This window comes from Ursus arctos, unplaced genomic scaffold (assembly GCF_023065955.2).
Source record: "Ursus arctos isolate Adak ecotype North America unplaced genomic scaffold, UrsArc2.0 scaffold_8, whole genome shotgun sequence".
Lineage (NCBI taxonomy): Eukaryota > Metazoa > Chordata > Mammalia > Carnivora > Ursidae > Ursus > Ursus arctos.
The window spans coordinates 5,143,241-5,287,419 of NW_026623100.1; the positions used below are offsets into that span (position 1 = coordinate 5,143,241).

Genomic DNA, 144,179 nt, shown 5'->3' on the forward strand with positions numbered 1-144,179 from the left:
GCCAGGAAATGGGCTCTGGGGTATTATCTGGGAGGAGGTCACACAGGGCCTTGACAAGGGCAGCAAAATTAGGAATCCATTGGCCTCAGTAACCAGTTGCCCCGTAGAAATTTATGTAACTGTTTTTTGGTTTTGGGGAGAGGAATGGGTGAAAGTGATTCAAGGCATTTTGGGGTGAGCCTTTGAACACCCTGAGGACATCTCATGCCCTGAGTAGCTAACAGTTGTTTGCACCCCCTGAAATTTAGATGGGTGGGCCTTATGGCCTCGTTCCGCTGTGCCTTTCGGGAGATGAGGGGTCTCTGAGAGCGGCCGGCCTAGAGTGGCTCTCGCGTAAAAGCTCGTCACCGTGCCGAAGGAGAGTGGGGCCTTGCGTGCAGCCTACAGAACCCAGTCGGCTGTAAGGACTTGGGAGAGTAGCGAGGGAGACCCATCATTTCTCTGATGTGTGCGAGTCCCCGTTAACAGCTCCCTAAGGCAAACTCGAGTCAGGGTGCGGGGGGCTGAAGAGGGAGCCGAGCAGAGGTCAGCTGCTGCAAACCAGACGGCATCCCCGGGGATCGAGGTAAGAACAGCGGCTGGATTAGGGACACAGGGTAACGAGGAGGCGCAGGAGTTTATGGCTCTTAGATCTTGCACAAACGGACAGATTTGGTTCCTGTCCGAGTCAAATGTACCTTCTTTCTTTCCTGGCAAAATTGGAGTGTTACAGGGTGAGGCCATAAAGGCCAGTGCTATCTGCTGCCGACGAATCCCTTACAGGCTCGAGGCCCCGCTCTGCGTGTCCGGAGACGGGGCGCTGGGCTGCTGATGGGAAGGGCTCATTCCTTTCCAAGAAACACAGCCACTCAGCACTCGGTCACAGCCCAACCTCACTGGCATGTGTGGCCCAGAGACGACCTGGGGCATCCTTTAAAGACCCCTCCTCTTCAGAGGAATTGAAATCAAGATGAGTTATGAGTAAGGGGAGTGGGAAATCTGCGGTTTGGACGGAGGGCTGGGAGATAGACACCTTTCTCGTTATATTTTATGGTGGCATTAAACTCACACAACAAATCTGAACCGGGAAGGTTTGCTGATGAGGAACTGACCCCGGAAAGCTGTGCTGGGTGCCGGGAGGGCCCGAGGGTATTGGGGTGGTTGAGACCGGGGCCATGCAAGAGGGTGCCCGGAGTCTCCCGTGGCTTGAGTAGAATCAGGGGACAGGCAGAGGTGACCCCTCCGAGTGGATGGTAGAGTCACACCAGCCTCGATTTACACATCCAGTTCTGGGGTCTCTGTTTCCAGTTGAACGGGGGGCTTGGGTATGACCGAGGATATGGTGAACTGTCCCACAGGAGGAGACAAACTGACCTGGGGACGTGGGGCCCTGGAGGATGGTTTCTTTGACTTGTCTCTCTGAAGTGCAGGACAGTAGTCTTCCAATATTGTTTTTTATAATATCCGCAAATGTCTGGAGGCAAATAGGAAGGGTCCAGCGGCCTTGGAGGAGGGTTGAGAGTTACAAGTTGCTGAGAAAGAGTAGTTGATTTAAATTTTTTTTTCCTACAAGCTATTTTCAAAGAATCTAGTAGCCATTTCGTTTATAGGCTGGCCGACCCATCCAACGACATTATTTTGAAGGTGCCTCTTTTGATCAGGGAGAAAGTTTCCTACTAGGGTGGAATGAAAAGATTTTTACATTCTGGAATTTCTGGGCTCAGTGCAGTCACACGTTTGAAGAGTTTGCATAAAGGCAAACTGCATAAAGGCCTTCAGCAAAGGCCTCTGGATGTTCTCCTCCTTCCCTCTGAGTTCACAGTTCAACCCTAGACCAATTCACTTTAGGGAGAAAGGCCTCTAATATTGTTCCCATCAAGCCTTGAATATCAGCTTCCAGCTGAGCCATCTCCTGGTCATTTGGAGAAGAGCCTTGGAGAATTTCTGCCCATCTGTTTCCTCTGCGAGGGGGTTTTTCCAGGAGGCTGTCTGGCCTGCCTAATACCCACGGTATGATCACAGGAGAGAACACTCTCCCGCAGCCAGTCCAGGTCTCTGGGAGTGAGGTGGTGAATGGCCATTAATCTTTCTAATTCCTCTCTAAATGTGGTAGGATCTTCTGAAAGTGGAGGTTTACCAGGGCTTTATAATGTCAAAGGTCTGCTGCTGTCCAGGGGACGTGGATCCTTGCAGTGGGGGGGTCCGAGTTGCATGTGTGAAGGACAACACATAGGCAGGTCTCAGGCGCACAGGGTCTGCGCAGAGAGCCCTGCAAAGTGGGAGGAGCTTTAGGGGACCGGAAGCCAGCTGCACTGCCTGCCCTACGCGCTTCCGCGACACTCACTTCCTGACCTTCAGCCTTTCCACAGGCAGCCCGTGTACCCAGGGCCAGGAAGTCAGGCCCGAGTGCCTGCTGTAAATCTCATAGGGAAAGGAAAGTTGAAACAGGTAGCTGGGCACTGAAGGGATTTTTCTGGAGAAGATGGAAGGGTTTGGGGAGCTCTGAGAATTTGCTGAGGAGTGGGAGCTGGCTTCTGAGAAGGGGGATTTTGACCCAGGGCCTGGGGACCCAAAAGATCTTCTGGAAGGGAGGGGACAGGGAGCTGGGGGTAAAGGGGTACACAAGAAGGTGGAGACGGGGCATTTATGCTGGATGTGGATTTTAATCTTTGTTCCCAGTCTAATTTCTGTTCCTTCCTCTTGTTAAGGAAGCTCCTAAGGTTAGCCGTTATGCTCCTTGGTGTCCCGTTCTCAACCCAATCTTCACAGAGATACCAACAAGATAGTTCTGTAGGAGGAGAGCTCATTATTATTATTATTTTTTTAAGTAGAGAAATTTTTCCCATTCAAAAGAGCCATCATCTGATCATTGATGAGTGCTGTCTTCGCTAGTATATTTATTCCAAATGCGACTCAATCCAATAAGCCTTTTTAGTGGAAAGACCTGGAAATAAACTCCCAGGCTTAGAATAAATGAATCTTAACCATGGGTGTGAGAGGCATCTCCAAAGTGGTTGTAGAAGATGGAACCCCTACAATCCAAGGTCTCCTGGAGCTACTCTATGAAAACCCAGACCTTGGTAGTCACAGGCGAACAGTGTGGTGAAAATGGTGTCTCTGGTCCGTCACGGGAACATGAGACTCCTGTAAACACAGACCCGCAAATCTGGGACACCAGGCAGGTGCTCCTGGAATGGGCCTTATGAGGCTTTTCTAACATTAGTAAGACAACGAAGGCTGAAAGAAGAAAGGCCCCTTATGGGCTGGGTCCTCTGTGACAAACTCCCCTGAGAGCGGGCGTGGAAAGACAAAGAAAGCATTGCCTGTGACTCTGTGTCTTGGATCCCCAGTCTCTTGGACTGGCTGCCACTTGTACCTGCCCCTTCTAGATGGTGGGGACCAGAAGGAATACTCTCTCACGGGTCACAAAGCTAAGCTCTCAGGCCACAGAACAAGCCAGGAAAACCTCATCCAGTTTTTACAGAGAGGCCCCACGGCAAAGTGGTTCTAAGCAGACACCGGTCTGGTGAGAACCGGGATCTCCTCAGTGCGAGGCCGCTGCAAGAGCAGGCTAATGGGGCCTGTGCCATGTGCCACCCTATGCGTTCCCGGTGACAAACAACACAAAAGCCAGACAAAAGAAAACAGTGACTGCCTGAGGGAGGAAAGGACCAATAGAGAACAAAAGTACTCCTAACACATTGTCACCAGAGGAAAGAGTGCACACAGGTGTTTTCTCCTGCCAGGAAAAGGGCTCTCTCCGTTTCGTGTCTATGGGACCCTGCGGGCAGAGCAGGCCGATGTGGGAGAATTTCACCTTGTGCCAGCACTTGTCACCGGTCCCAGGGCTCAGCCGAGGCAGCCCCGGGGCAGGCAGCATCTGGCCGGGCGAGGGCCCCACACTGGGCGCCCACACCATAGGGAGGAGAAATGCCCTTTCTTCCCTTCTAGGTCCTGCGGCTGGCCTCATAATGACATGGACACGAGACAGAGGAACAGGAGAAAAACTTGAATTTTGTCCACATGGGGGCTCACACAAATAGGAGACTCCCCCAAGTGACCGAAGCATTTGAAACAGAGAAAGGATTATTTGCAAGAAGTGACAAGGGATTTGGCCTTGGGACGGCACATAAGCGAAGAAGCAACAAGGTTTGTTTATCCAGCCTCGGTGGCCCCCAGTGCAGACCCTGTTTGGCAGTCAGGATGTCTTCCACATTCTAGCAGTAAGGGTAGCCTTCACGGGGGGAGTATTTCCTGCTTTCAGGGGACAAAGGAGGGTCCAAGTCCTTCTTGCACTGGCCGTTTTGTAGTAACTTGAACTGAAAATAAGCAGCATGCTCAAGCGGCATACTTGGGGGGGAGCCTGCCCTGAACCCCGTCACACCTAATCCCCCAGGACGTGTCCACTCGAGTTTGCTGAGTGGTCCACAGAACCCTGAAAAGCAGGGACAGTGGCTCCGTTTTTCAGACCAGCAAGCTGAGGCTGGGTGAAGGCAGAGTCACGGTTTCCAGAGCGCCTGTTATGCTCCAGGCCTCGCCGGGCTCCGCGCGTGGGGGCCCGAGGCTGTCCCCTCCGGTATCTGCCCTGGCCGCGCCCTCAGCTCGGCCTCCTCTCACGGCCCATGCTTCTCAGCAGGGCTGAAGACTTAACTGCCTCGAATTGCTGTCTCTAGTCAGACTGGGGACAGAACTCTGGCTTGACTAGTTTTCATACCCCTCTTCCTGCCGGACCCAAAGGAGTGACAAGTGCACGTGCGTGGAGGGACAGAAGAGATCAGGCCGCACAAGGTAGGCAGGCACTCAGTCCTGGAACTCTCTGGCAGGTGTTTGTTCCTGCCCCTTCTGCAAGCTGAACCCTCTCCCCGCCTCTGCGGAGCTTGCAGTCCGGCGCACAGGAAAGCCCAAGGAGCACTCAATGCTGAGCGCTGTGACCGCTGCGCGAGGCAGGTGTCGTGGGAGCAGCGAGGAGCCCGTGCGGGCGGTGGGGCCAGGCCTCAGCACTCAGACGGCTGGCGGGAGGGTGTGGTGGGGAAGAAGCAAGCCCAGAAAGGTGGGTAGAGGCCATGCTCTGCGGTGGGTAAGGGGCCCCCGACGACCGTGCGGCAGGGAGAGCGTGCGGTCTGTCTCTACACACCTGCAATGGCAATTTCTCTTTTGGGACGACCTGGGACAACGCTGGGATGGGTGGTTCTTTTGTGTGTGACTGCTGCCTTCTGCAGATGGGACCTGATGGCTTCTAGCTGTCCCTCCCCCCCCTTTTTTTTAAGATTTTATTATTTTTTACAGAAAGAGAGAGCACAAGTGGGGGAGCAGAAGAGGGAGAGGGAGGGGCGCCTGGGTGGCTCTGTCGTTAAGCGTCTGCCTTCGGCTCAGGGCGTGATACCAGCGTTCTGGGATCCAGTCCCACATCAGGCTCTTCCTCTGGGAGCCTGCTTCTTCCTCTCCCACTCCCCTGCTGTGTTCCCTCTCTCGCTGGCTGTCTGTCACATAAATAAATAAAATCTTAAAAAAAAAAAAAAAAGAAGAAGAAGAAGAAGAAGAGGGAGAGGGAGAAGCCCCATGTCGGGGCTCGATCACCCTGGGATCATGACCTGAGCTGAAGGCAGACTGAGCCACCCAGGTGCCCCAAGCTGTCCCTTCTCCTGCTCCAACCACGGGCTGCCATGGGAGCTGCCAGAGTTCCGACACAACCCCAGCTCCCTGGAGCCAGCTGGAGGTGAGCTTGAGCGTGGTTTCCTGGCATTGCTGGGAAGCACCTTGAGGACTGGGTGAGACGTGAAGTTTGAGAGCTGGTGGGAGGGTTTCTCGCCACCCGGGAGTAGCAGTTGTGCAAGAAGGGAAGGAGGCAGAGGGTGCAGATGAGAGTTCCGGAGCTCTGCATCTGGGAGGCCCGGGGTGCTGCTCCCCCTTCCTGTAGTGTGGCTGTGCACCTCTTCATGCAAATAAACCAGGTGCCCTGAGAGCTTCCCAAAAAACCCCCTTTGCAGGAGAAAGGCGGTCCCGGTTTGGGGCTTTTGCAACCTGCGACCGGGAGAGTCCTAATATGACCTGATCTGAACCAATACCACCACCGACTGGCATCTCATACTTGGCTCCCTTAACCTTGTCCATTATGCACCCCTGAGAAACCTGCCTTCCCTCAGCCACTTCTCCCCTCGCTTCAGAGAAGTGCTGCTCTAAAACTACGAAGGAGATGTTCCACTTCCTAGCGGGGACTCCATGAGGGAGGAGACGCGGCGACGGGGAGGGCTTACCGGGTTACCTCTGACTGTGCACAGCTCCGATGAATCCTTCAGGCCTGACCTAGAGGGAGAGCTCTCACACCGCGAGGCCAGCTCCCCTGGAGAGGTTTCCATCTTCTTTAGAAGCACAACCAGGTGCCGGGAAAATGAAGAAGAATCCATTTGGATTCCGCATGAACAGTGTTCACAGGGGATCCCAAAGTGGTCCTACCTCTTGTTAAAGCTTAGGCAGCAGTGATGTAATGAAAAGCAGTATGAATTTACCACTCCAATAAAGGGGTGTTCTCGCTTCTCTTAAAAACATTTCCTGGGGTGCCTGGGTGGCTCAGTTGGTTAAGCAACTGCCTTCAGCTCAGGTCATGATCCTGGAGTCCCAGGATCGAGTCCTGCATCAGGCTCCCAGCTCAGCAGGGAGTCCACTTCTCCCTCTGACCCTCTTCCCTCTCATGCTCTTTCTCACTCTCTCTCTCTCAAATAAATAAATAAAATCTTCAAAAAAAAATTTCCTGGAAGGAACTGGTCTGGTTGTTGCTTATAACCATAGTAAATAATTAGCGAATACAAATCCAATGACAAAAAGTGCTAACAGAAAAGTGACAGCAATCCTAGAACAGAGTGGTCACAGTGTAACGGTGTCTTTCGAGGTTGAGGCCTTGTTTAAAATGTAGGTTTCATTATGATTCAGGCATGGTGAGGCCAACAGGTCAGGTGACTGCCCCTGGAAAGATCTTTTGTTATGGTTCCTGGGGAGGGGGAGGGCGGTGCATGGCACACCACACCGGGCCATGCAGGGAAGGACCAGGGTTGGCTAGGAGACAGAGCAAGTGGAAAACCTGGTTTTTATTGTGGGCTCTGAGGGATGGAGTGCATGAGACGGTGTAAGCAGGCTTAGGGGTGGCTAGTTTCGGAGGGCTCTGGGACACAGGGGCTGTCCCTCATTGTAAGGTGTGTGGCCTTGAGGTGATTAGGGCAGGTGGACACAGGAGGGGTGTGAATACGGGGCTGGCTGGTTTGTATACAGAAGGCGCCCTGGCTGGCAGGTCCGGCTCGTCAGCAGGGCCCCAGGATGACAAAGCATCAGAAACACATGCTTAATACAGGTCTCTGTTCCATAAATCGTTTAGGTGATTTATATGATGAACCTGTGTCTTCTAATCCTAATGAAATACTCTGTCTGTGGTTCCTTTTTTTAATGTATGACACTAATTTTATTGATGATTTAGTTTAAAAAGCTAACGATTTGTGGCTGAAGGGAAAGTAATACAATGATAGGACTTGAATTTTTAAAAAATCTTTCTCAACACTTTGTTCCTCAGTAATAACTTGCAATCTGTTTTCTGTGAAATGGCAGCAAACATTCTTTGATAAGACTTTGCACACGGTATTGACGTTCAGTGGTTTTTACAGATTAGCGTTCAAAGACTACTTGCACCACAGGCTTAGAAGAGTATCTTCTGTGGTTTTTCACAAGGTTGTTCACCAAAGGGCCAATAATTTCTGTGAGGTGAGGTGATGATGATTTTTTTTTATGGTCCTTGCCTGTTATTCTGGGGACCATGAAGGCACTTGACTTTAGTGTTTGTAAAACGCATCCTCCTGATCCCTCCTCGTAAACACCCGTCGTACCTTGCTGGTTGCTACCCACCATGGCTCTGAGCCCTTCCTGGGGCTGATTGAACCCGACGTCGGAAGGTTCCTGAATCCAGTCTGGCCTAGATATTCTCACAGACACGGAGACACTGGGTCTGCAACATCAAGTTGCGCCATTCGTGCCACCATGTTTTAGACTTTTCTGGTCCTTGCTGCAGGAGAAGGAAACACCTACCCAATGACCCGCTCCTTCACTTCCCCGACGGCTTGCTCACACCACCGCCTCTCCTCTTGCCCTCTTCCAAGCTCCCGGATCTCCATGCACTTTTGTTTCACCGAATGACAGAAGGTGAAAGAGGGATTTTTAGATGAGAAGCGTAACCAACATTTACAGACCACTTCCTGTGGGCTCCATGGCTCCTCGTGGTCCTCGGAGGCCTGCCGCTGTTCTCCCCATTTCCCGAATGAGCAGTCGAGGTGTAAGGAGGTCAGCCTGCCCGAGGTCACACACGGACTCGAGACTGTTCTGAAGCCTCCACGTTCCACCTCAGCGTGTCCTTGTACTTACTTTTATCAGGTAACGGTTCGTAATGAAAATCCTACGTATCACCTTTGGCAAGTATATCGAGTGGACACTCAGGGACCCGTCTCCCCAGCCCTCTGCCCCACCTGGCACAGCGCCCCTCACCAGCGTCCACACATTTGCTCTGCCTCACCCACGCTTTCAGTGCTGCGTGCAAAGGCCAGGCTTATTTTCCTTCTTTCCTTATTTTCCTTAAAACAAAACAAAAACAAGACCAAAATCAAAACCCTCCTTATGTCCGTGGTTCTTAACATGACAGGGACAGAGCCCTCTGGGCATCTTGTGAGAGCGATGGACCGATGCCAGGACGGATTACATATCCATTAAACCTTGGGAAGGATGCTGAGGTTTCGCGCACGCCCTGAAGGGTGGGGAGCCAGAGAGAACCACTTATGGGTTACACGGAGATAATCCAGTGATACTGAGAGCTGTAGGCTGGGCATCGAGGGCAAACTGGGGGAGTCCTCACCTTCCTCGGGCTTCATCCCTAGACTCGCATCGCTGTTCAAGCCTCACCTGGAACCTTCTCCCACAGGCACCTGGCCCACTCATTGTCCTCCTAGTGATCCCATCTTGATGGTGTGGCAGTGACAGCCCTCTCTGGAGGTGATGAAGGCTCTAGGTGGGCTGTCAGGCCCAGTATAAATGCTAATTAATCAATGCTTACCCATCCCCTAGGCTCGGCCTGAAACTCCGCCGCCTCCATCAGATCTCCTGACCGCACCGAACAGCAGGCTCTCCTTCCGTGGGCCGTGACAGCGCGGGCGGTACGCGTGGCTTGTGTGCTGTGAGTCCTGCCTCGCTATCCCGCAGGCTTCAGAGCACACGCGCTGGAGCCAAGATTCCAGATCCACTCACTGCGCAACTTTGGGGAAGGTACGGGATAACGTCCCTGGGCGCTGATTTTTTTCAGCAGCTACCTGATAGGGTTGCTGTGAGGATCGAGTACTTTCTTGTCTGTATTTAGAACAGTAGTCGGCACCGAGAAAGAACTTAACTAGTCACTGAAGGCAGTCATCTTGTCAACGCCTATTTAAAAAAAAGTCCTATCAGCCCTTCTCAATGCTGTATACACAGGGGGCATTCAGAACACTCTCCCCAAGTTTCCGACCACACCGGTGGCCGACAGGGTCAAGACTGCTGAGTGCCGCCGGCTCCTGCCCTAACCACCTGTTTGCAAAGGAGCCTACCTCCAGCCGAGCAAGGAAAGAGGCCAGACCTGCTCTAATGCTCTTCGCGTCCCCTCGTCCCCACACCCCGAGGCCCAGCTCCCCAGCGGACGGCTGGTGCTGCCTCGCTCTGTCTTCTCTGATCCTCACAGAAGGGCAGGGGCAGCTGCCAGGGCCGACTGCGACCCCCATCCGACGTGGGGAAACAGCGGGGGGTAGCGCGACCCGCTGCACACACAGCCCGCACCGTCCGCTGGCGCGGGGGAGGCCTCGGGTCACCCCAACTCCCTCCCTCCTCCACCATCCCTGCTGCTGCTTCAGGCTGCGAGCTTCGCTGTTGTTTCTCCAGCCCGAGCTTAGCCTCCTTCCCGCCGCGCGTCCCTGTTGCTGTTTCAATGCGCCACCGGGTACCGGCCTCCCAAACCGCCACCGTCTTGCTGAGTTACAGCTCCTTGTTTGCAACTATCCGGAGACACCCGAAACCCCAAGCCTGCCCCTCTGGCGTCACCGTCCCGTCGCCAGCTGCCCTTCGCGTGTTTGCCATTCTCCGCACTCCCAGCTGCCTGCTCGCTCTCCCACTTGGTATCTGCCCCTGACTCCTGCAGCCAGCCAGTCACCCACCTCTGCTCCGGCAGGCTCTGGAACATTCTGCACACTCGCCCCCGTTCTGGTCACCCTCCCTTCGGTCACGCAGCCTCCTGATGGGTCCTCTACTTCGAGTCCCTCCTGCTCCTGCAACAGCTGCGATCTTCCTGAGGTCGAGATTCTCCCTTGGAGCCTGGGTTCCTGAGAGCCGCCTCCCAGGACGGTGGGACCCAACACTCAGACTTGCTATAGGCTGACCCTTGTACAGTGTGGGGGTTTGGGGTGCCGATCCCTGTGCAGTAGAAAACCCCTGTAGAACTTCTGACTCTCCCCAAATGTAACTACTAATAGCCTATTGTTGACCGGAAGCCTTACCCATAACGAATAGTTGTGAAACACACAACTAACGTATATTGTATGTTCCTATAATAAAGCTAGAGGAAATGTTAAGAAAATCCTAACATGCATTCACAATACTCTACTTTCTGGAAAAAGAAAACCCAGTTATAAGTAGACCCATGCAGCTCAAAGGTCAACTGTACTATGTGCTACGATCCTACCTAAGAGCTAAAATCTTTCAGAGTCCTGTTGCTAACAGTTTGAAATCATCATCCAATCTCAACCCTCATGGCTATTTTCTTGAGAGGTCAGGCTCAGGCATTTTCTGTGCGCAGCTAGCACGGACGCAGTGCTGTGACGTCGTGGGCTGCCACAAACCCGCACAGCACCCTTCCCACCGGCGGCACCCCCACCTGCCGCTTCTGTTCCCCCCCATCCGTGAACTCACCTTCCGCCTGTTCTTCTCCTGCTGCCAGAGTCTGCACTCCCACCTCCTGCCCCCACTCCTGTCCCAGCCAAGTCTCCCGTCCTTCCACACCCCGGCCTGTGGCTCTATTCCTGGCTTTCCCGCACAGCACCCCGTTTTCCCACGAGACTTCCTCCGAGTCGTCTTCTCCACAAGAAGCCCCAGGCGGCCCGCGCTCGGTCGGGCCTGTCCCACCTGAGCCGGCAGGAGCGGGGCAGGTGCTCGCCAGATGCTGGCGGACCCGCACGCCCACCTACAAGGCCTTGGCAGACCCACGCCGCGGCGGGACCGCTTGTCCCTTCTCTCTCGTCAAGGTGATAGAAAGCACGCTCCGACACAGGTGGAACAAAACCTGCCACGACTTCACAAGAGAATGACTGCCGTGTAGAAAAATCCAGAGCACGTCTTCTACGATTTCGTCCGAGACGAATAATCCGTTGGGCATGATGCGAGGGTACATATGGCCCCGTTTTCATCAGGTTACCGTATGGTGTAAGGATCTGAAGTGTATGTACACATTTCAGAACTTAGCCTAGATTTTTAAAAAAACCAATTTACTAAGAATCAGTACTAGATAACTCTCTACAGAAAGGACAACTGAACACTGAGGGTCTAATTTCTTAAGTACTGTATTTATTAAAACTGTATCAAAATGGATTTAAAGCACTCTTGCACCAATTACTTTTTTCCCCTCAAAAACCTACTGCAAAATTATAGTAACGTTAAAATCTAAGTTTCTTAAAGATCTTCGGGAAACCCTATAACGAGCTCCTCAATTTAACACTCAGCTTTGACTGAGGAGTCCAGCTGTTGGCCAGAAACCTGTACGTGGTCTTTCAGACCCAGTGCAGGCAATTACAGAGGGTGGCCCAGGGAAGCGGCCCTCCCCACCCCTGCCCCGCAGACAGCTACTGTGTGGCAGTCTCTGGGGCACCTGCAGTCAAGGACTCGGCGCCTGGGCCCCGCCGTGGCTCTTCCGCCTCCGTGAACTCCTGGCCTACCCACCTTCCCTCCGAGTCTCCGTATCTCTTGCACAGGCACCCTTGCTGAGCCCTCGGTGGGCTGGGGAGCACTGCCCCTGGTTTAGGCTCTTGCTTGTCCTAGAGCGGTGAGCGATTAGAGACTTCACGATGAATTCACTTGGCTCCTCCCAGCTTTACTGAGGTAGAATTGACAAAGCTGTAACATATTTAAAATGTACAATGTGATGATTTGATAGACAGTAGTCCCCCTTTATCTGTGCTTTCAGATACCCGTGGTCAACCAGTCTGGAAGCAAATGATCTTCCTGCTGCATCATCAGAGGGTCGGGAGCGGCCTACCGCCGCGTCCAAACGCCCACGTCTTCCCCCTCACTCCGTCTCTTCACGTGGGCATTTTATCACCTCGCACCACCTTGAGAAGGGTGAGTGCAGGGTACTCTGAGATGCCACATTCACGTAACTTGTATTTCAGGATACGCTGTAACTATTCTGTTTGATTATTAATTATTGTTAATCTCTTACTATGCCTACCTTATAAATTAAACTTTATCAAAGATATTTATGTATAGAAAAAACCTCCATTATGTATTGGGTTTGGTACTATCTGTGGTTTCAGGCACTCACCGGGGGTCTTGGAACGTACGCCTGTGGATGGGGGGCGGGGGACTGTTGTACATACACACGGGCTGTGAAAGGGTTCCTACCCTCAAATTAACTAGCCCACCCATCACCTCAGTTACCACCCCCCACTTTTTTTTTTTTTTTTTTTTGGTGGGGAATGCTTCAGATCTACTAAGCAAATTTCCACTATACAATACAGAATCATCGACCATAATCACATTAGATTCACTCAGAACTAACTTATCTTCTAGCTGAAAGCCTGTACCCAACGTGGAGGGCATGACGCTCAGGGAAATAAGCTGGATGAAGACAAAATATCACACAGTATCACTTCTCTGTAGCATCTTAAAGCCGAACGCCTAGAAACAGCAGAGTGGTGCTGCCAGGGGCTAGGGGGAGACTGGCCTGTTGTCTGAATCCGCTCCTTGGACATCTGGCAGCTCGGCCCTCTCGGGCTCCTGACAAAGACGCTCACAACTACTTCATTCTCCTGAACGTGCGTTCTTGCCTCTCATTTTGAAAAGCATGTTGTAACAATGGCCGTAGGGGAAAACAAGAGAATCTGGAGAAATGAGTTCTCTCATTAAATTAACAATGTAGCTCCAGAAGGTCTTCTCATTTTGGAGGCAGGGCCTTCTCGTCTGCAAAAGGAGGTTACCTGACTAGATGTTATTGAATGTTCCTTTCAGATCCAATATGCCAAGATTCTATGAATCATGCTTCTAAAACTACCTTCTGAAAAAGTTTAAAAAATAAAGCAGCAGAATGAAGCGAAACATTTTTTAAAAATTATGTTTACAAGGTAACCTTTACAAAGTAGCTTTTAAAAATAAATCATCTCACAACTCAAATGCCTGATAGTGTTGCCCTCACACTGGCGGGCAAATATTTATTGTATGTCTGCCACATGCCAGGCACATATACACGGCGTTTCCTCTCCTCGCCCGTGAAAGAACACTTAGCGCTTCTTCCAGGTAAACTTTCTGCGGGCTCCCTCTTGGCCTGGCTTCTTCCGTTCTCTGACGCGTGGATCAGCAGTCAGCAGTCCAGCTGCAGTGTAGAAAGAGAAGCCTTCATGAACCATGGAAAAGGCACATTGCCTAGCAGGCAAGCAACCAGACCTGTAATAATTTACCAGCCTGGTGTAAGTCTCATGACAGCAGTTTGCTCTCACTCTTTTAGGATAGTTCCCCCATTTCAGAGACAAACACCAGGTACATTGTTTGAGTCTGTTCTCCTCCTACAAGGACTATGGTTCCTTGTAGGTTTTTAAGCCTGTTCAACTTAAGTCTGCCCTTGTGTGGGTGGTCACTGTTCACCACAACTGCACTGACGCTGTCCGCTTATTATTACAGGTGTGAAAGTTCTAACAGAGACACGAGGCAGAAAAGAAACACTATACGGTGGAGTAAGAGGAAGGATATGGACACTGTAGATTTAAGAACATGAATATACAAATATACACAATACAGTATGACTTATCAAACCTGAGAAAAGAAACTTCTGGAAGCTTTCACTCTCCTAATCATCAAGAACGATTATGATTTCTAAGCAACTGATAAGTTACTCTCAGCATACGGCCCAAATAATGCACCCCCGTGGTGGCTGGAACCACAGATTTCAAGAATACCAGCCATGAGAAAGCGCTTACAATGCTTTTATAAATATGTAAACAAACCATAGTTTTTCCTTGTCTTTTTTACTCTTCCAACACTAGCACTTCCTTTCCCTGTAGACAAGGTGTGGGTATTTTATTAGGAGTATCTGAAAGGGTGTAAAGCAAAGGCAAACTCCAATCACTCGTTATAAACCCGTAAGTTTTTGCATTTACTTATCTTTTAAAAGGGCATGGTATAAATATTTTAGACAAAATGCATATAAGACTTGTCTAAATTCGAGTTTGAATTATAAGTAATATTGCTTTATTACCCTTCAATATGCCCACTAAGTCAAACTGGCAGAATTATGAAGGACATTAATCCTACAAAATGGTGAATTTTTTATAAGCAAATGGATTTGTAAGAGACTTCAAGAATCGGCTAGCCTAAGCCATAAGTGGTGCTTCTGTGCAGCGCGGTATTGGGACCGAGGGGCTCACGCGGGAGGGCAGGGGGTGCAGAGGCCATCTTACTTGCCCGGAGAGGAAGTGTGGGGCCCAGAGGCGCTAACAGCTGGTTAGGAGTGCCCCCAGCGCTTTCTTCCCGTCAACAGTTCGAAGACGGTCTTCAGCTAGAACCGCCCTAATTTATCCTTAAGTGCTTAAAGCAGTGCCCTAACGAACAAACTGGCCTACTCTTCCTCACCCTGCAGACTCTTGGGTTCCTGACGAGGTGACGGTCACCCAGTGAATCAGACAACATACAATTCAAAGTCATCACAGTGGAAAAACGGAAATCACCAATAATGTTGGAAAGATACAGTATGGGCTTCATTATCACATCGAATAGTTACAAGTCTCTATGATAAAAGAAATCACTCCCTGATTCAACCGTTAAGCGCCTGGTAAGCTGGCTACGCGGTTAGGCCTTAAAGGCCAAAGGAAATGTTCTCTGATGCCGGGAGGGCCTCCTTTTCTTTTTCTAATTCAAATTCCCTTCACAGAAATCAAAACTGAGAAGCGCGTATGGTTCTGGAGCAGAGAGAAACCAGCAAACTGAAACGCCACGTATTTAAGTGAGTATTTTCTGATTTCAGGAAACCGGTGCGGGAACCGGTGAATGCTCACGGATAAGGCAGAGACAACCACCCGCCGCCGCTCCCACGGCAGCTCGTACCTTGTCTCATCCACTCGACCTCTTCCTCGGTGATAAAGCTGCACAAGGCTCTTGCCAGCGCCAGGCGTATGGCTCCGGCCTGGGACGACCGCCCACCGCCCGAGACTGTGCAGGTCGCGTCATGTTTTCCAAGCCGGTCGAGGAAGTGGAAGGGGAACATCAGCTGTTCTCTAGAACACATCCAAGGAAAGGCAGCTCACTATCAAGACACATGTGTTACAAACTGGTCACGTGGTCAGCATTTATAGAAAGTGTATCGCGCACGCCCACGTGCATACTTCAGTCAACCCATTACAGGATCAACTCCTGGTGTTTCTGATGTTGAGACTGCTCTGCGGACAGCCACATTTCTTCTTCTTGGAGCAATACACACCCTCTCAGAGTTGAGCCCTTTTCTCTCATGAGAACACTGCAAAGCTTGAAAATAGCCTTGTAGAAAAGTCTCAGAGCTGGGAAATTCCTCTGATCAGCTGACTCTTCCTGGATTCAGTAATCAATTATCAATGCGTTAGATTCACTGAACAAAGCATACCATCACATATTTGTGTAACGTACGGTGCTCATCCTGACGTGGTTTTCACAGTTACTAGAACACATTCAACTCCTACCCCCGAAACACCTATTCCTACGACTGGTTCTTAAATTGGCAGGTGTCAGGCAACACGGTGCACAACGCCAGCCAGGCCCGCTTACCTCGGCAGTCTGTGACTGTGTGGGCCCTGCAGGCACCCCAGGACTGGAGAAGGGAACACAGACAGAACACGGTCCGGACCTTCTCTTGTTCAACCCAGCAAGTGTCTGCTGAACACCATTTATGTACCAGGTCTAATCACCACTGCCTCTGTCAGGTATGCTGATCTTGCCATTTGCCCTAATATCTCTACTGAATATTTATAAAAGCCGATTCATTTTGCACTGACTTGCTTTATCTGACAGTGTTAGCTTTCTAGACCCCAAATAAAACTTATACGATAATGATGCTGAAAGACACATACGGACAGGACATTCAAGTGTTACTCCTCAGGCTACAAGGGCAAAATAATCTCATGCAGACAGATGGACAGAACCTTCTCTCTGAACAAGACCTTCCAAGAACACAGTTAATTAGAATCTGCAATAGTGCTGTTTCAACAGGAATGTTGCTTCAACAGGGATGACACAACAGCAAACACGGGCCTGAAACAACATAAATCCATACTGCTTTTTTGAATAAAGCAACCAAATAAAAGATAGCAGTGTTATAAAAATAGTACTGTTCTATGTAATAGCCATATTATCATAATAACTGAAGAAAATTTAGAGACTGATAATGTAATTCCGCCATTCCATTTTTTCATCAGGGAAAGACAGGCCAAGACAGAATGTCCGGGATAGTGTCTCTGCGTTGCCTGACACAGGTAAGTGGTTAGTGTTGTAAGTGACATTACTGAGCAGCTCTGACCCCCACTTGTTTGGGAGCTTAAACACTTACCTGTGTTCATTCCTCAAAGTCTAAGATTCCCTAACAAATGCTTATATAAAGAAATGGAGACAAACTCAGATCCTCTAATCTACTCCGGATACACTACAGTGCCTGAGCCACGCACGGGTCAAGGTAAGACAGACCACCAAGAAGGGTCTGGACAGTTGGGAAGTGGGTGCACACCGAGGAAGAAAACTTTCTATGGAGGTGTGACCCAAAGGGTAACAACTGAAGATGATTATACATAGCTATCGACTTTAATCCGGACTGCAAACAAATACGTGCAAAAACAGGCTTCATCTGCTCTCGGGTGTCTCAGACGGAATCCTGAGTTAAAACCATCACACTTACTTAATCAAAGCTATTTTGAAAAAAATATAAAACAATCTCCTATCTTCTCTGAACACAACTCCTTATGGCACCAATTCAAAAGCATGTAACTTAGCCAATGTACAAATACATGCTCTTTTTGATTTTTCTTTAATCGCTTAGAATGCTAACCTTATCTCCCCTATTACATGGCTAGTGCTGTGTGAGGAACGTATTTCTTTTGTATAGATGATCAAGTAAGAGTTGCTTTAGTGGTTGGCTGACAGAGCAGAGGCCTTTCCAAATCAGAAGGGTTATTAATCTTTGTATTCCACAGTACTAGAGACTTAGTAATAAATGCCCACTGTATAAGTGAATGAATGAATAAACAAAAATTTTCTGATAACACTGGGAAGGCAACAAAGTCAACGTTTGTTCCCAATGATCTATTTGTGCAAACAGCCTGAAGAAAGGGCTCTGGAAAGAGAGCTTGCCATCCAGCTGACTTGTAGGCGAGCATCTGAGAGATCATGTCCAACTCTCTCCTACGAACTAGCAAAGTGACCTTTAAGTATCTGGGCTAAGGTCACACAGCTAGAAAACAGAACTAGAAGTGAGATCACCTGATTCTCAGTTCAGCTGTCTTCCTACTGGACAGTGGTCACCTTGCTGCTGAATCTGTAAGCTCCTGAGCTGCTCCTGCACGTGCAAAGGCCAGCCCAGGGCTAGCACGGTTACCCCCAATTCCTACAACCGCTTCAAGATGACAAGACGGTCTGGGTGCCCATTTCCACCAAGACTCTCTACTTAGGCTTTCCAATCAGAGAAGAAGTTTCTTGATGATAGAAATCATATCTTAAATAGCTCTGATATCTCCAAAATGCCCAGAACGAGATGGTGCACACAGAGAGTCCTTAGTAAATGCCTGCTGAATTCAAATTGGAGAATAAGTTCTAAGGATACCATTGAATTAGGAGATCAAGCCATACCTGAGATTTATGATTAAATCATCAGAAGTTAAATCTGAAAGCAAACTATTAGGTTATTATTGGTCAAATGCCATTTCTCCAAGCAGTTCCCAGTGCTCACATTCTGGGTCTCTGTCTGGCTTTTCTAAAGGGAAAGAAGAGCTTCCTCTACCCACTTCCCTGTGAGAAGGATGGCAGAATTAGTCTACACCATTTGAATGTAGTTAAGAGTGGGTTACTCCTGGGGTGCCTGGGTGGCTCAGTCGTTAAACGTCTGCCTTTGGCTCAGGGTGTGATCCCAGCGTCCTGGGATCGAGCCCCGCATCAGACTCCCCACTCGGTGGGAAGCCTGCTTCTCCCTCTCCCACTCCCCCTGCTTGTGTTCCCTCTCTCGCTGGCTGTCTCTCTGTCAAATAAATAAATAAAATATTTAAAAAAAAAAAAAAAAAAGAGTGGGTTACTCCTCGACACAGACGCACATACCGATAAAATAAATATACATTGCCCGAAGTCATTATTCGGTCCAGAAACTTGCATGACATTAACAGGGTCCTCTTTTCCTTACACAAGCATTGGGGTCAGTGGAGCTTTTGCCCCTTTTCACCTTAAATAGTGCACTATACATTCAGGAAACAGGAGGATTAAGAAGAAGGGCCTAATCATGCAGAACTTGTGTTACTTGTGGAGAATGACAGTAACTACTAGAAAAATGATAACCATCTCCGAAAGAGGCCTTTAGACAGTGACGCAGAGATCGAAGATGAGCCTACTCAGAGGACTTGAACTCTAATACTTATTTATGATTAATGTCTATTTCTCCACGGGATACAAAGTTCAAAAAATAAAACTGCCATATTTGGCACTGAGAACTAAAGCAGAACCCGATGAGCTCTTATTTAAACACATCAATGTCAGGTTTCTTTGCTTGCTCAATATGTAATCAGTTTCCTCTGAGCGATAAAGCAGGTTTTTTCCTAATATTTATGCTGGTAAGGGCTAAGGTTGTTTTTGTTGTTTTGCGCACATCGGCCTCCCACCTCCCCTTCCCCGCAAGAGGGAAACAAAAGGTGGGACTCTACTTCCTTTCATTCTGGCATAGTGTGCATTTCAGAAAGATTCATCTAAAATACTCAACTTCCAGTAGGATCTGATGAAGAGAGGAAGAAGATTCAATTAATGAGGAATTCTAGAGATGCTTTTTTAAAATCTGGAAAATGACCTAAAAAAAACAGCGACAGCTTCCCTCTAGCTAGTTTGATTTAAATTAATTACATTGGTAAAGAGAAACCACCATTCAGACATATATAATCAGAAAACCACAAGCCTTTTAGTAAAACGTATAAAGACAAAATGCAAACGCAAAACCAGAAACGAACCTGTCTTGTGTCACTGGGAAGTAAAGCAGATAATCGATTCCATTTATGTTTATTTTCCCACTTCCGTGCTCATAAACAACCGCTTCGGCTTTTGCACTCTTTCTTTTACCTTAGTAAATATAAAACTTCTATTAGTAAAAATCTTCAAGGTGAATGTTCTGAGATAGGTAAAACGACATTAGATTTTTTTCCCCCAGAAAGACAATATACTATTACACTGTATGTGGATAGTTCTAGGAGTATGACAAGTCAAACAAAAATAAAACAGGCAAACTACACCATAATCGATGCAATAGACCTTATTATGGGGTAATTTTGTTCCTCAACTCCATTTTAGGAACACCACAATGATTGAAAATTAGTTTCAACAAGCAACGAAGTAATTCGTATTTATTTATGTTACTTTAGAAAAACAACCAATTTACAGTGTTCTTTTATAATCAATAAAAACATATCTAGTCATATAACTTTTAAAAATATATGAATAGTATGATAAAATATAATTGGTAGAAATGAAAAGAATCCTCAGGAAAGGTCCCATTTCTTTGAAAGCATTAGCGGAAATGCCCAAGGAAGAAGGCTCAGTTGTGAAGAGCTGCAGGTCTATCAGGCCTTAGAAGCTGCACCATAACGAATGTCTGTGTGGCTCCAAGGAAGATGTGAGGTCGAGGACCTCAAGTGTTCACTCTTCACAGTTTCGATATCTGACAAGCAGATTCCCCGAGCATTTTCATTTTACATGGGAAACCTTTATTACAAACATTTTTTGTTTCTGCCAGTTGAAAATGTGAAAACAAAAAGATTTCACGTAAGTCTGTAAAAATAAAAAGTGTTAACAAGATGGGGTAGGTACGCATCTACATTTTTTCTTGGGACATGAGAAGGTTCAGATTTTTGAAACTTCAACAGAGTCTTAAAAATTAGAAAACCCAATGTAGCAGTAGCAAAAAACAAATGAATCCACTGAATACCAGGGAGCGACAGCAAATAAAAATAACTGTCGTTTCTCAGTTTTCACGGAATTTCTTTTCTCTCCACGGGACGTCATTACCTTCGCTGGTGCTGAAGGCCGTTCCTTGCTCGTCGTACTGCAGAGCTTCAATCAGCTGTTTTTTTGATTGAACAGTTATACTCCTACGGAATCTCTGCACAAATTCTTCTTTGGCACCACAGTGCAGTGTCAATAACCTTTCTAGCAGCCGAATGAACTGTGCATACTGCGGACAATAAAGGAAAAATTCATTAGAAGATGCAAGTGTAATTGCATTTGCTAAATTTTTTTCTATTTTTGTATACCTGATCTTTCCAATGTTGCTTTTCTTGATGAATTTTGACAGGATGACACTTCGGCACCTTCACGCTGCTTTTAAAACAGCATGCAGACACAACACTTCCCCTGTGTATCCCTCAGTGCCCAATCTTTTCTTTTGAGAAACAAAAGAGACTTACCCAGCAAAGAAAATTCAGTTTCTCTGTATTATAATTACATGAAATTGAGATTTAAATTCATTTTCAAAAAATATTTAGATGATCTTCAAGTGTAATTTCTACTCTTTTAATAACTGGATCAAGAGGAGGTTTCACAATAATTTCCAGTTATGTATAGTAAAATAGGAAGAGTTTGATTTCGAGAAAATGTACCTCTTAAATTATATTTCATAATACATTTGGCAAATATATCTTTAGCTGTTCAAGCTGTGTTACTTTAACGTTTATGATTTCCTTTAAAACTGAACAATCAAGCTATTTAAAAATTCAAGAGATACTTGACTTAAAGGGCAACCTCTTGAAATAAATTATCCCCGCTACTCTGTGTGTTTTTTTTAATAGTTCTCGAACATGTGATTAGAAAGTAAACAACTTGGTATTAACCCCTTAAAATTAGATGCCAGAGTAATCATTCGGAAGTGTTTATGCAGAAGGCGACAACTAATACTCAAGATCCCTAGTTATGCGGGATGTGAGACCCGATTTTTGATAACCTTGTGCTTTTGTCACCCCTAAAAATCATACTCTTCTTTGTTGCCTCTGACTTTATCGTGAACATCTGCCATTAATAATTTGAAATGCGGAAAAAATCTCAACAGTAAGTTTAAAAAGACTGCTTCAATTGCTGCTTCCTGGGCTGTCACAATAAAAGGGGAATTTTCTATGTGAGGGGGACAGACTTCGCCACGTGTGGTACCTGGACTGACACAGCTCTGCTCCTCCCCTCCATCTCCAGGCCTGTGCCCTCTGCTCTCGGCGGTTCTCTCAGTTCCACTGACTATGAACATACAGAGGGGTAGCTACAAGTCTGGCATGGCCTTTGTGACGTGCTGGGGTAAGGTTTATGAAGTCCCTGCCTCCCCCTGCCTCCCTCGTATCTTGATACCAGTCAGCAGCTTCAGGACTTCTTCTGCTCTCCAGTACCCCCAGGTACAGCGGACTGTCATCTACACACCTACTGTCTATGTATACGAGGTATACATACCATTATGTGTATGCATAGAAAATGCATATATTTGTTTTGTCTTTCCAGTTGTACAACTCTAAAAAAGTCCTTAGGATGTTTTCAAAATGGAAAAACAAAAAAACCCAAAAAACAAACTTGTATTATTAAAAAATCAAAGCAGCCAAAAAACATAGGAAACAATGAAATGATATGTTCAATGAGGAAGCAAAGAGAGATTTTTCAGTTAGATCCAAATGCAGCAATAGCGACTTGGCAGTTAGGATATTAGAAATTAACTCCAGATCTACCACTCACCAAATGCCTGACACCTTGTTAAGCAAATTGCAACGTTTCCAAATCATTAATTTCTCCAATATGTTAAATGAGAAAAAGAGCAATTTAAGTACAAGACTTAACATCAACACGGGTGGCAAGGTACTAACAATGTTAGCCAGTGCCATGGAAGAAAAAACCCTTCTTGGAACAATTTGTGAAATTTACACTCAAATCTTCTAGAAATAATCTAAATTTAGAACATCAACATATTTAAAACATCAAATTTCCTCAGATAATATTGGCGTATATTAGAGCATTCAGCAAAAGAGCACTCCAATGAAAACCCAAAGCAGGGGGCACAAACTTTATAAGGGATGAGACTCACCTGGGGAGCTGGTTAAAAATATGAATTCTGAGCGAGGTCTGAATCTTAGGAAACTGCATTTTCTGACCAGTTTTCTGGCTGCATTTTAAGTAATTCTGACACAGGTGGTTTCGCAGATTCCAAGATGAAAAATACCGCCCTTCTAGGTACTGCATATAAGCCAGGGAGCAGCAAATTGCATGAAGGCAACCATGTGCTCCTTCCTTTTTCTATTTAACCTGTGGTAACTCCTTACACTTGTCATTATTAGCTTGTAAAATTAGCTATCCGTTTTACTGACGGAGATGAAAAATGGCATCTGCCACACTTGCCTAGAACCGCTGGCAGAGGACAGCAAGAGCGCTTGAGGAGAGGAGGGCCTGGACAGCAGGCAGGTCACCTTCCTGACCGCAATAAGGCCCTTTGGCAGAAATCAACTATAAATATGTTTTAGAAAGGAAAACTGTCTTAGGAACACCTGCCTCTGAGAAACAGGACTGTGACGATCCTAAATACAGCAATTGTCTGCATTCTTACGGCACAGGTCCCCGTAAATTTAAAAGATTAATTACTCACATCTTGATCTGACAGTTTTTCCACTAACATTTCTTCTAGTTCCTCCTTAATCAGCCATCTGCTGCCAATCAGGTCTCTGTTAAAATATCACATATATTCTCTTTTAACCAGGCAATTAGAGTTCTAGCACAAAAGATCCCACATGTAGTAGCGATTCTTGATTGGGAAACAAATTTTTATATTCTAGAGCATTAAAATTTCACTCAAGTAAACTATTTTTGAGAAGTGTTATTTCACCCCCTCATTCTACTTTGGAAAAGACACCCAGTCTAGCAAATGTTTTGTTGGAGGACAGAAACACGCTCTTATGGAACTCATCCGATACACCAAGCCACCGGGTTTCTTACAAATTAACATCGCACTTCATTATTTACTTCAAAGAAGAGCGATGGACACAAAGTTGGCCTGCCAGTGGACAAAGGAGTAATCAAGTCCAAATAAAGAGCTGGTGGTCATATGTGCAACTTCGACGAGGGATTCTCGAAGACCTGCGTCTTCTGCATAAGAAGTGAAGCACCAGGCCAAAACAACTGGGCCGACAGATCTAACCCATCACTGTCTGCCCAATGGAAGTCCAAATCTTAACATTCACATGCCTTGTTTTTGGTATTTCAGTAAATATACAGCTATATAAACAAAAATTCTGAGGACCCCATCTTTAAATATAAGTGCCATTTAATACATAAGTCCGGAATGAAGATAAAAATAACAGCTGCAATATCTACTTCCACCCAAACAAAAAACTCACCTGTTATTCTGACCCCTAACTTTAATGATCAGTGCTGAACTAGGGAACACACTTCTAGGCTTTAAGTATGCCTCAACACCACCAATGACAAGTGGAATGTTTTTCATTCAAATTTTGCATGTATTTTAATCAGAGAGAAGAACTTACTTGGTTTTAGTTTTTTCTGAAAATAGACCTTTGGCTTGCAACTGATTCTGATGTTTTTCTGCTTCTAGTAGCTTTCCATATGCTTCCTGTGGCAAATAAAATACACACGCTAAAATAAGGGCTATGGTACCTTATGACTTCTACTTCGTATTTTCCCTGTGAGCATCCCTCGTTTCAGAAGGGACCTCCTCACAGAATCTAGCTGCACAGCAAATAATACTGAAAATGCTTTTTAATTATACTATTTCCCACTCAAACTGAAGAATGGTAATGTAATTTCAATGACAATTTAGTATCATACATAATAGTATACGTTAACTGATTTTAGATAACTCTGTAAGACGTTTACTCTATAAAGAACTCTACAAAAAAAACTCCATGAGGGTGATAAACACAAAAGAAAGCTACAAACTATTTTCCTTTAAGTTCCATAAACAAGACCAAAAATTTTCCCGTAAAATAAATCATAATTTATATAGCAACATGCACTTTAAACTTAGGGAATTAACCAGCAAAGTTATGGTATTTATAGCTAAACTACTTATCTAATATTCAATATTTACATAATATTTAAGTCCTCACCATGTTAGTCTATATCTTAAAAAGTTTTCTATTATATTTGTTTTATTATTTGATTTCTTTCCATTAATTTACTTTCTAACAAAGTCTATAAAATGTATGCCACTTGTTAAATTGTAATGTAAGCAGGGGGGAAAACTGCCATTTTGTTAGAACTTGTAAAAAGCAATAATCTGGCAATGAACACTATCAATAAAATACATTTTCCAGGAAATGAGTTTACAAAAGTAGAATCATGCAAATTGCCTCCCGGTTTTTTCACTGAACAAATTTTCATGGAGGACTCCCAGCCGTGTGTATTCACTTCTAATTTAACATCATCTACCATACTGATACCTAATGGGTAACATTTTCAAAGGATGAGCCAGAGAGGATATAAATGACACTTTTTTCTTGCTGATCATGACACCTTCCAGCATCATCAGCTACCATCAGATAATGACGACACAACTTGTTACTGCAGACATGTCCATCCATATCTCAAATAGTCTTAATTTCAATTTTGGAAGGGCAACTTCTTACGGGCTCTGATTAAACTGTCATATATATCACAAGGTTGCTGACAGAGTTTGTTCTAAGAAAAGGGGACGTGTCCTTTTGCACCGGTCTCTGTCTGTACCAGCGTGCATATGTTAACAGCATACATGAGGATCTCAACAAAGTGAAACCATCACCAGCTCGGTAACTGTAAAGGTAAGTTCCCAGGGAAGCAGCAGCAGCGTACAAGTGTAGAACTGGTTTGAATTGTAATTTCTCAGGCCCCAACCCAGACTTTCAGATGGGGAACCTCTGGGGTGGGGCCCACTGATCTGTTTTAACCATGATCCCGAGTGACATACACTGATGTTTGGATGACTAGAAGTACCAAGAGTCTAGTTCAACATAATATAGCAAAGGGACAAATTCAGTTAATTGTATTCTAGCGTCCATATTAAGTATAACAATCTCTACAGCTATATCCAAAGTACGAATCCATTGCGTGTACAGCAGAACTACAATTGTCTACCCCAAAGAAAGCAAAACTGAACGTGAACCATCCACAGGTACTATGTATACCTGCTATTCAACTTCAAAGTCTACAATTTATCTCCCAAGAATCGGTAAACCTCATTTGACTTTCACCTCATTTTAAAAGGCTAAGATACTAGGTTGTGACCCCAACTGGATACCATATCAGAATAATTTCTGTGCACCTGTGTTTCTAGAAAGCAGTTCTCAAACACTCTGAACATGTAAAATAAAGAAACAAGATCCCACGAGACGAATCCTACCCCACTTGTACGCAGTAAGACACAGTGCACACAGCGTCTCTCTGTGCACCTGGCCCCAGCTGTCAGCAGGCCGAGCCCGGCCATACTGCTACACGTCGGGGCTCTGGTGACGGAACGGCATCAGTCTCTCTGGTCTGCTCCAGAGTCTGGACGTTCTGAGGGTACGGAAGTCAGAGATGTTGTATCTTTCAAATCCAGCTCAAAAAAATACGAATCCAAGAGAACACCAACAACAGTGATAAGGTGCTTTCCCATTTGTAAGGCTGTTAATTTCTGGAATAACTACGGCAACTAGAAAATAATAATAGTAATAGTAATAATAACTTATTATTATTATTATTGACCTGACTCGTAGTCAAATTTCGAGTCAATGTGTGGACTGGTAAAGTCATTATCATTTTCCAGTGACTTTGGGCCGACTTTTAAGTCTACACTCTTCTTAACATTTTTTTCACTATGCTATTACCTTCCACAGTTATATTTAGCTCCATAATCATTTGGAAATAGTATAAGTGAAATAATCAGAAAAAAATGTGTACTATGAGAAAACCACCCATGAAGAGTACATGTCAAATTTCAAACATGGTAAATTCTGTACATTTATGGCATATACTTTGATGGTTGTAATCCACTGAATTACATAATTCTCATTAAGCCACCCCATACATTTCTTTCAATAGGAAAACATGTGTCAAGTATTTAGCGCAGTGCCTGACCTGTAGTAATGGTCAAGAAATGACAGCAGGGGAGAGGTATGGCATGCAAGAGTCTAACAACTGAAACAATTCTACTGGTGTACCATTTCTATTTATTCTTTCTCTTCTATATAATAAAACCACTCTAGAGATTCTATCTTGGTTAGTTAGAGACAACAGCTCTCTGGAAACGAGATTCTATAGCTTCAGCTCCCTGAAGAGATGTGTACTAACCTGCATCAAAAAATCCCTGAGGGTATAAAATATGCCAGGAACTGTCAACATCACGGATTATCACTGGTAGCTTCTGGTATATTGTTAAGCTTCCACTTAATTTTTAAAGGACACTGGAGAATTAGTGTGACCCCACCTACACTAAGTTTATATACTGTATTTAATAGTATAATTTTCAAATATGACAGGAATAACCCAGATGTGAAATGCTGAATCATTAATCACAGCTATGATTAATATTTCATAAAATCAAAGCAAGCCTATCCACCCCTCGTGTCATCAGATTTCCATAATGTATGAGTCAAATTTAGAAGGTGCCTAATTTGAAAATACCAGATGCTCAGGTTGCAGAAAAGGGATGCTTAAACTAAACCCTTCCCAGAGCATGAGCAATATGATTTTTTAGTATCCTTCTAAAATCTGTTTTGGCTATATTAATCATGTAGAAATTCCAATTTTAGGGAGGGTAAACAAATTTCTTGTGGGGGTGGTATAGGAAAAGTCAACTGTATTTTGATACCCAAAACATACAATAATAAACTAATAGTAACTATTATCTTAGATACTAGTTAAATAACAGAAAATTAATGGGCTTAAAATACATGTTTGTTAAAAAAAAAAAAAATCACAGAAAATCAGATTTCCTAAGTAGCAATCTTCCCAAGTTTTTGGCTACTGGCATATACAATGAAATAAAATGAAATAAACATAGTATAGAATTCATTTATCGTGGTTACTGCTATTTACCTAATGTTTCAAGTGACACACTGCTATCACACACCCTTGCTATCACTTTGTGAATGCGATATGCTATGTATACAGCCTTCAAAGAGCATGCAGGGATACGTCAGCACCGCTCCAGCTTTTTAAAAATCAGCACTCTGCACAGTTTTAAAGGAGTTATTTCATAATACCTCATTGTGAGAAGGGTCACTATTTTAATTTCATTTTTAAAGATAAGGGCACTAAACCAAGTTTTAAACTTCACTGCAAGGTTACAAAGACGGCGCAAACTACGTTAAGAATTCTGTGGCACTAAGTCCCCAGGACTTTTGCTTATTGGAGTCTGGGATCTTCACACAGTGAAGTCACTTCTGGGGCTGCTGTTCTCATGCTTTATGAACATAGAATGCTACTTAAATCATTTAAAATAAATCAGAGAATTTCTAAATAAGCCAGCCTTCTTTCAAAAGGCAAATGAATCCTGTTTACGCAGAAGTTATCAGGATTAGAATTACTTGGTTTTCTTCCAAATGTTAACCTTTTCTTTTTCCACTTCAGAACAGTTTACTATATAAAGATCTACTTACTCCTTAATTTCAAACTTTTTGGGGTACAGATTTCATCTGTGGCCATTGTAATTTATGGAAATACTTCAATTTATGGAAATACTCTGAAAATATTCCCTTGTGTACTGTAAAACAGGTCCTAAATATAAATGAGGTTTACAGATTTAAGAGGCTCAATTCCCGGTGCCGTAAAAACTGCATCTAAAAAGAGATGCACAACCGTATCATAGGAAGTGGGGTGAGGGAGTTTGTGTAAAATGTCAGCAAATGTCCAAGGTATTTGATAACTGATTTTTCCCAAGCACTGGTCTCATGGAACGTTAAAGGGGTTCTGGGCAGTAAGGGTTCCATGACCCAGTGTTTGAGCAGCAGCCGGTTACTGCAACAGGCTTCTTGACTGCCGGACTTTATCATGCTATCATGTAGCTCCTGGTGGAGTTTCCCAGGACACAATGGGCGGCACTGCCAAACTCACTTCGTGGCAGAATGTCTTTCATGAAGAATATTTTATAACCTGTGTTTCTTAGCAAACACTTTGGGAAAGGCTGCAGTAGACATGCCTAGACTTAAATCATATTTTACAAAGGGTTCCCACTTTAGAGTCAAATAATCACCTCCCGTAATGAATTTTAAATAATTTTCAATTCGCTTTTAGTGAGTGAATTTAAAATCTTCCAAGAACGTGTATGTATTAACGAGTAAACCTGAATTAACATTTTTCCTACAATTAAAGGCTCTGCCCATAACTCAACAATGGCTATCCAGGGTTGTAAATGCCTCGCTCACGGGCACAGCCTCCTTCACCACCAGTGTGGCCAGCCTGGACAGGCTCTTGCTGCTGTGGGCAAGGGGCCTCCCCCCCGCCCCCCCCCCGCCCCGTTCCCCCCCCCCCCCCCCGCCAGGCTGGCAGGCCCTAAGAGCAGACAGACCACCCTTCCAGCCTGTGCCTTAACTGTGCACACGCGGTTTTCTCCTTCATCTAGACCAAGTCTATTCACAGCTCAGCTGAGACATAGCACAGCATTTTCTCTTCTGCACACACACATATATCCTCTTTAAAAATTCTTCCCTTTCCTTTACACTTTGGCTCAGTTGTTTCAGGAACCTTCTCTTATTCTCCCTCTGTTTGTTCTTTCTGCTCCTGAAACCCTAAACTGAAACTCTAAATCATGTCTGAAAAGTATACAAGTTCTACTCGTCACATGGCTATTAAGGAAATGGAAAGCCATCCATTTTGGGTGAGAAAAGACAGATGAGCCCGTGCCATCAAGCGTGGAGCTCCCTTTCCAGGACTCAACGATCCTCTGAGAAACTCCTTAAGTCTCTTATTTCTTCTTACGTAAACTACTTTTTCCTGTGTAAGACACTACTTGTTTGTACTGTCCTATACTTTTCACATTACACATGCACGCCATATTCACTACGGTATAAAATAAGGGGGTTTTTATTGACTTTCCCAGGAACCTAAAGACATATATTGTGTCTGTAAGAAAAAGGGAGTTCCAAGGAAGGCGGTAACCACCTTTGGAAAGCAACACATCTACAAAGTCTGAGACGGCCACGGTCAGCACGTTCCCTCCACTTTCCGCTTTCCTATCATGCTTCACTTCTGGGCAAGAACAATAAATTACTTCTTTCTTCTCGTCCTCATCTTCCCTCAAAAACCTCCCTGCTTCTCCACAAAGACCCGCTGGACTGATGACAGGCCAACTGGAAACAGTGTTCACTAAAGCACTGTATGTTCTCCTTAACTGTACGCCACATCCGGGACTCTCTTGTATTAGTTGCTGTGAGGTAATATATAAGCCTATTATACAAATAGCGACCAAATACTAAAAAGTGGAACTGGCATTATTACAGAAGATGAAAAGGTTAACTGATGTCAGAAAGGTCTCCTGGGCAAGACTGCACACATGCTCTAGATCTGTGGGGTTTTTTGTTCAGCTGGGTGGTTGGTTGTCAAAAAGCTTGACGCATGACTGCCATGCCTCACAAAATTACAGTTGGCTAATGACAAAAACCTAGTTTGGCTTAGGGTCTTTTTACCCTGTCACATGGTAAGAAACTGTATCAAAAGAAATGGCAACAACAAAGATACATTTCAGAGTGTTTAAGGCCTGCCACAGTCTTTGGGGGCCTACTCCTTGCTGCAGTGGGATCACTCTCCACAGAACGGAACAGCATCTGACCCTCTCCCCCCCAGAAAAAGGCAGAACAAAGGAGTAAGCAGACACGTGAAGCAGTTTCAAGTTTTCTCCTTTTTCTTTACACCCAATGCCTGACTTCCCTACAAAACCACTTCGGTAAACTGACCAGTGGGTATTTAGTCACATACTATTTCAAAGTAAGGGAGTGTCTCTAGGAGGATGTCATCTGCATGACCCAGGAAGTGAGGCTGAAGGACTACAGTTGTTAATTAACACTGGCCATACAGGACGCTGACTGGCATATATTTAGGAAAGCATTTGTCCTTTCTCCACACATAAATTTACTCTAAGATTCCATAAAAAGAAGTTTTGGAAATATAAGGTTTTATTAATTACCTGCATTAAAACACTCAAGTTAAACCAAAAGATCTGTAACTCATACGTGTAAACCATTCCGACGAGCAATACAACAAACGCTAAGCCCCACACTGCTTGGGGAGTCAGAACACCCGACAAAATAAACTGACCTAAATTACTGAGTTTAACTAAAACAGAAAAGCCCAAAGAACTCTGGTCTCTGTTAACAGAAACTGTATTTCTGTTAAAAGAAAAAAGAAAAAAGAACAAAAAAGAACAAAACCCTTTATTAATCAGATGTAATCTGACATTTTCGGTCAGGGCACGGTAGTATTTCATCCACGGAGAAACCGACCGGGTTCTTGAGCAAGTACCTTCCTAAAACAGAAACCAACCCAAATCGAAGTTCGGCCCCTTCCACAATGTGTAATTTCTTCATTATGATGGAATGCAACCAAATCTCTTGCCCTTGGGTTGCTCAGTTTCAGCCCAAACAAATGCAAATGGCTTGTCAGCTGACAGCTGTTTGATAAGGCTCCCCTACAAGACCTGCATGCTTTACTCTCCTCCGTGAAACTCGGGATGAAAGGCAGAAGGCAGGAAGAGAATTAATGTAGCATACAGTCTAAAGGCAATGCTACAACCGTGATTAAGTAGAAAAGTTAAAAGGCACAGATTTTCCACAGCTTCGCTGCGTGCAACCCATCCGTGTAACAAGTTGACAGGCCTAGCGCGTCAGCTCCATCACCCCCTCCGACAGCTAAAACGCAGCATTGCATCCCTTTTCAGAGAAAATTTGCGTCTGCACCATGAAGCGTTGTACATTATTTCTTAGCACTGCAGGGGGCTCAAGTCCATATGGAACCTTCACAAATATTACCACAGATCAAACCAGCGGCGTTGGGAGGCAGATTTGACATACCTATTTAAATGAACAGCAGGGGTCCTCGGGCAGCCTCGGGCTGCGGGAGAAGCTCGGCGGAGAGCCAGCCGCAGCTCCATTAGTCAGCAAAGACACACTCTACATTTATCATTCATTTCATTTCTGCCAGGGCAAGAAGCTCATTTGCCCAAGGTCAACAAAAAGCGAAAAGAAGGTTTTCTTTTTTTTCCCCAAGAAATAAATGTACCTGACAAGTGGGGATTTTGTCCTTTGGGTTTGTGGAGCGCAAATAAACACCAGAGTTCTAAAAAAGCCGAGCGAATGTGTGCCTGGGATTCAAGCAACCTGAAAGCGGACGGAGGACGGGGAAGCCCAGTGAATGTTCTTGCAACTTTTAAAAATCATAAGATGAAGAAAATAAAACTTGACATCGTGTTCTTAAAGTAAAATGGGTTCTGTTGTTGAAAACTGGGTATTAGCATCTAGCCGTTTCATTCACAGTACCCTAGGGAACCCCCACATTTGCACGCTATCAAACACTTACAGCTCTGAAACAACACAAAGCTGTGCCCAGTACACTCAGACGCAGTTGCAAGTCAAAGTGTAATAAAACCATTTCTCAGGTCTTTTGGAGGCACAAATTCTAAACCCATAACGCTGCATTCGCCTCTGAAAAGCGAAAGCTGTATATGAATAAACAAGTACTGATAACAATTTGACTCTCTCTTTGGTAAATGCCTTACCGCCCTGAGGGCAGCTTATACGAGCCCCTTCCTGCTCCGGGCCTTACCTTCCACGCACCAACATGCATTATTTCTGAGCGGAGCGCCTGCCTCCTAATACGATCTCAATTTGTAAGTATCAGCATTTTAAGGCCAAATCATCCTGATATAAATTCTATGATGTTCATTTAGCAAAAATGAATTAATAAAATATAAAGTCTTTCAACACACTGCCTTACCTCTAGAGGTCTTAGTTTCGTTCACTATGAAACATAATGGGTAAATTCTGAAGCCAAGCAAAATCTCTGGCACACGCACTTAGCTTACAGTTCATATTATTAATCATCGATATAATATACTTACATGCATTAATGAATAATACGACTGTTTGCCAGTATAAAAGAGAAAATGAAATGGACGGCCATCTTCTCCCCACTGGATTGCTAATAAAAAGCCAGATGAAAACAAACAAAAATAAAAATTTATACAGAGAAAGAGACCAAATAGCTATGTTTAACTGAAGTTAGAAGACATGTCTACGATTCTGATTAACTGCATTAATATTTGGAATTTTAATATTTAGTTCATGTTTAATGCGCTGTAAACTATTTAGGATATTTAATATTCCACACTCATTAACATAAAACAATGTTTGTATCTGATAAAAAAACTCCTATACATTCCATCATGAGGATTTCTAGAACTTGTTTTAAGTAAACGCACAAAATAGCAAAAATCATCTTGTTAGAACAAAAAAATTTAGGTTTGGCTATAAATACAACACGCTCCCAAATTCTTAAAAAGGGAAACTGATAAAGTCAATGATATCGTACCTTCAGGAAATTAAGAAAAGGCATAATATAACAAAGAAAAAAATTAAATGGATTTTTCCATGCCACATTATTTGTTCCAACTCTGTGGTGACATACCTCCGAGAGTTTAAATGTCTAAAACAGAAGGGGCCCCCACAAGGTGTTATGTGTAATTCCTTTTGAAATACAGATGGTCATTCACATCTAATAAACACCAAACAAACTGAGGAATGGAGTCACTGTAGTAAATAAACCAAACCTGACTCCACATCCTTTGCCCTTATTTCCAGAGTTGTTTCTCGGTTAACCATTTGTGGGAACTTCAATACGTTAAAGGTACACTCCTCCGTCAATTACAGAAGTTGAAAACTCTTTTCTCCCAATCTATTACTCACTTTAATTTTTTTTTTTCTTAGAGAAAACATCTTTCTTTCTTTTCTTTCTTTCTTTCGGAATGAGGTGCTTTCTTTTTTTTTCGTGGGGGGATGTGTGTGAGACAAACACAGACAGCCTTAATGTGTTGAAATCCTGTGTCAACCACCTTTTCATCTGGCGTACAGTGTCTTTCATAATCAAGAAGTTTAAAATACATGTATACTGTAGAATCTGTCAGTTTCTTCTATGGCATGATTTCTCGGCTGTTTCTATCACCCCTACGAAGGAGCCTTGCTAGACATCTTTTTCCCTAGTTGCCTCCTTCCCCATGAAACCTCAATACCACAAATATACTGCAGATCTGCTGATGTACACGGTGGTCCTGTGGAAGGCCATGAACACTCTAACAGCCCAGACTTTCCTCACCTCCTACGGATCCATTTATGCCCCCTCGGGGACAACATCGCTCCTATGGAGAGAGCATGCTTTAAGATTTTGGGCTTTCTAAAAACTATTTTCCTATATTTTCTTCTGCAATTTTTATGTTTTTTTTCATGTTCAGAAATTTCATCTATCTGAAATCTATGTTTATCAGGCAGAAATCCAAGTTATTACCTTGTCCAGCAAAGAGAGTCATTATCCCATTAGTTTTTTGATACTACAATCTTCTGTTGAGTACATCTTTTTTTTTTTAATTTGAGAGAGAGAGAGAGAACATGAGTGAGCATGAACGGGGGGGGGGTGGCAAAAGGAGAAGGAGAGAGAATTTCAAGCAGACTCTATGCAGAGCATGGAGCCCAAAGTGGGGCTTGATCTCATGGCCCTCAGGTCACAAACTGAGCCAAAACCAAGAGTCGGACGCTTAACTGACTGCGCCGCCCAGGGGCTCCACTATGCTCTGGTGTTGAAATTCCACCTGTACAATAAACAGGATATTTCTGTCTTCTGAGGATAACTGACATTACACATAGGCCACTTTAAGTCAGTATATTTAAAACAAAGACCAAAATTTCATACAAAATTATAAAGAAAAGTCTTGCTAGGGATTTTAGCTTGAAAAGAAAACCAGATTCTTACACGCCAATGGCTGTGGATGAATTAAATAGTTCTCTAATATAATTTTTACAGACTTCATGAAATCCTGCATCTTCTCCAATATTTATCATTTCACTATGCAATCTATTTGCACTGTATCATTAAAGCAGTCAGTTACAAAGTGCCTAAGAAAGACAAATATCATGGTTGCAGATAAGACTCTACTGTAAAACCTGGGAGGGGGTTTTGAGTTGGGTCTCATTGCATGTTGAGTATCTGATTATGTAGAAGTGTACGTGTGTGTGTATACTTGATTTCATAATATTTCATTCAATCTAAGATGTCACAGATTTTAAGATGCCCCACCATGTATCTTATACAAAGAAAGAAGGAAAAAACGCTGATCATCATGGTTTTACATTAATTGTAAAATGAATCCTGTTAAAACTGAAAAACCGTCTTAGAATTCACAAGATACGGAGCTAACGAACACGCTGATGCTCAGTACTCTACTCTGGCCCACCGGTCTGTCTCCAAGGACTGCAACACTACCACCATTTGAGTAAAATAAGCTTGCTGCTGCATTGTGAGAGCTGGGAGGGTGTGTCCTACAGTATTCTTACTTCTTTTTAAAAATTTCTCTCTCCTTCTTGCACATTTACTCTTTCAAATAAAGTTTATAAATATTTCCGAAAACTCCTGCCAGGACTTTGGTTAAAATTATATTATGTTTGTTCATAATTTTTAAAAAATATAATTACGTTTGCTCAACTTTGCAATATCTTTCCTTACAGGAACATGAAATCTTTTTTCTAGCTATTCAGATTTTTACTTACAAGCTTTAAGTTTCATAATTTCCTACATAAAACTCTTGCATATTTTTTCTTTTTTTAAAAGATTTTATTAATTTGTCTCAGAGAGAGAGAGAGAGAGCGCTCACAAGCAGGGGGAGTGGGAGGCAGAGGGAGAGGGAAAAGCAGGTTCCCCGCTAAGGAAGGAGCCCGATGTGGGGCTCCATCCCATGACATGCACCGAAGGCAGATGTTTAACCGACTGAGCCACCCAGGCACCCTTCTTGCATATTTTTCTAAGTTTTATCTGTATTTTAATTTTTGTTGTTCTTGACACTATCCCCTCATTTAACTATGTTTTCTATAAAATTAACTTTAATTATGCAATATGCCCTTCTTTCACTATTTTTTTCAACAGACTTTTTTCTTTTAAAGCACCTCACAGCAGAGTTGAGAGGCAGAGGTTTCCCATATACTATCTTTGCCCCCACATATGCATGGCCACCTCCATTATAAACACCCCCTAACAGTGTGGTACCTTTGTTACAAGTGGTGAACGTACTCTGTCCGGCGCATCATTATCACCCTAAGTCCACAGTTAACATTAGGGTTCACTCTTGTACACTCAGCGGGTTTGGATCCACCACTATAATATTATACAGAGTAGTTTCAGTGCCCTAGGGACCCTCTGTGCTCCACCTACTCCCCTTAACCCCTGGCAACCACTGACCTTTCCATTGTTTCCATAGTTTAGCCTTTTCCAGAATGTCATATACTTAGAATCGTATCGTAGGGTATGATTGGCTTCTTTCACTCGGTCATTTGCATTGAAGTCTTCTCCATGTCTTCTCATGGCTTGACTGCACCTTTCTTGTTAGTGCTGAATAATATTCCATTGTCTAGACGTACCACAGTTTAATTACCAATTCATATACTAAAGGACATCTTGGTTACTTCCAAGTTTCAGCAATTATGAATCGAGCTGCTATAAACATCTGTCTACAGGTTTCTGTGTGGACTTAAGTGTTTAACCCCTCTGGATAAATACCAAGGAGCACAAACGCTGGATTGTATTGGAAGAGTATGTGTAGTTTTGTAGGAAACCGCCAAACTCTCTTTCAAAGTGGCTGTACTATTTTTGCATTTCCATCAGTGATGAATGGAGAGCTCCTGTTGCTCGTCGTCCTTGGCACAATTTGGCGGCGTTGGTGTTCTGGATTTTGGCCATTCGAATAGGTATGTAGTAGCACCTTACTGTTGCTTTAATTGGCATTTCCCTGATGTGAAGCATCTTTTCATACGTTTGCCTGTGGTATCTACTAAGAACTTTGGCCAATTTTTAAACCGGATCATTGGTTTTCTTACTGTTGAGTTTAACAGTTCCTTGTGTATTTTGGATAACAGTCCATTATCAAATATGTCTTTTCCAAATATTTTCTACGATCTGTGGCTTGTCTTTTCATTCTCTTGATAGTGTCTTTCTCACAGCAGAAAAATTTTAATTTTAATGAAATCCAACTTCTCCTTTGGTGTTGTTTATAAAAAACCATGGCCAAACCCAAAGTCTTCTGGGTTATTAATTACTGATTCAATTTCTTTAACTGATATAGGCCTATTCAAATTGTCTACTTCTGGTGTAAGTTTTGGCAGATTGTATCTAACCCCACAAGGAATTGGTCCGTTTCATGTAGGTTATCACATCTGAAGGCATAGAGTTGTTCACAGTATTCCCTGATTATCCTTTTAATGTCCCTGGGATCTGTAGCAGTATTCCCTCTTTCATTTCTGGTACTAGTAATCTGTGTCCTCGCTCCTTTCTTTCATTTAGCCTGACTACTGGTTCATCGATTTTATTGATAAAATAAAACTGACATAAAATCTATTATCAAAGAAGCAGCTTTTGTTGATTTTCTCCACTGGTTTCCTGTTTCCAACTTCACTGACTTCTGCTATAATTTTTATCATTTTTTCTTCTACTTACTTTGGATTTAATTTGCTCTTCTTTGTCTAGTCTCCTAAGATGGAAGCTTAGATAAGTGATTTTAGATCTTCCTTTCTACTATACACGTTCACAGTGCTATAAATTTCCCTCTAAACACTTTTTTTATTCACTCTTTTTATAAAGATTAAATATTAGAATTCCCTTGCCAGGCTGAAGTTTATTGTTCTAGACTCTTTCAGTACATTTACTTATGTCTACCTCCTGAAATACAGAGGACTGTCTGCATGTTTTCTAAAATTAAGCTGTATGTATACTACATACTTCCTATAGACTACTTGTCTTCCCCTGCCCCCGAAATTCATGTTGTGAACCTAATCCGCAATGTGCTGGTATTCTGGTGTGGGGGTCTTTGGGAGGTGATCAGGTCATATGGGCAAAGCCCTCATAAATAGGATGAGTGCCCTCACAGAAGGAACCCCAGAGATCCTGGGTCCCTTCGTCAGGTGAGGAAACAGGGAAAGACAGCGCTCCATGAACCAGGAAGCAGGCTCTCACCTGGTGTCTTGATTTTGGACTTCTCAGCCTCCAGAACCAGGAGAAATAAATTTCTTTGGTTTGTACGCCACCCAGCGTATGGTAACCTGACTGGACTAAGACAACACTACACCATTTTCACTTCCTTATCTCACCCAACAGTGTGTCTCATTTGTATTAATCCAACTGGAACTACCTTCTTTTCCCTTTTTCTTTGGAGAGTGAGAGAGAGGGGGAGAGAGAGAGGTGGTGTGCGTGAGTGAGTGGGCGGGGGAGGAGCTGGGGCAGAGGGAGAGGGAGAGAGAGAATCTGCAGCAGGCTCCAGTGTCAGCGCAGAGCCCGACACAAGGCTCGATTTCACAACCCCGAGATCATGACCTGAGCTGAAATCAACAGCTGGCCGCTTAACCAAGACTGAGCCACTCAGGCACCCCTGGAACTACCTCTCTTTTGATTATCAGCATATTACTCCACAGTAGGATTCTCTGAAATTTAGTTAGCTACCCTAATTAATAAACATTTCGATTGTTTCTAATTTTTTGCTGACACATAATATTTACAATTTCTAATCTGATAAATGATAATGATCTTCTATCATTGTTTTATAAAACATTGTTTCTGATCTGATAATTTCCTATGTTTACTGGTTACTTGTACTTTCATTTATGAATTGTGTATTTTCCCCTTTGCCTATTTTGTCGGACGCTTAACATACTGAGCCATCCACATGCCCCTGCTGCTTGCTTTTTAAATTTATACTGTCTTTTTTCCAACAAGAAGTTTTGAATTTTAAAATAGGTAATTTATTGATCTTTGTCCTTTTCATTTTTTTGTGACTTAAGGACATAATGTTATCCGTTATTTGATAGTTGTATGTTTATCCTTCAACTAGCCACTTTATTTAGTTCTATTCTAGAATGTAAATTTCTTAATTACAAAATCATAATGAACTTTTAAGTCTTGACCCAATTCTGTCATGCTCTGGATACACTCTTTTTTTTTTTTTTTTAATTCCATTGAGTGGATTAAGAAATAGGACACTTCTGGGGCACCTGGGTGGCACAGCTGGTTGGTTGCCCAACTCTTGGTTTCAACTCAGGTCATGGTCTCGGGGTCGTGGAACCAAGCCCTGTGCTGGGCTCCACGCTAAGTGTGGAATCCGCTTGAGATGCTCTCGCCCTCTCCCTGCCCCTCCCACTTGGGCCACTCTCTCTAAAATAAGTAGGTAAATCCTTAAATTAAAAAAAAAAAGGGGGGGGACACCTCTGTCTACCAAAATGCAGACACCTATTTCCATCCATTTTTTAAAGACTCCTATAAAAATAAAACAGAAAATGAGAATAATCCAAATGTTCAGCTGAAGAAAATTCATCCTTACCAAAACCAATGACAAAACAGAAGGAAACTGAAATTCAACACTCCACACTGAATTAAATATTTTCAAACAAGCACTTGGGTTTACTGGAGCACACTCTGAATCAAATCTTCAAAAATATGAGCTCATAATGGATAAAAAACTAAAAGAAATGAAACAACTTGATTAAACTCAGGGAAGAAATAGGAAAAAAACCTAAAATCATCAGAAATGTACACTGATTCATAAATTACCCAAAGAAGAAGTAGATTAATAACATAATAAAGGACACTGGAGAAAAAGTAGAAAAATGATTAAGAAAATGAAAATGAGACAAAGAAAAAAGGAAGATGAATCAGAGAGACAGACCACAATTGATGTGGAAAACAACCAAAGAAGGAATAACATTTATATAATTGGAGTCCTGAGACACAAAAACAAAAAATGGAACAGAACTAATATTTATAACTATTAAAAAAACCTTTCTGGATGTAAAGGACTTGAATCTACAATACTGAAAGAGCTCATTGGCAGCACGGTAAGCTAACTCTTAACAATCAACTCAATATCACACTTTCACAAAGCTACTAAACAAAGATAAAGAATCCTTAGGACCACCAAGGGAAAAAGATTAAATGACTTATAAGGAAAGAATAATGACTGATCTGAGACTTCTCAAAGAAACAGACAAAGCAGGACAACAATAAAGCAGCACTTTCAAGAAACTCAAGAAAATAAAGTGTGAACCAAAGATTTTTCCCTCCAGCCTAGCTGTCCTTCAAGTATCAAAGCCATAGGAAAATAATTTTAAACACATAAGTGCTCAAGAAATTTTGTTATCTATGAGACCTCTTTGAAGAATCTACTAGAAAATGAACTCCACTCAACCAAGAGATGACAAGGGAAACTTAAGCAAAAGGAGTTTAGTAATTTAATTATAGATGTAAAATTAGAACAAAGATGAGTAAGAAGTGTATACAAAGAAATGTCGAAAAAATAGAATACACAGATACCTATTTTTCTATGTGTATATGTAGATATATATTTGTGAAGCTGGAATTCAATGTTTTTAAAACAGTTCCTGTCCACCAAAATACATACAGGTAGAGAAAAATCACAAGGTATTTGTTACCAATGCGGCGACCATCATGTTACTTAGATCATCATTACACTCCATTCCATACTGATACGTGTGGATTTGGCCACCATGTTGTCAACTGGCAGGATACTCATATCATCTCTGCACAATTAGCATTTTGCCCTTCACCTATACTGTGGCATGTTTTTATAAGAGAATTACTTAAGGGACTCCTGGGTGGCTCAGTCGGTTAAGTGTCTGACTCTTAATTTCCGCTCAGGTCATGATTTCAGGGTCGTGAGACTGAGCCCCAAGTCAAGCTCTGCACTCAGCATGAAGTCTGCTTGAGATTCTTTCCCCTCCACCCTCTCCCTCCCCCTCTGTTCCTCTCCCCAACTCCCCACTCCTGTTCTCTCTCCTGTGAGCTCTAAAATAAAAATCTTTAGGGGCGCCTGGGTGGCACAGCAGTTAAGCGTCTGCCTTCAGCTCAGGGCGTGATCCCGGCGTTCCGGGATCGAGCCCCACATCAGGCTCCTCCACTATGAGCCTGCTTCTTCCTCTCCCACTCCCCCTGCTTGTGTTCCCTCTCTCGCTGGCTGTCTCTATCTTTGTCGAATAAATAAAATCTGTAAAAAATAAATAAAATAAAATAAAATAAAAATCTTTAAAAAAAAGAGTATCATTAAAAAAAATTAGAACAATTCAAATTTTGAATATTTTCAATATTCAGATATCCAAATAATGATATTCTACTGTAATTCTAACACAGCTTTTAGTTTGTGGTTTGTATTTTCTAGGTGGGCAATCCTGACATCTGTGAATAATAACTTATTCCTAACCTCTGTATCTTTTTTAATCGCACTTTCAAAACAATACTGAATACCAGAGGCAAGTGTAGGCATACTTATCTGATTCCTGAACTTTAGGTATAATCCAGTGGTATGTTTTTTAATTTAATGTGTTTCTGTTTCTCGTGACTGTTTTTCTCAAACTAAGAAAGTTTCTTTGTAGCTCTAGTTTGAGAGTTTCATCAAAAAATAAATATGAAAATATGAAAATATTTTTCCCCGACTCAAATAACACATTAATAAATTCCTAATGTTAAACCACCCTTATATCCCTGGGGGTAGAAAGGTCCTTTGGTATATTCTCTTAATATAATGCTTTCTCTAGTTTGTTATCATTTTAGTTAGTGAGAACACACTATAGGCTTTTATGTAATTTGTGTCCAGATTTAATAATTGTGTGAGCCTTCAAAATGAACCTGAAGGCTTTGTTATTTTTTCTGCTCTGCAACAGTTCACATAATATAAAAGTTCATGCTTTTTCAAGTATGACAGAACTCACTGACAGAACCTCTGGCCCTGGTGCCTCTCTGGTTAGTTCTCTGATTACCTTTGACTTCCAGCTTTTAGTCTAACCCATATTCTCCTAAGACAATTTTGGGAATTATATTTTTCTTTAAGAGAGTCAGGGAAGTGTGGCAGTGCTTTGGAGTCGAGACTGTCAGGGCCTACCTACATCCTACCTCAGCCACTTCCTTGCAGGCTTGCAGTTTTGTTCTCTCAGATTGATTTCTTGGGTGTTCAGAATGATTTGGTATTTATCTAGCTGTGTTCAAGGGACGAGGCAAGCTTAGGATCCCCCTACTCCTCCACCATCTTAATGCCTCTCCCTCTGCCTCAGCCACTTCCTAGCTGTGTGTTCTTGGTAGATTACTCTCCGGGTTTTAATTCCCTTAATGAAGGAATGGGGAAAGTGATAGTGTCTACTTAATAAAACTGTTGTGAATATTATGAGTAAATACATACAAAGCACTCAGAACTGTGCCTGGCCCACTCAATAAATACTAGTTATTAATTAGGATATTTTTCAAATTAATTAGAATAAAGTTACCCACAACAATATCTTCAACTTTAAAAATATCCTCTATATTTAAAATGATTAATATTGTCCTTTTATGTTTTCTTTTTTCCTTGACCAGACCTGCCAGAAGTTAATCAATTTCACGTTTTTTTCGAAGAACTAGTTGGTTCTTATCTCTGTTTTAAAATTTCTTCATTTGTCAATTTAGTTCCTTTCCTACCTTCTTGAAATGAGTAAGGAGTTCATTTATTTCTAGTCTCTGTTAATGTCTAATAAATAAGTCTGCTTCTGCATAATACCTGTCTATATCCCATAGGGTTTGATATGAACTGTTCTCATCTTTCTACATTTCTAAATAATCTATAATCTCAATTCTGATTTTCTCTTTAATCCAACAGTTTTATGGTTCTATTGATTTAAAGTGAAAAGATCTAATCTATATAATCTCTACTTTTTGGAATTTGTTAAATTTTCTCTATGACCTATTACATGATAATTCAATTAATATTCCATTAGCATCCATATAGAAAAAGGTATTCTTTGTACTTGTATGTGTAGCTATAAAATCATGCTGTGTTGTTATTCAAATTCTTTAGAGCCTTAGTTAACAGCTTTTGCTGTGAACATTTCAACGTTAAATGCATGATACAAAAAGGTTCATGGTCGTCAAAACCACTTAAAGGATATTAGATTCTATCAATATCAATTAACATTCTTGTCTCATCAAACCAGTTCTCGACCCCCCTGAATTCCATTTCATCTAGTGTTAGGTGCTATTCCTTGCGTCTGTCATCAATCTGGCATATATCTTTGTTTTTCCCGATATTTTTATCACTTGCCTTAAACAGTAGAGCAGGATTTTTATGTTAACTCAATCTGGAAGCTTCCATCTTTTAATAAAGGAAGTGGAGGCACTTTACAAGCATCATAATCTATTCAAATCTAAATTTCGCTGATACTTTTTAACATAAAAAATTAGTTCGTCTTATGTTTACAAAGTACAGCAGAACTGGTAGGTAGGTGGCAAAAAATATTTTGCTAATTCTAAAGGAATCCTGTCTAAATATAGTTAACTGCAGTATGTAGTAAAATCTTACCAATACTGACATAGTTCCAAAATAACAGGAGCATTTTGCAGGGATGTCTAGAAGTTTCAGTTGTTACATTCTAGCTGATAGTAATAACAGACTTCTAATGCTGAGAAACGGCTATGATTTGGAAGAAACAGTTTCAGGGGGGCAGATGTGTAAGAGATGTGACTAGTAGAGAGACAAAGAGCAGACACACAAAGACATGTGAGTGAGGAGCCTGTCAGGCTGAAAAATAGAGAAGCCACTAGAAATTAAAAAAAAAAAAATCAGTTACCACATTTACAGAAAAGCCATTAAGTTTCCATGTCTTGTATATACAGTTTTATTTCGATAAACTTGAGCTGCATCTTTAAAACTGATGTGCACTTGTAACACAGCCTCCATTTACTATCTCCCCAAGAGCTATCAATTGAAATGATGTTATAGTTTATAATCAACTATGTCAAAGGAATGAGGAAATATAAAAGACAATATATTTATAAAAAGACCTCTAACTTTTATAACAAGATTCAAAGTAAAAGTTATCATTTCAAAGAGTGAAGTGGAGCAGCAGAATGAAAGAATGCCTAGCTCTGGGGGTGCCAGGGAGGCTCCGTCAGTTAAGCGTCTGCCTTTGGCTCGGATCATGGTCCCAGGGTCCTGGGATGGAGCCCCACGTCGGGCTCCTTGCTCGGCAGGGAGTCTATTTCTCCCTCTGCCCCTCCTCATGCCCTCTGCCTCTGCTTATGCTCTCTCTCTCATTCTCTCTCTCTCAAATAAATAAATAAAATCTTAAAAAAAAAAAAAAAAGAACGCCTAGCTCTGAACACAGGTTAAGACTTAGCAGAAATATCAGTGTAAAACAAATACATTTCTTTTATTGAAATATCTGCTCTCTTACCAATCTCCATTGAATCAGCTCTAAAAGATACTGAGTAATGCCACCTGCACAATGCGCATCTGTGGTCACCAGGCTCTTTCTAGGAGATCCACACAGCTTTGCTGCAGAGTAACATGCTTACTAAGAGTCAGCTGTGTCCATTCCCAAACCTATTACAACTGTATTTATTTTTCTAATTACATGAATTAAGTATTACATAAGCATATATAATATGAGTGGAAACAGAAAAGATAGTTTTTGTTGCTGTGAAAACTAAGTTGAAAGCTTTAGAAAAACTGAAAGGCGTGGGGCGCCTGGGTGGCGCAGTCGTTAAGCATCTGCCTTTGGCTCAGGGCGTGATCCCAGCGTTCTGGGATCAAGCCCCACATCAGGCTTCTCTGCTGGGAGCCTGCTTCTTCCTCTCCCACTCCCCCTGCTTCTGTTCCCTCTCTCACTGGCTGTCTCTCTCTGTCAAATAAAGAGATAAAATCTTTAAAAAAAAGAAAAGAAAGAAAGAAAAAGAAAAACTGAAAGGCAAGTTACTAAAAAAAAAAAAAAGTTTGTTCCGCTTCAGAGTGGTTAGAGGAAAAATCTGTAGAAATATAGAAATACCCTGCACTCAGATTTCTTAGAAAGTTTAAGTTCTTTGGTCCAATGTGAGGAAACCAAAACTAAAAAACTTTGATGATGTGCCAGTGACAGCAGGGTTAGATAAAAGAAACAAGGAGAAAAACATACCTACTCAAAGAAAAAAACCCTGGGGCACCTGGGTGGCTCAGTTGTTAAGCATCTGCCTTTGGCTCAGGTCATGATCCCAGGGTCCTGGGATCAAGCCCTGCATCAGGCTCCCTGCTCAGCGGGAAGCCTGCTTCTTCCTCTCCCACTCCCCCTGCTTGTGTTTCCTCTCTTGCTGTGTCTCTCTGCGTCAAATAAATAAAATCTTAAAAGAAAAAAAATCTCTAGGGTTGTAATAAAAGATTAATGCATAAATATAAATTTATACTGAGTGTTTTTAAGAAGTAATTTCTAGCTATAGTACATAAAAAAAAATTTTTTTTTAAAGTATGCTCAATGCCAAGTGTGGAGCCCAGCGTGGGGCTTGAACTCATTACCCTGAGATCAAGACCTGAGGTAAGACCAAGAGTCTAAGGCTTAACCCACTGAGCCACCCTAGCTTCAGTACTTTTTAATTTAACTGACATCTACCACCAGTCCCCACTGGCTAATAGGCTTTTAATGTAAATTGGAAAATAGTAAATATATTATTTCTTGGCAACCTTAAAGCCTGCTATATGTTTTCTTCAAAATTTAATTTTACACATATAAGACATAAAGAGAAAATCTTAAAAGAAGTCAGAGAAGACAGAGGGCCAGGAAAGAACAATGGCTAACTGCTCATCAGAAACAATGCAAGACAAAAGACAATGGAATTAGAGCAATAAAGGAAAGCCCCCCCAAAAAGGGGGGGATCTATATTCAGTGAAAATATGCTTCGGAAATGAACAAAAATTTTTAATTTGTAAATAAAAAAAGCGAATTAGTCTCCAGCAGATCTTCCTCAAAAAGGCATATTAGAATGCAAATAAATTAGTGTGACATTAGTACAGGCATAAACTCTAATCTGATCTAATTGTAGTATTACTTAATTAAAAAGAAACAGTTTGTAAATTCCAGTTATTTATTATTAGTTATAAAATATCACTGACTGACCTCACAACTGCCATGACACAGGGGTGTGTCCCCACCATATGTGGGCGACTGCTGATATGTAATGTAACTGCTCATTCTTGAACAAACTTACCTCTTTGTTTTGGAAAGATCTGTTCAGGGTGCTGTAAAATAAATTACAGTGCATTAGATAATTACTGCACATATTATAAACCTAAGTGAAATTTTAAAAAATATTAATGAAGAGAACTACCTTCATTATTGGCCTGGCTTGCTTCTCAAACAAACCACTTGGAAAAAGGTAAGCAATAGCTCTCTGAAAAAATACACAAAGGTTAATTAATAACTGTTATAAACACAAGTTAATGTTATGACTCATAGTTACTGAGTGCTTACTACATGCCAGATACTAGACTAAGAATTTCATATACATTATCTCATAATCTTTTAAACGGGAGAAAAAATTACCACATACACATCCTCCAAAGAAAAATTATTCGTGACTATTAAAGTGGTTATTAACAATTTTCAAGTGTCAGTTTCAAACATGAGCACGATACCACAAATCTCTTTCTTGAAAGCAAACGAAAGGGGCTCCTAATACAACCTCTGTGGTACCGTGCTCCACATCAGGCCTTCGCACTCCCCGGCGGCAGCGCAAATATCAAAGACTGAACACGACAAGAGCAGGCCCCAAGCCTCATCCACCGCAGCCCCGACGTTTGTAGATGCTCTCTGAACTCCTCCCAGGAAGTTTTGAGAGGTTTTTATACTACATTTTCCCAACCAAGTTCTCTTAAATGTCTGTTTCTCAATGGGGATGCTATTGGCATTTTGAGTGTGACCGCTCTGTTGTAGGCAGCCTTGCCCTTACCCTGTCCTGCAGGTCACTGAACACCCCTGGCCCTTCTCCACCATCTATGCCAGTAAATCCTTAGAGCCTGTGACAAATCTCGCCCCCCCCCCATTTCCAAATCCCCTCACCTCCTAGTACTGCCACCAACTTGAGAACTGCGTAAGCCATGACAGTGTCTTCTCCAATACCACTCCTCGCAATTAAAAGGAAACCACACGCATTTTCATCTCTCTTGAATGATGTCAGATGAGACGTCTGTGGCCTTGGATCTTTTCAGCACTGTATCTGAACCCTAAATGAACTGGCAGCTCACGGTAAACACTCGGCTGTTCTTTTAGAGAGGCTGTTCTCAGGACGGGCCTCTCTGCCCACCCACACAGTAAATGTGCTAGACCAGATTCCGCCCCTGAAAGTTAGGGACCTGTAACTTGGGGCTTATCAATTCAGATATCTTAGGGAGCCCATCTGTGTCTCTGGGTCAAGCTTCATTCTCCCATTCGGCCTTTTGGCAATAAAAGACACCAAAGAAACCCTTAGATCACACAGCTGAGTGCTAATTTTGTGAACATTTTTTCTTTTTAAAACCAGGGACTCCTCTGCTTTTCCTTCTCTGAGGGAGAAAAAGTGTACTTTTTAATAAGTGATTCTGAGACAACTGATTGCCATTTGGAAAAAGATAAAAGTGGATGCAAACCCAACACCATACACGAGAATAAACTGCAGATGGGTCAGACAGGTAAACACGGAAAATCAAATCAAACAAGTACAAGAAGAAAACACGGCGAATTCCTTTATATAAGCTACACCCCCAAAGGCAAACCAACATCATCACAGGCTATTCGCTGATTTATAACAACAAAATATAAGAACCCCCCCCAGACAAGGTTGGCTACATAAATGATAGCACACCCATGCCATCAAGCACTCCAGCCATAAAAAAAGATTGATAAAAGAAAGACGCAAGGGAAATGTACTTAAGAGTAGTGTGACCTTTGGCGTAAGAAAAAGAATTAAGAAAATACATATAGGAATAGGGAAAAATATACATAGGTTTCTTTCCACAAGGAAGGTACAGTGGAAACTAAGCAAAATCATCATTTATTAAGGGCTGGGTGGCAGCAGGGTGAGGGCCACAGAGATGAGTAAGGCTTCCCTGGCTATGCCTTTATTCAGCTGAACTTTGAAGCATGAATATGCCATATATATTAAAGACAAAAATTTCCAAAAACAAACTCTAAAACTTAATACAAACAAAAACAAATAAACCTAACTTCTAATGACAAAAACAACAGCAAAGAAATCAACATTACTCGGAAGGCTTATTGTTAATAATATTAATATTAAAATTCTGAAATGTTTTATGTATATTATAGCATAAAGTAAATAAATTTATTAATTTTATGGTGACCAAAATGTTACTGTAGGGGAAGAGATATAAACATAAAAGAAGAAATGTAATGTTAAGTTTGAATTAGACAAATCAACACATACTCGTGATCTTTAAAAAATATTATTTCTTGGATTAGTCCTACAATATTTAAAAGACAGTACTTTTTAATTCTGTCCCCTGAAACAGCATAGATGCAATGAAACTCTAGAAGCAGTGAGTGGCCCCTAGCATTAAAATCTTGGTTTCTATATACAATTTCCTAGTATAAGGAACAGAGTATCATAAAGAAATGATTAATTCTAGGCCTAAGGCAGGGAAAGTACAAATAAGCCTAAGACACCTTACTGTGCTGGAAAACAAGGAAGTGCTCGAAAGGACAGAGAAGCCAGCTTCCAGGAGCTCCCACTGGCCACACTTAGGACAACGTGAACACCAAAAAGAACAATGACAATGCCTGATAACACACTCAATATGTACATGTTGAGGAGTGTGCCTCTACACACACACACACACACACACACACACACTCCCTCTCTCTCTCCACGGTTCTGAAGTAGGGGGCAAGGAGAAAAGGAAAGCCTCTTTATGAAACAATACCAGTTAATAAAAGCAGAAGGAATGGCAGAAGTAGAAAGTCACTGGTTTATAACTTCCAAAGTAATCTCCAATTTCAGCCAAGGAGAACCGGTAGATGATAAAGTCATTGGCTGAAAGGTTACCAGGGAATAGAATATTCAAATGGACCCCAAATAATCACCCTACAGATAACTTAGTTACAAGGGGGAAAAAAATCACTTTTACAATAAAGAGGTCTAGTGGTCACCACATTAACCAAGGGGTCTTATGTACAATCAATAGTGGGACAAACTCATTATGTACCTCCTGGTGTGAGGGAACAAGAAGTATACACTATCACACACATATTACCCTTTGTACATTCTAAGTCTAATCACAAGGAAGCAAGTAGAAAGCCAGAATGTAGACAACTGCATAAGACAAGTGGTCTGGATTCTACAAAACTAGCTAGTAATACAGACATTTTAGGGAAAACTGAGGAAATTTAAGTGTAGACTATAAAATATATGACATTACAGAATTATTGTAAGTTTATTAGATCTAATAGTGATATCATGGAAAAATGGTATAAAGGATGTATGTATTTAGGGGTAAAGTAAATGCTGATACATTTAGGGGTTAGGTGTTACGATACTGCATTTTCAACATTCACTCTAAGTTTTATATATACACAGAGAAAGGAAATGTGGCAAAATGTTAACAACTGGCAAATCTATGTGAAAGGTTATATGTGCATGTGTGTTTGTATTCACTGAATATTCAAGTTTTCTGGAAATTTGAAAAATTTCAAAATAAAAAGCTGAGGAAATGTTAAAAATTAAAAAAGAAGTCAATCAGATCTTTCCAAACCTAACCTGTCTCAGCAGGGCCACCATGAGCCTACAGCACTTGGGGGCCAGCTGGCCTTCGGGCCTGATTCTCACAGTCAGCCATGGCAGCCCCAAGGCTGGTCAGATATCTCTGCAAAGGGGCTATGGACTCAAGGCCTGGGTGGGACTATGAGCGTGGAAGACCGAAGTGTAACTCTGCAGCCTGGGGTAATAAGCACACCAGGATTACGGGGGTGGAAGTCCAACCAACTTCCAAATCAGGTTCAAGCTGTCACTGGCATCATTTTCAAATATAAAAATTATTAGTAACCTAGGTGACCACTGTAGAGTTCAAGAAGGCAATGGAAATGTAAAGGATTCCATCCTGCAGCTAGGTTTCTCATGAAAGCTAAGACACAGACGAGTCACCAGGAAGTTAATCAGTAGAACTTGAAAATAAAGCATCAATTGCAAAGGGTGTCTAGGTCTTACAGGCAATCTCTGTATTAACTTAAAAACAAGTTAATAAAATATTTGGTGGAAATTTTTTAAAAAATCTCAGCTATAAATAAATTAACACATATTTCCTAATTCATAATTCCTCACTATATTAGGTGATAATGTTGATCTTATTTACTTATTTCTTTTAGAGAGAATGCACAATGTAGGGGAGAGGGCAGGAGCAGAGGGAGAGGACAAGCGGTCTAAGTGGTCTAAGCGCTGAACATGACACAGGACTCAATCTCACAACCCTGAGAGCATGACCTGAGCCGAAACCAAGAGTCAGACGCTTAATCGACTAAGCCACTCAGACACCCCTAGGTGAAAATAACAACACAACCAACTATACTATACTGTACTAACTATATTATACCATACTCTATACTCTGTTACTAATTACTGATATGGCATGTACAATGTACTATATGCTATATTGTACCAGCTACATTAAGTTTTGTATTAAGTACTATGGAGAAGGTCCATAGAGCAAGACACCATGTTAGATAAACAGCAAAATCACAAATTCAGTAAAAACAATGAAAAACAAAGGATGGCAGAAAAAGGAACAAAAGAATAAACAGTATGTAAGATAAAACAGCTTTTTTTTTCAAAATTTGTATTACATCTTTTACACCAAATTATGAGGAATACACTTTCTAATTCCAGTGAAGTTACCACACAGTGTTATATTAGTCATAAACTGGTTACTTTTTAACCGAGCAGAAGATACAAAACAGGAAGGGAACACTGCCAGCATGTGTTCCCTCATCTGTTCAGCACGCATGGGACAGTGCATGGGACAGTGCGACCACGACCTAACCTATCACTTTCATTTATCTCCTACAGGCACTCTAAACAGATTTCTTACAAATGCTGAGGCAAACAAAAAACTACCTGGATTTTATGAAAAAATAACTATGTTGACTTTCCAGGCCTGCACAACTTGCAGTTTTAACAGTTAAAACTCAAGTAGGTGGGGGCGCCTGGGTGGCACAGCGGTTAAGCGTCTGCCTTCAGCTCAGGGCGTGATCCCAGCATTCTGGGTTCGAGCCCCACATCAGGCTCCTCTGCTATGAGCCTGCCTCTTCCTCTCCTACTCCCCCTGCTTGTGTTCCCTCTCTCGCTGGCTGTCTCTATCTCTGTTAAATAAATAAATAAAATCTAAAAAAAAAAAAAAAACCTCAAGTAGGTGAATACCGTTTCAAAAACAAACAAACAAACCAGTATTTATAGGAAGAAGAGAATTTTGAGTGTACGTATGAAGCTGAGCAGCCAGCCCACTGACGTGTTCTGGGCAGAGCATCCTGCGCTGTAACATAGTAAAACCCTTCCTTCGCTGCACTTCAGAATTCAGAACAGAGGGAGCGGTGAACGTCTAAATAACAGAAGACCTTTATTATGTCCTATAACCATAAAAATATTCTCCGGGAACACCATTCCCAGTGACTCTAATCTGTAAGGACCTCAGCTTTATCTAGCTGCTGTGGGGACTAAATAAGGTATTTGCCAAAGCACAGCACCCCGCGGGCACTACACAAATGTTAGCTATACAAAAACGTTCTATGTGAAACACTTCCCCCACATTGTTTTGTTTTAAGACTTAAAGTAGCAAAGCTAGAACCTGAACCTCCTGAAATTTAGTATCTGAATATGGTCTTCCCTGCTGAGGTCAGGGAGCCAACTTAGGTCTCTCAGAAAACCAATTTACTTCTCCACTGTCATCAAAGACATTCAGCTATTTAGTGGCAAAATTAGGAGAAAAGCCCAACTGTGCTCAAAGGAAAAGAAATTGACCATTTACTGTGAATCAGTCAACTGATCAATTTTATTCAACAAATATTCATGGCACCTAAGTTCTAGGGACTCTGCTAGTTTAGGAAGCTACAGTTCCTGACGTCATTCTAGCAGCAGAGACAGATGCACACAGAATCTCAAGGACGGGGGTTACTGTCACAGTATACACGAAACAACACGGCTTAGTAAGAGAATACTTTACAGGACCTGTGCTGGAACTATTTCTAGGTTACATGGAGGGTACTAAGGGAAGTGGCCATTAACCTTTTTCAGCAATACTTTTCATCTGGCTTTTCTCAGCACTCACTTGTTCCTTGCCAAGTCAGGCCCTTCACACACTGTTTTCTCCTCCTGGAATACCATTGCTCCATTTAATGTTTCCTGTTCACCTTTGAGACGTAGCTCAAATGCCAGCCGTCCTGAGCGACCTCCCCTGACTCTCCGGCGGGTTCTGTCATTGCACTTCTTTGTTTATACCTGTTGGAGAGCTCTCCTCGCTTGCCTACTGCCTTACCACGTCAGTCGCACTGGACAGACAGCGCTCTCGGGTCTCTCCAGACCACACCATCTGGCCAGTCTAGTCTATTCTCTCCCCATCCTTCTTCCTGACTTGAACTTCCACACTCCTTGCAGCAATCACAAAGGCTGATGCTCACCTCATTTCCTTTACGTATCAATCCCTGCCCTGTGTGTGAGCCACCGACACAAGACTCTCAGTGTCACCCAGGCCGATAAACCCCCCCCCCCAACTCCCATTTCCATCCTTAGAAGCACACACCCACTTCCTAACTACCTCACTCTTCAGCCCAAGACTTCAATCAGGCCTCACCATAATTCCAATCCCGCGACTGCTTGGGCTCACCAAGCCTTCCTTTGGAACCTCATGACCTACAGCCAGGGCTCTTCCACAGAAGGTTGCTGTCTTCCCCTCACAGCCATGTTCCCCTCCTACCTCTCTCCAATTTCTTTCCCTGGTCTCTTGTAAACACATCTCTGCTCCTCAGAGTGCCATCTCTGATTCTCCTCCTATCAAGCAAATTCATGTAGAGAGTGGCTAAATCCATTTCTCTAGTTTCCAAACCATTCCCAACTGTCAGCTGTCTTTAGGACTGTTCCACTGAAGTATCCTAACAGTACATTCAGAGCTGCTCCTCAAATAACTTACTTTTGCCTTCTCACAGTATTCTCTCCCAGGCCCTGTTACCAGTTCTTTGGATTTTACCTTGGTCACATGTAGCGAGTGCTCTTGAAGGCAAAAGACCCTGGTTTCTTAGTCACCAATTTCCCGCCCCAGATGGAGGACATCGGAAGGTACCATGGTCCCCCTTATTTGCGAGGGATACATTCCAAGACCCTCAGCAGCAGCCTAAAGCCCCCGAGAGTATTGATCCCTATATATACATTTTTCCTATACATACACAGGTATGATAAAGTTTAATTTATAAATTAGATACAGTAAGATTAACTAACATTAAAATAACTGTAACAATATACTGTAATAAAAGTTATGTGAATGTGTTCTCTTTCTCAAAATACTTTATTGTATGGTACTGACATCTTCTTGTGATGGTATGAGATGATACAATGCCTATGTGATGAGAATAATGTGAAGCAAATGATGGAGGCACTGTGATGTAATGTTAGACTACTAGTGACCTTCTGGTATCTCAGAAGGGGGATCATATGCTTCCGGACAGGCAACCGAAACCACAGAAAGCAAAACCACAGATAGCAGGGGAATACAGTACTCAAAGGATAAATAAAGAAGCAAATTGATTGTAGAATCCTTGAGTCAATCAACTAGAAAATACAATACTTTATAGACAATTGGGGAAATTTAAATACAGATTAATATATAAATGACCCCATACCCTGCTACAGACTATATTCAAATTAATTTTAAGTGTGATAATGGTATTGTGGTTATATAGGAAAATATCCTAATTTTTTGGAGATGTATACTCAAGTATGTAGGGGTATAGCATCTTAACGTTTGTAACGGACTTTAAAAGAAAATAGTTCAGGGGTGCCTGGGTGGCTTAGCCGGTTAGACTCAGGTCATGATCTCCAGGTCCTAAGATCAGGCCCCTGGGTCAGGATTCCTGCTCAGCAGGGAGTCTGCTTCTCCTTCTCCTTCTGCCCCTGCACCATCCCCTCCCCATGTTTTCTTTGGGGGGGAAAAAAAAAAAAGAAAGAAAATAGTTCAGCCACAAAATATACAGGAGAAGCAAATATGGCAAAATGTTAAGTTATTTAAACTAGGTGATAGTCACAGGGTATGCATTATACAATTATTTCTGCTTTTCTGTATGACTGGAATTTTCATTTACAGTTAATAAACAAATTAATGTTTACTGCTATTGCTATTACCCTAGAATATTTCAGTTTCTCAATTCTGGTTCCTACCCCCATGTAATATACATACATACATACATATACATATGGTATCTGTACACAAATGTGTGTGTGTATACACACATACACAAGTCATCAATCTTTTGCTCTTCTATAACTGAATATTCAAACAACCGAAATTGTTTTAGTAAACCTGTTGTTTCAGTTAGATAAAAGCAACCATTTCCTACACTTCCAAATTTCTATTTATTCTTGCAGTGTATTTTTTAACTGTTTTCAAAACCAATATTTCAGGTATTTGGAATCATGTCATTGAAAAACAATATAAAAATGAAATTGCAGAATGATATTACTTATACTTCCAAAGTGTTCCCTTTCTTTCAAATAACACAAGGCAAAAAATACAAATTCTTACTTGGGGGGAAATGACGAAGCTATCCTCTGGTCAACAGTCTGGAAGAACTTTCCCTGATGATGGAAATATTCTATAATCTGTGTGACTAAAGAACTAAACTTTACTGTTAGTTAACATTAACTAACTTCAAACAATCCCACACAGCTAGTGGCAACCACACAGCTCGAGACCGTGTCCACCAAAGCCTTCCTGCAATAGGAAGAGCACTGCACTGATGCCACTGTTGTGTATCTCAGCAAGGTTTTCAAACTTTGTTAAACTGTTACAAAGTTATAAAGTCTGTGATTTATACCCACTTTCATAAGAGAGAGTAGTCACAACCAAAACATCTTTGAATAGAAGATTTCTATGATGAATCTGGTCACAACAGCCATTCCTCTTTCTCTTCCGTGAGGTGAGAGCATTTTAATACTTCAGACCTGTGATTTGAGTCCCTGGGGGTTTGAATGGGGAACTCAGTATCATGGAAACCATGTGGAAAGTTAAATTTCCTGACATGTCTCTCGGCCCCAGAGACCCTCTGCTACTAACCAGAATAACTCTTACTGTGTCTAAGGCAAGAGCACTTGGATTCTGTACCTCATTTCAGCCTGGATTTCAATGCTGGGAGTAGAAAGTAGAAACATTTATATATAGGAAGTTGCAGGAAAATGTAGGTATATATATATATACACACAAACACTCCTGTGGGGCATAAATGAAAGTAACATCACAAAAGACTCTAGATACCTAATTAGTCTTCTTGTAGTGTTCATTAATTCATGACTGCTCCCTTCGTCCTTCCCCCACCTCCCATCCTCTGTTGTTCCTTTCCACAATCTTAACCTGCTACTGGCAAGAAAAAGATAAATATCCAGTTGTGACCAATACTGAAAACTCCTGCTTGTTTTGCACCTCTTTCCTCCCAGAAACGAAGCAAAAGAAAGAAAAAAAAACCACCAAACATAATGACAAAAACAAGCAGCCACTTCCTACTTGTAGCCTTGGAACGCCTACCTGAAGGAACAAGGTCACCCTCCAGAGCCCATCAGGACAGAGCCTTGTCTGCTACGTGCCCTCCAGGAAACACTCCAGCCAGACTCTGCAGGGCCTTCAGTCCAAGTCCGTGGTAACTGTCCCACCATCTTACAGGCAGGAATGGTGAGGGGAGGAAGGCATGCACCACCTTTCTCTCCAAAGCCTGCTGCTGATAGTGACATGGCTCCTGGACATTCTGCACGTTTGCAAAGTATGAGAACACATTTGCTGCAGTCTGCTGTTCCAGCACCCACCTCACCAGCACAGTCTCACTGAAGTCACTGCCATCTCTTGTTACTAGAAGCTCTGCATCAGCTATGGGGGCACTGGCCCCTGCAGCAGGAGAAAGACCCACCAGGCAGCACAACAGCCTTCCTGCTTCCTGCCTTTTAGACCGTCTTCTTTTAGCATTTCCCCAATGATAAGATTTCACCTCTCCTGACCAGGATTACTTGGTTGGAATTTAAGGCCAGGCTAGGAGAAGTTGGGTCAGTGGCAGGCACATCCCACACCCATAAAGGGGTCGGTTAGGGCCTAGTGACTTCACACCTCTTTTAGTAGAAAAGCATTTGTGCAAGCCCTCCCAGATATGGCATTTAACTCTCCACCTCTCTACATACCCCCACTAATTTGCCCCTTTGGCTTCCTCAATTGGTTTCTATTAAAAGCCACATGCTCAAGAGACTTCCTCAACCTCTCTTTGTAGATGGTAGACAACTTCATCCTCACTCCTTACAACTGAGAGGCTCTGTCTCACACTGGAAAAACATTTCATGGAAGGTAAAGTCTTCCATGGGCTGATCTCTTGAGTCCTTGAGACTTCCCAAATTACACAATATAAAAATACTATTCCCAGTTCAATATAAAGTTATGGATGGTATTTCAAAGAAGAGAATTATAACAAAAAATAAGTAGCAAAAATGGTTGAAGGCTTTTCCCATAAAATTTTAAATTAAGGTAAAGATTTGGTCAGGAAAAGTTTAGAAGTACCAGAAAAGAAAATGAAGAAGAAAGGCAAAGAAAGTGTTAAAATACTTCATCATTTTTAAGCAATTTTCCTGATGCTATTCAAAAATATCTATATTAGCATGGTAAAGATGCAGAATTTAAATATTATGATTTTAGGTGAAATTAAGTCAACCAGAAAACCAGTGGAGGAAAGTGGTAACTTGACTCTCTGCTAATTTTTTTTTTTTTAAGATTTTATTTATTTATTTGACAGAGATAGAGACAGCCAGCGAGAGAGGGAACACAAGCAGGGGGAGTGGGAGAGGAAGAAGCAGGCTCATAGCGGAGGAGCCTGATGTGGGGCTCGATCCCAGAAGGCCAGGATCACGCCCTGAGCCGAAGGCAGACGCTTAACCGCTGTGCCACCCAGGTGCCCCGACTCTCTGCTAATGTTGACCCATCTATCAACTATAATGTTCTCAGACTCCTTGGTGCATGTGGCACTTACCAGGCACTAGAGAAGAAGTACCAGTAGGACATGGCCTAGGTCTTCAAGTATCTAAAATTAGATGAAACTTGGCATTTCACATGTGAATTGCGGTTTGGCCCACTTGGACCACATTTACCAACCACAACAGAATGAACAGGAATTTCCTAATTATCTGAAATAAGCACCTTTTCACTTCTAAACAATCTACGTAAAACACGGTTATGTAAACTCAGAAACACCCAGCTCTTCTACAAAAACAAAGACAAAAATATATGCATTTGACCTGTGAACACAGGTTTGAACTTCTGCGGGTCCATGTATGTGCTGATTTTTTTTAATAAACAGCACAGTGCTGTAAATGTATTTTCCTTCTGATTTTCTTAATAACATTTTCTTTTCTCTAGCTTGCTTTATTATAATTATATAGTATTTAATATACATCGCATACAAAATATGTGTTAATCAACTGCTTGTGTTATTAGTAAGGCTTCCAGGCAACAGTAGGCTGTTAGTAAGTACTTAAGTGTTGGGGGAGTCAAAAGTCACATGCGGATTTTCGACTATACAGGGGGTCGGTGCCCCAACCCCTGTGTTTTTAAGGGCCAACTCTGTTAACAGTTAGGACTCAATTCTTCAAGAAGCTTGAAAACAGTACTACTAGCCTAATGTTTGTTTTAGGTTAGCATTTGTGTTTCAAGAGAACCTTTTCCCAGCCTAGGAACCAGATTCTGGATGTAGCCCTGTATTGTCAATATCCATGAATATATACCTGAAAGAGATACCAAATCATTGCCAAGATTAATGACGTAATTGTTCATTCTGAAGTTCACTCAGAAGAAACTCTGGGCCGGGATGGGGGAGAGAGAAAGAAAGAGCATTTTCCAATAATAAGTTCTAGCTTTCCTATATTAAGTTCTGAAATTTGTATGGAATTCAACATGGCAAAGTTCTTCGGTGTTTTTAAACTTATGTTACATTTGACAAAATTTCGTATATGAAGTAGTTTCATATATGAAGTAGGTTCAACGGTTGGTTGTCACAATAACAAAAAAACAAAACACAAAAACCATGCTTCTTTTGGAAATAAATAAGTGGAGTGTACATTTAATGGTAAGTATAGAAACCTTTAAAAATGTATTAGACCACAGCACTGTTTTAAAACAAAAAAGTGCTGACAAAAGTAAGAATGTCAATTAAAAAAAAATTAATCCAAATAAGTCATGGAGTAAGGCAATTCTCCTTTTCTAAATATGTTTCCTACATTTTCAGATTTTTAACTAGAATACCAGTAATTCAAGGGTTCCCTAAAATGAAGGCAAAGTATTTAACTACATTCTTAGGCTTAAATCAAAGTATAAAAGGATTGCAGGCTCAACCCAGGAGGAGCACTGGGTCAGGAATGCAATCTCTATTAATTAGGTATCCCAGCTGGGCAGTGGGTTTGCAGCTGTTAACTTGATCAATGACTTACCTAAATGTCATCTCTACTGATTCGCTTATAAATTACCAGCAAGTGAGACTAATGTACAGGTGCTAATTTATTTAAACTGTTCTCTACAGTTCTACATAGCTTTATAAACTGCATCTGGCACCTAATGTTAGCTGTCAGTTGTACTTAGACATGCCTGTCCTAACGACTCTGTTCATTAGAAGTGAGCACAAATTATGAAATATTGTGAAAAATGATACATCAAATGGAATGGGCACAGCAAATCAATTAGAGAAACTTCATACAGCATATTCACACTTAGGAGAATAAAACATTCTGGTTTCAGAATGAGGTCTATAATACCAATTAAAAAGTAATTGGTAGACTTCAGCAGTGTTATATATCAATTTGCTGGCTTTTTTCCTGAAATTCTATAGTAATGTAGAACTTAACTTTTAATTCCCAAATAAAGACATTAGTAAATGCAAGTGCAATTTTGTATCCATAATATTTAATATAACTGAGATGTCTCCAAGTTAAAATTGATAACTGATACCACTTAATTCAAAAAGGAAAATGCAAATAGCAGTGGTTCTCAACTTTTTTCTACGCTGACAGCATGATTCTGAGATCACTGTCACCCAGTGTCTGCTCTAGCATAACAGAGTGTTACAATGTCACTGGCCCAGGCTTTCCCTTTGGGTCACTGAGGGAAACCGCTGCAGCCCCGCCTCGGTCACAGGCTCACAGGCTCTGGGGCTGATTTCTTTACAGTCTCCAAACACGTAGAGTCTTCCCTTGGCCAAACTGTAACTGCTTTAAGTTGAATTACAGAACCCACTCAGCGCAATGTTCAATCTGACAGTTCAATCCTCCTCATGGTAACTATACGGTGAGAGCCAAAAATATTTTTTACACGCTGATGAACATTTGGCAGTAACCTGTGAAGGTCTGAGGAACGCGAGTTGAGAGCCACAGCATTAAGATGTATTTTCAAACACAGCGTGCATGTCCCTACTTGCAGGTCACCGTATACACTACTTACTGACCATGAGAGGGCACCCGCCTTTCCTCCTGCCAGATCTGCCACAGGTGGTCGGCGGCGTCACAGCGGTTCAGTGGGGAAGTGCAACAGGTGGTTTCTTTCTCTCCAAAAGAACTTAAAATATTAGGCAAAAATGAAACTATCTAAAATGGAGAAAATCTGTACTTGCCCATGACTAATTTCTTTCCAGTTAATTTGTTATTTCAAAAACCAAAAATAACTTTTTCATATAAATGCAATACCAAGATTGAACATTAAATATAAAAAAGTAATTCTGCAAAAACAATTCTAGTAGATATACAATGCTGCAGCTTTAATAAACTTCTAAATAAATGTCACTTTTAAATAAATATTAAAAGTGACAATTATTCTTATTGATGTAATTTTATGTCATATGCCTTCTATTTTACCAACCCATATCTGTACTCTTTTTAAAAGTCTTTATAACTCAAAGAAACACTAGCATGTAAGATTAACTAGGTATAATTTTCACACGTTCTATATGCTGGACAGATTTCTATTCAAGTTTAACCTTCTGGAATAAAGTTCTGAACTAGAAATCCACAAAAAATGCCGATGAAGAGCTAAAACAGATGACATAAATTCATCATTTTACTTAGTAGGAAGGGCACACAGGTCCTCACGCTAAGTCCAAGGGGCTCTTAGTTTTAATTCACAGGCCTAACAAGTTTAGTTATGCCAGAAGGCTGGAAGGTGAGAGCAGCCAGAGGCAGCCGTGCCACACAGAGGAAAGGAGATAGCAGGAATCAGTACTAGAGCATGGCCAGGCCATTCAGTACAGGGACAAACAGGAACTACAAGCCCTAGTCAGGGTATCAGCTTAACAACCATGCTAAAAGGAAAATCCTGAGGCACTGTAAGGTTTTTTTTTTGTTTTTTTTTTTTTCTTCTAAGTTCTTACTTCATTATTTTCTTTCTTTCTTTTTTTTTTTTTTAATGATTTTTTATTATATTATGTTAGTCACCATACAGTACATCCCCGGTTTCCAATGTAAGGCTCAATGATTCATTAGTTCTGTATAACACCCAGTGCACCATGCAATACGCTGAGGCACTGTAAGGTTAAACTATATTCACTATACTAAATAAAGTTGGGGAGAACACATTTATTTTAGAAAATGTTACCCAAAAAATTAATCTTTGAAAGTGCAGAAAAACAGAGTTTGCATATAGGAAGCACCTTGTACAGCTCTGGGTTCCTCAACAATAAATACCAACCCCACAACGTTTTTCTAAGGACTGGATGTGGTAATATAAATCAGGCTCCCAGACAGCACCTTGAACATATATAGGAGGTTTTTAATAAGTGGTTATATTTTTCATTACAAATAACTATTAAAAATAGGTTTCCCTTATCTAGAAACTTCACTTCTGTGGAATATCTAATTTCTTGATCATATAAAGAGTAAAATTACTGTACCTGGTTTTAAATTCTATATTAAAAGCCAAACACATTACAAAAAGCATTATAACTTCTAAATATATAAAAGAAATCATGACAGACTGCCAAAAAATTACCTGGAAGCTTAAAATATTTTCCTGATTTTGGATATCAAATTATTTGGTTTTGTCTTCAGAAATAACTAAGCATTTTGTCAGTATGGAAACGCTACATAAGACTCATTAGCTATATATTCTCTTTCAGGTTATATAAACAGCCAAATTACAAACAAAAATAACAGTTTTGAAAACATACACAAAACCAGGAACCGCAATGGGTATGTAATTTTAATGGTTTGGTAACAGTTGATTGTCACTGTCCCCTTCACTTTCACATCCATGTAGATGCCAAAGACCGCCCACTAAATTTAATAAAATGCCCAAACAGTTAATTGATATAAAGTGTGAGACTTAGCGAGGCAGATCAATTACATACAGGAAAGTCTAACACAGCAGAATTACGTTACAGGTGTCAAGGAAAGGGGTAACACTTCCGTGCGGCAGTGTGCTGGGTGAGACAAAAATCTCAACCCGTGGGTAAGACGCCACCTCTGATGTCAATCACACACTGATAAATCAATATACGCAAGAGTATTCCTATTGTTCTCAACACGCAGTCTTAGGTGGGATGGAAGATTTGTGTGACAAAGGCAATCAGAGAACTAGTGAAGAATTCAAATTATGGTAGATTTTACTTATTGCATTTAACAGTATTAGTAATAGTAACAGTAATAGTAATACACTAGCACCTAACTTACCAATGTGAAAATTATACAGTGAGCCTAGGCTTTCAACCAGGTAAAATAAATTAAATTATAGGCCATGTATACTACCTAGCAGTTAAATCCTCTTGAAAATATTTTTAACAACCCAAACTAATATTCTGATTAAAGATCCAAGCACTGAACTAACCACTCCAAACAACATATAATTTTAAACACTAACATTATGAAAATGGTTATCTTCTCAGACAGAATTACAAAACTGTTGAACAATTCCATTTCTTTCAATGAGCTAAATATGCTCCATGTATACCCCAAAAGGTAGTAAACTCAGCTGGGTAGTGGGATCCCCTTGCTCAGAAGAGTTACTCAGGTACACACAGGTCACAAGGAGAGAGAGAAGCACCAGTTTTAAATGCAAACAGCATAGAGAAAATTACCCACAAAAAATCCCAGGGCCAAATGAATTCAACCAAACATTTAGAGAATTAATACCAACACTTCACAAACTCTTCTAAAAACAGAAAAAAACACCTATCAACCCATTCAATGAGGCCAAGTATTACCCTAATATCAAAGTGAGACAGAGACATACAAGAAAACTACAGATCAGGGGCGCCTGGGTGGCGCAGTCGTTAAGTGTCTGCCTTCGGCTCAGGGCGTGATCCCGGCGTTGTGGGATCGAGCCCCACATCAGGCTCCTCTGCTATGAGCCTGCTTCTTCCTCTCCCACGCCCCCTGCTTGTGTTCCCTCTCTCGCTGGCTGTCTCTCTCTGTCAACTAAATAAAAATAAAATCTTTAAAAAAAAAAAAAAAGAAAGAAAACTACAGATCAGTATCAGTTAGATGCAAAAATCTCAACAAAATACTATCAAACCAAATCCAACAATACAGTAAAAAAAAATCATTCACCACAATTAAGTGGGATTTATTCCCAGATGCAAGGGTACCTCAATATTGCAAATCAATCAACATGATACATCACATCAATAAAAGAAAGGATTTAGCCATATAGTCATCTCAATAGACGCAGAAAAAGCATTTAACAAAGCACAACATCCAGTCATGATAAAAGTCCTTAACAAAGCAGGTTTAGAGGGAATATACCTCAACATAATAAAGGCCATAAATGAAAACCTACGGACAACATCATATGCAACAGGGAAAAACTGAGAGCTTTCCCCCTAAGATCAGGAACAAGACAAGGATGTCCACTCTCACCGCTTTTATTCAATATAGTACTGGAAGTTGTAGCTATAGCAACTAGACAACAGAAAGAAAGAAAAGGCATCCACAGTCTGTAAGGAAATAGTAAAACTTTACTATCTGTAGACGACATGATACTACATAGAGAAAACCCTAAAATTACTAGAACTGATAAATGAATTCAGTCAAGTTGCAGGATACAAAATCAATGTGCAGAAATCTGTGAGTTTCTATACACTAATAATGAAGCAGGAGAAAGAAAAATTAAGAAAACAACTCCATTTACAACTGCACCAAAAATAATGTGATACCTAGGAATAAACCTAACCAAAGAGGTGAAAGAACTACACCCTGAAAACTATAAAACACTGAAGAACACTGATGAATTGAAGACGACACCAAGAAATGGAAAAGCCATTTCATGCTCATGGACTGGAATAACAAATATTGCTAAAATGTCTATACTACCCAAAGCAATCTACACATTTAATGCAGTCCCTATCAAAATACCAACAGCATTTTTCACAGAACTAAAACAAAAAAATCCTAAAATTTATATGGAACCACAAAAGACTCTGAATAGCCAAAGAAATCGTGAAAAAGAAAAACAAAGCTGGAGGTATCACAATTTCAGACTTCAAGTTATATTACAAAACTGTATTAATCAAAGCAGTATGGTACTGGCACAAACAGACACATAGATCAATGGAATAGAATAGAAAACCCAAATATAAACCCACAATTATATGATCGATTAATCTTCAACAAAGCAGGAAAGAATATCCAATGGGAAAAAGACACTGTCTTCAACAAATGGTGTTGGGAAAACTGGACAGCTGCATGCAAAAGAATGAAACTGGATTAGGTAATTCACCATACAGAAAAAGAAATTCAAAATGGATTAAAGACCTAAATGTGAGAACTGAAACCATAAAAGTCCTAGAAGAGAAAACAGGGAGTAATTTCTCTGACAGCAGCCATAGCAATTTTTTTCTAGATATGTCTCTTGAGGCAAAGGAAATAAAAGCAAAAATAAATTAGTGGGACTACATCCAAATAAAAAGCTTCTGTACAGCAAAGGAAACAATCAGCAAAACCAAAAAGCAACCTACAGAACGGGAGAAGATATTTGTAACTGACATATCTGATAAAGGATTAGTGTGTGTGTGTGTGTGTGTGTGTGTACACACACATATACATATATATATACACACACACACATATATATACACACATATATATGTTCTTCATATATTTTATATATATATATCTCATATATATACAAAAATAAAAAACGTATACGAGTTAACACCCCAAAAACAAAAAATCCAATTAAAAATGGGCAGAAGACATGAAGAGACATTTCTCCAAAGAAGACATCCAGATGTCTAACAGACAAATGAAAAGATCCTCCAACATCACTCATTATCAGGCAAATGCAAATCAAAACTACAATGAGATATCACCTCACACCTGTCAGAATGGCTAAAATCAACAACACAAGAAACAATAGGTGTTGACGAGGATGTGGAGAAAAAGGAACCCTTGTGCACTGTTGGTGAGAATGCAAACTGGTGCAGCCACTGTGGAAAACAGTACGGAGGTTCCTCAAAAAGTTAAAAATAGAGCTACCCTATGATCCAGCAATCAGACTACTTAGTATTAACCAAACCAAACCAAACCCAAAAACACTAATTCAAAGAGATACACCCATCCCTATGTCTGTAACAGCATTACTTACAATACTAAATCATGGAAGCAGTCCAAATGTCAATGTATAGATGAATGGATAAAGAAGATGTGATACATACACACACACACAACTATGCACATTGGAATATTATTCAGCCATAAAAAAGAATGAAATCTTGCCATTTGCAATGATGTGGATGGAGCTAGAGAGTACAATGTTAAGTGAAAGAAGTCAGAGAAAAACGAATACCGTATGATCTCACTCATATGTGGAATTTAGGAAACTAAAAAAAACAAAAAAGGAGTAAAGGAAAAAAAGAGAGAGAGAGAGAGACAAACCAAGAAGCAGACTCTAAACTACACAGAACACACTGATGGCTACCAGAGGGGAGGGGGTGGGGGGGTGAAATAGGTGACCGGCATTAAGGAATGCACTTGTCGTGATGAGCACTGAGTGATGTATGGAAGTGTGGAATCACTCTACCGTACAGGTGAAAGTAATATAACATTGTACATTAACTATACTGGAATTCGAAATAAAATTTTAAAAAGTTAGAACAAGCTTCAAAGTGGTTAAATTTTATGTACCTTTGCTAGCTATGTTAGGATATCTGGCAAAAAAAGTATTATTTATTATTACTACTTTTCAGGGCTAGAACAACTCAAGAGTCGAACAATAACAGAGTTCTAATTTTAATTCTCGAATCATTTAGAATAACGCCTCACTTTGAAAATTCAAAAATATAGTTAAGATAATAAAAAACACTCAACTCAGGTTTACTTATGGGATTTCCTGTAAACTTCACTAGACTTACATTACCATCTGTTTTACCATTTTGTAAGAAAGCTGAATTTAAGACTCCACAATAGGATAAATTTTCCAAATTGTGTATGAGCATTCACAGTGGCTCCAAAGACCTTGAATCAAGAAAATTATCCATTTCTCATTAAAATCTAAAACTCACTATGCTTCATAATACTTCAAATACAGAGTAGCATCTCTCTTTGAAACCTTGGTTCCAACTTGCAATACATAGCATTTGTCCTTATTCTGACAGTTTGATTAAAACTGGGTGGCACAGTCCGTTAAGTCCATTAAGGGTCCGACTCTTGGTTCTGTCTCAGGTCGTGATCTCAGGGTCATGAGATGGAGCCCTGCATCAGGCTTAAGTTTCCCTCTGCGCCTCCCTGCTAGCGTGTGCGCGCTCTCTCTCCCTCTAAAACAAATAAACCATAAACTCTACAGCAATTACTTTCCCAACACAGTAACGGCACTTACGTCAATATCCTCTTGCGTGAAAGTTTCTGGATCTTCTCCCATCATGTTGGCTAAATGTCTCTTTCCTATGTTGAACTCTTCAATCTGCTTTTTAATAAAATCCACTGTGTAAGCTTCATGTCTCAAGGCTGCAACATTTTTCTTTGTTGTTACACCTGTGGTATGCCTCAGCCTTAATATCTAGCAAAAAATACAAACGAAAAGGGAAAAGGTTTTAAATTAAATAATGATCTAGTAGGCAACAGTGTCTAAATAAAACAGGGTGTTCAAACAACTGTCTTTATTATAGTACTCAGTTGGCAAGAGTCTGGAAACAGGTAAAAGGCCTGTTAAGAAAGCTGTTCACTAAAACTGTCCTCCGCTCAAAAGCTTGCTTTTAAAAGCCTCTGCTTACACAGTAGTTTAATCTACTGGCATTTCAACACATTAGAACCCCAAATACCTGTAAGTGATATGCTACCTCCTCATCTACCACAAACATCCACATTTGATACCGACTGGTCAATGTCAACTAGTTGTGGTATTTGACACGCAGTCAATGAAGAGTCAAATGACACTCCCTTAAAAAGGCAAATGCACATGCAGACAGAACCGAGGGAAGGAAGGAGCATGTATGGCGGACAGCACGCTTGGGCTCTTGGTAGTCACCTTGTTTTAGGGTTCATCTTTCAATGCCTTAAAATAATAGTTTAGCTTAGCTTTAGACTATTCTGTGGTCCTTATTTTAAGCTGATACAGTGAAGGAACTGCTTCACTAAGCACTGACAAGATTCATCGTTAATTTGGTTCAATACACTAACTTAGTAAGTCCGGGCTTTCCCATCTCTTTAAACTATCAGTAATGATACCACGCTTGCGGCTGTTGATCCTTTCAGGCTGTAGCGCTAGGAATTTCCCCTCGAGGCATTAATAGTTCGCCCACAATAAAGGGTGCTAAAGAACCAGAAAAATGCTTTCAAATGACTGTTCAGCCACATTCAGTAGCTGGATATAACTAGAACAGATATTTCTGGTCCTGGCTTTTCTCAAAATCTTAATCTGTGGTTCTCGACTTTCATCCCAGCCCCAACAATTTTAAACACCTTAAGCAATTCAGACCTTAAGAACTGTAATTCTTAGTAACTCATTCACTTCCCTTTCAATTAACATAAATTCTCTCTCGCACACACCACCATCAACACCATCCCTGCCTCATCCATTGCCTAACCCTTTGAGAATCAGAGATTCAAGTAACTGTAATAATTTGTCACTATAGTTACAATAAAAAGCAGAAGAAAAAATACAGGACAAATATTACGTTACCCTATTAATAGTAAAAATTATGTTCTTAAACTCTTACAAAGCAAAATAGTGTTAAAATGATTTCTTGAGGGGCGCCTGGGTGGCACAGCGGTTAAGCGTCTGCCTTCGGCTCAGGGCGTGATCCCGGTGTTATGGGATCGAGCCCCACATCAGGCTCCTCCGCTATGAGCCTGCTTCTTCCTCTCCCACTCCCCCTGCTTGTGCTCCTTCTCTCGCTGGCTGTCTCTCTCTCTGCCAAATATACAAATAAAATCTTAAAAAAAAAAACAAAAAAAAAACGATTTCTTGATACTCTTAAATGAGTAAGACAGGGCAATTTAAAATTCCATGAAACTTTATAGTTTATTTTTCCTCAGGGGAGCACAAAGGAGTTTCTCTCTTTATATTATTAATCAAGAATCTTAAGATGCTCTAAAGATACAGTGTCACTTTCAATCAGTAAAAACATGACCCAGACTTGCTTACGTACAGTTAGCCTGCCCTTTTAGAGCCTCTTTGTACACCCCTGCTACCTCTCCTCGCCACAGCTAGCGCCAACAGCACCAAATCCTCATCTCAAGAGTTTCACCATCTTATTACATTTTTACTTTTTCCAGGATTTTGCTTGTTTTTTTTTTTTTTTTTAACGATTTCATGTTTTCTTTGAACATGGGAAGATGTTGCTTCTTGTATTCAAAGTAAAGAGAAAATGCTGTCTACCCCAAGAATCATGGCAAAGCTATGGATTTGGAGGAGAAAGCAGCTGTCACTCAGTAGAGGTGATTTTCCCCAATGTTCCACTGCCGAAAGGATGATTACACTGCTGGTTTCGTAAGTCATATGACAAAATGTTTTAGTCCATAACTAAAACAGCCCATTCGTAATACAGGTGACCCCACTACACTTCCCACCAATCACCAACCACAGCCCTCAGGAGAAATGAGCCTCCCAGTGAATACAGGAGACTTCCACTCACTGAAATAATGAGTTCTAAAGAAGAGTAAGATTAGGAGGAAAGGGATGAGTTCAATTTGGGGCATGACAAGTTTGAGATGTTTGATGGGCATCCCGGGAGAGATAGGTGTCCTGGAGGCAGATGGCTCTGTGGGTGTGCACACAGGAGAGATCTGAGCTGGAGATGCCGTCTGTTAATAATCAGCATGGGACATGATGCGACACCATCAAAGTAGGGGAAATGGCAGGCATTAGTGTTAGAATAAGAAACATCTATTTTCCTGTGCAAAGAAACACCACAGTTAGTGAGGGAAAGTAGACGGAAAGGTAAGATTACTTATGTCTTATGGCCGTTATTTTTATGAAACAGGACAAGAGATGGGTCTGCAGAGTAAGGGGGGACAGGTTTGATGGACTGAATACTTCATATTCAAAGAGCAATGATACAGTGGTTGTAAAGTCGACAGAACAATTAAAGGAAGAAAGTAAGAAAAAAAATTTAAGTACTCCTTTATACTGGATGTGAGCCAGGAGAATAATACCAAAGAAACAGTTATGAATCTATAGCCATACAATAGCTATAATATTTTATTAATTATCTTCCTGTTTCCTATATATTTCCTTTGTATGTTTCAGTGGTACATTCAATGTACTAATTAGTTCAGAAGAGTTCTATCGTAAGGCAAATTGTACCCTTCAAATTATAAAGTGTTCCATTCTCAGGCAATACTTTTACCTTAAATTTAATTCTATTGAATTGTAATATTGCAACCCTTTCAAACTTCCCTTTGCCTTTTCCTGGAATATCACAGCCCATATTTTTCATTTAAATTTTGAATCACTTTAGGTTTTGTTTGAGTCAATCTGAGGTTTTTGAATACATGAGAATATCCTATTTAAATGGACTTAATAGATACCGTCTCATTTTCCATCTTATTTTATCTTTATTGTTTTTATGCTTTCATTCCTGTTTTCTTTCTTCTGCTAGATGGTATGTAGTTTTTTTATATTTGTCTTTTGATCTGGCAATTTAGACATCAGACAGCCTGCTTTTATTTTAGTAATGATTACCTATATATCTCCGAATAAAATGTTTAAATTATTTCTCCTATTAACTTCAGAAAGTAATACTCATTGAATTCTCATTTACTTATTGTTTTCTTCTTCAACCATAGAAATTATCTGTTTTTCTGTCCTCCATCCATATCAGCTTCTCTCAATCTTACTTCTTATCCCTTTGTTCTGCATTCTGTCTGATTTTTAAACCTTCGCTCCTTGGGGTTTTTTTGTTTTCTGCAGTGTTAATTCTGCAGCCACTCTGAATTTTTAGCTTCACTGGTCTATCTCCAAAACTCTTTCCTTAACCATTTCTTTAATCGTATCTTCTTGTCTTACCTCCTGTTTCATACAGCTCTACCTCACCCAACCTTTTAAGACTGTCCCTGACAGTGTGAAGCAGTGATAGTAAAATAGTTCTTCCATTTTGTTGAGTAGATATTCCTTTGTGTTTTCTTCATCTCTCTCTCCCACACTGTTCCTTTTCTTTTGTTCTGACAACATTTTAGTATCACCTCAAGCGAAAGAGTTGATTATTGGCTTGAAGATTCATTTCTTCACTTGATTTAAAATTATCTTGCGTCTGTCTATATTCTTCAGCCTTTGTGACATGTAGGGCTTTCTTTGTTTTAATATAAACGAGGCTTAAAAAATTGTAAAAATTTTTTACTGGTGTTCATTTACAAAGGGATTTTTTAAAAAGTCCCTACTTACTATTTTTCATTAAATCTCTTTAGGATCTTTTCAAAGACATTTGTATACACTGCCTAAGAATATAACATTCTGGAAATTCTTAGTTATTGTAAAGCCATCACAGCATCAGTAGCAGACTACTAATAGATTATAAACGTTCTAAATCACTCCAGCAATGATTCACACAAAAATATTTACTTTCAAAAGAGTCCATTATTCATTAGTACAATCGATTAAGAAAGATGAGGCTGAATAGGAATCGACTAGATCTTTAGCTACAAATAGCCAGAATTCCTGCAGAGAACGTGCTTTGCTGGTAAGTACAAATACCCCACAAAATTTTCTACAGGTTCTAATTCTAACTGAAAAGCTATGACAGAGAATTTTCCTCACACTTTGTTTTTATGGACTGGTATAGATACAACTTGACAGATTTGTTTCTTTTTTAAGATAATCAGTGGGTCAGACAACTATAATTTCAATCAAGCGGGTTGCCAAAGAAGCAGACACATCCCGACAGAGCAGTGATGTCCCAAATTTGGCCAAATGCCAGTGCTACACACTACTTTAATGATATTACGAGTATTAAGGAGTCTCCTTTTTGTTCAATTGGATAAAATGGAACAAAGAAGAATGTGCCATTAATCTGAATAGAAAAGGCAAAAGAAAAAATACTTTGAGAAATTAAAAAAAAAGGTAAAGACTAAAGTCAGATTAGAGAGAACATGGACAGAAAGAAACAATATAAGGACACCAACAGAGAAAGGATAGTAACCTTTTTGAATGAGTCTATATTTTTATCAACTAGAGGTCTCCGGATACAAGCAAAAGAAAATGACTTTGCTTAAGCAAAAGAGACATTTCTTAGAAGACTAACGGGCCCAGGACCATACTTGAAGCAGACAGCTACAAAACAGAAACTCCAATGATCCACAACACATTCAAGAAGTCTGTGGCCATTAAGATAAAATGCTATTCCAACTGTCCTTAGCTCTGCTCAAGATCTCACAGGAGGGACTATCTAATGGGGCTACCGTGGGTCACATGCCCCAGATTATAGTTCTTCCAGACTGTATCCAGTGGGGAAGAACTCATTCCTCCTGAGAAAATAGGAGTGCCCTGGTGAAAGGGAAATGGACACCAGGTTAAACAAACAAGGAAATCTACTACATTACTTGAGCAAAATTCACCATTTATATTCTTTTCACAAACTTATAAATTTAGACCCTTAACGTACTTACCAATCAAATAAAATATAGGGACTTTATTTGAATTGTGCTTTGAACAAACCAACAATAAAAAAATTATTGCTGGGACAACCAGGGAAATTTGAACATGGAATAGGTAACAGATGATATTAAAATTATTGTTCATTCTGTCAGATATGTGCATAGTGGCATGGAAGCTACGTTTTTTGGTTTTTTTTTTTAAGATTTACTTATTTATTTCAGAGAGAGACCACGAGTGGAGGGTAGGGGCAGAGGGAGAAGGAGAAGCAGACTCCCCGCTGAGCAGGGAGCCAGATGCTGGGCTAGATCCCAGGACCTGAGATCAGGACCTGAGCGAAGGCAGACGCTTAACCGACTGAGCCACCCGGTGCCCCATGTTTTTTTTTTTTTTTCTTTTAAAATCTACCTGTTAAGAGATGTACATTCAAGTATATATTAAGTTATATAATGGGAAGTCTGAGATTTACATAAAAGCTTACAGAAAAAAAGGTAGGGAGACAGATGAAACAGGACTGGGAATATATTAATAATTGTTGAAGCCAGTTGACTTACACATAGGGTTCATTATAGTATTCTATTTCTATAAATGCTTGAACATGCTTCATTTTTCATAATAAAATTCTAAAAGGTAAACTATTTTACATGTTCATTTAACAAATTTAAGCAACCACCATGGGTCGGGCTATCTACTGAATTTTAACCAAAATAACTGTCAAGCAGAATTGAGTGGTGTTAAATGAGAATATTGCCACACTGAGAGAAGGAAACATGAAGCACGGTCAAATTGCAGTTTTCTTATTTAAGTTACTAATCTATCCGGCAAAAAGGAGTGTGGCAGGTGTTCACATGTACACACATGTACACGTGCACATATCCCTATATGTAAGAACTCTTCACATGTTTAAATTCAGGAAATGATCACTGAGCATCTAGGAGGTATCAGTGGGATCAGAGGAGGGATACAAAGGCTATACTATTTTTCTCAAGACGTTTACAAACCAGCTGTAGGGGAAAGACCTAAACACACAAGACACTTAGTTAATAAAAAAGAAGTAAATGTGGGTCTTTCATAGTTGCAGGTAGCTTCCAAGATGGCTCCCAGTGATTCTACCATTGGTATTCATCCTGTTGTTCAGTCCCCTCCCCTTGAGTGTGGGCTTCTGTAACTTGCTTGAGTAACTTGCTTCTGATGAATAGAATACTACTGAAGTGACAGAATGTCACCTTTAAATTTATGTTACAAAAGACTGTCTTCCCTCTTTTTCCCCCTCTCTTGATCAACCTGACGGAAGCCAGATGTGGTGAGCTGCCCTACAGAGACCCACGTGACAAGAACTGAGGGTGGCCTCCAGCCAACAGCCAGTCCAATAGCCTGGCAGGATATGAATCCTGCTAACACCCACAATGAGCAAAGTGAGAGGAAGATTTCCACCCTCCAGCCTTGAGACAACTGGAGCCACAGCCAACACCTGGACTGCTACGTTATGGGAGACCCTGAGGGAAAACCCAGCAAAGCTGTGCCTGCAATCCTGACCCACAGAAACCATGAGATACCAAACGTCTGCTGTTTTAAGCTGCTAAATTTGGGGGTAACTTGTTAGGCAGCAATAAATAACTAATTAATTCATCATCCTACTTACAACAATGAAGCATAATACAAGTAGATTTAGTACATAAATCTATCCTTAAAAGGACAGGGTGAGATCTCAAAAGAAAAAACTTATCCCATCAAAGGGGCTTTAATTTCCATTGCTAATAAAACAGAATTTTTTAAAAATTCAAAGTTACCTAGGGGAAAACGTAACTAATTTATAGAAAGGCAGACAGCATTTGATACAAATGCAAGTCAATTTTTAGTTTCAAACAGTTTTTAAGCAATTTATCAATAAACTTTATTAAGACCCTATCATAAACCAACTGGATGCTATGATAAATACAGGACATTATAACCTCTAGGAGCTCGTAAGATGAGAGATGAAAAAAACACATACTTAAGACAAGAACAACGTTTTTACAATAAAATCAAAATACACAAGGCCTAAGCCACCAAATGCCATTGATCGTTCTTTGGCAGACAGTCCAATTCAATAAGGGGTGTACTGACTCAGTAAACAGGGAAAGTTTAAGCACTAAGTGTGTAGTAGAAAATAAAATTAAGAAAACATATCATTGATAATTGGTAAAACTAGCTTTCAAAATAGAAAATTGGTCTACTGCTTTTCCTTATTATAAAAGTCATAGGGGTGCCTGGCTGGCTCAGTCAATAAAGCGTGCAACTCTTGATCTCAGGGATATGAATTCAAGCCCCATGTTGGGTGTAGAGATTACTTAAAAATAAAATCTTAAAAAAAAAAAAATCAAGGGCACCCAGGTGGCTCAGTCAGTTAAGCATCCAACTTTTGGTTTTGCTCAGGTTATGATCTCGGAGTCCTGAGATCGAGGCCCATGTCGGGCTCCGTGCTCAACAGGGGGTGGGGAATCTACTTGAGGATTCTCTCTCTTCCTCTCCCCCTACCCCCACCCCCGCTCACACACACACACACACACACACACATTCTCTCTCTATATATATAAAATAACCTTTTTAAAAAAGTCATAAATTTTTCATAAAGCATTCTTACATTATATTGATAAGAGGATTTAAGAATGCATGGATAACCCTTGTAGCACACTATGACTGTCAACTGCTTATAATGCCAGTGCTACTCTCATTAATGAAAGATTTAAAAAAAATTCAAGTACTTTAGTATACCAAAGCAGATCATAATCTGGGCCCTGTCAAACTTCGTCATGTCTCACCATTCTTGCACCAATTATTATACCAATTATAACTGCTGTAACCAATTAGTTGTTGCTGCCAGATCCACTGACTCTGTACATATCTGTCCCTTCTATACCTATTACATCATCATAGAACAGAATACCTCTTTTTTTTTCATGGAACTCCTAATTGCTCCTGAAGACTCTATCAACTCCTTTTGAGAAGCCACCCACCACTCCACCCATTTCAACTCATTTGCATAGGCACTGCAGTTCTGTGCTCTTCTTTATTTACCTCTGTAAACCTCATGGTAAGCGGAGTGTAGGTTCCTGATATTCAGGGGTTTATAACCTGAAGTTTCACCATTCACAAATACGAGTCCCTCCTCCATCCCAAATTTGGTACACTTAGGTATTTGCAATTGTGGTGGCATTAATACAAAACATGTATACCACAAGAGTGGTACACAAGAGGAAGTCTGCTAGTGAGGGTCCCAACTGAGCACAAGGAGTCATAGTTTAACAGAACGTGTTCCTTTTTCCATGTGGCACTCACTTTTTTGCCTGTGACCCAGTAATAACTACTATTTAGATCACCACCTAGGACACACTTATAAACAAAATGCAAAAATACCCTGTATGAAATGTATTTATTATTATTCCACTGTTTTATGAAACATGGCCCCTAAGAAAAATGTAACTATGTTTTTTTTTCTGAGCATGGAAGTGTGGGGCAGAGGGGAAGAGAGAGAGAGACAGAATCATAAGCAGGCTCCACCCCCAGTGCAGAGTCCCAGGCAGGGCTTGATCTCATGACCCTAAGATAATGACCTGAGCCCAAATAGAGCTAGATGCCCAACTGACAAACCACCCAGGTGGCCCAAGAAAAATATAACTATTAATGTTAGAGATGGAAGTGAAGGAGTATGAATATTTAAGACAGGCAAGCTCTGTGCCAGAAAAAAAGGTCTTTAACCATATATATGTTAATAGTAGGGGTCAGACTGGGGTCAGTTAAGTCTTTTGGTTATATGTGAGTTCCACTTCATGTAGTAAAACATAAACCGTGACAATACTAAGAAATTTGGGGATTCGGCAGTCTCGGGATCATCCCTGGAGAGGGCTACAGGTCAATACTGTCTGGTAATTATTTGATAATGATTTGTTTACTTCATAGTGCCTGGCTCAAGTAAAGTGCTCAGTAAACATTTTCCATATGGAGGGGTTAAAAGCTTTATTTCAAGTCAGGGAAATGAAAATTAAAGTAGCAAGGAGAAATCACTGTTCACCCATCTTACTGAAAAAAATACCTAATCCCAGTAGAAAAAGGGGCACTCTCATACATCAATGATGGAGTGAGGATTGCTACTGCCTTCCTGGAACTCTATGTGGAAGTATCTATTAAAATTTAACATGTACACATACTTTGCAGCTGTAACTGCAACTAGAATTCTCTCCTACACAAATAAAAGCAACAGTACCTAAGAATTATTACAGGATGTTTACTGAACATTTTATTAATGGTAAGAAAATGGAAACAAAACAAATGGCCATCAATTATTACCACTGACACATATGCATGCATATGATAAAAAGAAGACAGAGAAAGACAGAGAATACAGACTCTGGAGTTTGAGGGAGGGAGGGAAAGTTAGCACCCCACCCCCCACAAACACACATAAAGTGTCAGCAATAAAAACATTCTATATGCTATAGCCTCTTTTAGAGCTAACTAAGCATATACAGGGAAAATATACTCAAAAGAGATGCATGAAAAAAAAAAAAAACTTCCAACATATTTTCCAATAGTAAAGTATTAAGGGGCACCTGGGTGACTCAGTCGGTTAAGCATCAGACTCTTGGTTTTGGCTCAGGTCATGATCTCAGGATCCTGGGATGGAGCCCCAAGTAGGGCTCCCCGGCTGAGCGGCTTCTCCCTCTCCCTCTGCCCCTCCCCATGTTCATGCTCTCTCTCTCTCTCTCAAATAAATAAAACCTTTTTAAGAAGTATTAAAAAATAAATGATGGATAAATGAATACATGGACTGGTTGATTTAGGTTAAAATATAAAAGAAAGATGATCAAAAATATACAGCATTCTTTTCAATAGTTTTTATATCATAATATTTGACTTCTCTACAATATTTGGTACTTGTTAATCACTTTCCCTACTTAAAACGTTCACCTGTTTTCCATGACACCACACTGTCTGGTTTTCCCTCTACTTCTTTGGCAGTTCATTCTCAGTCTCTGGGAGGCTCTTCTTCTTCCTTAACTGTTGTCCTTCAGGGCCCTGTCCCTCTACTTATTCCACTTCAGGACACCTTCAATAGGTGTTTGAATTCACTTCCAAGGCCTCGATTACCATCCACAAATTAACAGAGGACTTGTAAATTAGATCTCTTCTTGAACTATAAACCTGTCAATCTTTGGGCCTACTGGAAATCTCCACGTGGAAATCCCAATTACAACTGTATAATAAACACAATTATATCCAAAACTAATCTCGTTTTCTTCCCTCTCAAAACTTTTCCCTCCTTTTGAGATCCCATATCAGCAAATGCACCATCACCCAACTGATTCCCGCGAAGCTGGAATCTTGGCTTCTCACTGCCCTCAAGAGTAAAGGAATATACAAGTTCTGGTCTCCATCTCTCCAGAGACAAGGTGTCGGGAAAATTAAGAAAACAGAAACTGCACAGATGCAGGGCACTTTTAAAGTCACTATCAATCCTATCCACTGTGTGACTTTCTCCATTAAGTCTTCCAGACTACTGCAGGAGTCCAGTTCGCATTCACCTCCTCCAGCACAGCCCTCCTTCCCACTGGACCGCGGGGCAAGCGGGAAGGACCGGACCCTACATCACACCTAAGCCACAGACTCCCCTTAGGTTGGCAGCCAACTCAAGGAAAGGGGGGGGGTGTCGCTCTAGTTCCGTCTGTAGATAACTTCCTCCCTCACTGAACCCTGCGAAAACCAGAAACAACCTCGAGTGGCCGCTGCAAACCAATACCCACTCCTCTTCTCTTAACCTCAGACCTCTACTAAATACTCCAGACCCTTAAGTCCCTGTCTGAGGGCACGCTAGACCCCAAGGGAAGATACAGGCGCCGGCTCCACATCCTCGCGCTACACGGACCAGCGCTTCCACTTCTCCCTTACCTGGAATCCGGTACCTGTCTGCAACTCAGCAGCCGCGGCTTTCCAGACACCCTGTTTCCGGGCGAGGCTAACCCTACCTCCGAGAAAGAGCCGGTAGGAAGCTGCTGCACCGCAGAACACACAGGGTGCCGCCATTTTGGCTGCCGGAAACCCGGGCGGGAGGGCGAAGGGGCGGGCCTGAGGCCTGCGCAGGCGCCGGTGGGAGCTAGGTTCCAGGGGCTGTCGGGAAGAAGCGGGGGGGCGTGTTCCGCGGTCCGGGGCGGCTCGTCGCTGGTTGGGTGTGTGAGCCCTCGGGGCGTGTCCGACTCCACCCCCTGGTTCGTCGCAGCCCCAAGCTGAAGTGGTGGTGGGATTAGCTCTGGGCCTTTTTCCCCTCCCGCAACTGCTGAATTCTGCCCTTGTCTTGGTACGACTTCCACGTGGCTCTTTAACCAACTCTTACTTCCCTGGCCCAGTGCTGCACCTCGAGACGGCTGTCCCTGAACAGCAGAACCCGCGCCGCCCGCCCGTACCTCCTTTTGCAGTCTGACTTCACCCTACTCCAAAGCAGAGGCTGCTCTCCTTGCTCACGCAAGAATTGACTCCAAGCTTTGGCTCCTATATGTTTTTCTACTATGGGTTTCCCCTTCTCTCTACCTTTCCACATTTTCAGGGTCCAGAGTCTCCACCTCCCTCCAGACCACTCTACCTTCCATGGCCTTCTGCCTTCCATGGCGTTCACACTTCTATTGTTTAACTGTGTAACGCGCAGGCGAAACGTTCGCGGGTGAGGATGAAACAGTCTTAGCGGTGTTTGCACGCCTCTCCCCATAGTGTTAGCGTTAAGCCTTACTTGAAACCCAATCAGAATTAAATGCACGGTCATAGAATAGAAATGAGTATACTTTGCTTTCTGAGACTTGTGTGCCCTTGAGAGTAACTCCCAGGGTGCTTTCTACAAAATACATTTTAAATGATGCAGTAAGCCACCCTGAAAGGATTTCCAAACACTTAGAATTGAAGGATCAGTAAAATTAAAATACAAATACACAAAGTTGTCAAGCAAATACATACACCATCATTGCTTAAAACACATTTAGTCATTAAAACGGTAGAAATGACATAATCCCAGGGGGAAAAGGTGTTCTTTTAAATGGAATGCATTTCCTTGTATTGAAAATTCACTCTGTTGTTCAGTTGTTCCCTTTTAGGCTAATATAACTTTCATTAGGGGCGCCTGCGTGGCTCAGTCGTTAAGCGTTTGCCTTCGGCTCAGGGCGTGATCCCGCCTTCCGGGATCGAGCCCCACATCAGGCTCCTCCGCTGGAAGCCTGCTTCTTCCTCTCCCATTCCCCTGCTTGTGTTCCCTCTCTCGCTGGCTGTCTCTATCTCTGTCGAATAAATAAATAAAATCTTAAAAAAAAAAAAAAAAAAGAAGAAGAAATTGGCAGAGATTCACAAACAAGGATTTGGGAACCAAATCTTTATAGCTCATTAAAATAGATGCCTTTAAACAATAGTTCCTGCACATTGTCACAAAAATGTTTTTAACTTAATTGTGGATATTTAATTAAGTAGAAAACAATCAAATAAGTATGTGAAAGTAGAATTTTTACTATTTCTGTAAAAAATGACATTTTGGAACATATAAGAACTAAGTTCAGAAATTAAGGTTAGGAATTGTAGAGGTTTTTCTTCTACATTTTTTCTCTAAAATTCATGTTACACTCTTTCATTAGATTACAGTAAATGAATGTAATACACTTCCCACCTCTAGGGGCAATACTTGGACTGCTGCATGAAATTTCCTGTGTAGCCTTTGAGTTTGGAACAAATATACCACTATAGGTTGACATTAGGTACATAATTTGGAGTCAGAAGGAAAGGTTGGAATCAGGAATGTGCGGGTAAATATTTAAAATATGAAAAGAAATTGTAGTTCTACTGCACAGCTAAAGCTTAGGTTCATTTAGTTTTCCTCTCATTCCCTGAGCACCAATTATGTCAGAGGCATCAGGCATCCTAGGCACAGGGATCATAAAGTCCCCAAAGTCCAATATGGTGGAGTCACATCCAATGTGAGAGTCTGGTTCTAAAGTCAGCTTGTAGTCGAAATGTTGAACTAACAAGTGCTGCTGAGATGTGAGATGGCAATAACTTCTAGATACTTCTGGTGGGAGGGTAGTAGTAGAGCCCTCCTGAAATCAACCAACCAATCAATGGTATTAAGGGGAGTACAGCCTACAATCCATCAGTTACAATCCTAGGTATATACCCTGCAGAAATTCTTGCACAGTGTACCAGAAGACATGTATCTATGTCATCAGCAAGACCCTGAACTCAGGAAACTCCTGGAAGCTTCTACCTAACTATAAATTTTATCTTGTAGAAACTAATGAATTGCTGGAACAAGAAAAAAAAAAAAACCATTTTAGTATGACCACGCCCCCCCAGGACAGACCTCTGTGCAGATGAGTCATAAAGTGTCTGAGCTTCATTATAATGTTAAAATCCCCACCCTGAGAGGGACATAAGTCTCATTAACATAACATGCAACATATTTATAGGCATGTTTTCTGAGTGGGAATGTATAACTCTATGCCTGACCATTACATGTGATGAAGAGACCTCCCCCTCTGAATATTCATCCCAAACCCTAATAAAGGAACCTGCTTACTCCTGCTCCGGGAGACACGGGTTTGGAAAGATTCCCATGATCTCGGGCAACTCCACCTGGTGTAGCCTCTGTGTCTAACTCACCAAGGAGCAGACACACATCAGTACACAAACAACAAAGTAACCTATCTATGGATCAGAGGATGGATGGATGTCAATGACAGTGAATGAATCACAGCTACACAATATGGATGGGAAGTCGCATATACTTACCTAGTCTGATTCCATTTACATTAAGCTCAAAACCAGGTAAAATGAAGCAAGATCTTGTTTAAGGGTCTATCCCTCTGTAGGAAAACCATAAAGAAAAGCAAAAGCATGATCAACACCAATTTGGGAATGGTAAATAACCCAGGAAGGAAGGAGAGGTTGTTGTGGGCAGGGCACACAGAGGCATCAGTGTTTCTGGCAATGTTTTTTGTCTTTAGATGACTGGTGGATATACAGGTGTTCATTTCTATCCTTGAATTTCTAAAAATATAGATACATATAACAGGTAGAGCTGATTTCATCTCACCTCCCACCGTGACTCACACCAGGATATGTGTCAGGCTACAGCAGGAGTATAAATCAGTACAAATGTTATTTCTTTTTCCCGTATTTCTCAAATCCCATTTCCTTACTCTTCTCTCCTTCATCATCTCCTCTTCATCTCCTACCCTCTCTCTTTTCCCTCCCTGTGTCGATAGCTTAATGATGAATGATGGAGTTTCCAGAAAATTCACACACACACACACACACACACACACACACACCCCTCTTTAAAGGATTCCTGAAATGACAGAATTTTGTGAGTTACCATGAAAAACCTTAACCTAGAAAAAGCACAAAGCCTTCATGGGTTCACACATAACTGAAATCTTCACAGAACTTTGGGTCAAAGATGACCAAACACTCTGTGGTTCATGGAAAGTACGCGGAGTGTGGAAGAAATATGTGTTATTATCTGAACTCTGCCACAAACTCACTCTTTGACACTTTGTGGTTCATTTAGCTTATGCAAAACCTACATTTCTCATTAGTGTAACCAAGGGGTGGATTAGACCAGTGATTCTCAAAAGTATGGTCCCCAGAGCAGGAACTTCAGCATAACCTGATTATATTGTGTGTTAAATTGGATCCAATTTAAAAGATGTTGAAGTCCCAACACCCAGTACCTTGTACTGTGAACTTATTTGGAAATAAGGGTTGCTCCAGGAAGAAGATGGCCATCTGTAAACTGTAAGCCATGCAACACGTGAGGCTACGAAGCAAGGAAAGAGATCTGGAACAAATTTTCCCTCAAATGCCTCAGAAGAAACCAGCCCTACTGACACCTTGATCTTGGACTTCCAGCCTCCAGAACTGTGAGACAATAAATTTCTGTTGTTTAGGTCACTCAGTTCATGGCACTTTCTTATAGCAGCCCCGAGAATATACCTAGTGTATTTTTTTTTTAATGTCTACAATTTTTTGGTACTCCTCCTTTTTTTTTTTTTTAAGATTTTATTTATTTGAGAGAGAGAGCACAAGAGAGAGCATTAGCGGGAGGAGGGGCAGAGGGAGAGGGAGAAGCAGTCTTCCTGCTGAGCAGGGAGCCCAATGCGGGACTCGATCCCAGAACCCTGGGATCATGACCGAAGCCAAAGGCAGATGCTTAACCCACTGAGCCACCCAGGGGCCCCGGTACTCCTCCTTTTAAAAGGTGGAGCCCTTCCTTTTAAATATGAGCTGGATTTAATGACCGGCCTCTGAAGAATAGACTTTGGATACTAGTCACAGAAGCTGGCTTCCTGCTTGCTCTCTGTCTCTTGAAGTACCCACTCTGGGGAACTCAGATGCCGTGTGGTGAGACAGCCATACGGAGAGATCTGCCTAGTGAGGAACTAGAGTCTCGTGCTAACAGCGATGGGAGTGAGCCATCCTAAAAGTGGGTCCTCCAGCCAAGTCTTCATATGACTTCAGGCCCCAGTCAACAGCTTGATTACCACCTCATGAGAGATCCTGAGCCAGAACCACTAATCTCAGACCCTTGGTCCACGGAAATTATGAGATAATAAATGTATGTTCTTTTAATCCACTAAAATATGGGGTGATTTGTTATGCAGCAATAGATAACAAATACACGTGGGAATTCATCAGAAATGCAAATTCTTGGGTCCCAGTCCAGACCTGTACTACATCTCGGAGTGAGAGGAAGCTTCATTCACAGTTCTTGCTGTTGTCAGATTCCATTCCATCTCATCCAGTGTCAGTACTCTTCTATCTTGACCATCTGGTCTGACCATGCAGATTCCTACATCTTTTGTATGCATGTGTGGTTAAAAAATACATAACATATAGCTCACCATTTTAACACTTTTTAAGTGTATATAGTTCAGCGGCATTAAGTACGTTCACCTTGCTGTGCAACCATCCCCACCATCCGTCTCCAGAACATGTCATTCTTCCCAAACTGAAACTCCATCCCCGTTAAACCCCTCTCAGTCACCCTCTTCCCAATCCCTGGTAACCACCATCCCACTTTCTGTCTTTATGAATTTGGCTATTTTAAGTACCACGTATAAATGGAATCACACAGTATTTGTCCATTCGGGCTTATTTTACTTAGCATCACGTTCTCGAGTTTCACCCATGTGGTAGCATGTTTCAGGATTTCATTCCTTTTTAAGGGTAAATAATATTCCATTGTACATATATTCCATATTTTGTTTATCCAGACATCCATCGAGGGACACATGGGTTATTTCCACCTTCTGGCTATTGTGAATAGTGGTGCTATGAACAGGAGTGCACAATTATCTATTTGAATTCCTGCTTTCAGTTTTTTGGGGTATATACCCAGAAGTGGCATTGCCGGAGTCTCATTTTTAATGGGGCCAGACTTTTACCTTAACCTACCCAGGCAGGTGACCACACAACTTCAGTGAAATTTCAATCTACAACTTAAAAAGTTTTTATTATCTAGACCACTCCCAGCTAAATAAGCAGTGTACATGGAGTTAGGAAAGGAGGAATCCAAATGTCACTGGAGTGGAAAAATATTTATGAGAGGTAATTTTAGTACATAATCACTATGTATGAAGCTTCTATAACAGTTTAAAAACTGAATCTGTCTCAGCCTATAAGTAAATCTACTCTCCCCAAATGCGTATATTTTACAATATTAATTGAATTTTAATTAATAACAAATAGAACAAATATCTTCTTTGGTATTTTCCCCCACTGTGTTCGATGTGGACCCAATCCATCTACATATGCTCTTTACCTACGAGCTGTCAATTACGCTTGCTATAAAAGACCCAGCACTTAGGGAGCTGTCAGTCAATGCTGTTATGATGCTTCAAGAATCATTTCTCCAGGCTTCGTTATCAAAAATAAAACAAATTTACATAGAACAGAAAGGTGGATCGATCACACCATTTGCTGTGCATTGAAAATGATTTCCAACATACATAGTTTCAGGGGCAGTGTGCTTGGGGCCAGTGGCTTCTTGGCCATATTTGTAAAATGATTTTGCATAGATTAAGCCATTTTTTATGTGCGTGTAGACAGTAGAAGTAGTTACTCTGATTGGGTGCTGAAATTATAAGTGGTTTCCCTGTTAGGAATAGGAGCACAGACAACACGTTCTATGACATAACGGGTATTTCTTTCATCCATGCCCTCCCTTCGCATGGATTTGGCTCGATACAGGACTCCTTTGTGATGAGCCCTGAACAGAGGTCTAGAAGATCTAGAAAAAGGGAGCTAAACAGCCAAGATTACAGACCGGATATAGTCCAGATACTAGGATTTCAGAGCAGAAAAAAAAAATGTTAAGAAGGAATATAATTGAAATCAATAAAATCAGTAAGGGCCTGGCTAAAACAAATACAGACTTCATAATCAAATTCCAGAACACTAGAGCCAAAATAAACTTCTCGAGACATAAAGAGACTATTTTAGGCCAAAGAGAGGAGGTACCACTTTACACAGCAGGGAGGCGATTTAAAAAGTGCATTGCGGGGAAGAGGTTGATGCGGACTGAAGATGTAAATAAGTAGAAGATTGTCATCTGGGCCTGAAAAAAAAAGGCATGTTCTGAAGTATAATCTTCATTCTTACGCTTTTGAGGAAGTGAAGGTAAAAGCAACATATTTCTAGCGTCTCTGTCTGAGAAAACATATGCATTTAGATGGACCATGAGATAACAATTCCAAGAAATATGGAAGAGAGTTGTATAAGTTACACATCATATACAAGTGAACACACACAAAATATTAATTGAAAGAGCAGTATATAACATTATATGGCAGTCACTGAGGGGTGGTCCAAGTTTCGCCTCATTGAATCATAACAACATCCTTATGAGGGAGACACTATTTTATCCTCAGATTAGACATAAGGAAGTTGAAGCATGGGTGTGTTAGGTAACTTACGTAGGGTCCCACAGCTAGGAAGGTATGGAGCCAAGCAACATGGTGCCAGAAGACACACACCTAACCACACTTCCATATTACCTCCAGTCCCAAGAGAACTGTGAGTAAGTTAGCCAGGGTGTCTTTAGAACCTTCACTCTCCCCTTTATACATTGTATCTGCTTGCTGTTAACCATTCTCTTCAGGGACCCAGTGCACTGTCCTCTAGCATTAACATAGAACCCCGCTTAATTCTGTCTGCTGCTCTCACACGTCTCACCCATCCCATCTCCGGTGTAAGGACATGAGAATACTTCTAAGTTGCTCTTTAGTGGTCAAAAACTGGCTGCCTTTCAGATACATTTTCTTTTGTCTGCACAGTGGTGTGTGTGTGTGTGTGTGTGTGTGTGTGTGTGTGTGTGACATTTAAATCTGGATACTCTAGGCTGACCACATACCCTCCACACCCTCCATTCACTGTGTCCCCTCCGCTCTTGGAGTCCCATTTCAGGCTGTTCCCACTCATGTTCATATCACATCCTGCTTTCTGCAGTGCCCACCATGAACGCGACACATACGAACTTGAAAAATGTTTCCTGATGTAAACATGAACTATTCAGAGCTATTCAGATTTTGCAGACTCAAAGATAGCTAGGAATGCTGGGGCTCTAGGGCTCAGAGGATTTTTCCAGAAAGGCCAACTAAGGAACTGGTTATTTCATAATTTGGAGACCTAGATAAACCCGCCTACTACCTCCGCTGACTTCGCTGCCCAGCTGAAAAGTGGAAATTCAGTACTTTAGGAATTGAAGTAAGAATTCAATCTACACAAAAACTACTGTGTGTTTATCACCCAATATTTACTGATACCTACTGTGCAGTGCTCTGTGATAGGAACCATCTGAGTATTAATATGATAACCTGTCTTTCAGGAGCTTATACACTTATAGGGAGAAAAAGATATTTACACAAATATGATCATTCTAGAAAGGTTGTGATATAGCCATGAGAGAATTGAAAAGTAATTTGGGAGTTTGAGAAGGAAAACATTACTTCCTGCCAAATGGATCGAGATGGTTTTATTTCCTGAATGTTTTATAGAGCTGCAAATCAAAGTTGAGAAAACCATCTAACTCGTTTCTTTACCATTATGCAGAACCACTTCCAAACCCTCTCTGAAAGCAATTACCTATCCCATTTGATAATACCTACTAAGTAGAATTTTCTATCTCAATCTATCAAATCAGGCGATTAAAAATTATTCGTCAATATCCTTAAATGACTCTTAGGCATTTGCATGCCACCTTTCCGAGTTCCGCTGAAGACACATCGCTGGCCCATTTTCCAAGTGTTTTCCAAAATCAAGTATCATATGTGAAATCTGAAATTGTGTCCAATTTCAAGAAGCATATCACAGCCTAGTGTCTAATTAAACTATCTCATCTCTTTATGAATAGTTTGCTGTGATTAGATTGTAAACACCTGCATGGTGTTATTTTGACTTTAGACTCAAAGGAACATTTTATCCTGGGAAATACAGAGTCCTGAAATAAGCATATCAGTTTTCAAACCAAGCTTTTAGAGTTACATTCTTGATGACCTTTGAAATTTACAAAATATTTATGCTTCTGTGGTAAATCCATGATTTCCTGTCACCTTATATATATATATGTCTGGCACTTTTTAGATATAGGCTGTGGACCTCAAGGCACACACTTGTGAAATATTCATATGTCTTATAACTTCTTATCCAATCAGTGCAATGTGTTTCTTTATGTAGTCAGAATCAAGAGTTCAATTTAAGAATTCAACAACTCATGCAGTTATGCCAGAGAAGATAAAATTGATAGTACAAGGTAACACGACTTCCAGATTTTTTTAAGTACATTTGGCCTATTGTTGTAAAGGGAGAATGTGAGAAAAGAAACAAGATTTTAGTTTTGATCTTCTGTCTTTTGTGTGTCCGTAATCACATACACACACACACACACACACACACACACACACGCAAGTATTATAGTTTTGCAGCTTCCCAGCAGCAGGGAGGGATTCCTTCTAGACAATAGGTACAAGCTTTGGGTTAATAACACTGTGTCAGTTTGTGTTCACTTTCAGGCAATGGTATCCACTCTTAACTGGTTTCAGTAGAAAGGGATTTATTACCAGGTATTCAAAAAAATCACTGGAAGGGACTGTAGATCAAGCCACAGCTGCACTGTGAGGAACGGCTCCCCGAGGACTGCAGCTATTATGTGCGCCAGCCAACTGGATATGCCTCACGCTCTGCTCATCTTTTCCCACTTAAACCAGCTACAAATTCAAGCCTCAGTCTCACATGGATACCTCTGATCAGCAGAGACTAAACCATACCTGGAACTCAAGCTGCAAGGGAGTCTTTAACTTTCCTGCTTTAGCAGTACAGGAAAAGAGTAATGTTTTAATTGTTTTGCTCACTGCACTACTCCTAACAGTTTTTCAGACAGTACCCAGCACCTGGAATATATACACATTGGTCGAAGGAAGGAAATTGGGAGGGATGTTGAGCAAGGTAATCCACGGTTTTTGCAACAACCACTTAATAGGGATATTACAAAGGGGGCTTAAGCTTCTAGTAGATGCTTACATGAGACAAATCTGAAGTCCTTGTCAAATCCCTTGAGTGTGGGGTCCATGTCCGTTTCATTCATATTGTATCCCCAGCTGGACTGTGCCTGGCACGATACTAAGTGATCAATAAATGCTTATTGGTTAAATGAATGATTACATGGAACATAAAATTGTCTTTTTTCCCCCTATCGCCACCATCCTTCAGGGGTCAAGTTTCATACACAGATTATTCTCCAATTTTTGTTTGATGTCAGAGAGGTATCTTTAATAATTCTGTCACTTGATTTCCTTTTCCTAAGTGAAGGAGGTGTACAGATTGAGAATTTGCGAGCACCTTTGGGTGCACCTTCTCTTTATACTGTCAGCTACGTTTATTTTGATGACTGAGTAGTACAGTGTAAGTATACTGGCCATTACAGTAACATCGTGGTTGCCCATTGGGTCCATTTCTACTTTTATTACATAGAAAAGGACCATTGATGATTTTTATCCCTCAGAAAATGCCTTCCTTCTAATCTTAGGAAGTGGCATCTTAGACCTCGAAGCAAGGCAAGTGCAACATGGTGAGTTAGAAAATAATGGTCACCGGATCAGGTTCCCAAACAGCATGTCCTCCAGGTGGCTTTGTTTCTGTGATTTGGGGTGAAGGATAACAAGGAGAACTGCCAGTTTCTTGGCAAATGCTTCTCTCCTTTGTTTCATATTCATAATACTTGGGTTTTTTTTTTTAATTTTACTTATTTTTTATTCCTTTTATTAGAAACCCTGATTTTTTCACTTCCTTAAAAACTTCACTGATGTTTCATTTTCTGTCCAGACATCTCCATTATCTTCTGCATGCAGACCCAGTGTGTACATATCTCCATAAATGAGATATTGTAATGATTATTTAATTGAGGTACCCAAAGGTCAGCACCTTTTGGAATTAATTAAAGTGAATGGATTGCACATTATAAACAACTCCATGTTTTATTTTATAAATTTCCACTTTGTAAGATTTGTCTTTCTCTGAAACTAGATTTATAACCATATCTAGACCAAAATGTATACCTTAACTTTATTCAATAACGTATATTTTTCAAAGGGTTTTTAAATATTTTACCTCATTTGATTCTCAGAGCAATCTAATTAGAGTTTAAGCATACCAGGAACTGTCAAGTTTGGATACCCTGGCTTGCATATTTTAACTGTTAAAAGCACATATTAACATTGGAAAAGTGTTATTTGATCTTTAGAAAGGAAAAAAAAACACCTATTAACGCTATGAAAGTAAATTACTTCAAAGGAAAAATAAAATATTATCTAGGTAGATTGGTTGTGAAAATGGAATTGCCTCTTAAATTTCTTAGATGTTCTTAACTTCGTCACACACATTCACAGAATCAAAATACCCTGAATAATGTGAAAAAATTCTTTAATTATTTTTTAAATAATTTCAAACACGAGTTTGCCCTAAATATTGGTATCCAGGTTTAATGATTATGCCCTTGGCCAGGGGTTCCAACTTATTCTCCAAGTTCATAGTAAGAGTGAGTAAGTAAGGATTTAGAAAAATAATTGGCTGAGATTCCCCTTCTATTTTTTCCTTGCCATTTTCCTTCTTTGACTTGTAATTCTTTCCACATAAGCCCTTTCTCTCATAGCTTGATATTAAGATCTCTCTTTTTTTTCATTGTGGTAACGTACACATAACATGATATGTACCATCTTAACTATTTGAAGTGTCCGGGCCAGCAGCATTAAGTACATCTGCGCTGTGGTGCGACCATCGCCACGGTCCATTTCCAGAACTCTTTTCATCTTGCAAACCTGAAACTGTAAGCCTATAGAAAAACAGTCCCCCCTCCCCCAAACCCCGACAACCACCATTCTCTTTTCTGTCCTTATGAATTTGATGACTTAAGGAACCTTATATAAGAGGAATCTGACAGTATATGACTTTTATGATCTGCTTATCTCATTTGGTATAATGTCGTCAACATTAATCCATGTGGCAGAATTCCCTTTCTTTTTTAAGGCGGAATAACATTTCATTTTATGAATGTACCACCTTTTGCATAACCCTTCATCTGCCTATGAACACTGCAGTTGCTTCCACGTTCTTGCTATTGTGAATAATGCTGCTACGTGGTTACTATTTGCACAGAATGTCTTTTTCCATACTTTCACTTTCAATCTATTTGTGTCATTGATCTAAAGCAAGTCTCTTGTAGACAGCGTATAGTTGGATCATATTTTTAAAGCTAGTCTGCCAATCTCTATCTTTTGACTGTAGATTTTAAATTATTTACATTTAAAGTAATTACTGAGGAGGAGGGACTTACTTCTGTCACTTTGCTATTTGGTTTCTATATGCCTTATCACCTTTTGTCCCTCATTGCCCACATTACTATCTTTTCTTGTGTTTAGTTGATGTTTTCATGGTGAAACGTATTAATTTCTTCTTGATTTCCTTTTGCATATTCCATAGATATTTTCTTTGTGATTACCATGAGGATTATATGCGACATCCCAAGGTCATAACACTTTAATTTGAATTTATACCAGCTTAACTTCAATAACCCAGAAAACTTCTCCTATACAGCTCCATCCCCACCCTTTTCAGTTATCAATGTCACGAAATTGCATCTTCACGCATTGCGTGTCCAAAACATAAACTAAAATTGTATTTTTTCTGCATGAGTCTCTTTAATTATGCAAAAAACAAAATGTAGAGTTATAAACCAAAGTTAAAGTAATACTAGCTTTTAGACTAATATTTTTTTTAAATGTATTTGTCTCTTAAATCATGCAGAGAACAAAAAGGGGAGTTACCAATCAAAATTACATTAACACTAGCTTTTATAATTGCCGGCGTATTTCACTTCACTGAGATCTTTATTTTTTCGTATAGCTTTGAGTTGTCTGGTGTCCAAGCATTTCAACCTGCAGGGTTCCTTTTTTAATTTCTTATAGGGCAGGTCTAGTGGTGACAAACTCCCTCAGCTTTTGTTTATCTGGACTTGTCTTAATATCTCGCTCACTTCTGAGGGACAGTTTTGCTGAATCTAGGATTCTTGATCAACGGTTTTTTCTTTCAGCACTTTGAATATATTAGCCCACTGCCTCTGGTTCCAAAGTTTCTGAAGACAAGTCTGCTGATTATTCTATTGAGGATTCTTATTTACTAAGAGCCACTTCTCTTGCTGTTGTCAAGATTCTCTGTTTGTCTTTGACTTTCCACAGCTTGATTGTAATGTGTCTTGGTATGGGTCCCTTCGAGTTTATTCTGTGTAGAGTTCATTGAACTTCTTGTGTATATTCATGCCTTTCATTTATTTTTGGGGAGTTGGGGCCCATTATTTCTTTAAATAATCTCTCTTTCCAGGGCACCTGGGTGGCTCAGTTGTCAAGCGTCTGCCTTTGGCTCGGGTCATGGTCCCAGGGTCCAGGGATCGAGCCCCACATTGGCTCCCTCCTCGATGGGAGGCCTGCTTCTCCCTCTCCCACTCCCCCTGCTTGTGTTCCCTCTCTCACTGTCCCTCTCTCTGTCAAATAAATAAATAAAATAGTTTAAAAAAAAATCTCTCTTCCCCTTTTTCTCTCTTCTCTCCTTTGAGATGCCCACAATGTGTATGCTGACTGGCTTATGGGGTCCCACCAGTCCCTTAGCCTCTGTTCACTTTTCTTCAATCTTTTTTTCTTCCCTCAGATTTGATATTTTCAATTTTTCCATGTTGACTCTCACTGATTCTTTCTTCTGCCTGCTCAAATCTGCCTCCGAGTCCCTTTAGTGAATTTTTCATTTCAGTTATTGTACTTTTCAGCTCCAGAATTTCTGTTTCTTTCTTTTTTTAGGTTTTCAAATCTCTTTTTTGTTATTTTCATTTTGTTTATACATCATTTTCTTTATTTTCTCCATGTCTGCCTTTAGGTCTTTGAGCATCTTTAAAACAGATGTTTTGGAGTCTTCGTCTAGTAGGTCGATCATGTTTTCTTCCTCAGAGACAGTTTCTGTTGTTTTCCCCCCATCCTGAAATGAGCCACATTTTTCTGTTTCACTGAATGCCTTGTGGTTTTGTTTTATTGAAAACTGGGCATTTGAATAAAATAATGAGGTAACTCTGGAAAGCAGAATCTCCCTTTTCCTAGGGTTTGCTGATTTTGGTTTTTGTTTTTATTTTTTGCTTGTTGTAGGCTGCTCTGTGCTGGGGATCAGCCTGGGGTATAAACTAAATGTCTTCTCAAGTTTTTTTCTGAGCCTGCACTTTTCCCTGAGCATGCATGATGACTTTCTAAATCCCCCCCCCCATATATGTGATTGTTTCTGAATATCTTAGAGCTTAACTATCTGGCTCCCAAAAGAGGAAATGGGGGGGGGGGGACAAAAGAAAATTTTAAAAAACACTGGCCCTTTAAATCCTCTGACAGTCATTTCAGTCTGGAGAGAAGAGACTTGTAAACAGTGGAGGGATGAAGGCAACAATGCCTCTCTGTGTCTGCACTCTGAGCCTGTTCTTCTGTGATCAGAAACAGCAATCAGTGATCAGAGCACAGATCCCTGATATTTGGAGGCAGGGTCCTTATTATCCACCCTGGCTCCCTCAAGCTGTATGCAAGCTGCTCCTGAAACATGTGCACAGCTGTCTATTGTGGGGCCAGAGGATGGGAGATGGGGAGTTGCTACAATGAAATTGACTGAAATTAAGTGCAATTTACCATCCAGAAAATTTACTTCCCCTGGAAGTAGCAAGCCTTCAATAGACTCCAGAGTTCCAAAATAGTTATAGCAGACAGAATCTGCCAGTGCAATTACTGTCTAGGTGGGGAGACAGATTCCTAGTGCTTCCTACTCTGCCGTCTTCCCAGAATCCTCCCTTTATTTTTTATAAAATAAAAGGTGGCTTTCTTATTATTTCCTAAAATAGTTCTCTTTGTTTTGTATTTTTGAGACAATAAAATGTTTCCCTGTAGATTTCTGCAAAACTCTGAATAGCTTGTCCCTGCACCAAATAAACATTTTTTAAATAAATTCCAAATAACATATTAATAGGGAAATCGTCTGACATTTGTGCCCAAAGCAAGACGTTTTCCCACTAACATAGTATCATATTAAGGAGCAGATTTTTGTTTGTTTTGTTTTTACAGACTATGAACAAAAGCCGTTTTAGGAAAAGCAGTAACATCGTTTTGCAAGTGCCATCAATATTGAGACCATATTCTATGCCAAAGATTCTTTACAGTGACTGCATGTTGAAAAAACTACTGCTGTCTGGCTCCAGACCCAGAGATCGTGATTGAATGGTCCGGGGTGTGTCCTGGTCTTTGGGAGTTCTAAAAGCTCCCAGGTGATTCTCATGAGCATGGGAATCTCTGCTCTATGTTTTCTTTCTCTTGTGGCAATCAATGAGTATGCTACTCAAAATATGACTGCTCAGACATTTTTGTACTCTTCCAGGACAGAGCTCACGATTTCTGAATGAGCACTGTTCTTACTTTACAATTCCAGGCATATTGTCTAATGTTCCTATGTGTATTGGACACCGTTGGGGCTCAGCCAGATTCAGTTGGATCTCTTTTATTCTTATGCAACCCTCCTTTGGCTTCTGTACGCTTTTGCTTGCAACTGTCCACACCTGCACCTTTCTTTGGAGGTCTGCACAAGGTCTGCTGAAGTCACTTTAGGCACAAGTACAGAAAGCAGGAAATGCCTGGGAGGTCTTGCCTCCTCAGGGAAGCCCCTAGCTAATGGCTGACTGGTGAAGCCAATGAAAGCCCAGCTCTCTTGCCTGCAGTTGGGATAAACTGAGGCAAAACTTGTAACCCAGTTCCCCTGCCACGTCAGGCTAGTTCTTCTCTTCAACGAACTTCGCCTGAGATCATACCCTTGCTTCCCTTTTCCCTTTCTCTGTTTTGCTTCCCTGTCCCTTATTAGTTTCTCCTGCAAGCACTTCCTGAATAAATCATTTGCACACTTATCTTTGTCTCAATATCTGCTTCTGGTGGCTCCAAGGTAACTAACCCTAGAAGTAGGTTAGTTAAGAGAAGAAAGAGAAAGTGAGAGAAACAGATTGGAAACAAACAAACCAACTTATTCTGCAATGCTTGAAGACATTTCAGGGTCAACAAAGAGGACTTTCTATGTTTAATCATTTGGAAGTTAAAAGATTATTTTGTGTGTTTTTAAAAACTGCCCAGGGCTATCATGCCATGACTGTTGATATTTTCATCTATTAGGGAATAGCACCAATAGCAAAATATTTTCACATATGTGATCATCAGTATCAAATTTGCAGAGATGAGTGCATGTATTCTGCCAGCATGACTTAACAGGGCAGACTTTTGCAAACTGACATATCCTAATTATGTTCTTTGGTTACTGGCATGAAAAATTATGACATGCCCATACAGGGACATAGTTCCAGGAAAAGTCAGCACAGGCAGGGTTTCTCTTCCACTCAGGCAAAGAAAATATCGGGTTAGTTCAAGAATCATTTTGGACCAGTTGCAGGTGGAAAGACATAGTGGACTTCAATCTTCTTCTGACACATGAGGCTCCAGGAAGCACTTTTATAACAGATACTCATTTTCCCCCTGAATACTGTAACCTTAGCAAAGAAACAAATGCGAGCTGAACGTTAAAAAGTGACCTGAGCCTTCAAGTCTCAGTAAGGAATTGGGGCCAACAGCAGCATGGAGGTAGTTCTTTTCTAAATCCACAGATTCTGAGCCTGAAAAAAAGGCTTCATTTCCCAGAGCTATCAGTCTGATGCATTTCTCGACAATTAGATTTACTAAAGAATTTTATAGAGAAAAAAAAAAGAGAAATTAAGCAAAATGTCCAGATGTCATCTGTTAAAAATGCTTTATTGAGACAATAAACAAATAACATCAACAAGTACTAAAATTTTAATTAAAATATGATTTACAATGTTGCTATACACCACTAGAAGCGTTCTTATTGATAGGAAATAAGATTGCATTGCTTGTATCCTTAGGACACTCAAACATCCCATTTGACTTTGTGGGTCTCCCCCCAAGTAGGGCGCTCTTATGATGTACTTTCCATGCCCATGAGCGTGAAAATTTTCTTCAACACTTTAAAACACAATGGCAGTATCAATCGTTCCCTTTCATTGCTGGCTACATCACTAAATAGATGTATATTATGTTCTCGCGCCTTCTGCTCAGAAAAATCTAAGTATTGCATTTCTGTCAATTCATTGATTGAAGAGCTTCCCCCTCAGAATGTTGACAGCTGTTTCAGACGTTTATAAAATAACTTGGATAACAGCTGCAAACGGATTGGCTAAAGAAGATTTGGAAGGGTGTAATTAGCATTCATCAAATGCACACATTTCCATTGAAAACCCTCTTCAACCCAAAAGTTGACTACCAGGAAGCTGATGACTCTTGTTCAATCTGGGAGCAGGCCTTGCTAACACTTAACTTTCCATTAGCTGATTTAAAAAGGAGCATATTAATATAGTTACTATTGAATACTATTGAATAAGTTATTGGTGAATGCCGTCTATAACTGACACTGCTTTAATTTTTGTCCTTTATGCATCAGACAAGCATCCGTGTGAGAGTGGCAGGCCATCTCTTAATAATGTAAATAACTGATAAATTCCTGGTACTTGAGCAGATGTAATTCCCAGATATAAAGTAGAAATACACCCCGCTAATTAATTACCTTTATGGACCAAAAAATACTCTTCGCAAGAAACAACAACATATATACCTTAGTCACCCCTGTGTTAAAAGTGCATAAAAGCCTCAAAGTAGGGGCGCCTGGGTGGCTCAGTCGGTTAAGCATCTGCCTTGGGTTCAAGTTATGATCTCTGGGTCCTGGGATTGAGCCCCACTTCCAGCTCTGTGCTCAGTGGGGAGCCTGATTCTCCCTCTCCTTCTGCCCTGTGCCCGCCCACCCCACCCCACCCCCCGCTCATGCATGCTCTCTCTCTCAAATAAATAAATAAAATCTTAAAAACACACACACACACACACAAAACAATCCTCAAAGTAAACGCCAGAATGTTAACAGTGGTTGGTTAGTGTGGCATGACTATGGAAGATTTTCTCTTCTTCCTGTATATTGTATGTATTTTATTTGAATGTGTGATTCTTACATGATTGAGAAAATAAACTTTATATGAAAGGCTTGGAGTACTTCGAGGAAGCTACAAGTGTACCTTCAGAGACAAAAGGAGCACTAGTCTTCCTTAACTATCTTGAAAGGACTTTCAGTTTATTTTATTTTTTAAATTAATTTAATCTAATTTTAATTTTAACTGTTTTTATTATGATATGTTAGTCACCATACAGCACATTATTAGTTTTTGATGTAATGTTCCATGATTCACTGTTTGCGTATAACAGCCGGTGCTCACCACAACACGTGCCCTCCTCAACACCCATCACCGGGCTAACCCATCCCCCCACCTTCCTCCCCCCTGAAACACCTCAGATGGTTTCCCGGAGTCCATAGTCTCTCATGGTTTGTCTCCCCCTCTGATTTCCCCCTTCAGTTTTCCCTTCCTTCCCCTAATGTCCTTCATGCTATTGCTTATGTTCCACATATGAGTGAAACCATATGGTAATTGTCTTTCTCTGCTTGACTTACTTCATTTAGCATAATCCCCTCCAGTTCCATCCATGTCGTTGCAAATGGTGGGTATTCATCCTTTCTGATGGCTGAGTAATATTCCATTGTATATATGAACCACATCTTCTTTTTTTTTTTAATTTTTTTATTTTTTATTTTTAAAGATTTTTATTTATTTATTTGACAGAGAGAGAGACAGCCAGCGAGAGAGGGAACACAAGCAGGGGGAGTGGGAGAGGAAGAAGCAGGCTCATAGCAGAGGAGCCTGATGTGGGGCTCGATCCCAGAACGCCGGGATCACGCCCTGAGCCGAAGGCAGACGCTTAATGACTGTGCCACCCAGGCGCCCCATGAACCACATCTTCTTTATCCATTCGTCTGTTGAAGGGCATCTTGGCTCCTTCTACAGTTTGGCTATTGTGGACATTGCTGCTATGAACACTGGGGTGCATATGGCCCTTCTCTTCACTATGTCTGTATCTTTGGGGTAAATACCTAGTAGTGTAATTGCTGGGTCATAGAGGACCTTCAGTTTAAAAAGAACTTCTCCTGGCACTGGGTTCCTATGGATATATGAGTAGATACAGGGTGCTTGCAACATAAAGAGTGAAGTGCTTATAAAAGGGCTGGGGTCCTACAAAGAATGAGGACACTCAAGTGGGGCTCACATTAAGAAAGAAACTGTTTTACCTGATTAGTAATATGACTACAGATCTGAATATCCATATAGCAAAACATACACTGTCCAGAGGAGTTGATATTGCTCTTGAGCCCCACCCAAAAGCATACCCAACTCGGTGCGTTTGTTCCCACTGTTCAGCCTCTCTCGCGTTCATTCCCTCTTCCTCACTCAGTGTGACTTCTTCAGGGTTCATTTGGATTGTTGGCTTCTTCCCTGAGCCCTTCCGTCATTCCTGGACTAGGTGCATTCTCCTCCTCGACTCCATCTCCTCTCTTCTCTAATACACTGATTTGACTCCGGCTTCATTCTCAGAGACCACGAATAGCTCTCTCACCGCAGCCAGGAGTTTTTACAGACAGGGTTGGCTTCTTTATCACTCACCACGATGAGATAGCATCTTTTTAATTTTTGTGTATGATGCATGTATTTATTTTATTTTTTTACCTGATACTAACGACTAATAATTTTTTACAGCATCATTGAGGTATAATTGCCTATGTATATTGCACATCTTTCAAGTGTACAACTTGATAAATTATTATATATGTATACATCCGTGAAACCATGACCAATAATCATAATAATGAACAGATCCACATGCCCAAAAGTTTCTTTGTGCCCCTTTGTCATCCTGCCATTCAGCCCCAGTCCCAGGTGACCACTGAGCTGCTTTGTTACTAGAGTTGAGTCTGAATTTTCTAGAATTTTATGTAAATGGAATTATGCAGTATGTACTCCTTTTTCAAGGGCAGAACTCTGATTGCTTTAACTTGGTTCTTTAAACATTCATCCACATACTTTTGTATCAATAGTCCATTTGTTTTTATTTCTGAGTAATATTCCTTGGTATAGATTAATCACAGCTAGTTTATCCATTCATTTGTTAATGGACACTTGGGTTGTATCCAGTTTGGGGTCATTTATAAATACAGTGCAAGTTCTTGTGCAGACATATGCTTCCACTTCCCCTGATTACATAAATATCTAAGAGTGGAATACCTGGGTCATAGGGTAGATGTATGCTTAACTTTTTCATAAAGTGAGCATTGCTCTGGATCCTTGCCAACACTTGGTGTAGGCAGTCTTTTCATGGTTAGCTATGTAATGGGTATGAAGGTGTGTCTCATGGTTTTAAGTTGCAATTCTCTAATATCTAATGGTATGGAGCATGTTTTCATGTTCTTATTAACCCTCTATAATTATCGTCTTCAGCTAAGTATCTGTTCAAATCTTTGCCCACTTAAAAAATTGGCTTGATTCTTGAGTTATGAGTTCTTTATCCTTTATCCTTTGTAGGATAGATGTTTTGCAAGTAATTTCTTCTTGTATGTGGCTTATCTTTTCATTTTCCTAATATTCCTAATATCCTGAACAAAAGCTTTTCATGTCAAAGAAGTCCAATTGTTTTGATTTTTCTTTTTATAATTCATACTTTCAGTAGTCATATTTAAGGACTCTTTGTTGAACTCAAGGTCACAAGGTTTTCTCTTATTTTTTATTCTGGATGTGTTTTAGTTTTTGCTCTTATGTGTAGATATGTAATTTCAAGTTAATATTTTTATATGATAACATAAAGATTGAGGCTATTTTCAGCATATGGCTATCCAATTATTCTAGCCACCATTTGGTGAAAAGATTGTCTTTTTGTTGATGAATTGCCTTGGCACTTTTGTTGAAAGCAAATTTACCATATATATGTAGTTCTATTTCTAGAATCTCTATTTCATTGACCTGTCTAACACCAATACCAAACTATCTTCTACTGTGACTTTATTATAAAGATTAAAAACAGATAATTTAAGGGGCGCCTGGGTGGCTCAGTTTGTTGGGCATCCAACTCTTGATTTTGGCTCAAGTCATGACCTCAGGGTTGTGAGATTGAGCTTCACATCAGGCTCTGCACTGATTGTGGAGCCTGCTCGGGATTCTCTCTCTCCTTCTCCCTCTCTGCCCCTCCTCGCTGGTTCTCTCTCTCTCTCTCTTCCTCTCTCTCTAGAAAAAGAATTAATTAATTAAGAAAAACAGATAGTTTAGGTCCTTTACCTTTGCTCACCTTTTCCAATATCATTTTGGTTATTCTAGGTCCAGTGAATTCTAGGGCACCCACTCAAGCTTCAGTATCCAGGGTCTTTGTTGGGTCTTCATCACATAGCCATGATTGATTGATTGCCATGTGGTTGACCGCAATCTTCAGGTCAACCGTGTGACTATATCTGGAAGGAACATGGTAAAGCTTTGGGAAGAGGGGGCAAATAAAAGGAATGCTAGTTGGTTGGTGGAAATCTGAACACCACTTGGGAAACAAAGACTGATTAAAACCAGAGAGGCAGAGTGGTCAAAAAAAGCTTTTACCCTCTTGTACTGTTGGTGGGAATGGTAACTGGTGCAACTATAGTGGAAAACAGTATGGAGGTTCCTCAAAAAGTTAAAAATAGAACTACCCTACAATGCAGTACTACCAGGTATTTACCCAAAAAATACAAAAATATCAATTTGGGACGCCTGGGTGGCTCAGTCAGTTAAGTGTCCAACTCTTGGTTTTGGCTCAGGTCCTAATCTCAGGGTCCTGAGATCAAGCCCCGCATTGGGCTCTGGGCTCCGTGTGGAGTCTGCTTGTCCCTCTCCCTCTGCTCCTCCCCCTGTGTATGCACGCTCTGTCTCTAGGATAAATAAATAAAATCTTTAAAAAAAGAATACAAAAATACTAATTCAAACAGATTCATGCACCTCAATGTTTACAGCAGCATTATCTACAATAGCCAAATTATGGAAGTAGCCCAAATGTCCGTTGACAGGTGAATGGATTAAGAAGATGTGGTCCTTTCTGCCCGTGGATACCATCGTATAAGCATTCTTGAAGTCTTTCCCCCCACTGCAGTCACGTCTAAGTCAGAGTCTCTCAAAGAGCCTGAAGAGCTGTGGAAGCTCTTCGTTGGAGGTTTGAGCTTTGAAACAACCAATGAGAGTCTGAGGAGCCATTTTAAGCAATGGGGAACACTTGTGGACTGTGTGGTAATGAGAGACCCAAACACCAAGCACTCCAGATGCTTTGGATTTGTCAAGTGTGCCACTGTGGAGAAGGTGGATACAGCCACGAATGCAAGGTCACACAAGGTGGATGGAAGACTTGTGGAACCAAAGAGGGCTGTCTCAAGAGAAGATTCTTAAAGACCTGGTGTCCACTTATCTGAAAAAGATTTTTGTTGGGGGCATTAAAGAAGACACTGAAGGACATCATTAAGGGAAAATTAAAGTGACTGAAATCATGACTGACCAAGGCAGTGGCAAGAAGAGAGGCTTTGCTTTTGTAACTTTTGATGACCACAACTCTGTAGACAAGACTGTCATTCAAAAATCCCATACTGTGAATGGGACCTGGTGAAGTGAGGAAAGCCCTGTCCGAGCAAGAGATGGCTAGGACTTCATCCAGCCAAAGAGGTTGAAGTGGTTCTGGAAAGTCTGGTGATGGTCGTGGAGGTGGTTTTGGTGGGAATAACAATATTGGTCATGGAGAAAACTTCAGTGGGCAAGGTGGCTTTGGTGGCAGTCGAGGTGGTGGTAGATATGGTGGCAGTGGGGAGGTTATAACAGATTTGGTAATGATGGAAGCAAATTTGGAGGTGGTGGAAGCTATAAGGATTCTGGCAATTACAACATTCAATCCTCAAATTTTGGACCCAGGAAAGTTTGGAGGCTGAAACTCTGACCCCTATGGTGGTGGAGGCCAATACTTTGCCAAACGATGGGACCAAGGTGGCTGTGGTGGTCCCTGCAGTAGCAGTAGTGATGGGAGTGGCGGGAGGTTTTAATCACTGCCAGAAACCGAAGCTTAGCAGGAGAGGAGAGCCAGACGAGGTTACAGGAAACCTATCGGTTATAGACAAATTTGTGAACTCAGCCAAATACAGTGGAGGCAGGGCCTAGTTGCTACAAAGAAGACAGATTTTAGACAATACTCACATGCTCTGGCAAAAAACTTGAGCACCGAATTTGTGACTAATTGTATAACAAGTTGTGTTAGTTTCTGTTCTGTGGAAAGGGTAATGCATTCCAACAAAGGGTTTTAATGTAGATTTTTTTCTTTTTCCAACCATGCTGTTGATTGCTAAATATAATAGTCTGATCATGATGCTGAGTAAATGTGTCATATATATATATATATGTATATATATATATATATGTGTGTGTGTGTGTGTGTGTATATATATATATATATATATATATATATATACATATGATGAAATATTACTCAGTCATGAACAAGAATGAAATCTTGTCCCTTGCAATGATGTGGATGGAGCTAGGGAGCATTATGCTAAGCAAAATAAGTCAGACAGAGAAAGACAAATACCATATGATTTCACTCAAATGTGGAATTTAAGCAACAAAACAAAATGAGCGAAGAGAAAAAAAAAAAGACAGAGAGAGACAAACCAAGAAAGAGACTCTTGAGTACAGAGAACAACCTGATGGTTACCAGAGGGGAAGTGGGCGGGGAGATGGGTGAAATAGGTGACGGGGATTAAGGAGCGCACTTGTGATGAGCACTGGGTGTTGTATGGAAGTGCCGGATCACTACATTGTACACCTGAAACCGCTATTACACTGTATGGTGACTAACTGGAATTTAAATAAAAACTTTAAAAAAAACTTTTAACAATAGGAATGGTTAACAAGCAATTTAATAATTTTGCTATGTAATACATATGGAGACCCCTTCCTAGAACCACAAGAGTTTATAAAATTTACATTCTCATAAATATGGGCTACATTGTGTTACCCCTGACTTCATATTGGAGGGGGAGTTGAAGTTCTAACTCTCCATTACCTCAGAATGTGACTATATTTGAATCAGGATCTTTTAAAAGGTAAATTAAAAGGGGGTCCTTAGGGTGGGCTCTAGTTCAATATGACTGGTGTCCTTCTAAGAAGAGGACATCAGGACACAGACACATGCAGAGGGAAGGTCATGTGATAACGCAGGGAGAAGACGGCCATCCACAAGCCAAAGAGAGAGGCCTCAGAAGAATTGAAGCCTGCCGGCACCTTGATCTTGGACTTCCAACCTCCAGAATTTTGAGAAAATAAATTTCTGTTGTTTAAGCCCCCAGTGTGTGGTACTTCGTTGTGATAGCTGAGCAAAAGTATACAGTCGCCAAAATATAGTGTGAATAGTTTAATAAATACATAAGCCAGGGCAGACCTGGTACAGAACAGAGGAAAGCCATGCAAAGCCAAAGTCTAGAGCTAAAAATCACCTTGAGAAATCTTGAAATCCATAAAATCCTTGGGGGAGGGATTGGACACCCACAGGGAGACCAGGCCCCTATTACCCAGATCCAGCCATCTATAGGGGCCTGGTATTCATTTTGGCAAGTGCTTGCTTACATCAAACTCAGGCCTGTGGGCCAACTCCTTCCCACCGGCTGTTTTTGTAAATAAAATGTCGCTGGCACACAGCCATAACTATTTGTTTACATATCGTCTACGGCTGCTTTCGTGCAAAATGGCAGAGCGGCACGGTTGCTACGGAGGCCATATGGCCTGTGAAATCTCAAATAGTTACTAAACTTCACGGAAAAAGTTTGAAAAGTTTGAAATGAAGTGAATATTACAACAAAGTATTTCCAAATGCATGATGAGCTTGCAGCCATCCAGGCCCCTCAAGTTCAAGGTGATTCGTGTATACTTACAATGGAATTCTGAGAGCCGTGGCGTCGGGGGTGACCTCATGGATGGGTGAGCTGGAGGAAGTAGAACAGGTGTGCTCAGGGCACTTTGGAAAATGCCATTTGGACAAAAGGAAGGAAGGAAAGGAGAGCTCGTAAAGAAGACAGGCTGAGTGCAGGGGGCTGAACTGAACAAGTCTTGAGAACCCGGAAGTGCGGAAGACATTCGTCAGGGGCTCACACGGAGAGCACCCAAGGTGCAGGAACCCCCCTAGAGAGCGCCGTTCTGCTCTGGAAGCAGAAGGGCTAGTCACCCAGATGTCAGCTGGAATGAAGTGTCCCAGACCCGGGCTGTCCGGATGGGCGTGGATGTCCTTCCCTCCCTGCCTTACGAGACTTCTAAAAATTCCTGGGAGCTAACATGCCTTTGGTCACCTTTGTCTCCAAGCTCCTCCTTTCAATGAGGCCGTCTTATCTACTACACATCAGTCCAGATGGTACACCCAACCTCTTCCGTGAGTTCGTTTCATGCGCATGCGTGTACACACACACACACACACACACACACACACACACTCATAGAAAGCATTCCACAGAAGAAAATATTTACTATAAATTTCTGAACCGTGGCTCACATAGTTCTTCAAAACCGTTGTCCTTAAATGTCTTTGGCTATTTCACCAACTGGGACATTTCTTTTGGCTGCGTTTCCCGGCACCCTCTTCCAGCCTCACACCGGGGCGCTCTCCCCCACTATCTTCTCCGTCCACACCCTTCCCTGCGCTTCTCCTCCTCGCAGGCCAAGGTAGCTGTCCTCCTTGGGCGGCTTTAATGTGTTACCACCGTCTTCTTGATGCCGGTGATATTATAAGTCTGATTTATTTTAGTCCTTTGTATGGGATTTGCTTTTTCTCTGTAACATTCTGAGAATTTTCAGTCATTATAATTTTTTTCAGATGCTTCCTCCCCCCTGTTTTCCCCTGTCCTTTTGGCACTCTTCTTATCAGCAAGTTGACCCTTTACTACTCTCTTTCTTTCCTTTTTTTAAAAATTATTTTCGGAGGTCGAATTACTACTTTCTTCTGGGAGGGTTCCTCGATCTGATCTTCTGCTCATAAAAATCTGCTTTTGGTGGAATTCGTGCTGACTTTCACCCCGCCCATTCAATTCCTGATTTCGGCAATTACAGTTCTCAATTATTATTTCCAGTTGGTTTCTTTTTAAAAATAACTGCCTGTTATTAAATAGAATTTAATATTCCATTTTCTAGAAGGAAAAGAATAATGAAAGACTGCAGGTTGGAAAAGTTCACAGGCTAAGTAATAAAATCAATTCTACCTCCAAGTACAGTATGGTAGAATTGAGAATCGCAGAGACAAAGAGAGAGATTAGTGTGTTTGCTTGGTTTTCCTTTCAAATACGAGTAATCGGTAGATACCAGCCACTTTTCACCTCTTCTTTATTTAATAACGACAGTCTCGTGCAGGACTTGTGAAAGTGTGGTGTTGCCTATTGTTTGAAGTTAGATAATCATTTTCATAAAAAGTTTTATTTATTTTTTAGCCATCTCTGCACCCAACGTGGGGCTTGAACTCATGGCCCCCAAGATCAAGAGTTGCACACTCTTCTGACTGAGCCAGCCGGGCGGCCCTTAGGTTAGATATTCTTTATCACCTACGGGAGACGGCATTTTGTTTTTAGTTTCCTAAGAGTTTTTATTTTTCCATTATAGTCAGATGTTAGTTTTAACCATATATTTTCTAAAGCATATGATACCTGCACATTATAGACTAACGCTGCTTGTAAGTACTATTGGTACTGAGTGCTTGCCGTGAGCAACTTTTAATTCATACTCTTCAATTTACTAGACAATAAATGTCTTGAATTCTCTTGTAGGAAAGTGCCAAGACTCTTATTTAGTCTGCCTTTTTCCTTGAAGCCTGATTGAAATTTGACATTTCGGGGCACCTGGGTGGCTCAGTCAGTTAAGCATCTGCCTTTGGCTCAGGTCATTATCTCAGGGTCCTGGGACCGAGCCCCACATTGGGCTCCCCACTCAGCGGGGAGTCTGCTTCTCTCTCCCTCTGCCTGTCCCCCTGTTCCTGTGTGCTGTCTTTCAAATAAATAAATAAATAAATAAATAAATAAAATCTTTTATTTTTATTTATTTTTAAAATATTTTATTTATTTATTTGAGAGAGAGAGAAAGAGAGCTGGTCTGCTGCTAAATGGATCAATCGAATTTTAAATTCTGCTTACCAGATTTTTCACTCCTGAAAGCCCTGGTTGGCTTTATTCAGAATTATTTGCTCTTTTGTCATATTTCCAAGCCTCTCTTCCACAACACATCGAACACATTTGCACCATACACTAGTTCTTTACATTTAATATTTATTTATTTATTTATTTGAGAGGGAGAGCCCAAGCAGGGTGAGGGGCAGAGGGAGAAGCAGGCTCTCCACTGAGCAAGGGAGCCCGATGTGGGGCTCGTTCCCGAGTGTCCAGGATCATGACCTGAGCTGAAGGCAGACGCTCAACAGACTGAGGGACCCAGGCACCCCTAAATTTAATATTTAAAGTAATGGTTCCTAACTTGAATGTACATCAGAATGACCTGAGAACTTGTTAAGTCGCACGTGGCCGGGCTTCACCTCTAGAGTTTGTGATTAGCAGGTCTGGGGCGGAACCCAGGAATGTCTATTTCCAGAGAGTTCCCAGGTGTTGCTGATGCTGCTTAGTTTAGGGACTGTGTCTTGAGAATAACTCATCTAAAGTATTTGTAGGTCAGATTTTTCTAGCTCTGGTTGGTGCTATCTCTCATGACGCTTGTGTTTTCGTGGTCTGGTTTGGTTTTGACTGAAAGCTACTCATTTTCCTTGTTTTTTTTGCGGGGGGAGGGGTTATTTACTTTTTTTGGAAGGGGGGAGGGAAATACTTGGGACCTGGGATAAAGGTGCATTTCTGAAGAAAGGATTTGTGTTTGCTTTTATCAGATTTCTGAGGACACTCCCAGGCCATTCTAGATTAAATTCTTTTTTTTTTAAATGATTTTTTATTATATTATGTTAGTCACCATACAGTACATCCCCGGTTTCCGATGTAAAGCTCGATGATTCATTAGTTGCATATAACACCCAGTGCACCATGCAATACGTGCCCTCCTTACTACCCATCACCGGTCTATCCCATTCCCCCACCCCCCTCCCCTCTGAGGCCCTCAGTTTGTTTCTCATGGTCCATAGTCTCTCATGTTTCATTCCCCCTTCTGATTACCCCCCTTTCTTTATCCCTTTCTTCCCCTACCGATCTTCCTAGTTCTTATGTTCCATAGATGAGAGAAATCATATGATAATTGTCTTTCTCTGCTTGACTTATTTCACTTAGCATTATCTCTTCCAGTGCCATCCATGTTGTAGCAAATGTTGAGAACTCGTTCTTTCTGGTAGCTGAGTAATATTCCATTGTATATATGGACCACAACTTCTTAATCCAGTCATCTGTCTAGATTAAATTCTTGCCTTGAGGGTTTTGAAACCCTTAGTGAGGTTGATTGAGTTCAAGATGTTTTCATTCATTGCCTTAAGGATGGGTGATCGAAGGAGTTAAGATGGCAGAGGAGTAGGGGACCCCTTTTTCAGCCGGTCCCCCAAGTCGAGCTGGATAGGTACCAGACCAGCCTAAACAACCACGGAACGAGCCTGAGACGCAGGAAGACGCATCTGGATCTCTACAAATGAACATCTCCAGCGCTGAGTATTGAGGTACGAAGCGGGGAGCCATGAAACCGCGCACAGATATCAGAAGATAAACGGAAGGGGGAGGGAGCCGCCACATTCGGTCGCCGCCAGGAAGCGGCAGCCACTTGCACGGGGGAGCGGGTGGGCTCGCGGACGGCACCCGCAAAACAGCAGACTGAGACCGTGAGCCGGGTGCGCGCGCCACCAGGCATCTTGCGGAACCCCGGAATCCCGGGGTGCTCACCGGGCATAGACTGAGACCGCGAGCTTCCGGAGCGCCGGGGTGGCTGGCGGCTGGCAGCGTTAGAAACACTAAGGACAGAGACGCGCCGGCCCTGGAAGTGAGGGCAGGGACGCCGGGTGTGGGGCGCACATCCCGGGACGCTGCAGGGTTGAGCAGCACCAACAGTAACGGAGTTAAAGTGGCCAGAACATCAGTGGAGAACGGGCCGCAATCCCTCTGTTCTGTGATAGAGGCTGAAATTTGGCCGCTGCTGCTCTGACTCTCAGAAGAGGCACAACAGACCGCCAGGGAAAGCCGCCAGAGAACAAAAGCCTGGAAATACCGGCTCACAGAGTGCCCATCCCCATCCCCCCTCGCAGGGGACACGGAGACTCTATCCAAACAGGGTTGCCTGAGTATCGGCGCGGCAGGCCCCTCCCCCAGAACACAGAAGGCAGGCTGAAAAATCAAGAAGCCCACAACCCGGGGCGCCTGGGTGGCGCAGTCATTGAGCGCCTGTCTTCGGCTTAGGGCGTGATCCCGGCGTTCCGGAAAGGAGTCCTTCATCGGGCTCCTCCGCTGGGAGCCTGCTTCTTCCTCTCCCACTCCCCTGCTTCTGTTCCCTCTCTCGCTGGTTGGCTGCCACATAAATAAATAAATAAAATCTTTAAAGAAGAAGCCCACATCCCTAAGATCCCTATAAAACAAGGGGCATGGCCTGGGACCCAGTCAATAATTTGGGCTCTGGACAACCCCGCAACCTCTCCTCATCAGAATGACAAGAAGGAGAAGCCCCCCCCCCCCCCCAGCAAAGAAAAGATAGTGAGTCTGTGGCCTATGCCACAGAAATAATGGATATGGATGTAACCAAAGTATCAGAAATGGAATTCAGAGTCACCATGGTCAAAATGATGAGTAGAATTGAAAAAACTATTAACGAAAAGGTTACTGAGAATATAGAATCCCTAAGGACAGAAATGAGAGCGAATCTGACAGAAATTAAAAATTCTATGAGCCAAATGCAGGCAAAACTAGAGGCTCTGACGGCCAGGGTCACAGAAGCAGAGGAACGGGTTAGTGAATTGGAGGATGGGCTAATAGAGGAAAAAACCAAAATAGAAGCTGCTCTTAAAAAAAATCCAAGCCCACGGATGTAGGTTATGGGAGATTACTGACTCAATGAAACGATCCAATGTCAGAATCATCGGCATCGCCGAGGGGGTGGAGAAAAACAGAGGTCTAGAAGAGATATTTGAACAAATTGTAGCTGAAAACTTCCCTAATCTAGCGAGGGAAACAAACATTCGTGTCCAAGAGGCAGAGAGGACCCCTCCCAAGCTCAACCACGACAAACCTATGCCACGTCATGTCATAGTGCATATGTGCAAATATTAGATCCAAGGGTACAGTATTGAAAGCGTCCAGGGCAAAGAAATTTCTCACGTACCAAGGCAAAGGCATCAGAATTACGTCAGACCTGTCTACACAGACCTGGAATGAGAGAAAGGGTTGGGGGAGCATATTTAAAGCTCTTTCAGAGAAAAGCATGCAGCCAAGGATCCTTTATCCAGCAAGGCTGTCATTCAGAATTGATGGAAAAATAAAGACATTTCAGAATCACCAGTCACTAACCAATTTCGTAACCACGAAACCAGCCCTACAGGAGATATTATGGGGGGTTCTATAAAAGTAAAAAGGCCCCAAGAGTGATACAGAACAGAAAGTCACAGCCAATACAAACAAAGACTTTACTGGCAACATGGCATCATTAAAATCATATCTCTCAGTACTCAGTCTTAATGTGAATGGTTTGAACCTTCCCATAAATGCCACAGGGTTGCAGATTGGATAAAAAGAAATGACCCATCCATTTGCTGTCTACAAGAGACTCATTTCTAACCCAAAGATGCATTCAGACTGAGAGTAAGGGGATGGAGTACCATCTTTCACGCAAATGGACCTCAAAAGAAAGCTGGGGTAGCAATTCTCATATCAGATATATTGGATTTTAAACTACAGACTATAGTTAGAGACGCAGAAGGGCACTATATTATTCTTAAAGGAAGTATTCAACAAGTGGATATGACAATTATAAATATATATGCCCCCAACAGGGGAGCAGCAAGATACATAAGCCAACTCTTAACCAGAATAAAGAGACATATAAATAAAAATACATTAATAGTAGGGGACCTCAACACTCCACTATCAGAAATAGACAGAACACCCTGGCAAAAACTAAGCAAAGAATCAAAGGCTTTGAATGCCATACTCGACGAGTTGGACCTCATAGATATATATAGAACACTACACTCCAGAAACAAAGAATACTCATTCTATTCTAATGCCCATGGAACATTCTCAAGAATAGACCATGTTCTGGGACACAAAACAGGTCTCAACCGATACCAAAAGATTGAAATTATCCCCTGCATATTCTCAGACCACAACGCTCTGAAATTGGAACTCAACCACAAGGAAAAATTTGGAAGAAACTCAAACACTTGGAGACTAAGAACCATCCTGCTCAGGAATGACTCGATAAACCAGGAAATCAAAAATCAAATTAAACAATTTATGGAGACCAGTGAGAATGAAGATACAACAGTCCAAAACCTATGGGCTACTCCAAAGGCAGTCCTAAGGGGGAAATACATAGCCATCCAAGCCTCACTCAAAAGAATAGAAAAATCTAAAATGCAGTTTTTATATTCTCACCTTAAGAAGCTGGAACAGCAACAGAGGGACAGGCCTAATCCACGCACGAGGAAGCAGTTGACCAAAATTAGAGCTGAAATCAATCAAGCAGAAACCAGAAGTACAGTAGAGCAGATCAACAGGACCAGAAGCTGTTTCTTTGAGAGAATCAATAAAATTGACAGACCACTGGCAATACTTATCCAAAAGAAAAGAGAAAGGACCCAGATTATTAAAATTATGAATGAAAAAGGAGAGGTCACGACGAACACCATTGAAATTGGAAGGATTATTAGAAATTTTTATCAACAGCTATATGCCAATAAACTAAGCAATCTGGAAGAGATGGAATCCTTCCTGGAAACCTATAAACTACCAAGATTGAAACAGGAAGAAATTGATTTCTTAAACAGGCCAATTAATTATAAAGAAATTGAGTCAGTGATAAACAACCTTCCAAATAACAAAACTCCAGGCCCGGACGGTTTTCCTGGGGAATTCTACCAAACCTTCAAAGAAGAAATAATACCTATTCTCCTAAAGCTATTTCAAAAAATAGAAACAGAAGGAAAGCTACCAAACTCATTCTATGAGGCCAATATTACCTTGATCCCCAAACCAGGCAAAGACCCCCTCAAAAAGGAGAATTACAGACCGATCTCCCTAATAAATATGGATGCCAAAATCCTCAACAAGATACTTGCTAATAGAATCCAACAGTACATTAAAAGGATTATCCATCACGATCAAGTGGGATTCATACCTGGGATGCAAGCGTGGTTCAATATTCGCAAATCAATCAGCGTGATACATCATATCAACAAGAAAAGACTCAGGAACCATATGATCCTCTCAATCGATGCCGAAAAAACATTTGACAAAATACAGCATCCTTTCCTGATTAAAACCCTTCAGAGTGTAGGAATAGAAGGTACATTTCTCAACCTCATAAAAGCCATCTATGAAAAGCCTACTGCAAATATTATTCTCAATGGGGAAAAGCTGGAAGCCTTTCCCTTAAGATCAGGAACTCGACAAGGATGCCCACTCTCGCCACTATTATTCAACATAGTACTAGAAGTCCTTGCAACAGCAATCAGACGACAAAAAGGGTCAAAGGTATTCACATCGGCAAAGAAGAAGTCAAAATGTCTCTCTTCGCAGATGACATGATACTCTATATGGAAAACCCAAAAGAAGCCACTCCCAAACTATTAGAAGTTATAGAGCAATTCAGTAACGTGGCGGGATACAAAATCAATGCTCAGAAATCAGTTGCATTTCTATACACGAATAACGAGACCAAAGAAAGAGAAATTAGGGAATCCATCCCATTTACAATAGCACCAAAAACCATACGTTACCTTGGAATTAACTTAACCAGAGACGTAAAGGACCTATATTCTAGAAACTATAAATCACTCTTTTTTTTTTTAAAGATTTTTATTTATTTATTTGACAGAGATAGAGACAGCCAGCGAGAGAGAACACAAGTAGGGGGAGTGGGAGAGGAAGAAGCAGGCTCATAGAGGAGGAGCCTGACGTGGGGCTCGATCCCGGAACGCCGGGATCACGCCCTGAGCCGAAGGCAGACGCTTTAACCGCTGTGCCACCCAGGCGCCCCTATAAATCACTCTTGAAAGACATTGAGGAAGACATAAAAAGATGGAAAGATATTCCATGCTCATGGATCAGAAGAATTAACATAGTTAAAATGTCCATGCTACCCAGAGCAATCTACACTTTCAATGCTATCCCGATCAAAATACCAATGACATTTTTCAAAGAACTGGAACAAATAGTCCTTAAATTTGTATGGAACCAGAAAAGGCCCCGAATCTCCAAGGAACTGTTGAAAATGAAAAACAAAGCTGGGGGCATCACAATGCCAGATTTCGAGCTGTACTACAAAGCTGTGATCACAAAGACAGCATGGTACTGGCACAAAAACAGACACATAGACCAATGGAACAGAATAGAGAGCCCAGAAATGGACCCTCGGCTCTTTGGGCAACTAATATTTGATAAAGCAGGAAAAAACATCTGGTGGGAAAAAGACAGTCTCTTCAATAAATGGTGCTGGGAAAATTGGACAGCTACATGCAAAAGAATGAAACTTGACCAGTATCTCACACCATACACAAAAATAAACTCCAAATGGATGAAAGACCTCGGTGTGAGACAGGAATCCATCAAAATTCTAGAGGAGAACATAGCAGCAACCTCTATGACATCAGCCAAAGCAACCTTTTTCATGACACACCCCCAAAGGCAAGAGAAACAAAAGATAAAATGAATTTATGGGACTTCATCAAGATTAAAAGTTTCTGCACAGCCAAGGAAACAGTCAGAAAAACTAAGAGGCAGCCCACGGAATGGGAGAATATATTTGCAAATGACACTACAGATAAAGGACTGGTATCCAAGATCTACAAAGAACTTCTCAAACTCAATACACGAGAAACAAATAAACAAATCAAAAAATGGGCAGAAGATATAAACAGACACTTTTCCAATGAAGACATACAAATGGCTAAGAGACACATGAAAAAATGTTCAAAATCATTAGCCATCAGGGAAATTCAAATCAAAACCACACTGAGATACCACCTTACACCAGTTAGAATGGCAAAAATAGACAAGGCAAGAAACAACAATTGTTGGAGAGGATGTGGAGAAAGGGGATCCCTCCTACATTGTTGGTGGGAATGCAAGTTGGTACAGCCACTCTGGAAAACAGTGTGGAGGTCCCTTAAAAAGTTAAAAATTGAGCTACCCTATGATCCAGCCATTGCACTACTGGGTGTTTACCCCAAAGATACAGACGTAGTGAAGAGAAGGGCCATATGCACCCCAATGTTCATAACAGCAATGTCCACAATAGCTACATCGTGGAAGGAGCCGAGATGCCCTGCAACAGATGACTGGATTAAGAAGTTGTGGTCCATATATACAATGGAATATTACTCAGCAATCAGAAAGAACGAGTTCTCAACATTTGCTACAACATGGACGGCACTGGAGGAGATAATGCTAAGTGAAATAAGTCAAGCAGAGAAAGACAACTATCATATGATTTCTCTCATCAATGAAACATAAGAACTAGGATGATCGGTAGGGGAAGAAAGGGATAAAGAAAGGGGGGGTAATCAGAAGGGGGAATGAAACATGAGAGACTATGGACTCTGGGAAACAAACTGAGGGCCTCAGAGGGGAGGGGGTGGGGGAATGGGATAGACTGGTGATGGGTAGTAAGGAGGGCACGTATTGCATGGTGCACTGGGTGTTATACACAACTAATGAATCATCGAGCCTTACATCGAAAACCGGGGATGTACTGTATGGTGACTAACATAAATAATAAAAAATCATTAAAAAAAAAAAGGATGGGTGATTGTTTTGCTACTTAACCACCAGTTTTGAGATTGGCCATGTCATTCCTGTCCAACAGAATAGAGGACGTGTTAACTTCCAGTTTAACTTTACTGTGAGGGTGTCACCCTTTCATGTTCCAGGTTTGTGGGGTGGGGGACAGGGTCCTACTTAGCCCCCACTTTGGGCCTTTTCTTCCAACCCTACTCTGCTGAGCTGTTGAAAATTGGTTTGGCTTACCAGGTCACCAAAGCTCTCAGGTTGAAAGTAGAATGTAGCGCCCTGCGGGCCCCTGCAGGTTCTCTGAGTTGTCTCTCTCTTCATCTGTTTCATTTTTTCACTTTGTCTATGATATTTTTTCAACATAGCGCAATAAATCTCAGTAGGAAAATCTAGGAATTATGTCCAATTTTCTCTGGCTTCTGGACTTTATGTAGAAGGTCTTTCTCCAATAAAGATTTTGAAAACTATTCTTTAAAATTTCCTCTAATAGTTTTGTGAGCCATCACTGATGTATATCTATCTCCATATAGATATATAGATATTATAGATATATATAGATATTATCTATATATCTATATCACAATGCAGGACTCTAAGTTTGGTTTACTCAAATGGATATTCAATTGTTCCAATCCGTATATTGAATAATTCATTCTTTACCTACTGATTTAATATATTTCACATATTTCATGTATCGAATGGATATATATTTCTGGATTATATTCTCAGAATATACCTATATTCTGATATAATAAACTATTTGTCTATTACTGGCATAATAACAGGCTACTTTAATTATAATAGTTTTTAAGGACATTTTCATATCTGATAAGATACGGCTCTACTCATTATCCTGTTTTTCAAAATATCTTGGCAATTTTTATGGAATTAGTGTTCCAGAGGAAACTTAAGATCAATTTATTCAGTTCCTTCAAAACTCCTTTGTTATTCTGACTGAAAAAGCATGATGCTTACATAGGGCGTTGGGAAGATCGCTATCTTTATGTTATTTGAGTCTTCCCATCTAAAAGTATGGTGGGTTTTCCCATGGGGGCCGTAGTTCATGTTTATCAGTAAAGCTGCATAGGGTTTTTTTTTTTTTTTACAGGTGCATGTAGGTATATATTTTTTTCTTATTGAATTTTTTTAGTTGTCATTTTTGCAAATGGGGTTTTGTTTTCAATTCATTTCTAACTAGTTATGGCTAATTAGGAACAAAGATATTAAGTTGTAAATGCTTATTTTTTATTGAGATACAATTGATGTGTAACATTATATTCGTTTCAGGTGGTTTTGGTCTATGTAGACATCATATCTTATGTAAATATTGCCTCCTCACTTATTCCCCTCGTTTTGTTTTCTAGGTTAATTCCACTAAATCCATTAAGTAGGCTGCCCAAAGTACTGTAGTCTTGAATAATGCAGATACTAAGCATACCTGGCTTGTTCCTGACATTAGTCAGAATACCTGTAAAATTTCAGAATCGTTTACTATTGATTTCTGATAAATGCTATTTAAAATATTTAAGAATTTTTTGGGGGCGCCTGGGTGGCACGGCGGTTAAGCGTCTGCCTTCGGCTCAGGGCGTGATCCCGGCGTTCTGGGATCGAGCCCCACGTCAGGCTCCTCCGCCATGAGCCTGCTTCTTCCTCTCCCACTCCCCCTGCTTGTGTTCCCTCTCTTGTTGGCTGTCTCTATCTCTGTCGAATAAATAAATAAAATCTTTAAAAAAAAATTTAAGAATTTTTTTCTTTTGTTAAACATTTTTTTATAATGGATATAGAATTTTATGCATATTTTGTACCTATGAAAATCACTACCAGTTATTTGGCTTTTATTTTTGATTTATTAATGTAACATTTTACTTTTTAAAAAAATTTTTTTAGAGAGAGAGACAGAAAAAGAGTGTGGGAATGAGGGGCAGAGGGAGAGGGAGAGAGAGAAATTTAAGCAGCTTCCATGCCCAATGCAGAACGGATGTGGGGCTCCATCTCACGACCCTGAGATCTTGACTTAAGCAGAAATCAAGAGTCCAGATGCTTAACCAACCCAGCCACCTAGGTGCCCCACATTTTAAATTTTTTAATGCTGAAGCATCTTATCAATCCAAACAATAAATCCTATTTAGTTATTTTATATCATTGTAAAATTACTGCTAGACTATGTATGCTAATATTTTTCTTAGAATTTTGGTTATTTATTCTTATGCTATTGTTTTCTCATGTAGAACACGGTATGTGTCTGCATATAATTTATGGCAAGTTCATTTTGGATTGTTGCTCATCTTTGAATGAGATGAGTTCTTCCCAGACCAGTTATCTGTGGGAGGTGCATCTCAGACAGCAGGCAGGGTCATGCTCCAGGCTGGCAGGAATTCCTGTGACAGGAGCCTGTGTAAGTGTTCTCTAGGCTATGACTTCTCCCTGGACAAGGGACATAAGCCCTGCAGTCAGTTCATGAGGCTGAGCCCCTGTCCCTTCCTCCCCCCACTACTTCACCAAGACGCCTCTTTCTGCAACGGTGATCTGTGTGATGGTTTATCCAGCATTACCTTACCTGCTTCTGGAAGTTTCCCATCAAACCAAGGCTAGGGACATTGCAACAAGCAGCTCTCAAGAATGATTAATTTTGTCCCTCTGAGTGTGTTACTTACTTCTGAGGATGGCGATTTTATATCAGTCAGGATCCAGTGGGAAAAACAGAATTCCACCAGTTATTTTAGCAGAGTGAGTTTAATATATGAGCTTGATTAGACAGATGCTGGAAGATGGAAAAGGAGAAAAGGGACACTGACTTAACATAGCCATAGGAACTGCAGAAAGCAGCTACCACTCTTAGCACTGGAGGAAGTCAGGAGAGAGCCTGACATCATTCCAACGTAGGAGCTTGGTGGGCGGGGGACACAGACCTCTGGGACAGATGTCACCCAGTTGGTCGCTATTTCAGAGGGGATAAGATGATGTTCTAGGAATGAAGAAAAATCTGGAAACTGAAATCAACTCTTTGTGGACCCAATGGCCGCTTCTGGGATGAACCCTAGCCCTGGACAAACCCTCTCCTCCCTCCTTCTGTTCCTCTTCTAGCACCCCCTACTGGCAGACTCCAGCAGGAGAAATGTGCCTGCAGCACAGGGTAAGGGAAGGGTGTTTGAGCTGGAGACTGAGAGTAGCTTCACCATCCGCTTGGGTCACCGGGGACGTGGGGACACCTCCCACTTCTGTTTCACCTTCCCCACCTTTGCCAGCCCTTCCTCACAGGCTTTGGTTCAGGGTTAGTGATGTCTCCCCATTTCAGTGGAAACGGATTTTGCTTCTGTTTTTTGTTCTTTTAATATTCTTGCAGGTACTTTTTCTTTCAGTCCTCCAGCGTGATTTTTGAGGAGGCGGAAGGGCAATCCTCTTTACCCCACCATTTAAAAACTTGAAGTCACAAATGTGCTATTGGCTGTTTAAGTTCCTTTAACAAATCTTTCTCTCTCGCAGCCTTCTGGATAGCATTTTATTATGACTTCCTTTTTCTTGTGTCATTGAGAACATGGTTGTCTTTTCTCACCCCAATAAGATGCATAATTGTTACTTACATTTTCTTCTGATTTCTACAGTCATTTTCAGAGATAGGGTTTCCTTCTATACTTTGAGAATGATGGTCTATATCCCCTAATGAGCAATAAAAACGTATGTATAGACACACACACACATATGCACGCACATGTGTGCACACACACACTAGACTAGAATGAGAGAGAATCCATCTAAGACTTGGTTTCTACCATTTAACGGGTGTGTAGATTTCCCTAGGCCCCAGGCATTGGTCATTTTTATTTTGCTAGAATCTCATTCTCATTTATATTCCAGAGTTCAGATTGAATTCACTGCACGGCCCAGTTCTGAGTGTCTGGCAGCTATCTGTAAATGTCACTGTATGGTATTGCAATGGTAGAAGGATGGGGAACAGCTAGTTGTGTGGCCTTTCCTCTAGCTTCCCCCAGGGATGCCAGAGGTGTTGACTGAATGCCCTTTCCAATACATATAGGAATCCATCAGGAGGATACCTGTATGAGACCCAAGATAAATAGAATTCAGGTCTCCACACCAGTGCTAGCACCCGGGCCTTGTTGTTGAGATTGATTACTGAGTGATCAGTAACCAGTATTGGTGACATGGAGAATGGAAGGCACATGTCTAACCAGCTGAAGGCTTCTCTGAGCCACGCCCACTCAGCCCCATCTCTGGTGACCCATTCTGAATGAATGACCAGGACCTGGGACCCTGTGCTTGGCAGTCATGAGACCTCATCTTGGCTCTTACTGTGTATGTTATATTACCCATCCTGCAACCTTCTTTGCTAATTTTGTTGGAAGTTTTTATTTTGAGGGGCACCTGGGCGGCTCAGTCAGTTAAGCATCTGACTCTTAATTTCGGCTCAGGTCTTAATCTCAGGGTTGTGAGATCGAGCCCTGAACCCGGCTCCGTGTTGGGGCAGGTGTGGAGCCTGCTTGCGATTCTCCCTCTGCCTCGCCCTGTGTCTCTTGCTCTCTCTCTCCCTCCTCCTCTCTAAAAACAACATCAACAAAAAACCCACAAAAACTTAAAATTTTTATTTTGAAATCATTATAGAGTGGCCAAAATTTAAGATATAATTACAGATTAAACATTAAAAAATTCAAAATAGTTATAGATTAAAGAGTTGCAAAAAAACATACCTGCAAGTCTCAGGTACCCTTCCCCCAGTTTCTCTCAATGATAACATCTTACATAACAACTGTAGAGTAATGTCACACCAGGAAATCGACAATCTATGGAGCTTATCAGAGTTAACTAGTTCTACATGCATTTTGAGGAATAGGGATCTTGGGGGGGAGAAACAAAGGGGTGGGGGGGTGTAATGTCCAAATGTATGTCCTGTGTAGGTTCAGGTACCCCCCACCCCAGTCAAGATACACAAGAGTTCCATAACCACAAAAGCTCTTTCCTGCTGTCTTTTTATAGCCTCCCCTCACAACTACCATCCCTGAACCTCTGGCAACTGCCAATCTAGTCTGTCTCTATAATTATGTTATTTTAAGAATGTTATATAAATGGAATGATGCAAAGATTTTGAGGTTTTTTTTTTTAAGTCAGCATAATTCCCTGGAGATTTATGCAAGTCGTTGTGTGGGTCCAAAGTTTGTTCCTTGTCATTGCTGAGTAGTATTCCATGGCATGGGTGTACCGCAGGTGGTTTGCCATTTGCTCATTGATGGTCATCTGGTTTGTTTTCAGTTTTCAGCTATTATGAACAACACAGCTACGAACGTTTATGTACAGGTTTTTGTGTAGACATAAATTTTTATCTCTCTGGCATAAACGCTCAGGAATGTCATTACTGGTTGTAGGAGAGTTACAGGTGTAGTTTCACCAAAACCACCAAACTGTTTTCCAGAGCAGTGCTCCCATTTCACATTACCACCAGCAATGTCTGAGTGATCCAGTTTCTCTACATCCTCACCAGCATTTGGTGTTAACATTATTTTTATTATTATTATTTTAAACATCTAATTTGTGTGTAGATTTTAATTTGCATTTCCCTGATGACTAATAAAATTGAGCAGTTTTCTATGTGCTTATTTGCCATCTGTGTATCCTCATCAGTAAGATGTTCACGTATTTGCCTATTTTCAAACAAGAATTTTTTCTTTAAAGATGAGTTTTGGGACTTCCTTACATATTTCAGATATAAGTTCTTTGTTGGATATGTGGTTTTCAAATATTTTCTCCTGTTATGTGGCTTGTCTTTCATACTCTTTTTTTTAAAGATTTATTTACTTGAAAGAGAGAGAGAGAACATAAGCGTGGAGTGAGGGGGGTGGGGCAGAGGAAGAGGGAGGCAAAATAGACTCCCCCTGAGCAGAGCCCTGACATGGGGCTCGATCCCAAGACCCTGTGATCATGACCTGAGCTGAAACCAAGAGTCGGAGGTTTTAACCAACTGAGGCCACCCAGGTGCCCCCATCTTTTCATACACTTAGTGGGGTCTTCCACAGAGCAAATGGTTTTAATTCTGTTGAGGTCTAATCTATTAGATTTTCCTTTTATAGATCACACTTTGGTGTCCAGTATAAAAACTTGAAGATTTTTCCCTGCGTTATTTTTTTTTTCAAAGTTTTATGTTTTACATTCAGGTCTGTGATCCATTTGTGTCTCTTTTATAAAGAACTAAATTTACTGCCAAAGGAAGACTATTGTGTCTTGTAAGTTACATTACCAACACCAGCCCATGACTATTACTGCTAGTAGAACATACTAGGCATCCACATTATTGTCTCTTTTCTCTTACTGCCTAGCTCTCTAACATATAGAACTGATGTGGTATATGGAGACATATAGTCCAAGGAAAGTTTTTTAAAAATTTTTATTTATTTATTTTAAGTAATCTTTACACCCAACATGGGACTGGAACTCGTGATCCCATGATAAAGAATTGCACGTTTCTCGACTGGAGCCAGCCAGACGCACCACTCCTAGGAACATTTTAGAAACTACTAAGTTTAGAAATAATATGCCATCCCTAAGCCAGGTGAGTTTCTGATTCTTTCAAAAATGTAATTTTAGGACACCAAAAGGAGAAGTTGAGTCCAAGCGGTTAGCACACAGTTTTTCCCTTCCGAATGTAATCCACAGCAGTACCCGCTTGTCACCTACACAGATTCTGGCCCTCTATGGGGAAGCCTGTAGCTTCCAGGTGAGGATTAGATCCCTCTGATGTGCCACGCTATCTGCAATCATCAAGTTTTTAAACTTGACTTGGTGGAAAACAGCTCCCCCACCCAGCTGGTGTCTTCTGTAGGAGGGCCAAGGAGGTGGAGTGTGGCCCTTTCTCTCTTTCCTTGGCTCTGCTCCCCATTTGCCCGTCAAAGCAGAGTGAAGGAGAAAGCAGAAGAGTGGTAAGTGAGGAGAAACATCTGACTGCTACTTTCCTAGGACATTGTGGTGCCCTCTGATCCTGGCAAAGTTGTCAAATGTAGTCTTTATTTTGGGGGCATTTCTGTTGATTCTTTGGAGACTCTTGTCACTGGGGACCCTTAATCTCTAGTTGTTTCAACCCAGGGGGATGCTTTTCTTTTGGCTTAATTTGTATAATAGACTAGAGTTAATTTCTTTGTTGGCCAGCATACCTTATCTAGAGAAACCTTTTGGTTTTCAATGAAGCTGGTCTTCTGAAGGCAGATAAAGCAGCTGTTGATATAATCACCCAGAGCAGATAAAGATCTGTTAGAAACAATCTCCCTTCAGTGGAAAGGATTGAGGAAAGGGAATCACTGTTAAGTGAGCTGTGATGGCCTATAGCCCTTGTAATGGTTACCTATGGCTGTGTAACAAACTACCCCAAACTTGGGCAATTTGGGCTGAGCTCACTGAGGGCCTCTCTGGCCTGTTCCCGGCTTGACTTTTCTTGGCAAGTCTCCCTCCCGTGTCCAGAGCCTCAGCTGGGAAGCCTGGGACAGCTGTGAGGCCAACTCCAGGGGCTGTTTCATTGCCCGGCAGGGCCAGGCTGGGCTTGTCCTCATGGTGGCAAAAGGGCTCCCAGCAGCAAGAAAAGCAGCAACAAGGCCTCTTGACACCTGGGCTTGGACCGCACACAACCTCACTTCCCCTGCACTCTGTAGTTCAGAGCAGGTCACACACAGCCTGAACCTAAGAGCTGGAGAAACAGACTTTAGGTCTCTATGAGCTGAGTTACAAATCATGACTACATGTAGTAATCTACCACATGTTTTAATCTTGGTGCCTCCTTCTCATCTTCCCAAGAGAATAAACCGAGGGACAGAAAATAGGGGACCAGGAGTAGCCAAGCCCGTCTCTAAGACAGGTCGTTAAATCACTTCTGTGACCACTTACAACCTTCCTGAGTAAGCGAGCCCAGATCCTGCAGACAGTGCTGCTTTGGACCAGAGGAGTGAGAATAGAAAGATGGGAGATTAATGCAATGTATGTGTTCTCTTTTTGGTGCACAATATCAAATAAATAGGCCCTTTGTTTCCTTTTATAAGTACCGCATTCTAACACTGTTTCATTTGGGCTCAGGAGAACTGAAATAGGCTTTCTGTAAATAGCCCAAGCTGTGACCAAAGCCATTTTGTAATGAAATTCAAGTTCAACTACTGAGATGGTATTCAGATGCTATACATTACTTCCCATTTGTCCGACACTCAGTGTGGGGAGAGGGGGCAGATGCAGCATGATTACCGTCTCCCACCCATGTTTTTTGAAATTCTTTTGTTGCCACGAATTTATTGAGCTTGAGTTTAAGAAGATATTGGCTTTTACCTTGCATCTACAGCAAGTAACTTGTTGAAAAGACAAGTTCCAAATGCACTGAAATGGTCTTAATCTGATTTTCTTGTGTACGAGTGAAGGTTCAATGCAAAACAATAAGTATGACACACATTTTGGCCTATTAGCCTAACTAGATAGGGCTGTTGATTTTGAACTGTTTTCAAGGTTTCAATAACATGAACGTATCAGCTGGAAATGATACATTTCTACCGATTTCCATCCGCCCACTCAGATGGAAAAGCCAGTATATTTTTACAACTTAAAAAATCAGTTATTTTCCCAGGCAAATTCACGAGTGGAATTTTCAAGGCATTTTCCAACGTTACACCTGCATTCTGGAGAACAGAATAAGCTTCTCTGTGTCTCAGGAAGGGAGAAAACACCAACCACTGAATACCTCTTGCCTTTGCACAATGATACTATTTAGTATGATATGTATTTAAATTATAGATGCGAACCAGGATTTAGGCACTTAGCCAATATCTAATTACTGGCATTATTGCTGAAATGAAAATATAATGTGGTGTAATATGATGATGGAAACTTGACCCATTCTGTCTAGATTTTTGGTATGCTGCTGAATATTATCAATGTTTGTTTCTCTGGATAGAAGACAGAATCGTGCAAAGTGTTAAAAAAATATAGCAAGGGCATACTTCTCTCCTTTGGCTCTGACATAGTCACAGTTCAGAGTAATCTTAGGATGAAACTGTTCAAATACCTACGATCTTACCAGCCGAGTTCACAGAGTATTTGAACACCTCCTCTTGTGAACCACTGTGTTCGGAACCTCTTTTGAGCTGTCTTGTAACCTCCAGAAAGAACAGAATGCATTCAGCACTACAGACTGCTGAATTACCCTTGTCCATTTGCCTCTGGGTAGTATTTTATTCTTAAATGTGCAATTCTCACTTTTCCCAGGAAGATTTTTGTGACCCACAAACAGAAAGTTACTTATTTCTGTGTTTTGGGGTTTTTGTTTTTTCTTTTAGGTGAAGTCCCAAGGCCCGAAGGAAAAAACATGGGTTTTGCTGTCATACACCAATAATTCAGTCCAGAATCCACCACGGTCACTTTCTAGCTCCTTGAACTTTAGCCTCAGCCTCTGTGTTACTGGGACAGTAGCTCCAGCAATGCAAGTGGTTGGTGATAATTAGCAACAAGGAAAGTAAATTTCTTAGCAGATAGTAAGGGTGTCATAGACAGTAGATATTGTTATCATTGTACTTTGCACAGAATATGCCTGGATTTATGTGTATAGTTCATCTTTTAGTTGTGTACTCTGAAATTTTCTTTTACTGTATAAAACATTTTGTTTATACCTGGAACTAGTTCCCACATTCTGTTAGGCTCGTTAGTATTCCTGATAAGCACTTAGCCAGAAGCGCTTCGCATCAGTTCGACCCCTAAGTGGTTGGGTGGGACAGAGTGTGGTTAACTGCATTGTCTGCTCAGTGTGTGATGTTGGAGGCAGGACACGTGTACTTTTGTTTTTGAAATTATAAACTCTAGTTGATGACATTTATCCTGATGGATGTATGATAAAATGACCACTTTTTACAATGTTATTTGATTTTTTAAATTTTTTTTAAATTTTTAAAAAGATTTAATTTATTTACTTATTTGAGAAGAGGGAGTGAAAGTGGGGGGAGGAGCAGAGGGACAAGGAGACTCCGCACTGAGCTCGGAGCCCACCATGGGGCTCGATCCTGCAACCCTGAGATCACCGCTGAGCCGAAAGCAAGAGTTGGATGCTTAACTGACTGAGCCACCCAGGGGCCCCTAAAATGTAAAATATTATTATTTTAAATGCTATCTTAAATTATTTTAAAATGTTTTTAATTATTTGAAAATATGATGCTTTGAATATTGTTACTTTAGAAAACCTGTCAATGGAATTATGCAGTATCTGTCTTTTTGTAACTGGCTTATTTTACTTAACACAGTGTCCTCAAGGTTCATCTACATTGCTGCAAATGGCAAGATTTCCTTCTTTTTAAAATTTTTTTTAAATAAGTGCTGCAATTTCTTTTTTTTTAAATATCTATTTATTATACTATGTTAGTCACCATACAGTACATCCCTGGTTTCTGATGCAAAGTTCGATGATTCATTAGTTGCATATAACACCCAGTGCACCATGCAATACGTGCCCTCCTTACTACCCATCACCAGCCTATCCCATTCCCCCACGCCCCCCAAGCCCTCAGTTTGTTTCTCAGAGTCCATAGTCTCTCATGCTTCATTCCCCCTTCTGATTACCCCCCCTTTCTTTATCCCTTTCTTCCTCTACTGATCTTCCTAGTTCTTATGTTCCATAGATGAGAGAAACCATATGATAATTGTTTTTCTCTGCTTGACTTATTTCACTTAGCATTATCTCCTCCAGTGCCGTCCATGTTGCAGCAAATGTTGAGAATTCGTTCTTTCTGATAGCTGAGTAATATTCCATTGTATATATGGACCACAACTTCTTAATCCAGTCATCTGTTGAAGGGCATCTCGGTTCCTTCCACGATTTAGCTATTGTGGACAATGCCGCTATGAACATTGGGGTGCATATGGCCCTTCTCTTCACTATGTCTGTATCTTTGGGGTAAATACCCAGTAGTGCAATGGCTGGATCGTAGGGTAGCTCAATTTTTAACTTTTTAAGGGACTTCCACACTGTTGTCCAGAGTGGCTGTACCAACTTGCATTCCTGCCAACAATGTAGGAGGGACCCCCTTTCTCCACATCCTCTCCAACAATTGTTGTTTCTTGCCTTGCCAATTTTTCCTTCTTTTTTAAAGCTAAATAATATTCCACTGTATATGCCACATTTGCTTTATCCATTCATCCACCAATGGACATTAAGTTTTTTTCCACATCTTGGCTTGCTGCAGTGGACATAGGAGTGCTGCCTTCTAGAGTTCCTGATTTTGATCTGGGGAGATATAAACCCAAAAGTGGGATTACTGGATCCTATGGAAGTTCTATTTTTTTTGAAACCTCCATACCGTTTTCCATGGAGGCTGCCCCCTTTTACATTCCCACCAATGGTGTAGGAGGATTCCAATTTCTCCATAACCTTGTCAATACTCATTATTTTTTGGTTTTTGATAATAGCCAAACTCATAGCAACAGAGTAAAATGGTGGCCGCTGTGGCTGAGGGGAAGAGGGAACGGGGGGTTGTCCTACAACGGGTGTCGAGTTTCAGCGATGCAAGATGAATAAGTTCTAGAACTCTGCTCTACAACATCATATAACAGTACCGCACTGTGCACTTAAACATGTAAGAAGACAGCTCTCAGATCTCTTACCACAATAAAGAAGTCATTGCCACATACATTTATTTTAAATTATGTGAAGTGTTAGTACATTCTTAAAAAACCCATAGAACGTACAACACCAAGAGCAGATTCCCGACTAGGGATTAGGGGTGATAATGTTGTGTCAGTGTGGGTGCCTTGATCATAACAAATGTACCGCAGGGTGTGGGATGGTAATAGTGGGGAGGCTCTGCATGTGTGGGGACGGGAATGTGCGGGAACTCTCTGTACTTTCTGCTTGTTCTTGATGTGAACGTAAAGCTGCTCTAAAAAATAAAGTCTGTATTTTTAAAATGTTATTAGTACATCAACTCCTTGGTTCCATCCATGTCAGAGTATCATACCGAAATCTACTAGAAACTCTCAAGGAGACCTAATATAGGCAGTATTATATGTATAGTCCCCTGCCTTGGTCCCACTTCCCCACGAGCTGCTGTGCCATTTTTCTGCTTTCTTTCCCTGGATCATTTTCCGAATGCTCTCCTTCCGTCCTGTCTTAAACCCATTGTGCTGGCAAGGCCAGTGCTGCTTTCCACTTGGCTAAATGCATTACTGATTCTCAGTGGTTACATGTCGTAGCATCTGGCACAGCTGATTGGGCGACCCTTGAAACACGTCCTTCCTTTGGCTTCCAGCTTGCTACAGGTTTCCGGTTTTCCTCCTATTTTTGCCCATTCTTCTTCATTTCTCTGCTTCTGGAATGCTCAGTGCCCTGGGACTTCCATGCCTTTCCAGATTGACTCACCTCCCTTGATAATCTCATTCAGTTTTACGGCTTCAAATTTCAAATTTGAATCTTCAGTTCTGAACCCCCCCCCAGTAAATCCCACTGCCTGTGTGGCCCCTCACTTAGGGCGTCCCATAGGCATCTCTAACTCACTGTTTCCCAGAGTGGGATGACCTTGGCCCCTCTCCCAGCCCTGCTGCACCTCCACTCTTCCCAGACACCTGCAGGCACTCCTGACTTCTTGTCTCACAGCCCACATGCAACCCATCCAGAAATCCTGTTGCATCTACCTTAAAAACGTACCTAGAATTGGCTCGTGTCTCACCACCTCCACTGTCCCCAAACTGGCTGAAGCTACTCTCCTATCTCATCTAGATTGCTTCACCAACCTTCTGAGTGACTTTCCTACTTCCACTTCTGTTGTCTTGAAACCTCAGTTGGGTCCTGTCATTCCAGTACTCAAAACCTTCCAGTGGCTCCCCTTTCACTCAGAGTAAAAGGAAAGTCTTTACAATGTCTACAAAAGCCCCACAAGATCTGCCTGCCCCATTCCCTCCAACCTCCATCAGCCTGCACTTTCCTTTCTAACCTCACCTCCTACTGGGGTCCCCTTGTTCACCTGCTCCAGCCACACTTGCTCTTTTTTGCTGTTTTTCAAATATGCCAAACGTGCTTCCATGTAGGGCCTTGTCCCTTGCTCCTCCCTGGTTCTGGGTCCCTCATGCCCCAGATATTCATGCCTTGCCACAGTTACTCATATGACACCCCAAGAATATTTTCAAATGTCCCCTTCTTTTTTTTTAAAGATTTTATTGATTTATTTGATAAAGAGAGACAGCCAGATAGAGAGAGACAGCCAGCGAGAGAGGGAACACAAGCAGGGGGAGCGGGAGAAGAAGAAGCAGGCTCCTAGCGGAGGAGCCTGATGTGGGACTCGATCCCAGAACACTGGGATCATGCCCTGAGCTGAAGGCAGACGCTTAACGACTATGCCACCCAGGCGCCCCCAAATGTCCCCTTCTTAATGTCCCCAGCCTTTATCCTCTTTCTCCTCTTCATTTTTCTTCAAAACACTCATCATCATCTTTTTTTTTTTTTTGAGAGAGAGAGAAACTGGGAGGAGGGTAGGGAGAGGGAGAAAGAGAGACTTTTAAGCAGGCTCCATACCCAGTGCAGAGCTTGACGCAGGGCTCCAACTCACTACCCTGCGATTATGACCTGAGTTGAAATCAACAGCTGGACGTTTAGGGGCACCTGGGTGGCTCAGTTGTTAAGCGTCTGCCTTCGGCTCAGTGCGTGATCCCGGCATTCTGGGATTGAGCCCCATATCGGGCTCCTCTGCTGGGAGCCTGCTTCTCCCTCTCCCACTCTCCCTGCTTGTGTTCCCTCTTTTGCTGGCTGTCTCTCTCTGTGTCAAATGAATAAATAAAATCTTAAAAAAAAAAAAGAGTTGGACGTTTAACCAACTGAGCCATGCAGGTGCCCCCATTTTCTTCTCATTATATACCTATTTGCTTTCTTTATTGCCTGTCTCCCCATCTAGAATGTAGGGCACAAGACTGTGAATGTACATGATTTTGTCCCCACTGCCATAGCCTTAGCCCCTGAGCCCGCATAGTAGACACTCAGCTGACACATGATGAGTGGACTAGTGAATGAAAGCATGTTTCCCTTGACTGAGGTTACAGCCCCTCCTCATGCAAATGAGAGATAAGTACCTGACTGTGCTCTTGAAAACGTTTCCAATCCTAGAAAAAGGTAAGTCAAAATCCGTAGAACGATTGTTGCTGCAAATATAACCGACATATTATGCTACAGCTCGAAATGTAAAGTAGACATCGTTTCCATCAGGAAGAAAGGTAGTTATTTGCACTAAACCCAGCTCAGCTAGGTGTCGAAGGGCAATTAAAGAGGCACAGGCGGTTCGTCTGTAGACCCTGAAAGGCAAGATAAGTCGTATTTTTGAGTTTATGGCTTGATTATATCAATTTGTCTTCCTTCTACTTTTATTACTTAGTGAATGAAAAACGAGTGGAAACATTTTTTACAATTCCTCACGTTTAGAAGTTTTTAAGTTTAGTAAGAAATGTGTCTTAATCTTTCAAAGCTCTCCCTAAGCGTAGACTTCTTCATTTTATGTTAACTTGAGTTCAGAATGGAATTTCAATGATGCGATTAGTGTTGAAGGCAAGGTGCATGGTGGAAAGGAATTTTTGTTTGTTTGATTTGGGTTTATCCCCTTCTGCTTTTGTCAATAATTGGCTCTGAAATCTCAAGGAACTCCCATCACTCTTCATTTTCAGGCTGCAAAATATGAAGAAGAAAAATTACAGCTCTTTTGTAAGAATGCTGCCGTGTTTTAGAAACTGATGTTAAGAGAGGTAAAAAATACTTTCAAATCTGAAAAAGAAATTTACAATGTAATATCAAGTGTACTCAACGTGTATTCTAAGAGTGGAAACAGTGCTCAAAAGCTTCTGTGGGAACACCTCTGCAAGGTGCCACCCGGTCCACAGTGACGTCTACGGCTCCACTAAGGTGGTCTGGCTCCACCCCAGAGGGCCAGCTTTACATGGATGACGAAACATCATAAGAGCCCAACTTCCAGGGCTCCGTATTTTGACATATTTTAGAAATGGGTAGAAGGTTAAATCATCAGTAAAGGAAGCACACTAATAAAGGTATTTTTAAATGACTTTTCAGGGGCGCCAGGGTGGCTCAGTCCGTTGAGCGTCCAACTCTTGATTTCGGCTCAGGTCATGATCTCAGGGTTGTGAGATCGAGCCCCGAGTCAGGATCTGTGCTCAGCAGGGAGCCTGCTTGGGATTCTCTCTCCCTCTGCCCCTCCCCCACTCGCTCACACTCTCTCAAATGAGTAAATAAAAATCTTAAAAAATGACTTTTTAATACTGAGTAAATTATCTAAACTAATTTGGAAGTTTAGTGAAACATGTGCTTTATATTTGACCCTAGGGCTGTTTTTTTATACCCCCATTTGTTCTTTTTCTCTCATTTCGTTTTGCTTACTCTCCCTTTCTCCCTCTCACTTACTGAGTAATAAGAAATAAACTCATGTCCATGAAATGTGCCTCTTATCTCCTCTGCTTGATCGGTATGTGTTCTCCCCTGCTCAGCGAGTCTTGTGGGATTTTAGCTGTAAAAAGCCCTTCCCCAACAGTCTGTTCTGAAATGCTTTATTCTCCTGTGCTTAGGCCAGGATGTGGCTATTATTTAAGTTTATATAGGCTGAGAAGTAGCTATTATCTCAATATAGCAGTATAACAGTTGGTTACTTCCTGAAGTACCTCTTTAGATCAAGAATCCTCCTAATAAAAAAATCTTTAAAAAATGCGTGTAAATTGCAGAATGTGGAATTAACCAGCCTCCAAGTACCACTCAGGCCTCTCCTGGGCTCAATGGTGGAAGGCCCCCTTTCTCCTCCCGGAATGCCACAGAACTGGGGATTGCAGGTGTAGTGGCCACGACATTTACTTAAAGATGACAAGCCGTGGGTTCAGCCTATAACCAATGACCCGGGAAAGACCACTGGTTTTTCCCTCTGCTCATCTTTCCGACATAGAGCTCAGAATAGTGTAAAGAAAGCAAAAAGGCTTGGAAAGAAGGTGCTCATGGAAGTTCCAACTATGATTATCCCGTTCAGATCAGTTTTCTCGGTTTTAAGTATTTCGGCTTAAAAAAGAAAGCCAAACTGCTTACATTTGGTAGGAGGGAAAACTCTGCGGCTTTTTTTTTTTTTTTTTCTGCACCAAACGTTTCTATTTTATAGCGGTTTCATGATGCGTACCCTTTTTCTGTTTTTAGCTATGACGGATGCCGGCGCTGTCTCCGCTGCGCTTGGGATTGGGGACCACAGCCATCAACGGACGGAGTTGCTCATATCACTACGAGTACAGGATTGCATCCATTTGCAGCCCACTTGTGGTCAGCAGAGGAGAGCACGTCTGAGTCTTGCTGAAGTGATGATTACTCGTTTAGTGTTAGGTAAGACTGAGGGGTTAATTCCGCCTTGGCTACTAATATATCAAACCTTCAGCTCATGACCTTAGCCTATTCTTTCTGGAGGTATAGCCATCCTGCCACCCACCCACAGAACCAGACAGAGATGTTGCTGTCGTTGTTAAGGTAATAGAGGCTTTCTTGGGTATTTTTGGTTGTTTTATTTTTTCCTTTATGTGTATTCATGGAACTGTAAATCTCCTTGTCTGGTGTCAACTATTCTCCACAGCATCCATATTAACTAGGATGTTTGGAAATAAGTAAATATTCATGACATAAAGCATAGGGCCCTTAATTTTTAAATATTTTGGCATGTTTTAGGGTATTTTAACAGTGAGATCAATTCCTGGTTGAAAAGTCAGAATTTTCATTTTTACTAAGTTCTCAGGAGAGGGAAGCTTCTCTCCTTATCCCGTCATCCACTGAAACACGTGGTTCATGTGGCAGTGGTCAAGCCCGTGGGGTTTACCGGCATCGTGCCCGCCACCGTGAATGGGTGAGCCCACACTCCGCCTTCAAATGGCTTAGCTTTTCTCTGCTCAGAGACAAAAATCCCTGTCCTCTGACCAGCATCTAGCCCACTGGGTTCAGATACCACCCACAGAGCACATGTGTAATGGGAAGTAAACTTTTTTCATGAGTTCAGGAGGTTGCTCTGGGGATTGAAAAAGGGAAAGATCTTAAACAATAACCCATTTCCCCTTTCGGTACAGGAACTGTGTTGGAGGAGCCTTGGCTAGAGGACGAGCTCTCAGCGTGGGGGTTCTCGCAGTGCTGGTAATAGGGAGGGGCCAGAAGAGGAAGCTGTGAACCTGGCAGGTCACCTTCATCGATGTTTGAAAAGATTTTATTTATTTTTGCGAGAGAGAGAGAGAGAGAGAGAGGGAGCATGAGTGGTAGGGGTGGGGCAGAGGGAGAAGCAGACTCTCCCCTGAGCAGGGAGACCGACGTGGGGCTCGATCTCAGGATCCTGGAATCATGACCTGAGCTAAAGGCAGACACTCAACCAACAGAGCCCCCCAGGAGCCCCTCCTTCATCAATTTCTTAATGTGGACAGGCAGGTCGGGTGCTTTGTGTAGGGTCCACTTAAGTGCAAAGCTTATCTGAGGCAGAGAATAAATTAATATGACTATGGAAGTGAGCAGTGCAGCCAGAGAGGAAAGGGAAGGCATCAGGAACACCCGAAAGGGGAGGGGTTTGAAAAGATACCAACAAGATGGGGCCAAAGGGATAAGCTTCGCCTTCTCCTTGTCAGTGGATGACAAAACTTTTGAGGATAGCAAGGTCAGGCTGTATGTCGTTCCACCAATAATTCATTTGATAGGTATTTATTGAGCACCTGTTGCATGCTGGGCTTTGGGTCAGGCACCAGGGATACAATAATTAATTTAAAAAAGAACAAGAGGGGCGCCTGGTGGCTCAGTCGGTTAAGCGTCTGCCTTTGGCTCAGGTCATGATCCCAGGGTCCTGGAATCGAGCCCCACGTTGGACTTTCTGCTTGGCGAGGAGCCTGCTTCTTCTTCTTCCTCTGTTGCACTCCCTGCTTGTTCTCTCTCTCTCTCTCAAATTCATAAATAAAATCTATAAGATAAATAAAGAAAAAAGAAAAAGATGAGGTCTTTACCTTCCTGGGACTTACCGTCTAGTGGGAAACAGGATATTCACTAGATAAATGCATCTGGATTATGAGTTATGATTAAGATCCGGAAGAAAAGGAACAATGTGGGAGATCTTCTCTAAATTGGGTAAAAGGTGGAACAAGGGAAGCTTTCCTGAGGAAGTGACTGCTGATCTCAGGGATGAAGAATGTGTAAGAGTCGTATGTGAAAACGTGGAGGAAAGAACATTTTGGAAAACTGGGAAGGGCGGGGGGCAACAGGCCCAAAGCTAGAGAGCAGCCTGAGCCGGGAGGAGAATGAGACCAAATAAAGTCATTGGGTTTAGCCGCGATGAGATCACGCAGGGCCTTGGAAGTTCTGCTAAAACATTTTTATCGCAGTCTAAATGAAATAGAAACTTCTGAAATCTTTTTTTTTAAAGATTTTATTTATTTATTTGACAGAGACAGCCAGCGAGAGAGGGAACACAGCAGGGGGAGTGGGAGAGGAAGAAGAAGGCTCATAGTGGAGGAGCCTGATGTGGGACTCGATCCCACAACGCCAGGATCACGCCCTGAGCCGAAGGCAGACGCTCAACGACTGCGCCACCCAGGTGCCCCAGAAACTTCTGAAATCTTTTAAACGAGAGAAGGGCACAATCCCACTAGAGCTTTCAAAAGCTCGCTCTGGCTGTGTTATGGAGAATAACTGGAAGGGGCAAGAACAGGATGGTGACGCAGTAGGCAAGAACCATGACACACGGACTGGGTCGTGGCAGCGGACACAGACAGACGGTTTGCGGTGCGTGTGTTCCCGCATGACCCATCAGAAGCACACGAGAAGGGCCGTCCACACCTTTATCACGCCCCGCAGATCTGCTGTGATCGGAGGAGGTGGGCAGACACCCATCGCCGACGTGCTGAGCGGAAGAGAGACAGCAGGCTCGGGTCCAGGCATCTGGGTGGTGAATGAGTCAGTACAGTTGACTTCTTTCTTGATGAGCCATTGCCCATGGGCAACGCTCCTTTTAGAACAGATGCCCCCAGAGAGTGCCTGTGGTTGGTCGATCCATTTCAGCTTGGCACTGTTTGAGCTGCTCCGCTGGCCTACACCTTTCTCGTCAACACCTTCTCAGGAGCCACCCACCTTGGATCACCACTTGCCAGGCTGGCGTGTGTGGGTGTGGTTCCCACGGTGTGGCCCCACTCTGTTCCCATCGCACCTCGAGGCTACCTGACAGTATTGACCCAGGGAGGGCCAAAAAATTCCACAGTAAGGATCTGGAATGGAAGCAGGGAGAAGTAAGCGCAAGGCTGCGAAAATACCCTGCTAATAGTAGGAGAAATGTAAATGAAAACCACTTACCAAAAGATGCCTTTTATAGCATCTGCATTATTATACTAACAGAAGTAAATTGTATTTTGATTGTGGCCGGTTGAAAACCACATCCTACATGTATGAGGTATATAATCAGCTTAATCAGTTGCTGATCCCAGGACAATTTCATCCCAGTGTATTGGGAGAGTGCAAATAACATAGAGTTTATTCCGTTCTTCTTAGTAATTTAAATGTCACTTTGTTAAATGAACTTGAAGACAGATTTGCATTACTTCAATGCAGGGCTTCCAATAATAATGTAACACTTTTTTCCCCCTTCCAGTACCAAGGCAATGGCTTAATGTAAAAAGCAAGTGGTTAAATTTAAAACATTTTCCCTCAATGAGTGTATTTTAGCGCTGCGATTTGGGGGGGGGGCGGGGGGGGTGGGGTCCTGGGGTCAACTGTATTTTCAAAGTCTCACTAAATGTGCCAGGTATTAAGCTATTGTGTTTTGACCCACTCTCTCAAACCCGCTTGCATGATATTTTATGATCCCGGGGCTGGAACTCTGCACGTCACACTCTTGCTCAGCCAGCGGCTGCCGTGATAGACTCTGCCAACAGGGGGCGCTCGAGGTTGGGGGAAGGTGAGCTTTGGAGGTGGAGGGTGTTGTTGGTCCCTTGGCATTTGTCTCCTGCTCCTGTTGCCTCACCCAGGCTCACCTCGCCACTCACACAACAGCGTTCATTCAAACAGTAGCAGTTGACTCAAACCAGTGGCAGGGATGACACTCCCAGGACCAGCTTCACCTCCCCGCCAGTCAGTGATGCCAGCACCTTCTCAGACCATCAGGTCCCGGCTCTGTGCAGCCTCTTCTTGGAGCCTCTAGCTTTGAATCATCTCAACCCCCAGCCCCGGGGGAGCGGGCTGCATCCTGCAGTTGGTACCACTGTCATATCTTAGTGTTTCCTTTTTGCTTTTTCAACTCTCAATATCTCGCTAACAGTTCTGTATGTTAAATGATCTCTGTTAGTGTGAAATGGTCTCTGATGTAGTTTTCTCTCCTAGCTGGACGCTGAGTGACGCATAAGTTACTGCGAGCCACTGAGAGGGACTGCTTTCGGTGGGGCTTTGAGAGTTCAGCCTCCTTCGGAATCCTGAGACTACACGGACCAGGACTTGGTGTCGCGGAGGTGTGACTTGCATGGATCCATGCCAAGCTTTGTTTTTTATTTAACAGGCTGAAAAAGTCCATGCCATAGGAACATTGTAGAAATGATAGAAACAGAAGCCATAGAAGAAGCACCGGCTGATTTTTCCAGCTGGACACTGCTGAGAATTCTTAAATAGTAGAATAGAGAGATCTCTTTTCCCAGGGAACTGATAATATAAAAGAATTTTCAGCTCTGGGTTAAAGGGACTGCAGCTCAAAACACGAGATTACCCTTTAGAAGCTCTTACTATACTTGTGGCCAGGGTTACATTGGGAACTCAGGGAACCATTGTCAACTGTAAAGTCCTTTTCTTCATCATTTATAGACACTCTGGCAACAAAATGCTGAAAAGGAGCTTATAAAAAACCATACAATGGGGCGCCTGGGTGGCACAGCGGTTGGGCGTCTGCCTTCGGCTCAGGGCGTGATCCCGGTGATCTGGGATCGAGCCCCACATCAGGCTCTTCCACTGTGAGCCTGCTTCTTCCTCTCCCACTCCCCCTGCTTGTGTTCCCTCTCTCGCTGGCTGTCTCTATCTCTGTCGAATAAATAAATAAAATCTTAAAAAAAAAAAAAAAACCATACAATGGAGGTGGGGTCAGAAAGCCACAGTTTCTATCTTTGGCTCCCGTGTTTATAAGATGAGTGATCTTTGGCGAGTTATGTGCCGGCTTCCTCATCTCCAAAACCACAACAGTGTTTCCTACCTTGGATGGCTGTCTGAAAATTAAATAAGATAATGTCTGTAAGGAGGTGAGCCAAGGCTTGGCATCCAATGTCCACACGGTGTTGTTGGCAGCCTTTTCCCTCTGCCGAGCATCCGCTCCTCCAAGGCACAACCAATCGGGTTGTTGTGAGGTTGGGGTGTACTCTTGCCGTGCGACAGGAGTCGCAATTACCCTTTGCTTTCTGTGTTTAGCTTAGCTCCCCCACCCCCAGCCCAGGCCCCCGTAATTATGGTCTTCACACTAGCCAGCAACAAAGAAAACCAAGACATGCTTCTTACACTTAATGCAGCTGGCTCCACATCCCACTTTGTTTCCAACTGTCATCCACTTCTCGCCTTCCTCGGGACATTAGGAAGTTACACTGCAATGTGGCAGAGAGAATTCAATCATCCTGAAGCTTCTCTATCCAGGCAGTTCTGATTTCCTGGTCTATATGGGCCATGACTTTCTGCTGTGGGGGCCGTGGGATTTCCAGCCCTGTCTGTACCTTCCCTAGGCATTTCAGGGTTCTCCAAGCCATGGTGCCACCAGAAGAGAAACAGGTCATTTCCTCCTGATCTAGTCCACTGGTCCAAGAATCAGTGCTTTGTTTGTTGGTTTTTTAAAGATTTATTTATTTATTTGAAGGGGAGAGTGGGACGTGTGTGAGTGGGGGGAGGGGCAGAGGGAGAAGGAGAGAAAATCTGAAGCCAACTCTGCCCAGAGCGCAGAACCCGATGTGGGGCTCGATCTCACGACCCTGAGATCATGACCTGAGCCGAAACCAAGAGCGGGACGCTCAACTCACTGTACCACCCAGGCACTGCACCCCGCCCCCGGATCCGTGTTTTAAACAAAACTCAAATCAAATCCCTCTTCTGTTCTAAAGCCTTCAGTGATGCCTCATTATCTGTAAGGTAATATCTAGGCTACCATCTGATATTCAAAGATGTCACCCACAGTCAGCCATATCTCCTGGTAGTCATGCCCTTTTGTGGTCCCTTCAGTGTCAACTCCCGGCTGTCAGCAAGCCTTGGAAGGCTAGGTCATAGGAACCCTTGCAGCTTCTATCTCGTTCTCTTGGAACACTCTGGGGGAAGATAACTGCCATGTCAAAAGTCCAACTACCACCTGACACCACCACCTATGAGGAAGGCAAAGGGAGCTTCATGGAAAGGCCATGAGACTACAAGGACAGGGAAGGAGGCCAGCTGCCCCACTGTTCCTGTCAAGCCTTCAGATGACCGCAGCCTCAGCCACCTACTGACTGTGGTGGCGGAGAAACTCCAGCGAGACCAGCAGGAGAACCTGCTGGTGGAGACCAGTCAGACAGTGGGTGGAGGCGTAAGAGTGAGAGGCGGAGAGATGGGGTGCTGGCCAGCATCTCCCTCTCTCAGACGAGGTCCCCACCACATGTTCTCTCTAGGGGGGCTCCTTCTCTATCAGTCCTGTAGTCACAGAGTCCAGGTTCAAGGGCAGGGGACGCAGGTACCATCTCTCGCTAAAAGAAGTCTCGGGATTCAGGGCCACGTTTACAAACTGCCACAGTCTGACCTGTGGCCACAAGTTGTTTCTATCTCTCTTCTGTGCAAAATACGCTCCCACTTCCCTCTTTTGCATACACCCTACCATTGCAAGCATCACACTGTTTTAATTAGTTGTTTACATGTTTGCCTGCCCTCTGAACTTCCTTCAAGACAGATAGGGTGTCTAATTCATCTTTGGATCCCTTGTGGCTGATATGCTTATTACCCAGCATATAATATATATCCAGTAAAGGTTGAACCACCATAAATTACACTGTACACATACAGTAAGTGGATTGTAATCAACATAAATTGAGAAAGGAGAATATCAGCTAATGGTTAGATTAAATCCTGTATTTAATTACATATTTCCCAAACAGATATCTCCCTCTTTTCAACTCATTAGGATCATCTTGAAAATTACAAGTAAATTTGAAGAAATTGGGGAGTATGAACGGAAGCTGCAGAAGGCTGTTCTTCGGTCTTGCTGGAGGAACAAATAATTATATTAATATTCACTCTCCTGCTCTAACTGCGCATGTTTCATCTATATTTTTGCCTTCCTTTCCTACTGAGCAGGGTCAGGGAAAGAGCAGGAGTCAGAAGGGTCCAACCGCCTGGTGTGACTTGACTCAGTAGGCAGGTAATTCACCAGCTCCTTCAACCTCTTCCATCAAAAGCACTTCGATCTAACACATCCGAAGTACACGGGAGGCAGCAGGTCGGTCCTGGCCCCGAGCCATCGTGGACAAGGGAAGGGGGGAGAAGGAATGAGGGAGTAGAAGTGGGGGTGGGGGAGCAGCTTTGATTTAGATTAAAAAAATCAAACCAAACCAAACCCAGGAGAATGTCTCCCCCATCGGCACTGGGTCTTTCCTAAATTGGCAGCAAAGGGGACTCAGGGAGAAGTGTTGAGCTCCAAATGTTGTGATGTCAGCCCCACATCTGCAAACTGGAAGGAAAGCCATCCCTCCTTGATCAGTCAGTGCTGAACCTAGTACGGGATCGAGTTTCTAGGAGGATTCTCCTGGAGGGGTTAGGGGTTCGGTGATGAGGGTATAGAGATAGCCTGGAGAGAGAAAACCATTATTCATTCATTCATTCTATGATGAACGAGTATCTCTATACAGCCTACTGTGTGCCAGGCACTGAGCCAGGCCCTAGGAAGAAGATAGAGCACGAGACAATCAGGGTTTCCACCCCTGGGGAGCTTGCACGCCAGTGAGGGAGACACACGACAAGTGTTAAGTTAAAAATCCTTGGGGCACCTGGGTGGCTCAGTTGGTTAAGCATCTGCCTTCGGCTCAGGTCATAATCCCATGGTCCTGGGATTGAACCCCATGTGGAACTTTCTGCTCAGTGGGGAGTCTGCTTCTCCCTCTCCCTCTGTTCTCTCTTTCTCTGTCACTCTCTCTTAAATAAATAAATAAATAAATAAATAAATAAATAAATAAAATCTTTTAAAAAAAATTAACAACAACAACAAAATCCATGCACTGCTTGTGTTGTGGTGACTTTCCAGAAAGGAAATCAACAAGGAGATATTACGGAAAGGAAGCGGAGGGGGCAGTATTTTAGGCAAGGTAGTCAAGGAAAATCCTTCTGAAGAGGAAACGTTTCAGTTAACACATGAGGGGCAAGAAGGAGTCAGCCATATACAGCTCCGGGAGAAGGAGACACCAAGGCTCAGAGAGTCCGGGAGGTTCTAGGAACTGGTGGAGGTGGGCAGGGCCAGAGCCTGCAGCCGTCGTAAAGCTGACTGGAGAAAGCGGGGTTTTATTTTAAGTGCCATGAGAAATAATTAAAGGATTTTAAGCTGGGGAGTAAAATAGTTATGTTTTAATAACATCAGCCTGGAGGCCATAAGGAGAATAGAATAGAATTGGAGAGGCCAGTTGTCAGACTGTTCCAATGGTCCAGACAGGATACGAAGGTGGCTTAGACACAGAGTGCCAATGGGGATGGAGAGGAAGGAGTACATTTGAGGTGGACTTTGGCAGTAGAGCCAGCAGGACCTACTGATAGATTGGATGGGGTAAGGGAGGCTGAGACGCAAGTGAGAGAAGCCTCTCAGATTTCTTCTTGGGTGGGATAATCTCCGAATGCTTGAGGACATCCAAAAGGAAATGTCAAGGCCATGGCTGGATAATGAGCTGGAGTGCAGAGGAAAGTTCCAGAGACACCAGCAGAGGTTTACATGCATGAGATCAGATGAGCCTACTGACGAGAACATGCGACAGAGGAGAGGAGAAAACTGGCCCAAGGCCCAACGGCCTCTGATGTTCAGAGATCATGGAAGACAAGGACTGGGGTGGGTTGGCTGAGATGAATCTTTATGCCTTTGTTCACGCTGTTCCCTCAGTCTGGAAAGCCCTTGTCTCCTTTCTTCACCTGGTAAAATCCCATTCATCTTTCAAGACCCCATTAAAATGTCGCCACTTCTGAGAGTCTCTTCAGACTCCCTCTCCCCGTCCCCACCATAGCAGAATCCATCGCTCCCTTTCCTGTCCTCCCATTGCTCTTTGTTCCCAGGCTCTCTGGGTCCTGAGAACACTGTGTTCCAGGCAGTTGTTGACTTTTCCATTTCCCGAACAGAGCTGGAGCTCTTTTGGGCACATACCATGGCTTTATTTATTCTTAAAAACAAGTACATTTCCAGTACCTAGCAAACCATAAATATTTGTCGAGTGAGTGAACCAGTGGAAGAATGGTATCCACAGTACAAATTAAAGTAATCCCTGCAATCACCTGGTGGCTCTGGGCCACTTGAAGAGATTGCCTGATTTAGGTTAGAAAGAGGGGGCTGGAGTCTTGCAGCCAGACCTTTGAGAGCTCAGGTGGCTGCAGAACAAGTGGTTGCTTATACAAGAAAGCTCGAGGACTATCTGTCGATGAATGCTCACCACCGAGTCACTGATGTCATGTAAGAGCACTAACGTGTCTTGTGCAAGTCAGCCCAGAGGCACTGGTGAAGGTGAAGGTGTTCAGGGTGTGCCGACCTCCAGCAGAAATCCAGATTCTAGAATGTAAAGATGCAGAAGGATGCAGGAAGAAGTCCTTTTCTGGCCTGCAGTTCCTTTTCACTGAGCTGAGTTCCCACGTGCAGGCGATGGCTGACAGCAGAGAACCCACCCTCCCAGGAAAGAGGGAGAAGAGCTTTGCCAAAGAGGGGCTCAGTGAGGTGGTGCAAAAGGAGCAGCAGATCGTGTCTCTGCTCACTCTTAAGTTGTTGCTGTTCCCCGCACTCACTGCGAAACTGGGGCCCCCGTGGCCTGGCTGCAGCCGTCCCGCTGAAACAGCGCCGGGGCAGGAATGGACCTGCCTGGGCACGGCAGTGTGTTTGCACACCTCCGGACCATGCGTCTCCAGGCTGATTTTTTTTTTTTTTTAAAGATTTTATTTATTTATTCGACAGAGATAGAGACAGCCAGCGAGAGAGGGAACACAAGCAGGGGGAGTGGGAGAGGAAGAAGCAGGCTCATAGTGGAGGAGCCTGACGTGGGGCTTGATCCCATAACGCCGGGATCACGCCCTGAGCCGAAGGCAGACGCTTAACCGCTGTGCCACCCAGGCGCCCCCAGGCTGATTTTTCTTGTTATCATTGTGGTGCAGTGCAAAGGTGGGGGTCTGGGTTCTCTGCTCAGCCTTCAATCACTGCCACCCACCAACTCCCACAAGGGGGTCGTCTTATTCGTCTTTCTTTTTTGTCTCAAGCAAGGAAATTGCTTTACCAACTCCTCGGAAGAATTCATCTTGTAAGCAAAGAAACAAGTTCTTTGACGATGGTTGGTTTATTCCATGTATCAGTAAGAACCCTGTGTGATGGTATGTCCAGAGCTGAGACACGAAGCAAAGCTTAATAAAGGGATTCCTTTTTTAAAATTTTATTTATTTATTTATTTATTTATTTATTTATTTATTTATTTGAGAGAGAGAGTACGAGAGCAGGGTGAGGGGCAGAGGGAGAAGCAGACTTCCCGCTGAGCAGGGAGCCTGATGCGGGGCTGGAGCGATGCAGGGCTCGATCCTGAGATTCTGGGATCATGACCTGAGCCAAAGGCAGAAGCTTCACCGACAGAGCCACCCAGGCGCCCCATGAAAGGGATTTGTTACAACCATGTGGGCAAAGTTTAGGAAAAACGATAAGGGACGGTGCAGTCTCTGTGGCTACTAACAGCAGGAGCTTCAGCACCCCTGAACTTGGCCAGGGACAAGGGGAGAGATCGATTGCCAGGTGTGTGTGTGTGTGATGGGGGCTCATGGGAGATACGGGACTGAGTTGGCTGAATGCAATGTGCTCAGAGGAGCTGTGGCCTTTCTTAGGAGACGGGGACTTAGGGAAGATATTGAGGGAATAGATGCCTTCCCTCCACTCTCTACCTTCCCTCTGACCTATCAGCGTCCCCCAACATCTGAAGCAACCAGAAGCCAGAAGCCAGTGGAGCGTGGTGGTGCCGTCCACACCGTGAACTTCCCCGGCCACAGAGCAGGTTGGAGAAGGGTGAGCAGAGGATCTGAAGGGGCACGTGGAAAATTTCCCAGCCCAGACCTGGCCGGATACTCGGTCACATTTGCCAGGATTTTCATAGGCCGATCCCATGCATGTTCTTTGCCATAGGATTTGGGGGTGAAAAACACTGTTGTCAACGTCCAGGACTTTATGGCAGACAGAGAGGCACTTGTAGTGGAATCAAGCCTTCATAGGAAGAGGCCATCTGCCAAATAGACCTCCAGAGCTCTTACCTGCTCTGACCGAGGTAATACGGGTCCTTGAGCTTCTCCTTGTTAGTGCCCAATGACCTTGATATTAGCTTTCCCTGGACCTTGTCTTAAGATTATTCTTAAAGGATTTGGCTCCCTCTAGTTGGTCATTTGGGTTAAGATAACCCTGCCCTCATCCCTTCTGTCATTGAACTTTGGTTGCTATCTTGCTCTCCTGATATCTGACATGAGCCTTCTCATCTCCATCCCCTAAATGGGTTGACTCCACTAAACGGTGAGTCAGGACCTTTCCATCCATAGACTTCATGCTTTGGGAGCCTTGACTCATCCCATTCCTACACTGACCACCTTCTCTAGGTCATGCTGGGCCCGGGTCCTGGAAAGTCAGGTCATTTTCTTTGGTGTCCAGGATCATCACACTGACGTAAAGTGGTATCTATACCAGTCTGAGAACCTTTGCCTCATCTTTTCCAGGCCTCCGTTTCCCCCTTTTTAGGTAACTGTTAACCCCATAAACCCTATCTTCCTAGACCAAACATGAACCCTTTCTTTTCTTTCAAGACATCTTGGATGATATGTCCTACATTCGGTCTCTGATTTGATTTGTTTTGGGGATGCTGGGGTCCACCTTTATGCTTCATCTATGGAGCCAAGGCCTGGTTCCTACCCTCCCCCATTTTTCTCCCATGTTTTGACTTTCACAGTCATTCCTAGTTTGACCCTTTCTCTTCACTTGAGCAAGGTGTCTCCCAGCAAGGAGATGAACTGTAATGTTTTCTGCTAGATGGTGGTTTCCAGCGCACCATTGCAGCCAGACTGGCCCCTGAGAGTGAGGCCTCATAACAGTGTTTTGGAGGTCTAAGAATTCCCTGAAGTGCTTTTGGTGTCATTCTCTCCAATTTGCCAAAGTACACAATTTTACGTTGCACTCTGAGATGAGGAGATGTTGCACGTAAGTTAGATGCAAGATTTTGTGCATATAGGGTATTTCTGGGATTTAAGGTGACACATTATTTTGTGTTCTAAAAAGAAATTATTTTTCAAATGAGAAAAACATTGTACATCTTAAGGTGTCTTTGCCAGTGTCTTATGAGTGTGGGTGGGAAGTCACAGTTTGAGGAAATCATCTAGCACTTTCCCAAGGCGCAACGGAATTTAATGCTTCCTCCACTCATATATGTTATTACCTTTCAAAGAGATTTCAGGATGGTTCCCCATTAAACAGGAAACCAAATTCAAGAAGGACCTTGAAGTCATAGGTTGATACCATTTCCCAGCACAGAAATCGGTCCTGACATCTTTCAACTAGAAATTATGTGTAGAACATTTCTCGAAATCTCTCTGTGTAAAATTATATTTGCATTTTGTCCAAGGCTTTATACAGAGTATATACACAATAAGTGTTGGCTAACATGGAATGTTTACATGTTCACGGTGCTTTTTTATAATGCTGTATACGTCACCATCACCACCATGATCATTCCTGACCTCCTTTACTAGTTAGGGTGAGTGTTGTTGCAACAGAAACCCCAACTCAAATTAGCTGTCAACGTACGTGTGAGGTGTCTCATCAGGAGAGTCTGCAGATGGGCTGCAGTGTTGAGTCACTTGAGGCAGTGAATTAGTAGTGTCACCAAGGACCCAGGTGCTCACCATCTCTACTCAGTAGGGGTAGCAAGGCTGGTAGCAAGTGACAGCGCTGATTCCAGGTGACATTCCTGATATGACACTGGGGAAAGAAGAGCTACTGTCTCTTCCTGTGGCTCTATTTGAGAAGAAAGGACCTTTCCCCAGAAGCTTCTCGGAAAGTCTCTACTGCTGGCTCATCCGTAAGGATGGAGTGACAAGCTCGTTCCCGAGTCAGTGACTAGCACGACTTGTCTGTGCTTCCTCTAAAGTGGACAGGGTCTTGGAGGATCAACCCTGATGTTGACCACATATTTGTAGAGTGACTTCAGTTTGCCAAATGCTTCATGTGTCTACCCAATAACATCTCCATGAGGTAGGTCTTATTGTCCCCATTTTATATATGAGATAGTAGATACTCATAGAATAGTACCTTGTTTTTAAAAACTGTGTTCTCGCAGGGGGACCTGGGTGGCTCAGTCAGTTGAGCATCTGACTCTTAATTTCAGCTCAGGTCATGATCTCAGGGTTCTGAGATCGAGCCCTCCCTTGGGCTCTGTGCTCAGCAGGGAATCCGCATGTCCCTCTCCTTCCCCCTCTCTCCCTCCTCCTGCTCGCATGCTCTCTCTCTCTCTCTCATTCTCTCAAATAATAAATAAATAAATAAATAAATAAATAAATAAATAAAGTCTTTAAAAAATGTGTTTTTATAAGAAATGTTAGAAATAAAATATCACAATTTTAAAACCCCAAATAAAAGAATGTATTTAGCTAATAATCATTAATGGTGGCTAAACCATTAGGTGAACAGCTAGTGACAAACGTGACAATGGACACATCAGTTTGACAATGCCTGAATCTATTAATCATTCTTAATATCGTGAAAAAGCGAGGCAGCCAGATATTATCACCTCCTGATGTGAGATAATAGGAAGTACACAGTGTAAATCTGAATCTCGCCAAGCCTCCGATTCTAGCCACCGGTTTATGGGAAATCCAGGAGACAGAAGAATGCATTAAAGATCCCATGGGAATGCAAGGAAGCCCCAAATGTGGGAAACTGTACAAAACAAACAACCTACTGTCTTCGACAGAGAAATTGTACGAGAAAGGGAAGAAGAGGAAGGGGAACTTACAGACTAAAGGAATTTAGGAGACATATCAGCTAAATGCAGATTGGATCTTGTTTCAGTCTTAATTTAAACAAAGTGTTTTTTTAAGTTAAATGTTTTATTTATTTTTTTCCTTTTTTAATTCAAGTACAATGAACATACAGTGTTTTTTTTCCTTAAAGATTTTATTTATTTGAGAGAGAGAGAGAGAGAGCAGGAGCAGGGGGAAGGGCAGAGAGAGAGGGAGAAGCGGATTTCCTGTCGAGCAGGGAGCGAGACATGGGGCTCGATCCCAAGACCCCGAGATCATAACCTAAGCCGCCGAAGGCAGACACTTAACTGACCGAGCCACCCAGGTGCCCCAACATACAGTGTTATATTAGTTTCAGGTGTACGATATAGTGATTCAACAATTCTATACACTTTATAACATTACATACACAATGTTTTAATAAAAATTATGAGACCATGTGGAAAATCTTAATGGTGGTTGAGAATTTGATGGTATAAAGGACTTTATTAATTTTGTTGAATATAATAATAGTAACAGGGATAGATTCTGAACTGTTTATGGATTAAATTATACAATGTCTGGGATTTGCTTTCAAATAATCCAGTACAGGTTGAGGGGTGGTGAGTGAGTGGAGAACAGATGTTGGTCTTACGTAAATAATCATTGAGGCTGGGTGATGTATACATTGGGGGCTCATCACATTATTTTTTTCTACTTCTGTATATATTTAAATATTTCCATAATAAAAACTGAATTGTATAAAAAGAAAAGAAAAGAAACCTTTTCCTACAAATCGCCTTCTACCCACTGTCCGCAAGGCAGATGCGCTGTAAGTCTGTTCTTTTCTTCATAGCATTTGCAGACCCGAATTTATGAATTCACTGGCCTAGAAAGGGTGCAGCCCTTTGAATAGTTTCTTCTCGCGCTTGATATGTAGATTTCATCATTGTCACCCTTCCCTTCATGTGTAGATTTATTCATTTATGAGATAAATATTTACTGGTCTCTCCTCTGTTCTAGTTAAATACTTATCAGTGGGCATACAGTAGTGAGCAAAAGAGGCAAGGGCTGAGACCTCTTAAAATCTACAGTTCCAAACCTAAACAATGAGTGGGTGAGGAGGGCATAGAAGGGTCCAGGGTAGTCCTGGGAAGTTCCCATGCCATCAGTCTCCTGAAAACAGGCCCGTGATTTGTCTTCCTACCGGTAGCCCAATCTCAACTCAGATACCACGTGGAAATTGACTATCAGGCCTGAGTTTGCTGAAGTCACGTATCTATCGAGGATTAGAGAGTAGATGATATAAAAATGTCTTTTGTAATTTGTCCTGAATTGGATGTTTTGTTTTTTTTCAAATTTTTTATTATGATATGTTCATCACCATACAGTACATCCTTAGTTTTTGATGTAATGTTCCATGATTCATTGTTTGTGTGTAACACCCAGTGCTCCATACAATACGTGCCTTCCTTAAGCCCAGGTTTCCCCGTTTATAATCCCTCACCAGAGGCTGCAGGTTAACTCCTGTAACATAAGAAAAGTTGTATATTTTGCTAAAAGTTGTATCCCATGCTAACGTGCCAGGAAGTTTTAACATTTTGATCACAGTGAGACCTGGAGAGTCAATTACTGGCTTGTATTTTGTGGAAAGAGGATAACAGAACCGATGTCTGGAGTTTTATGTTGATAAATAAAAATACAAACAAAATCGAGATGCCAATAACCCCGCTTCCTGCTGTAGCATTACGTTTATGACAATGGACAATTTCATGAATGTTCCATGTCTTGTGTTACACATGTATTCAAGCCTTTGCTACCAGATTAAACTCCTTCTATATACATATTTTCCAGGCTAGAGACTAGAGTAAGTTTTTTGTTGAATATATAAGTTTCTCTCTTCTCTTTTTCTTCCCACCTGGCCACCTATCCCTCCCCACGTGGAGTGATCTGTCAGAAAGTTTTGGTAGGAAACTCTTGTGGACTGGGGGATGAGGATCTTCTGGTACAGGAACCATAGGAGAGAAGGGGGTCAACAGTGGTGAAAGTGAAGGGAGTCCATCAACAACAAAAGCTCAAACCTCCATCCTGTTTCTCTTCTCTCCACATTCCTCCCTTCTCTGTCCCTAAATGTCCAAAGGTTCCCCCGTTCATGGGCCTTTCTGCAACTGAGGGCTGAGATATGTGGGCAGTTGTCCCAGAATGTCAGTTTGTCCCATAGATTAAATAGAAGAAATAGGAGCGCCTGGGTGGCTCAGTCGTTAAATGTCTGCCTTCGGCGTTAAACGTCTGGCTTCAGCGTTATGGGATCGAGCCCCACATCAGGCTCTTCCACTAGGAGCCTGCTTCTTCCTCTCCCACTCCCCCTGCTTGTGTTCCCTCTGCTTGTGTTCCCTTTCTGCAACTGCGGGCTGAAATATGTGGGCAGTTGTCCCAGAATGTCAGTTTGTCCCATAGATTAAATAGAAGAAATAGGAGCGCTTGGGTGGCTCAGTCGTTAAACGTCTGCCTCAGTCGTTAAATGTCTGGCTTCGGCGTTATGGGATCGAGCCCCACATCAGGCTCTTCCACTAGGAGCCTGCTTCTTCCACTCCCACTCCCCCTGCTTGTGTTCCCTCTCTCACTGGCTGTCTCTATCTCTGCCGAATAAATAAATAAAATCTTAAA

The 144,179-nt window shown here is 41.9% G+C and overlaps 1 protein-coding gene and 1 pseudogene across 1 annotated transcript; one reads left to right on the forward strand and one right to left on the reverse strand.

Moving 5' to 3' along the window:
• Positions 1 to 13,407: 13,407 nt before the first annotated feature.
• On the reverse strand, positions 13,408 to 76,893 carry MRPS9 (mitochondrial ribosomal protein S9). Its single transcript, XM_026515672.4, has 11 exons — positions 76,694 to 76,893; positions 65,558 to 65,737; positions 45,826 to 45,888; positions 45,706 to 45,736; positions 32,531 to 32,610; positions 23,991 to 24,076; positions 23,096 to 23,171; positions 20,497 to 20,662; positions 19,446 to 19,554; positions 15,331 to 15,500; positions 13,408 to 13,606 (listed from the first exon to the last, which is right to left on the reverse strand). Exons 1-11 carry the CDS (start codon positions 76,826 to 76,828, stop codon positions 13,515 to 13,517), a joined length of 1,188 nt encoding a protein of 395 aa, XP_026371457.1. The 5' UTR covers positions 76,829 to 76,893; the 3' UTR covers positions 13,408 to 13,514.
• A 21,083-nt stretch (positions 76,894 to 97,976) lies between these two features.
• LOC113268457 (heterogeneous nuclear ribonucleoprotein A1-like) lies at positions 97,977 to 99,412 on the forward strand (annotated as a pseudogene).
• The last annotated feature ends 44,767 nt before the right edge of the window (positions 99,413 to 144,179 follow it).

Excerpts from the sequence above, each read along its gene's own strand:
- MRPS9 (XM_026515672.4), bottom strand. The coding sequence starts at position 76,828 with ATGGCGGCACCCTGTGTGTTCTGCGGTGCAGCAGCTTCCTACCGGCTC. Across the intron at positions 45,889-65,557 it reads TCACGCAAGAGGATATTGAC|AGAGCTATTGCTTACCTTTT; the intron begins GTAAGTGCCGTT and ends GTATTTTTTCAG. Across the intron at positions 20,663-23,095 it reads AAAAACTGTCAGATCAAGAT|TATGCACAGTTCATTCGGCT; the intron begins GTGAGTAATTAA and ends TATTGTCCGCAG.